The sequence below is a fragment of the Mesocricetus auratus genome, unplaced genomic scaffold, assembly GCF_017639785.1.
Source record: "Mesocricetus auratus isolate SY011 unplaced genomic scaffold, BCM_Maur_2.0 Super-Scaffold_100008, whole genome shotgun sequence".
In the NCBI taxonomy this organism is placed as follows: domain Eukaryota; kingdom Metazoa; phylum Chordata; class Mammalia; order Rodentia; family Cricetidae; genus Mesocricetus; species Mesocricetus auratus.
This window is the reverse complement of record NW_024429192.1, coordinates 43,416,936-43,561,114: the sequence shown is the minus strand read 5'-3', so window position 1 is coordinate 43,561,114 and position 144,179 is coordinate 43,416,936. Positions and strand designations below refer to the sequence as shown.

Here is a 144,179-nt window from a genome sequence, read left to right as displayed (position 1 = left end):
AGAAATCTTCAGTCTAAGTGAGAGAATAAGGTGGACAGAACATAACGAAAATCCCAAGAATTGACTCCAGTGTGCCAGCATATGTATAGGTACAGAGAGAGAGAGAGAGAGAGAGAGAGAGAGAGAGAGAGAGAGAGAGAGAGAGAGAGAGAGAGAGAGAGAGAGAGAGAGAGAGAGAGAGAGAGGATGACATAGAGAATTAAAGCAACGAATGCATTTTGAGGAGCATTTTCCTCCAGGGTAAGGTAAGTTGTTCTTGGGGATGAGCTCAAGATGGAACAGCTTCCTTTGCATGAGATTTGAAGTAACTTATGTTTTGTATCATGATATTAATATTAATATGAGACAGTAGAGGTGATTAAAAAAAGGAACAGTCAGAGGTGAATAATTATGTGCTTGTATATCAACTTTACTTGGGTCAATTGTCCTGAATGGGGTTTTTATCAATTGACATAATCTAGAGATATTTCAGGTGGCTGTGGCTCTCCCTTTGAATGGTGATACCTTACTGCTTAAGTGATATTGTATTTAACTTATTTAACCTCAGACCACATTTGCACTGACATTAAACTTTCTCACTAGTTTCCCTTCATTTTGTTTATACTTAATTTGTCCCAGGGTCTGTTCAGTTCCAAATATCTTATATTGTCCTTCTGATGTAAGTGGAAGCTTAGAACTTGACATGAAATTTAAAAAAATAAATAAAAATCTTTCCAAAAGCAAGCATTGTTGTCACCCATCAGTTTATCTGTATTTTGAAAAACTTGTTGCTCAGTCCTCAATTCCTTGTACTAGGAATACATGCCATATTTTACAAAGAAGTCAGGCTCCATCAACAAAAGTACCATGCTCCTAAATTATCTGGATCCTTTCTAGGTTTGCTTAAGTATAACTTATTAATTATTGTTGAAATGGTGGAGTGAAGAGAACTGAGAAAGAGATTAAAAATTGCAGCATCCAGGAATAGGGAATTGAGACATTATGGGGCTCAAATGAAATGGAAAATGCACTTACTGAAATGAATAACAAACATGTTTGAATCCACTTCTTGTATTTCATTTAGCCTCAAAGTAGTTAGACAGCTTCATAAAAAGGAGAATGCAGTGAAATGGAAAGACCTTGGTTATAGTAACAGCTCCCAATCTACAAGATGCTCATCTGACACCTTACATAAGTACAATGTTCACCTCAGTCTTGGGTTAGTAATCATTGAAGTGCTGGCATCAAATTAGATCAGGTCCAAGGACTTTTCAAGACGTACTGCTCTGATGTTGACACCAGGATGACATGTGAAACATAGAGATGCCCTTAGGATACTGCAAGCAGAACTTAATGCAAATTATGGTGGGAATTTGGAATGCCATGATGTCAGTAGAAGCATAAGCTGAAGGCTGAACTCATGATGTAAGGAGGGGGATATAGGATTTATTTGGAATTGGACTAGAGGCCATTTATGTTACATATGACAAGGACTAGATAGAAATTTCCCACGTGCTGAAAATTGAGTGACCATGATTTAAAGTGTATGCATTAAGTTGATTGAAAGTTCCAACATGTCCAAATGCTGACACTATGGAATAATTTTTACTTATTTTTTATTGTCATGATTATAGTGATAGCATGAAGAACATATTAAAATGTCTTATATAATTTCCCTTTCTTTCATGTTTATTACATTTCACATATTCAATTGAGAGACCTGGTTCCCTAAAGAGTCCCAGGCCTTAGCAAAACTGCAGCCAAAATTCCCAACAGGCTGCACAGAGGCATGGTCCAGACCCCCTGAATCACTGGGAAATGGCTGTCCCCAACCTTGACCCTAGTTACAAGAAAAACTGAAAACATACCCTCCTGGGAAAGGCCAATTAGACACAAGACTTATAAACTGCAGATGTCCTTCTGCTGAGACAAGATAAAGACCATGTAACTACCACTAGACTATAGTAACTTCCTTAAACTCCCAAATAGCCATTTAACTCAGATCAGATAACCCAAACCTAGGTTTAGCCAATCCCAAACCTGTAACCATGCAGCTTTGAATTTTCCCTGACCCCCTTTGCCTTCCTCTGTAAAAGCCTCGACCTGCTGCTGCTCAGGGTCTCCCCTGCTCTACTGCAGGATCAGACTGATTGAGAGGCCTGAGATAACTCTTAAGAAAGACTCTTTGCTTTTGCACTGGATCTGGTCTCTTAGCAGTCTCTCGTGGGTCAGGACGTTGGGCACAATGTAATAACTATGCTCTTATACATAATCTCCCAAGTTGCATTTGCTCATGCATTATGGACAGTGTCTATGGTTAAGTATTGGGCCACTAAGCCAGGGGCTTCACAAGTAGGCAGGAGTTTCTGTGGCACAGCATCCATTATAAAAGGAATTTTCTTCTCTAAGAACCAGTATTTAAATGACAGTGTGCGAGAGGTACAATATCTAGTGAATAAAAGAATAGCAACAGCTTCCTTATTGGGGCCTATGATCTTCCCAGCTGCAGGTTTTCTTCCTGGTTTACAGGGAAAGATATAAAAGATATAACCCTGCCCTGTGGTATTGGTTGAACCTACTATAGATGTGCTACTTATTATTACTCAAGCAACATTCTGTCTGGCATTCAGTACTATAGTTAGTAGAAACCATAGCCTAGTGGGACTATTCATGAAAACTTTTCTCCAGCATCCTGTGTATCAACTTCCCACACTAGTAGTAAGGAGAGATTTTAAAATATAAATTTTTCAAATATCATGTGTGTCTTACAGAACCATAATATTCTCAAGAACTTAACAAATGTGTCTGATAGTCGAATTAATATCATGAATTAATATAATTTTTGCCTCAATATCCACATAAATATAAGAAAATACGTTTAATAGCCATGACTCTATAATTTCGCAAGAGCCCTACAGTTGCCTTCTACAGCCTTCAATCACAGGCATTCTTGGCCATCCAGTCAGAGCAGTAGCTTGGTGGTTTCCATCCAATGGCATTGCCTTCCTGTGCAAGGCTGTGGTGGGGAAGACCCATACCCCTCCCTCCAGCTTTCACTTTAAGCCCTTGCTTGGACTTTAAAGTCTTTCAAAGAGTCACAAACACAGTATTTTCCCTTTTTATCAGTTTCCCCCTAGGTATTTATACTTTTTTTTGGTGACATGAATACACTCACCATTTGCTTTTTAATTTCCTCATCTCCTCCTGAATGATTTAACATTTTTATAAATCAGTTTATTTGTAGGTCTAGGATCAGGTAGCTCTGATATTACCTTTCCAAATTCTCATGGACCCCATCCCACCAATGGACATATAAAATGACATTAATGCCCATAATAGTCTTCTGATTCTTTACAAAACAAGTTTTTTTTTAGTTTAGTGTTTTTAACTCCCCATAAACACGGTCCTATTTTCTATGAACTAGGCATTGACCATCACACTTAATGTATTTGTTTATTTATCAATTTTTCACTTGTTCTACTTTTCCCTTGAATTTTAAGTGTTTGAATACCATTAATGGATTGTTAGCACAAAACAAACTTGTATACTTTCTCTTGCATTCTGCCAGCTGTAAGAACTGGGCAATCCTATTTCTCCTTGTCATTCTCACTTATCAAATTTACCCCCAAACCAGAGGCTAATGCAGAACATACTAGTCATATATTACTTTCCTTGTGTAATTTCTCCCTTACACAAGAAGATTCCCACTTACCAGCCATCTTGACAGTAGATGTACTTTTTTTATTACAGTGGTCTGGCAACCTCACTACAGCTTGTCAGTACACTTTGCTTACTATTTTTTCTTAAGGACTATAAATTTACTCTAAATTTTTAGACTACCTCCATAGCACCTCTGAATTCACACAGCACACTCCACTTATTGAGCAGGTATTTTACTCTGTAACACTTAAAGTAAAACAACCACACTTGGATTTTTCTTACAGACACCTTACCCAGACTTTTCCTCTGGGAAGAAAACTCACCCTGGTTTACATGTTTTATCACCCATAGGAAAGTTCCTTCATACTAGTGACTGAGAAAGAGCTATGCTTATACCCGGTGGGAGAAGGTCTCAGCATCTATTGTAGACACATGAAGCCACTCTTTCCTGACAGTTTTGGTTCTCTCTTGTCCCTATTCATGTGGCAAATGTGTTTTGTGAGACCTCTTTTATGATACAAACCACCCCATTCTCTCTCTCTCTCTCTCTCTCTCTCTCTCTCTCTCTCTCTCTCTCTCTCTCTCTCTCTCTCTCTCTCTCTCTCTCTCCCTTCCCTCACTCCCTCACTCCCTCCTGTTCTTGTGTGTGTGTGTGTGTGTGTGTGTGTGTGTGTCTGTGTGAATTTCAGGAGTTGGTACAACTTGAATGCAGCTCCATCACTGAAAAGCTCACACCAGAATCTGTTGAAATTCTTTGATGCTGCATCTATGGAGCTCTCTCCTGGGTTTTCCAGAAACCTCCTATAGACAAGATTTACCACTTGGCAATTCTTAAGATGAGAGTCAACAGTTGATTTCTTCTCCCATAACTGTGTTGTGGGTGGATCTTGGAAGTTTCAGCTTTTCCAAACAAGTGAAGAGGGTTTCCTTGCTCAGTATCACAAACTTCACATCTTCTACTTTAGCCAAGTGTCTTAACTTACATAAAATTGCTTTGCAAGACACCAGGCTGTCAATCATACTGAAAGCTTTCAAGTCACTGGGATGTGCTTGTATATATTAAGGGTGGCCAGTCAGCAATCCACAGTGTGTTAAAGCATCTCAGCTGGTCAGGGCCTGGAACTACTTCTGAGCTTCTGGTGAGTCAGTCAGATCTGGGGAACCCTCTCTGCTTCTCTAAATGGCCAACATAGTTACAAGCTGGGTACCTCTGCTGCTTCTGCCCTACTCTCTCCAGAATATTTCTTTCCCTCACAGCCATGCCAGAGCTTAGTGCTCTCATCATCTTTGTCTTTTTGTCACAGTCCTGGGATACTGACTTTCAACAGGATGAAGACAACAATTTGCTCTCTTCTCATCATCGGCTCCCTTCTTCAACTGATGGTCCCAGTGAATACTCAGGACAACTTAGCCTCCCTCCTAGGGAAGCTCAAGGAACTTCTCAAAAATCAAGGTATGAGATGAGTAGCAGAAAACACAGCCTAATCCTTGCTCATGCTGACTGTTCATATCCTACTCTAAGATTTAACCTCTGTTCAGTACACTTCATCCCTGCCTTCCTGACCAGGGCTTTCTTCAGTACTCTTCCTTTTGGAACTCATAGACAAGAACTCAGTGTTCTTGATGAGGATGAAGAAATGAGGCTAGGTCCTGTAATTTATGAACACGTTATGAAACATGTATAATATTAAGCTTTTTTTAGTTCATTGAATTTTCACAGGCAACTTATGAGGCAAGTATACCTTACTTGTTACTATTGTCTGTTCACAAATGAGGAAACTAAATCATTAAAGCTAGTGAGTGGACTACTTATGGAAGCAGTGACATGACCAAAATAGAGGAGGACTTAAAAGAGAATTGTGAGAAAACTCATGGGCAATATGATTTTTTCTGTTTACTCAGATGGTCATCAGTTCCCTGTGACTAACACTCTCTCCTGCACTAGTGTCAAGGCTATGGGCACCCTAGCCTCCTGTCCTACTGGTGAGTAACTCCTCAAGGAGAATTTGGAATAATCTGTCCCTGTGTCCACCTATTGATTACCTAATATCACCTTTTCTTTACTCAGATTTGTATTGCTATGGTGCTGAGTCATAGTTCCAGGTGCCTAGACAGCCCCTCCTGGTTTTCAGTTAGCTTTAGGATGCCACTAAAGGACTCTGTGAACCCAGTTATTTCAGTCACTTCTTCCTTCATGCCCACAGATGATGGTCTACCTGAACTTCAATTGTGTGGTCATGAATGTGTCCCTCTTTTCTTTCCCATTCTCTTCCCTTGTAGTGGTAGAAGAGGAACCAGCACACAGGCAAATTTGCCATCAAATGAAAGACAGTGAAACTCCAAGTCTATTAAATTATTTTTTCTTGAGGATAACTCTCAAAATTGATATAGTTTTATGTACCACAAAATCTAGATATATGCATGAGCTTCCTAGTGAGAACAGTTAGGGATTCTCCATGTCTTATGGTCCTAGGACTCTGATGTCTTTATCTCACACAACCATGCAGGGATGACCGCTACTGGTTGTTCTTGTGGCTTTGCTTGCGGATCTTGGAATGTCCAGAATGAAAATGTTTGCCACTGCCTGTGCCCAGTCATAGACTGGACTGCTGCCCGCTGCTGCAAACTGGCCTGAAAATGAGGACCTGAAAATCCAGTTTTGAAATGATGACTATAAAGAAATTGTCATCCCGTCCGGAAAATCTGATTCATTGTCCTGTAGTGAACTCATATGACACAGTAACTCTGTTTTTTAAGCATTAAAGACAGATTTGCACTCATCTATGTTTATGTCTTCAATGTTATTAACCCTGGCGTGTAGTGTCTGTTGCAAGAAGTAGTATCTGAATGGTTACACCTCACTGTATTTGAAATGAGTGATCCAGAAAGACATGAAACAAGGCGAGCAATGGATCACCCCATGCAATTCTCCTGTTCCCCCGTTTTATTAAAAAGTATAACTATATTGGATAGCAATAAATACAAAGTGCTTTTATGTGAACAGACATCTGCAGCAGTGAGATTTGGAAGACTGCAAAGTATGGGCAGATGGGGGCAATTTAAAATAACCACGTTCTAACTTTTCAGCATGTATGTGTACTCCTTCCAGTTTAAGTTCTGGTGATAGCTTTAAGGTGACTTCTCTCCCAATCACCTGTCTCACATATGTCAAAATTACACCATGTTCCTCAACTGTCACTGAGAATTACAATACTGCATCTTACTGGGGCATTAGAAATTTATAGAATTCCAAAACAAAAAGTAATTTAAAATACTAATGACAATGTTAAGAAAGTAGGCAAGTGATTTGTGTATTGAGTGTTCTATAAGTTTGTGAGCCTTCACAAGAGGATATAATACTTGTGTCAACTTTAGACTCCCAAACTAATTTTAAGTAATAAATATTAGTGTGATTGTTGATAATTAAAAGAAATTAAATACAGTGAACAACAACAATAAAAATCATCTCTTTCTACCTTCCTATTTATGGCAATAGGTATCAAAGCTAAAAACCACAAAGAATATACCTTTTATATTTAAAACTCACATAGAACATGCAGACACACTAGTTATGCTAGTAATCCAAGAGTTGAGGAGGCATAGATTTGCAAATTCCTTGAACTTACTGCCTAGCCATAACAACTGAATTGGCAAGCTGAAGTCATAGTGGGAGAACAAGGTGGACAGAACCTGAGGACAACTCAAGTTTATGTTTGACCTGCTCACATATGTAGAGGTAGAGAGGAAGAAAGAGAGGGAGAGAGGGAAGGAGGGAGGGAGAGAGAGAGATCTTTAGCCACATTTGCATTGACATTAGACTTTATTTTCCCCAAGGGTTTGCTCAGTTCCTAATTTCTTGTATTGAACTCTGGTTTAGTGGCTTAGAACTCGACCTGCATTTTAAAAAATAAAAATAAAATCTTTCCAAAAGCAAGCTTTGTTATCACGCACCAGTTTTTCTATATTTTGAAAAACTTGTTTCTCAGTCCTTAAATCCTAGTACTAGGATTCTAGGCCATAATTCACAAAGAAGTTAGGCTCCATGCCAACAACAGTGACTTCCCCCAAATGATCTGGGTCCTTTCTATGTTTGCTTAAATATAACCTATCAATTATTGATGAAATAGTGGAGTGAATGACAACTGAGAAAGTGACCAAAAAGTGCAGCTACCGGGAATAGGGAATTGAGATATTATGGAGCCTTGTGCTAAACTTGGTGTCAACAGGGAATACTGGGATCACATCCCAGATGTCTCAGTTCAGATCAGCCAGCTTCCATTTGAAATGGTTGTTCAAGTGGACCTGCTTCTGGCCTGCATTCTGGTGCCCTGCTGGGAGCTTCCTGAGTCTGGGGACTGCCCATGGGGGAACCCATCAGGGGACCAGGCCATTCAGAGTCTGCCAGAATAGGTGCTAGTCCCGCCTCCACCCAGGGGAAGAGGAGAGCCATCTGAATATTGGACCTGCTTGAACCCACTGGAAGAGAACCTTAGACCTGTACCCACCAGGAGAGGGAGAGACACCCACCTGCACCTACTGGAAGAAGGGATGGGAAGACAATAGTATAAGAACTCAGTCAACAACAGAAAAATCAATATGATACCACCAGAGTCTAGGGACTCCACACCAGCAAGACTTGAACATCCCAACACAGATGAAGCAGAAGAGAATGGCCCTAAAAACAACTTTATGAAGATGAGATAGACCCTCAAAGAGGAAATGAGAAATCACTTAAAGAGACAGAAGAAAAAACAAACAAAATTCAAGACATGGATGAAAAGACAAACCAAAATTGCAATCCCTATCAAAATTCCATCACAATTCTTCAAGGACCTGGAAAGAACATTAATCAACTTTATATGGAAAAACAAAAGGCCCAGGATAGCCAAAACATCCCTATACAATAAAGGAACTTCAGGAGGCATCACCATACCTGACTTCAAGCTCTATTATAGAGCTATAGTCCTGAAAACAGCTTGGTATTGGCACAAAAATAGGCAGGTAGACCAATGGAACCGAATCGAAAGCCCTAATTTTAACCCACACACCTATGAACACCTGATTTTTGACAAAGAAGCTAAAACTGTACAGTGGAAAAAAGAAAGCATCTTCAACAAATGGTGCTGGCATAACTGGGTACTGGTATGCAGAAGACTACAGATAGATCCATGTTTATCGCCTTGTACAAAACTTAAGTCCAAATGGATCAAAGATCTCAACATACATCCAGCCACACTGAAACTTTTAGAAGAGAAAGTGGGAGATACTCTTCAACGAGTTGGTACAGGAGACCACTTCCTACACATAACACCAGTGGCACAGGCACTGAGATCGACAATTAACAAATGGGACCTTCTGAAACTAAAAAGCTTCTGTAAGGCAAAGGACACAGTCAAAAAGACAAAAAGGCAGGCCACAGAATGGGAAAAGCTATTCACTAACCCTACATCTGACAGAGGGCTAATCTCCAAAATTTACAAAGAACTCAAGAAACAAGTCTCCAAAACACCAAAGGATCCACTTGAAAGGTGGGGTACAGAGCTAAATAGAGAATTCTCAGTAGAGGAGGCTAAAATGGCCAAGAGACACTTAAGAAAGTGCTCAACATCCTTAGCCATCAGGGAAATGCAAATCAAAACAACTCTGAGATACCATCTTACTCCTGTCAGAATGGCTAGAATCAAAAACACCGAAGACAATTTATGCTGGAGAGGATGTGGAGAGAGAGGAACACTCCTCCACTGCTGGTGGGAATGCCGACTCATACGGCCTCTTTGGAAATCAGTATGGAGATTCCTCAGGAAAATGGGAATTAATCTACCACTAGACCCAGCAATTCCACTCTTAGGCATTTATCCAAATGAGGCAGGTTCATACAACAAGGGCATCTGCTCCACTATGTTCATAGCAGCATTGTTTGTAATAGCCAGAACCTGGAAGCAACCTAGATGCCCCTCAACTGAAGAGTGGATAGAGAAAATGTGGTACATTTACACAATGGAGTATTACTCAGCAGAAAAAAACAATGGAATCTTGAAATTCGCAGGGAAATGGATAGCACTGGAAGAAACCATCCTGAGTGAGGTAACCCAGTCGCAAAAAGACAAACATGGTATGTACTCACTCATATATGGATTCTAGGTATGGATCAGGATAGTGCCAGTCTGCACTTCCACAGATAGAGAGTCTGGGAAACAGGAAAGAACCTAAAAGATATGCATATATGCATAGTACCCAAGAGAAGAGGATGGAGACAAGATCCTCTGATGGGGAACACGGCGAGGGGTGGGAGGGAGTGGGACCTGGGAAGAATAGAGGGGGTAAAGAGGAAGGGAGTTGGTCATGGGGGAACAAGAAGTTGAGGGGGTGGGGGTACAATAGGGGGAAGAGGGAATCATAGGATCGAATACAGATCAGGCACCAGAGTGACCTCGAGTGATCTAAAGGGATAACATCAATTGGCAAGCTAAGCAATAGTGGAGGGACCACCTCGAATGCCCATTCCTGATAATGAACTTGATGTCTATAACCATCCGGGAGCCTTCATCCTGTGACTGATGGAAGCAGAGGCAAACACACAACTAAGCACTGAACTGAACCCAAGGAACCCAGTGACAGAGAGGAGTGATGAGCAAATTGGCAAAGAATGGGCTGGCAAAATCAGCAGAGACAGCTGATCTGAACAGGGGAGTGCTCTTGGACCCCAGACCGACAGTGGGGAGGCCAGCATGGGACTGATCTGGACCCCCCCAAATGTGAGTGTTAGTGAGAAGGCCTGGGCAACCTATGGGGCCCAGAGCTGTGGATCAGTGTCTATCCCTGGTATACAAACTGTCTTCATGTGCCTATAGCACAAAGAGAGATGCTCTCTCAGCCTGGACTCTTAGGGGAGTGCCTTGCCCCTACCAAGAGTAAAATGACAGACTCTAGATATCCCCTATGTGGAAGGATTTGGCAATAGGGTGGGAGGGAGGGGGGGAAGGGGAGTGCGGGAGGAGGGGAGGGAGAGGGAACTGGGATTGACATGTTAAACAAGCTATTTAAAATTAAAATAAAAAATGATAAAAAAAGAAGGGAAAGTAACATGTAAAGGCAAACCTATAAGAATTACATCTGATTACTCCATGGAAAATTTGAAAGTCAGAAGGTCCTGGATAGATATTCTACCAACAATAAGATACCATAGATGCCAGCCCATACTACTATACCCAGCAAAGCTTTCAATCACTATAGATGGATAAAACAAAATATTCCATACCCAAATTTAAACAATACATATCCACTAACCCAGCCCAACAGAAAATTCTGGAAGGAAAACTCCAACCCAAGGAAGTTAACTACAACCAGAAAAACATAGGCAATAGACAATTCCACTTTACCAAGAGACAAAAGAAAAAAGGGGTGGAAATCCACCCATTATTTCTACCAACAACAACAATTCCAAAACAAACAAGAATGAGCAATCAATGATCATTAATATCCCTCAATACTAATGGTCTTAACTTGCCCATAAAAAGACACAGGCTAACAGAATGGATTTGATGACAGAATCCATCCTTCTGCTGCATACAAGAAAGACACCTCAGCATCAAATACAGATGTTATATCATAGTTAAGGGTTGGGAAAAGAATTTCCAATCAAATGGACCCAAGAAAAAAGCTGGTATAGCAATCCTAATATCTAACAAATTAGACTTTAAACTAAAATCAATCAAAAGAGTGAGGGAGGTCATTTCATGCTCATCACAGGAAAAGTCCACCAAGATGAAGTCGCGATTCTGAGCATTTATGCCCCCAAAACAAAGGCATTCACGTTCTTATAAAATTACTAAAATTCAAATAACACATAAAGCCTCACCCATGTATAGTGTGTGACTTCAACACCCTACTCTCACCACTAGACAGGACTACCAAACAGAAACTTAACAAAGAAACAAAGGAACTAATAAAAGCTATGACACAATTGGGTTTAACAGACATCTATAGAACATTCTATCCAAACACAAAAGAATATACCTTCTTCTCAAAAAACAACCACATACTTGGCAACATAGCAAACATCAAAAACTACAAAATAATTGCAACAACTCCATATATCTTATCAGACCACCATGTTTTAAAGTTACATTTCAACAACAACACAAATTGAAGAAACCCTACAAACTCATGGAAATTGAATAATGTGCAATTGCACCATTCCTGGGTCAATGAAGAAATAAAAAAGACTTCCTAGAATTCAATGAGAATAAAGGCACAATATATCCAAACTTTCGGGCCACTTTGAAAGCAGTGCTAAGAGGAAAGTTCATAGCACTAAGTGCCCACATGAAAAAACTGGAGACTAGCCACACTAGAGAATTAACAGCACAGTTGAAAGTTCTAGAACAAAAAGAAGCAAATCAAATCGAGGGCTGAAATCAATAAAGTAAAAACAAAGAAACAATACAAAGAATCAATATAACAAAGAGTTGGTTCTTGGAAAAAAAATCAACAAGATAGACAAGACAAATCTTTATCCAAACTAAGCAAAAGGCAGAGAGAGAACATGCAAATTAACAAAATCAGAAATGAAAAGGGGGACATAACAATGGACACTGAGGAAATCCAGAGACTCTTCAGGTCATACTTTGAAAATCTGTACTCCACAAAACTCAAAAATTTAAAGGAAACAGACAATTTTACCAAAAGCAAACAAAGAAGAGATAAGCAATTTAAATAGACCTATAAGTCCTAATGAGATAGAAGCAGTCATCAAAAGTCTCCCAACCAATAAAAGTCCAGGGCCAGATGGTTTCAGTGCAGAATTCTACCAAAACTTCAGAGAACAGCTGATACCAATACTCCTCAAATTCTTCCACACAATAGAAGCAGAAGAGTCATTACTAAATTCTTTTTATGGGGCTACAATTACCTTGGTACACAAACCACACAAAAGCAGAACTAAGAAAGAGAACTACAGACCAGTATACCTCATGAACATGGATGCAAAAATACCCAACAAAATACTGGCAAATCAAATCCAAGAACACACAAGAAAAATTATCCACCATGATCAAGCAGGTTTCATCCCAAGGATGCAGGGATGGTTCAACATATAATAACAAAAATCACATGATCATCACACTAGATGCTGGAAAAGCCTTTGTCAAAATCCAATACTCATTCATGTTAACAGTCTTGGATAGATCAGGGATTACAGGAATGCACATATACATAATAAAAGCCATATACAGCAAACCAACAGCCAACATCAAACTAAATGGAGAGAAACTCGATGTGATTCCCCTAAAATCAGGAAGAAGACAAGGCTGTCCCTTCTCTCTATACCTCTTCAATATTGTACTTGAAGTTCTAACTAGAGTAATAAGAAAACAAAAGGAAATCAAAGGGATACAATTTGGAAAACAAAAAGTCAAACTTTCACTATCTGTAAATGATATGACAGTTTACATAAGTGACCCAAAAAATCTCTGCCAGGGAACTCCTACAGCTGACAAATACCTTCAGCAAAGTGGCAGGTTCTATTTTGTCTCTATTCTGATGTGAAGTGTTTTGCGAGATTTCCTTTTAGGAAATCTTTCTCTCTCTCTCTCTCTCTCTCTCTCTCTCTCTCTCTCTCTCTCTCTCTCTCTCTCTCTCTCTCTGTGTGTGTGTGTGTGTGTGTGTGTGTTAATTTCAGGTGTTGGTACAACTTGAATGAAGCTACATCACTGAAAAGCTCACAGCAGGATGTGTTGCAATTATTTGATACTGCATCTATAGAACTCTTCAAGGTTTTCCAGGAACACCATGGGGCCAAGAGTCACCACTTGTCAGTTCAGCTGGTCAGAGTCAACAGTTGATTGTTTCTCCCATAACTTTGGGTTATGGGTGAGTTTTGTATGTTTCAATTTTCCCAGACGAGTGAAAAGTGTTTACTTCCTCAGTTTCATGAACCTCACCTCTTCTACTTAAGCCAAGTGTCTTAATTCACAGGAAATTACTATATAAGACATCCGGGCTGTCAAAATGTACTGAAAGTGTTTACCCTATTGGTGTGTGCTTGTATATATTAAGGGTGGCCAGTCAGCAATCCACAGTGTGCTAAAGCCTCTCAGCTGGTCAGACCCTGGAACTACTCCTGAGCTTCTGGTGAGTCAGTCAGATCTGGGGAGCCCTCTCTGCTTCTCTAAATGGCCAACACAGTTACAGGCTGGGTACCTCTGCTTCTTCTGCCCTACTCTCTCCAGAATATTTCTTTCCCTCACAGCCATGCCAGAGTTCAGTGATCTCATCTTCTTTTCCCTTTTCTTCCAGTCCCAGGACATTGCTTTTCAACAGAATGAAGACTACAACTTGTTTCCTTCTCATCTTTATCGGCCTTCTCCAGCTGATGGTCCCAATGAATACTGTGAGCTTAGAGTCTCTACTGGAGGAAAAAATCAAGGAACTTACCAAATGTGGAGGTATGACTGAGGAGTAGAAGCCATAGCCTAATCCTTGCTCACGCTTACTGTTCATAAAACAGAAAATTCCCTATATTGCACTCTAAGTAATCTCTGCCTCTGTTTAGTTCACTTCCTCCCTGCCTTCCTGACCAGGGCTTTCATCCATACTCTACCCCTTAGAACACTTAGACAAGAACCCAGTGTTCTTGATGAGGATGAAGAAAAGGAGCATGGGTCCCGTAATTTATGAACACATTATGAAACAGGTGTAATATTAAGTTTTTAGTTCGTTTAATTTTCACAGCCACTTTATGGGGTAAGTATTCTTTACTTTTTACTACTTACTCTTCACTAATGGAGAAAGTAGGCATGCCCTAGATAGAAGAGGATTTAAAAGGGAATTGTGAGAAAGATCATGGGCAATATCACTTTTCTTCTCTTACTCAGATGGCTGTCCCTCCCCTGTGACTAAGACTCTCTCCTGCACTAGTATCAAGGCCTCAGGCAGACTAGCCTCCTGTCCTTCTGGTGAGTAACTCCTCAAGGAAAATTTGTGAATAATTACCCATGTGTCCACCCCCATCATTTCCCTAATACCACCTTCTCCTGTCTCAGGTTTGTATTGCCATGGAGGTGAGCCAGAATCCCAGATACTGAGAAATCCCTTCCTAGTTTTCAGTTGCCTTAAGGACGTTACTGAGGGACTTTGGGGTTCTGTTCTTCCTGTCATTTCTTTATTCATGTCCCTCATCCCAGCCCTTCTTATTCCTTGATTGTTCAGTCACAAACAATTTATTTCATAATCTTCTTTCCATGTCATAATCTATTCCTTATATTAGTAGGCAGGGGACTAGAACATGGTTGAAAATGTCATTTATTGAAAGACAGTGAAACTCCACATTTCAAGTCCTTCAGTTTAAGTACTTTTTGCATTTAATTTGCTTGAAGAGAATTCTGAAATTCAAATACTTTTTGCCCTGCAAAACCTAGATCTACCCATGAGCCTCCTATGAAGAAAGAACAGTTAGAAACCTTCCATCCCTTGTTGTGTAAAGGCTCTGTCTGATGTATGTGTCTCACATGACTATGCAGGGATGGCTGTCACTGGTTGTGCCTGTGGCTATGGTTGTGGATCATGGGATATCCAGAATGGAAATACTTGCCACTGCCAGTGCTCAGTCATGGACTGGGCCACTGCACGCTGCTGCCAACTGGCCTGAGAATGAGGAGGCTGAGAACCGAGTTTGGAAATGATGACTATAATGAAGCTGCAAGCTCAACTTTACAACCTGGCTCATGTTCCCTTGATGAATTCATGTTACCCAGCAACCCTGCTTCTTGAAAAATAAAGAAAAATTTCACCTGCCTATATTATGTCTTTAATGTTTTTACTCCTAACTTGGGAAATCTCTTGGTAGAAAACATTTTTCAGTATCTCAGGTGCATCTCAGTATTGCATGTGAGATGTGTGATTAGAAAAGATATGGAAAGAATGGGAAACAGACTGATTCTCCACTTCTCTTGTTATTTAAGAGGAAGTATTGAGCACATTGTTTGGCATGAAATATAATAAAGCAAGTATTATGCTCTTAATGGAGCTCACTAACTAGAACATAAATCAATGTGCAGGAAAACTTTGCAAGGTGTAGGCAGGCAACAGGAAACTGAAAATAATTAATTTAGAACCTTTTACCACACACATGTACTCCTTCTTACTCTAGTGCTGAAGAGGGTATTCATATAGGTGACTTCCTTCCCTGTTGCCCTTCTTTTAGACAACAAAATAAAGCCACATCACTCACATGTCACTGAGTCTTACTATATTTCGGTTTCCTGCATGTAAAAACTTACAGAATTCAGGGTAAAAATTTATAGAATTACACACAGAAAATAAGTTTAAGAAAGAAACCCAAGGGCATGGAAGTGATGGTGGTTTCATTTATGGACTTGAATTTTCGGCCTTCATGGTCCTGAATGAGACAATAATTCAGTTACAATGCCAGATTACCATAAATGATTTTTCTTTCTATTCTTCTCTCATATATTACATCCTGACCACAGTCTCCCCTACCTCTTCCTCTCCTCTCAGCAACCCCTACCTCCTCTCTCCCCCAAATCTACTCCTCGTTTGCTTCCCTTCAGGAAAGAGCAGGCCTCCTTGCGATATCAACCCAACATAGGATACCAAGTTACAATAAGACCAGTCATATGCCCTCATATTGATAAGGCAACCCAGTATGAGAACAAGGGTCCCAAGAGCAGGCAAAAGTGCAAGAGAGAGCCCTCACTTTCATAAAAACACCAAGGTACATAACCTTAGCATAAATGCAGAGGACCCAAGTCACACCCATGCAGGCTCCCTGATTGTTGGTTCGGTCTTGTCAACCCCTATGAGCCCTTCTTAGTTGATACTGTGGGTATTCTTGTGTTGTCCTCCCCTTCTTCTTCAGGATTAGTCAAGTTCCAGCTTTAGCTGTGGGTCTCTGGATCTGCTCCCATCTAGTGATGGATGAAGCCTTTCTGATGACAATTATGCTAGGCTCTTGTCTATGAATATAGCACAGTATCATTAGCAATCATTCGTTAACCTTTTTTCTGATCCCGTTTGGCTCTATCCTAGATCTCTGGACTATCCACTCTGGTTCCTGGTCCTCCAGGCATGGGCTCCCTCTCATGCCATGGATCTAAAGTTTGGACCCATCATTTGTTGGTCATTCCCACAATTTCTGTGCTACTTCTACTCCAGCACATCTTGCAGACAGGACTAATTGCAGGTCGAAGGTTATGCCTGTCCTGGTGTTCCAATCCCTCCACTGGAAGCCTTGCCTGGTTACAGGAGGTGACCTGTCCAGGCTCAGTATCCACCATTACTAAGAGACTTCACTAGGTTCACCCTCATAGATTCCTGGGAGTTTTCATTGCACTAGGTTTCTACCTTGCCCCCAAATGTCCCCCAATCCCAGTTGTTTCTCCCAGTACTCTCTTGCCACATAGCCCCATCAGAACACACCTGTTCCCATACCCACCCACACCCCAGTCCACCAGTGAAATCTATTTCCCCTTTCTAGGGAGATCCATGTGACCCCCTTGAGCTGTCCTTGTTAGTTAGCCTCTCTGGGTCTGTAGATTGTAGCACAATTATTCTTTATTTTACAGCTAATATTCACTTATAAGCGAGTACATGCCATATAGGTCAGATAGAACTCAGAATGATTCCATCCATTAGCCTGCAAATTTCATGATGTTACTTTTAAGAGCTGAGTAATACTACTTTGTACAAATGTACCACATTTTATTTATTCATTCTTCGTTGGGGGACATCTAGGTATTTTTTAGTTCCTGACTATTACAAATAAAGTTGCTATGAACATAGTTGAGCAAGTGTCCTTCTGGTAGGATGGAATGCACTTTGGGTATATACTTATGAATGGTATAGATGGGTCTTCCCAATTTTATGAGAAACTGCATATTGATGTCCAAAGTGACTATAGAAGTTAGCACTAGCAGTCGCAATAAAGGAATATTCCCCTTGCCTCCACTTCTCATGGCATGAGCTGTCACTTGTGTTTTTGACCTTAGACATTCTGACAGGTATAAGATGGAATCTCAGATTCATTTTGATTTGCATTTCCCTGATAGCTAAGCATGCTGAACATTTTTGTTGTTATTATTTGTTTTTTCAAGACAGGGTTTCTCTTTGTTGTAGCCCTGGCTATCCTGGAACTCACTTTGTAGACCAGGATGGCCTTGAACTCACAGAACTACCTTTATCTACCTCCCAAGTTCAGGGATTAAAGCCATATGCCACCACCTCCTTAAGTGCTTTTTGGTCATTTGAGAACAATTCCTTTGTTGAGAATTTCCTGTTTAGATCTGTACCCCATTTTAAATTAGATTATTTAGTTTGTTGATGTCTAGTTTCTTGAGTTCTTTATGGAAGAAAGTTTTCACCAACTCCAAAATGATTTTAAATAATAAATATCGAAAACCCAAGAGGAACTTAAATATGTTGATCATCACTTGCTCAGCCTAGACACAGGGATCTAGAGGGTGGAGAGGTGCCTTGGCCCTGCCTCAACAAGATGATGGGACAATCTTAGTAGACTTCCTAGGGGAGGCCTTACCCTCCCTGAGGAGCAGATGGGAGGTGGGGGGGCAGAAGGGGCAGCAGGAGGAGAAGAGAGAGGGGGAACTAGGGTTGGAATGTAAAAAAATGATAAAAATTTAAAAAAATAAAGAAATTCAGAAATTAGTAAAAGAATATCCTCTTTCTATCTATTTAATAATGGCAGTGGGTTTCTCAAAGCTAATAATGAAAAATATAAATCCAATTAGATGCTTGATATATCTGTGAATATATAAACTACTTAGTGAGAAAACCTTATATTCCCATTTAAAAATACATTCATAAACATATTTTGGCTAAAGCCAAAATTTGGAGTTCCTGCAAGAGAAGAATAATAACCAAGGATCAACCGCTACATAGTCACCCTGGGTTTCTTTTTCTGAGAAAAGATAACTTATTTTAGTTTGGTATATTTTAAGGGCAGAGCAGGGTTACTGAGAGTGTCTGCTCTTATCTTAACAATCATAAGGGTTCAGAGCTACCTCCCGAATATACTGTCTCCAAAGTCACACCTAATAAAGGCTATCAGATTACCCTTCAGTTTTCCACAGAGATGCAGGCATGCATGAAAGCCAAGGGGACAATTATCTGAGTCACAAGTTGCTGTTGAATTTAAGTTGGTCCTTTACTGTTTGCTCCATAGCAACAGTCTACTTATTAATTACTTATCAAAATGCTTTTTAAAAGTTGCATTCAATAAAAAGTTATATTCAATGGCATACTGTTAATCATTGGAATCATAGTTCAGTGTACTTATTTATTGCGCTTCAACTGAGAATTTTAAAAGATAGGGTACACACTATCTTGTTTCAATTATTCTAACTCTGGTGCAATTGTTCTCCACCTGTGCATCATGACCCCTCCGGGAGTCGTGTATCAGAAATCCTGCATATCAGATATTTACATTACAATTCATCAGTGGCAAAATTACAGGTGTAAAGTATCAATGAAATAATTTTATGGCTGGGGATCACCACAACATGAAGAACTGTATTGAAGTTTTGCAGGATTAGGATGAGCAGTTAAGAACCACTGCTTTACATTGCATTGCATTACATGAAAATTATATCCTACTTATTTGATCAGGGCTAACGAAACTCTGAATTCTTTGGCCCCTGATCATACTTCTGGTCACATCTGTATTCCTACACATTACACTCCCCCTCCTACTTCCTGCTCAGCATGTACAAATTAATTAGTGTACAAGTCCAACTCTGAAACCAGGTCAACTTCTTCTCTTAGTTTCTGTGCCTTTTCCTCTACCCTAGTTTTCACCATACAGCAACAGACACTGTTTTAACAGTTGTTTGGGTTCCATAGTATCAACAAGAAATATACCTGTTTGTAGACAGTACCTCCGAGAAAGAAAATATAGAAGATGAAGATGCAGGCCATAGGTTAGCAACAGCAAAAGAAGTCAGACTTTGTAGGTCAGGTTAGCACAGTTGATGACTTTATGGCCAATTTCTTGTCTTGTGTGTTAACAAAGTTCTGATTTCATTCAGGGTGCTAAGGTATCCTGCCTAGGAGAATAAATATATATATGAGATGCAATAATGGAACTCACATCTTTCTTGGCCAAATAATCTATTTCTTAACCATCTCTGTATAAGGTGAAGTTGTATAGAATAGTGGGTCACCTAAGTCAGACCATAAGAGAAATCTGCTTCAGGTTTCAGAGAGTTTGCTACTAAAGTTAAAAAAGCAACCAACAACAACAACAACAAAAAAAGGTTTAAGCATCTTTGTCTACTTTTGGGAGTAGGTACAGATATGTTTAAAAGGTATAATATGGTTGAATGAAAAATAAATAATAAAATTCATCACTATATGCAATAAATATATGCCAATTTAAAAAGTAAAGAAAGAAAAAGATTCAAAATTGTCCAAGACCCTTGTTTCTTGGGCTGATCATATAAAATGATGTCTTGTGCTATGGCAATTGTCTTCTAGTTTTGAAGAGGGAACTGTGCTGTTTTTACTCTCCCATAGAGAGAATGAATTCAGAGCAATGTCATGCTAGGCAAGCAGATGACAACCAATAATCATTAATCATATCATACATTTACTGCTTTTCTTGTTGAAACAACTAAATGGCTTATAATGAGAGATGTTATAAAACTTGGCATCTTCTACATAGTGGAGATGGATAGAAGGAAACTGAGAGCTGCCAAGAAGAAAAAGGCAGGAAGACACTGCCCCGCCCCCAGAATCAGAACAAAGACAACTGGAACCTCTCAGGACACTGGCTAGAATCTGTCTCTTGAACTTTTTGAAAACTCCATCCTCTCCAGCTATTTTGGATCACAGGTACTGCTGGCATGTTTGTTGGAAGAGGGGAGAAGCTGAACTTCCGACAGCCCACAACTCTAAGTAGCATCTATCATCCCAACCTCTTCAGCTCTGTGTTACCCCTGTCAATGATCTCAATGCACAGTACTTATCTGGGCATCCCTGCTTCTCAGGAGTCTACACAGAGGTTTAGCCTTGTTTAGCACTGCAGCTTACCCTTTCAACCCTCCACAGCACCAGGTCCTATTTTTCCTTACCCATTTTCTTTGCTATACCTCCCAACCATTCTTGAGCAGTTACTGTATAAGTGTTTTCTTAACTCCTCACTTTTATCTTAAGAGGGAAGCAGTGTTAGTTTTTCCATTTTACAGAAAAGGAAACTAGCGTTTAAAGAAGTTACATAATCCACCCAGTGGCACACAGCTACCAAGCATCTTGCTCTTGCAATGACTGATTTATATGAACAGAAATGTGATGCAGGTTTTAAGGAAGGAACTGGTCAATAACGTCCCCTGTAAGTTTTTTTCATTTACTTCTTGGACGCCCCCCCCCTTTTCTTAAAGCTATTTCCGTGTTTTGGGAGCGTCTTCTCTATTTCCCAATAAATTATTGCACACATGCTCTTTTCTTAGCGTGGCTCCTCATTTGAGATCATGGACAACAAATTCAACTGCCACCTGGGAAACTTGTAGCATACTGTCCCTAGTCTGAGGATTACAATCTACACCCATTTCTACTTCCTGTCTTTGTTTCTTAAGGAGTTAATACAGGGCTCAAGATTTAGTTCCATTTCCTTCCTTCTCCATTAATCTTTCCTAAATCAATTTTTTATTTTCATATCTTCTGTCCATCAGAATTGAAAACAGCTAACAGGTTTTTAAAGAAGTAACTGCAAGTCTTTTCTTAAAACTCAAGAGCTTTGATTTCCTCTTCCTTCCACCTCTACCATTCATGTTGTGCAGGGTACATCATCACTGGATGGTACTGTGGCTATGATTATGATGCCCTGGGATAACATAATGCAATTGCTAGTAGGATCCCACAGGGTGGAATACTGCCCACTACTTCTGCTACACTAAGTAAAAGATGCTGAGAGCTAACTCTATGAAGAAAGTCAAAGAGTCATGACGTCAACAGGAAACTTCTACTACTATTCATACAAAGCATGATGGTTCAACACATGGCCTTTTTGCCTATTACATTCTATGTTTCAAATAATAAAGACAATTATGCCATCTCTCTGTGCTTGTATCTTAAGAGTTATTAGTCTTTGGCCTGAGTCTTCCTTAGCTAATAGATATTCTCCCTTTCCAGCTAGTACTTGGAAGGTTATGCTATGAGGAGAATCAGGGAAACTGAAAGCAACATCATGCCTCAAGACCATCTTAATATTTTATTCTTCTGCAATCATTGAGTTGCACTGTTCCAGGCTTTGTTCCTGATACCTGGGGTACAGGGGCTTATAACCATGTGAATAACCTTAAAGTGTTCTCTATTTTGAATATTTCTTAGACACAAAGGCATGCATGTTTTGACTGTTGCAGAACAACCTGTCTGTCCATCACCCTGATAACCCAATAACCCTGATTAACTTTCAAATAGTGGTAACAGTATTATTCAGGCCAGTGGCTCAGGTAAATTGCCATGGAAAAGAGAATAATTATTCTCACATATCTAGGAAAAGATGGCATTCCATGACAAATATCTAGGAGGGGTTCATAGGGTCAGTCAGGAGGCAGAGTGCACAAGGGAAAATGTGGGCAATAGCCTATAATGTGGCTCCAGTATGAGAGTTCATGAGGCAGTATAAAAAGGTTTAGAGGGGAAAGCAATGGCTCAGGAGTGAAGCATTGGCCACACAAGCACCAATACCTGAGTTGAGATCCCCAGAACACATATGAATGCTACTAGGATATGGTAGACTGCTTGTAATGCCAGTCTTCAGGATGTGGAGATAGGCACATCCTGAGGCAAGGTGGTTAGCTAGATTAACCAAATTGCAAACTGTGGATTCAGGTGAAGGACAATTAAAGAAGTCATATGTTATCTACATCTATCCTCCAAATGCATGCATATGCAAGTCCTCACACATGAAAGTGCACACATGCATACACATATGCATGCATACCACATGTTAAAAAAAAGGTGGTTAGGGTTTGAAATTTTTCAATCAGTTCTGGGATGTAAGTGCCTTCCTTGGTATTCTGTTATTACCTGGCCTAATGGTATCTAGAAAAGGTGGAGAATAACCTAGAGTAAGTAAGTCCAAGACAGAAAGAAGGTGGATGAGGTAATGGGCTACTGATAAAAATCTATGAAAGGGGAGTTGCTTCTCATACCTAGGAATTAGTTAGGAGTACCTCCAGGATCAGCAACGCCCCAATATTGAAACATGATAATTTACATACTCTTTTATAGGTCTTCATGGTTTCTTTCCATGTTACTCAGTAAAGGAGCTTGGTAAACAATTCTCTTTTTTTCTATTTTCTTTTTTTTTTTTAGCTTAGAAGCACTCTTATTTACATATCAGTCCCCTATCCCCTTACCCTCCCATCCTCCCAGCTCCCCAACCAAGGTAATCATCAACTTCATTATAGGCAAGGGCATAAAGGCACCCTCTCCACTACTGCCTAGATTGTCAGTTGGGGTCATCCCTGGTTAGTTTAGATAAAGGTTGGTCTACCTTGTTGATTTTCTTAAAGAACCATATCTTTGTTACATTAACAATTCTCTTTTAAATTACCTTGATGATCCCATTGGAAATTTCCTGTGCACTGCCTCAGATCCTTTCTGCTATGCTTGAGTCTCTGTCACAAGTGCGGCCTTCAATTTTCATAGAGTGAGATTTTGTAGGGCATCTGGGCAAAAGATAGATACTAGTGGAAACTTTCACAGGGTTCTATCCTTATGTCTGACTGATTCTCATATCAGATTATACTTACTGTAAAGCAGTCTTTCCATGGAGTCTGAAAAGTTTTCCCAACTGCTCATTCAGCGCCTAGAACTGGACACTATCCCAATATCAAAAGACAGTCACAGGAATTGTATTAACCTATAACTCTATGATACTCAGGAAAGGAATGAGGAGGCAGCCTCACAGAGGGCAACTTGCAGAGAAAGTGGCAAGTGTTATTGTGTCTCTAGCATCAGTCCTTGGGAACAGGCTTTCCCCCATGGAAACATGAGCCAAGATGGGGCCTTCAATGGTCAATGTTGGTAGCTTACCCAAAATACCTGGAAGATTATGCAGCCTCTACCACCCAACAAAAATTAATCATCACCTGCTTCAAGCTTGAAACACCTGTGGTAGCTGTAGTCCTTTGTATCAGGTTGACTGGTTCTCGCTGCTTTTTCAAGAAGGAAGCATAAATCATCAGGGTTACAGAATCTCTTAGACTGTCACACATGATTCAAACAGCCTACTGCAATTATACAATAGGAAATCAACAATGGAAGAAAGAATTCCTAGCTATTAGACAGGAGGAAGGGAGAAATGAAACCACAATCTCTCCCCGATGGGTCTGGTGTGAAATACTCTTGCAAATCTAATTATAACTAACACATAAGGACCTTTTGAAAAAGTCATAAAGGAACCTACTACTATGGAAGCTCCCTGAAATATATCAGACTGAATTATTTTAAGTACTGCTTTCTTTATATTCAAATAAGTTAGCTTTCACACTGAAATCTCGGAAATAACTCATTGATTCAATGGGTGAGGGAAGTACAAAAAAAATCTGTTACTGGGAGTAAGAAGTCTATTAGCTAGATTAAGGAAAACTGCTTCTATCAGTAAAGCTTTTTTCATAGCTATTATGATTATTGGTACTGATAGATTCTGGTTTATTCCTTCTCTTTAGGTTTTAAATTAGCATACAAAGTAATGGGCTTCATTATGACACTGTCACACATTCTTTGTTTTCACTGATTGTCTTTCCCTATTCCCTTAACTAGGTTCCCTTCTTAGGACCAGTCTCCTGTTCCCCTTCATCCTCCCAGTGGCCCCTCTTGGCTTTCTTGTCACATATTTATTATTCTTTTATTATCTTCCCGCCCTATACTCTTACAGCATTTTCCTTAGGGTCTTCTTTGTGATTTCCTGACTTAAATACACACTCAAGTGTAATGATTCTAGTCAGAGTACAATACACCCAAAGTAGTTTGTCAATTTGTATTTTTCTTGGGAAGTATGAAGTAACTAACCACTTGTAATATTTACCTTAAACCTCTCATGGACTTAGTGTTTACATTAAATGTTGAGTCCCTTCCTCATGAAATCTTCTGCAGGTTTGACTTAATTCTGCCAACTATTTGCCAATAAGTAGTTAAAACGTTCTTTTCCCAGAATTTGTGATAAGTAGGGTTGGATAGGAAAGGATAACAAGAGATAGATGCAGACACTGAAGAGGGTGAGTTTCTTCCCACCACAGGCTGAGAATTGATTCTCACCGAGAAAAAATTATTACAAGTGAGGTTGATAATCCTCTGTAATTATGAGATAGCAGAAGCCAATCATCACTAGCAAGAACAATCACCTCAGAGATGATCAACCTAGGATACCCTTTTGTCTCTTCCCACACTTTCAAGGGAACAGCCTAAAGAAACCCTTTATGTCCTCTCAGGGAAAACAAGCACAAAACAATGAGAAATGCCGCTATATCTAACAAACAAAACAATCCAAATTAACTTTATAAAGGTAAATTTCCATTGTGGAACCAAACTATCTACAAAAATAGGCTGAACTTGCTTTTCAAACTTAAACACGGCAAATGTGCCTTACAATGAAATATTTAAAGAAGAATTTGCTAGCATAATTTTCAGGACAGAACTGCAAATATTTTGTACCTAGATTATAAAATCACAATTTGAAAGACAAAATATCAGTTGACATCAGTGTGAGTTACAGACATAATATATAGTTCTTTAAAGATAATGAAAATTATAGTTAAGATAAAAAGTTGATGTTTTTAGAATTGCATAAGTCACAGTATTCATTACATATATTAACTCTAAACTCTGATTTAATCTTCTTATTGTTTTTCTGGAGATTAGAAATCATACAAATGATAATTGTAAGTAACATTCCAGATTATTTGAATGTTCTAGTAGTTTCCTGGTCATCACTGAATTCTATTTTAATTAACACCTACTTATGCTGTAGTAAGTGTCTTTGTGGCAGCATAATTTTGTTCTTTAATTAAAATAATAGGTGGTTGCTTGTTGGAGAATATTATTTTAAGGTGTGTTACATTTGTTTTTGCTCTGGAACATTTGTTTAACAAGGTAAAGATGTATTACTTTTGTTTATGCTGCATTTGTTTAACTTTGTGAAGCTGTGATTCTTTGCCTGCTTAAAACACCTGAGGGTTTTAAAGAGCTGGATGGGCCAATAGTGAAGCTGGAGAAAGGATATGAGAGGCTGGCCAGCAGAGAGTATAAAAAGGAGAAATCTGGAAAAGTGAGAACTAGAGAACAAGGAGAGGAAGATGTTAGGGGCCATTCACCTAGCCACCCAGCCAGTCACACAGTAAGAGTGAAAGTAAGATATACAGAAGTAAGAAAAGGAAAAGGCCCAGAGGCAAAAAGTAGCTGAAATAATTTAAATTAAGAAAAACTGGCAAGAAATACGCCAAGTTAAGGCTGAGTGTTTAAAACTAATAATAAGCCTCTGTATGTGTTTTATTTGGTAGCTGGATGGCAGGACTCACAAAAGAGCAAAAGAGAAAAGAGCCCGAAGGGAAAACAAAAACAAAAACAAAAACAACCAACTACAGTTACTTTTACTTTTCTTTTAGGTAAACCTATTTTGAGAAGAAAGATTGGTTGGTCTGTAGAGACAAGGTGATGGTTAGCTAACTGTTGACTTGTTACAACAGAATTACACGGAAGAGAGTCTCAATGAGGGGCTGTCTATATTGAGATGGCCTGTGGAGAGTAAGATTTACTTGGAAAAGATGGGGATTTTCTACACTCCAAAACATTGGCTTTACATAGCAAGGGCAAAAAATGCATAGAGAATTACTTTAGTCCACAGGGCAGATAAGATGTAGAACACATTCTCCAGGAAGTTCTTAAATGTAGCAAAGAAAAGTCTCTTTATTCTACAAAACTGGAGAGGTTCAGAGGCTACAGAACTATTTACAGAATCGACGTGCATCACCACTAGGACACCCAGTCATATACCCATGCTCTTTTCAGAGCCAGAGGAAAAATTATAGAAACTTAAAGAAAACCCAGTAAAGCGTGAATGTAAGAATGTCTACACTGGTGATCTGTTCCCAAACTGCTTGAGAATTGAGAAACTTGCCTGAAGTGGAACAGATGGGGACAGTCAAATTAAGACACCTTTCTTTTAGGTCCAGCTGCACCTCTAACATGGATCTCCATGTTAGCCATGTGATCCTGCTTTACCTGCTGAGACCTAATCTGCCCATAGGTAGTTTTAGTGCTTTTTCTATTGTTGATTACCACTTTGTTTTTATGAAATTATGCCTAATTATCCAGACACCAAGGACTAACTATTTCTTGACCTCAACTCCATGTTCATAGGGAAGCAACATACTGGTGGAAACTCTGGAAGACACCTGACCAGTAAAATGATAACTTTACTCTTCAGACTGGCAAAGATGAAGTAAGCTTGAGAACCACAGTATGCTGGTACTTTGCTAAGTACTAATCATACTGGTTACCAACATACAAAGCATAGGCTAAGTATGTTCCATCTTAAACAGTTCTGTCTTGGGTGCCTAGAGGGTAAAAGAAAACTCTAACCAGCATTAACCACAAACATCTTTGCTTCTATACTTAGTTTCTTGGGGTTAATATCACATATAGAAGGATACAGAGAGTGTTTGGCAATTGCATAGCTTTAAAACACTGACTCTATCATCTCCGTTGTGAATAACGTGATCAACTATGGCTTACGCTATGACAAAATTTTTTCTATCAAATATCTCCCATATAGTTAGTTGTTTCTCTTTAGAGTCCAAAATGTTGAGAGATATATATGGTAGCATCAAAAGAAGATCAATTTATCAGTATTTGATATGACTTATTCTAGCATAAAGATTTTCAAAATTAGGTTTCTATTAATGCAAATATTTCTGATTTACTGATATCATCACTAGTAAATTATTTATATCTTATGTCCATAGGGGGAAAAGAATATCCATTTAATCTCCCAGGATGAAAGAGGAAACAAACAATTTCTTAATTTGAATAGGAAATCCTTGCCATTGGTTCATAAAATAATCTGTGCAGATCTGATAACATAATCTTTCTTTCAAACCCAAACACCAAGGGCACTTAATCACATTGAAGGTGAATGGCAGCAGTTCTCAACCTGTGGCTCATAGCCCCTTTGGCAAATCTCTAACTCCAAAAGTCTTCACATTACGATTCACAACAGTAGCAAAACCATAATTATAAAGTAACATCAAAAATAATTTTATGATTAGGGGTCACCACAACATGAGGAACTGTATTAATAGGTCACAGCATTAGGCAGGTTGAGAACTACTTGTGTGTTGAGAGGTTCCCTCTGGAAATAATCTGCTCTATAATTTCACAGGTATTTGATGAAGTAGTCTAGGTCCAGGCCTCAAGAATATAGGCTGGCCCTTCACGAGAGAATGAGATGATTTAAGGCATCATCTGTTTATATATACACGATACACCTGGAGGCTGGCTACGTGATGATTTCAAAAGAAGTCCCCGATCGTTGTAACGAAACTTTCAGACTCTGACTCTTTGTCATCCAGAGGACCATGACAGAGGTTACAAATTTCCTGTAAGTGAATTTCTAATCTGAGTCCTAACTAGCACCAAGTGATTTTTGACTGAAGTCGATGTGGAACGATAAGATACAGTGTGACTTGTAACCAACTAGAATGCACATGAGCCTCCAAGCAACCTGACAGATGATAGTGTTTGCCATGAAACAGTGTGTTGTACCTGACATAACCGATGAAGGCCTTCTTTACTTTCTGCTCTGTTATTAACCATGTTTGAAGTTGTTCCATTTCAAAGGTGAGTATTCACTTAGAGCTAGATGGCATCATCTTTCAGACACAGTTTGGGGAAGCACCCTTGAAAAAGAGGGCCCAAACAGTCTCCTGGGCTCTAACATAATGAACTGTGTTCATGAACTTGTAAATATCCACTTATTCATATAAACCAATATATATATATTGACTTGTCAGGAATTTGGCTAAATAGGTGACTGCGACACTTGAGAAAGTGGGACAAATAAAAGTCCTTAACTAACATCTGATTGCCTGCTATAGGGGTATGTCATAGCTGTTATGTCCACTCATATTCAGCCTTTAGATAATTGTTTGGGGAGCCACTCTCTCACATGAAAACACAGCAAATGATTTCTACATGTGTAAAATGAAAAACAACTAGATAACTAAATGAATGATCCACTGACAGAAGACACAAAGGATTTCACTCAAAATGAAGCATCCATAATATGAGAATATTTATATGAAAGAAATCAACAATAATGAAGTAGTATAAAATGAATTTATGTGACCTTACATGCATGGGAATTCACAATGTGAAGGGACTGCATTTAGACTATAATAAAGTGATATTTTCCCTGTGTGTATTGGTTTGATTCATTTATAAACAGTGATGGCTAAAACACACACTCTTATTAGAACAATGACATAATCTTGCCAAGCCTCTGTCTTCTCATCCCACAGCACTGTTGAAAGAATTAAATAGAATTATAGCTCATAGTTAATTGGTATATATATGGATTTATCTGCATATATATTTAACTCCGATTTTCTAAAGCACCTACTTAGGGTCTAGGATCTAGTAAGTGCTCTATATGGTCATTTATCACACTAGAGTTGACATTTCAAAAACATTGCTTCCTCATTGACATTAATCTCATTTTTGTCTACAGCAAATCATTTTTTTGCCTCTAGTGCAAACAGCATGAATCTGGCAGAATAAGGCCTTTACAAAAGCAAAGAGACAGAGTGAGAAGATGGGAGTTGTTCCAGGGATCTGCCCATGTATCATCCCGGAAGAGATAAAGAAGACATTTGTGGAGCATTAACTTATAGGCACAGAATTGTAAATTACATCGTCTATAAACCTCAGCTCCCCATGAGTGAGACTTGTGCCCAGGAATAAAAGCTAAAGAATAATGGTGTTATTTATCTGCTAATGTCATGTGGATGACAGGGATCCCAGAGTTAGTAATGATAAACAAGGCTGCTGGAGAAGCACTGACCATTGTAAATCACTTCTGGGTATTCTATCTGGTGGGACTCTGAAGAATAATTCAGACAGGAGGTGAGAGTGGCGGTAGAAATCCTCTGGGCAGTTTGTTGGGCTGATTTTGCCCAGTGATTATTTGCTCCCCAAGAAGAAAAATGTGTAATCAGCATGATACCTCCTTATTGATAGATTTCTGTCTTTTTTTTCTCTCTCTTTCACAGACTGGCTAGGAGGAAGAACTTAAATGTGCATTCTATAGTGCTAGAAGGACCTCAGAATGATGTTATGCTGGTTTAGTAAAATTATTTTCACGTGTGATTAAAATGTGCCATAAATTAAAAGGGGATGAAGTGGTGTTATTTAATGTCTCCTCTAAGAAGAAACAGAAGTTCTTATGATGTTAAGGTAAAACAGAAACAAAGCAAATACCACCAACGAAGACCAGACAAAATGAGTTTACTCCAGATCAAGTGACTACTAAAGAAATGTCTCAGTGGAGAATAGAAAGGGAAAAAAACATGTCCTTGAAAATTCTACACAAGCTGATACAACCTCCTGAAGTGCTGAATAAAAGGGGAGGTACAGTCAACGAGGACAGAGACATTTTGAAGGGATTGAAAACACGACTGATATTTGCTATTCTGAAAGCTATCATCAAGGATTTTTGTGAAGAGTTTTTTTCCATGGAAAGGACATGGATTCCAGTAGAGAAAATGACATGAGCAAAGTCTCCCCTGCTAAGCATTGATAAAAGGCTTACATCTTCCCACGGTAGGTCCGGAAATGGAAGGACAAAGAGTAAGATTTATTTTCTGAATGTTCTGGAAATCTTTATCAGGTAAAACCATAAAGTCAAAAGCAAATTTAAGTATAAAAGCAATTGTTCAACTTCAGGTTTGAACCAGGAGTTAAGTGCTAGAGTAACAATAAAAAAGAGATAGGAGTTTTAGTCTTGGCATCAACTTGATTTTGACTTTGAACAAGTTTCTTAGACCCCTCGGGCTTCATATCCCTGTGAATGAGGAACAAAGACTGGGAAGAACCATAAACAAACTCTAGAGATGACCCTAGTCTACCATGTGCCAGGAACTCCCCTTTTCTTTCAATATATCTTAAGATTCACAGGTGCCTTAAGATCCACGAGAAATAAGGTCATAGAAGAGGTGATACATAAAATAACATCTCCCTATACATGTTTAACACTTGAGAAGAAATGATTCACACTTGAGAAGACGTCACCTGGCCTTGATCTCACCCCATTCAATGACCTAAAAAAAAAGTAAGTCACCTTGAGCCTGTTAAAAATTAAGACAAAGACTTGATGTTTCATTCTTCCTCCCTCTCCTCATTTCTGCTTTCCTCTCAGTGTTTCTGTATTTTCTTTTGGTGTGATAGAGTACTATGACCCAAAGTATCTTAGGTTCCAGGAGGATAAGAGTTCATTATGGAGGAGAGGTGTGGCAAAAGAGGCAGGAGAGGGATGTTCAGCAATCACATCAGGAAGCAGAGAAAACTACAAGTAGGCTGAAGCTATATACACACATATATACACATCCACAATTCCAGTCCCCAACAAGGCCATACTTTCTACACTCTGCATACAGCATCACTAAAGGGAAATATGTTTAAATGCCGGAACCTCAGAGGGAAATTTCTCATTCAAGACCCCATTCTGCACACTCCCTGCTCTTTCTATCTCTGTGATATTGACAATCAAACCTAGGGTCCTACACATTCAAGCCAAGTCTACTACTAGGTTATATCTCCAGTCTTGACTGGATAGTTTTGAAAGAACATAGTGTCTCCCTGATTCTCCTTTCTTCCTTCTCCCAGTCAACTTCCTTCTCCTAAAGGCTTTCCAGTGTTTTCCTAACCTGCCCCACCATTCAAGACTATAATTCCTGAGATCTCACAGAGATTGGATAACCACTACAATATGTGTTTATCATCATTTATCCTTCTACAATGTGTTAATCATCATTTATCCTTCTACAATATTGTTAATCATAATTTATCCTTCACATCTCAAAGTCTCAGTCCTTTTTTTATACATCCCAGAAGTGTCATGTTGATCTGTCTACATATTAAAACATGCTAATAATAAGAGCTAGTTATAAAAAGAAAATGAAAAACGTGTAAAATTGCATTCTGGAACTCATTCTATTTTAGAGTGTACCTATTGTTTTACATGCATACAAAAATTGAACCTTAATACAGTAATTACAGCTCTTTAATGTAATTAATCTTCATTGTTAACTGGGCTGGGTTTAGAATTGCATAAAATGCTTTTCTAGGTTGTCAATTATAACAGTATTTCCAGAAACGTTTCATTTTGAAAATAAGACCCACCCTGAATAACAGCATGGCCAGGATGCATGGCTGGCATCCTGAACTGAATCAAAAGGAGTGCTGAGCACACTCATCTCTGTGCTTCCTGACTACAGATGCAATGTTACCAGTCACCCCACATTTCTGCTTCCATGTCTTCCTTGCTGTGATAGAATGTATCTCTCAACCTGCCAGTCAAAATAGACCTTTCCATCCTTGACCTGCTTTGTCTAATATTTGTAATAGAACAAGAAAAGTAACACAGGGTCAGATGGGTGTTAAAGGGAGCAGGTAGAGTTTTAGAGAGGGAAATGCCTGGAGATTAAGCTTTGACCAGGAGTTAGGGAATGTTCTAAGATGTTTTCACCTACTATTGTATTTCCATATATTTATTTATGTTCTTTAAAAATATTCTCTGCTCATCTGACACTAGTGAAATTTCCAGAGATTTACAAGGATAACACCAACTGGCAAAGTAAGCAATAGCGGAGAGACTACATTTATAGCCCCTCCCTGACGATAAGGTTGATGACTAACTTATATGCCATCCTGGAACCTTCATCCAGTGACTGTTGGAAGCAGAGACAGATACCCACAACTAAACACTGAACTGAACTCCTGGAACCCAGTGACAGAGATGGAGGAGTGATGAGCAAAGGGATCAAGACTGTGCTGGTGAAACCCTCAAAGACAGCTGACTGGACAAGGGGGAGCTCTTGAACCCCAGACTGAGGGCTGAGAGGCCAACAGGGGACTGATGCAGACTCCATGAATGTAGTGTCAGTGAGGAGGCCTCAGAAATCTCTGGGGCCTTGGGTAGTAGATCAGTGTTTACCATGGCATACAAATGAACTTTGGGAGCTCATTCCACATGGAGGGATGCTCTCTCAGCCTGGACACATGGGGAAGGGCCTAAGTCCTGCCCTGGATGAAATGACAGACTTTGGAGATCCCCCCAAGGAGGGCCTCACCCTCCCTGTGGAATGATGTGGGGATTGGGTGGGGGGCTGGAGGGGGCTGGTGGAGGGACAAGGGAGGAGAGGTGGGAGAGGGAGCTGGAATTGACATGTGATGCATGTATGTTTCTAATTTTAAAAAAACATAAAAAATTCTCTGCTCATATTTGAGTTCCTTGCCAGTCTACCATGTGTCTGTATGACTTTAACATCAGGTTTTACAGACTGCTTATTTACCTGTGTGCAGATAGGCTTATTTCAGATTCTCTGTCAATCAAGAGGTCTTTTCTATCCTACCACCCTGAGTTTAAACTATTTATATGGTACAATAGAATTTTTTTCTTATTTGATCCCGGCTTTATAGCTGCATTAGTGTCTGTATTCTTTTTTTTTTTTTTTTTTTTTTTTTTTTTAATCATTTTTTATTTTAATTTTAAATAGCTTGTTTCACATGTCAATCCCAGTTCCCTCTCCCTCCCCTCCTCCCGCACTCCCCTTCCACCCTCCCTCCCACCCTATTGCCAAATCCCTCCACATAGGGGATGTCTAGAGTCTATCATTTCACTCTTGGTAGGGTCAAGGCACTCCCCTAAGAGTCCAGGCTGAGAGAGCATCTCTCTTTGTGCCATAGGCACATGAAGACAGATTGTATACCAGGGATAGACACTGATCCACAGCTCAGAGCCCCATAGGTTGCCCAGGCCTTCTCACTGACACTCACATTTGGGGGGTCCAGATCAGTCCCATTCTGGCCTCCCCACTGTCGGTCTGGGGTCCAAGAGCACTCCCCTGTTCAGATCAGCCGTCTCTGCTGGTTTTGCCAGCCCATTCCTTGCCAATTTGCTCATCACTCCTCTCTCTCTGTCACTGGGTTCCTTGGGTTCAGTTCAGTGCTTAGTTGTGTGTTTGCCTCTGCTTCCATCAGTCCCAGGATGAAGGCTCCCGGATAGTTATAGACATCAAGTTCATTATCAGGAATGGGCATTCGAGGTGGTCCTTCCACTATTGCTTAGCTTGCCAATTGGCCACATTTCAGAAGTGCTTGAAACAATCAATAAATTGTGATGATGGTGACCACACATGACTGGGTCATTTGGGAATGTGGAGAAGTTGTATGAAACAAAGTTTTCATTCCCTTTCCCCTACCATGCTCAGCCAAACATGTATGTTAAATGTAAGCATCACACAGATATTCTAATTGGGTCCATACAGCATATTTACAAAGTGAAATAATTATCCCCATTTTACAGAAGAAGAATTAAGTTTACAGAGAAAAAGAGACTTTTTCTCAGTGTTGACTGAAGAAGTGGAATTAGAATACAGACACTATCTAAAGGTATAACATCAATAGTGTCTGTATTCTAATTCCACTTCTTCAGTCAACACTGAGAAAAAGTCTCTTTTTCTCTGTAAACTTAATTCTTCTTCTGTAAAATGGGGATAATTATTTCACTTTGTAAATATGCTGTATGGACCCAATTAGAATATCTGTGTGATGCTTACATTTAACATACATGTTTGGCTGAGCATGGTAGGGGAAAGGGAATGAAAACTTTGTTTCATACAACTTCTCCACATTCCCAAATGACCCAGTCATGTGTGGTCACCATCATCACAATTTATTGATTGTTTCAAGCACTTCTGAAATGTGGCTACCACCACCTAGAGAGACCACACGATACCTCTCATGCTAAGCTGCAAACCACCTCCGCCCTGTCCAAAGGCATTTCCTCTTTCTTGTCTGCTATAGCTAACTGCTGCTTCCTGTTACTGCCTCTCCTCTTCTTAAAGTTTGGAGGTTTGAACACTCTCCTTCCATGAACTAACCTGGTTGGAGACACTTTCATTCATGTCCAGCTAGCTGCCTTGGGAAAAAGCTCCCAAATATTCTTCACAGAAAGGAAGTGTCAGAATCCATTTTTGAAAGCAGTCTTCTAAGTGACACTTCTTTGTTTCTTCCCTCATCTGCCAGAAGAATTCACATCTATAATCTCTTCAGTTTCTAGGTTGTTTTGTGAACCATCCTGCTTATCTATATGTACAAATGTATGTATGTATTTTTTAAACTAAAATTGGAGGTTAAATTCCCTTAACTTTTTCCTATATACCAAATGTTCTCCTTTTTCTGTTTATTGGGTAGACAGAATGAAATTCACAGATTTGCAATCACCAAATCAGGATACAATTTACGATCACATATTATATAGGAAGGCCCCAATCAAATATTTGAGTAAAAAAAAACTCTGTCTTTTTGAAAATGAAGTTTACAAGTGAAATTATTGGGGTAAATGTTTTGTTTTGACATGGAGACTTTGGGGAACAAAATATATATTTTAAATATATATAGTATAAATATATTTTTAAACATATATTTTCCTCTTTTATCCCTACCACAACTCAGTCTTTCTGGTTCCTCATGTTTCTATCCCCCATCCCTTAGCTCCTACATCCCCTCCCAGTTTATCCAGGAGACTTAACTATTTTCCCTTGCTGGAGCCCTCCATGTGTAATCTTCCTAGAGTGCCCCTTTTTACCTAATTTCTCTGGGGTTGTGGATTGTAGTCTGGTTATCCTTTGCTTTATGCGTAATATTCACTTATGAGTGATTACATACTGTGTTTGTCATGAAAGAGGTATCTTGATAGAGGGAGCCATTATGGGGTTAGAGAGAAACCTGGTGCTAGAGAAATTCTCGAGAATCCACAAGGATGACCCCAGCTAAGACTCCAAGCAATAGTAGAGAGTGTATGAACAGGCCTCCCCCTTTAATCAGATTAGTGACTACTCTTATTTTCATTCAGTAACTGATGGAAGCAGATACAGTGACCAACAGCCAAGCACTGGACTGAACTCCTGGAGTTTAGTTGGAGGGGTTGGAGGTATCATTTGAACAAGAGGGGGTTGTCAAGAGCATGATGGAAAAAAACAGAGACAGCAGACTTGAACTAGTGGGAGCTCATGGACTATGGATTGACAGCTGGGAAACCTGTATGGGGCTGAACTAGGCCTTCTAAATGTGGAATAGTTATGTGGCTTGATTTGTTATGGAGGCCCCTGGCAGTGGGATCAGGACCTATCCCAGGTGCATGAACTGATTTTTTTTGGAGCCTATTCTCTATGGTGTGATACCTTGCTGGTTCTTGATACTGGGGGGTAGGGGACTGGGCTGCCACAACTTTCTATGTCAGACTTAGTTGACTCCTCAAGGAAGGCCTTATGCCCTCTGAGGAGTTGATGGGGGATGGGAAGGGGAAATAGAGGGGGGGAGGTGGAAGAAGGGGAACTGGGGTTGGTATGCATATTGAAAAATACATTTTTTAAGTAAAAAAAGAAATCCTGAGCAATAGCAATAATGACTTATAGTATGGAAGCTTTTCTTGCCATTACTTGTTGTGTGACCGTTTCTGAGGGTTAGTTCCCAGTTTTTCAGTTTCCTTTCTAAGAATGGATCAAATAATACCTAACTTGAATGAAGTGTTATGTGGGCAACATGATATTTTTAAAGTGATTTGCAAATATCCCATGTTTAAAAGCTATTGTCCATCCTTATAACAAACAAATATTTAGGACATGATAATAATGCTATCAGACTCATATTTTTGTTGCCAATAACTGCTGAGTATTAAAATTTACACAATTTTATTTCATTCAAGAAACTAAGAATGAATACTGTTTCTGTCAACCAATGACTTTTTTTGAATGTTTCTTTTCAACTTTTCTAGGTATTTTAGTATTTTCATTGTTTCTTAAGGGTATTAAGGATTGAACCCCGGGCCACGTGCATACTAGGAACACATTTTACAACTGAGCTACATCCTCAACCTTCCTTGTAAGTTTTACTTTGAGACAGAGTCCCACTAAGTTGTACTGGCTGTCCTTAAACTCAATTTGTAGTTCAGGTAGATCTTGTGTACGTGGTCCTCTTGTCTTAGGCTCCCAAGTAGCTGTCATTAAAAAGCTAAACCACTGCATCAGGCAGCAGTAATACTTCTAACACTACCTCTGCAGATTCAAGGCTGGGCCCAGGATGCAGATGGCATGTGCAACTGCTGAGCATTGTAGTCTTGTCTCTGCAACACTGCTATCACAGAGACAATTCAAATACTGACCTGAAGGTTTTTTGTGATGCAGTGGTATAGCAGAGGGACCATGGATTTTAGAGTTGGAATGACCTTGCTAGATTCAGCTCTTGGATAAGTTCCCTTTAGGTTCATTTCTTTATTAGACAACAATTTCCACCTTTCAAAATGTTTGGAGGACTAAATAAGACAGGTAATAATAGTTAAGTTATATAGCAACTTTGAAACACAGAGGTGACAAGGTACTCCCATTTCCCCATCTGTAATGTTCCCTTTAAGCAGCTCTTTGCCCTTCATCATCTAGGCTGATGGTCGGGTATCTCCAGCAACTCTGCCTCGGCATGAGAGCCATGCCAACTCTAAACTTGAATGCTTGCAAGTCTTACTTTTGAAGGATTCTGCTGTAGAGTACTTTCCCTGATATGATGCTAATTGCTTGGTCATATGGTATAAAGAAATGAGAAATCAAATCTGTCATGATGAATACCTGTATACTTGAATATGCACCTATTTATCACAGAATAGCAAAGACAATTTCTCCCAGAAAGAAATGTCTGTGATTTACATATGTATCTGATGCATAAGGTGGTTTTTATAAATCACTGTGTCATCACCACCAAAAATGCCCTCTAGCCATATTAAAAAGAACCCATGACAAGGGGCCTATCAAATTGAAAGGAAAGGCCATAAAACCATCAGTTCAATTGACATAAAACTGATATATGATGCGATAGTGCTTCAAGAAGAATCTGGGATCCCATTCATCAACCAGACCGCTCCAAACTCAGTTCTGAGCTGTGTTTTAATGAAACCATCACAGTCGATTCAAAATGCAGATGGCAGCCCCCAGTCTGCATAGGAGACTGCACACCAGAAAATGTTCCTGCTGAAAATGCTTCACTAGCTAATGAACCTTCCGAGGGAAAACTCTTCAAGACATAAGATGTTACACTGCCTATTGTATACAGTGTCCTCACATGTAAAACGTCAGGATAGGGCTTTGGTTTTAAGAAGTGTTGATGAGATTCATCTGGCTGGCCTACTGGAGTACAGGAACTGGGGGGAATCCATCTCATAGGTGGGACCTAAGAATCTAGCTTTACAAAGAGTCCTGGGCAGGTATCAACTCAGAACCAACAGCATTGCCATCAGGAGCTCATTAGAAATTCAGAATTTTAGCTCTCATCATAAGTGTTGAATAGAACACAAATTTTAACAAGATGCCCAGTGATTCAATAGTTTCAGTAATACTAGGAGTACCTCATGGGCTTGTCTCCCTATTAGTTTAGCATCTCTTGGGGATCTCTGAAGCAGTCTAATGCCCAGCTGTAATATTAATTAAATAGAACTCAAGCACAGTGGATTTTTGTTATTTGAATGTTTGTTCTAATCTTTTGTGATTCCAATGTGTTACTCCGACCTTTGTTACTGTGACAAAATACCTGACAAAAAAGGGAGGAATTCAGCCAGGCGTTGGTGGCGCACGCCTTTAATCCCAGCACTCCGGAGGCAGAGGCAGGCGGATCTCTGTGAGTTCGAGGCCAGGCTAGACCGACAGCCTCCAAAACAGAGAAACCCTGTCTCGAAAAAAAAGGGAGGAATTCTTTAATTTGGCCCTCATGTTTCGTTTCAGTCTATAGTCCTTCCCTGCATGCCCTACTGACGCAGTGGGGGCCCGTGGCAGATGTTATTAATTTCCTCGTAAACAGGAGACTGAAAAGTGTAGAGAGAGAGAGAGAGAGAGAGAGAGAGAGAGAGAGAGAGAGCTAACCATACTGGTCCCTAGGACATGCCTCCAGTGCCCCCAAACACTAACACTAACACTACCTTCCAAAACACTAACACTAACACTACCTTCCAAAACATAACCACCACAACAAATACATAGCCAGGCTTGAGACCCAGTAGTTTAGAATTTTACTGACCATTTAAACTTGAACCCTCTGCTGGAGTCTCCACAACATAATAATGGGAATCTGTAGAGTGAAGTACGGGGCTTCTAACAGCAGCAGAAAGAAGAAAGTCCTATTATATTCTTTCATGTCAGTACTAGGGTTATGGTGTCAAGGTTTGTAGCTCATGAACAAATCGGGGTCTTCTGGATGACAGGTACAAGTTCCCAAAACAGATTACAGGATCCTCTCTCCTCTTTCTTCGTCCATTTTCTCTCCATCCTTCTTTTCTTCCTCCACTTTTTTTTGCCTCTTCTCCTCTCCCTAAACATGTCACCATCTAGTATCTTCACTAGAAATAAAGCAATTTGCAGGTACCATGCCTTTGAACGTCCCAAACTGTGAACTAAACAAATACTTTTTAGAAGTTAGTTGTCCTGGATATTGCATTGCAGTAATATAAGGCTGACCCACATCAAGTTTTCTATTAAATTATATTTAACATTCCTTCAAGACAATCATGTCAGGTTGAAATTGCTAAAATGATAGAACTGGGGCTAGAAAAGATAACATTTACTCAGTTATGTAGGTAGCAATTAGTTTTACATAACAATGGAGTTAATGTCTTCTGTGATGCTCACACACGCAAATGACAACTGCTTTCTCCTCTAAGATACTGGTTCTCCACATGTGGGTCACCCACCCTTTTGAAAACTTCTATTTCCAAAAAATATTTACATTAAGATTTATAACAGTAGCAAAATTACAGTTACAAGGTAACAACGAAAATAATTTTATGGTTGGGGTCACCACAACATGATGTATAAGGAGTCACAACATTAGAAAGGTTGAGAACCACTGCTCTAAAAGATTTCTTTTAAAAGAGGGAATATGGTTTCAGGAATGACACTGCCAGAGTCATTCTATGAATACTACCAGAACAAGATGTGGGGAAAGCCCTAAATGCAAAGCTTTTCCAGGATTACATGAATACAAAAGTAGAGGAGTCCAGATTCAGCCAATGGGTAGTGATCCAGAATGGTTTCTGCCTTTGCATCTTTGTTTCATTATAGTACAACCTTAGAATGTAATTGCCTTGTTGCTAAGTGAATTGGGTGCTTTTTCAAGAGACATTCAGTTAAGTGGTACATAAAGTTTGCAATCTGGTAAAGCCTTGTTGTTTGAGATAGGGGCTATGTTTCCTTGGCTGGACTCACTGTGTTGGCTTTGAACTCAGAGATCCTATCTCTGCTTTCCAAGTGTACCCACCACGGCCAGTATGTGATATGGTGCATAAACATACTCATTAAACTATCACCACAGCATGAGCACATTTTCACCTCTAGTTCTTTTTGTTTCTGCACAACTAATTTCTGTCTTTCCTTATTCTCAGTCAATTCACTGGTGTGTTGCACTTACTAGAATCTTATACAATTATATCATGAAGCATACTCATGCTACCAACATGATTTGACTCATTCAAATTTCTGCATGCACAAATGCTCTTTTTCTTGGTTACACACTGGCCTGGAGGGGATGTGCAAATTAATCAAACTGGAGATGGGCATTCTTACTCTGAACATCCATGTACAACCTTTTATAGCCACATTTTCACTTCTCTTCTAAAAGAGGAATGGAAAATACGCATTCATTTCTAAAGAAAATTTCTGAGATATACACAAAGTGACATGTTAAATTTCCCAAAGCAGCACATACCTTATTGTCTTTGCTTCATCATGGTTTGGGGACACTGTGTAAAATTGAAGGTCTGTAGCAACCCTTTGTGGAGCAAGCAAGCCTAGTCATATCATTTATTCAATAGCACAATAGCACATGTTCACTTCCTGGCTGTCTTACATTTTGGTAATTCCTACTGTATTTCAAAACTTTTCCATTGTAGCATCTGTAATAGTATCTGTTTGGTGGTGTGAATTGTTTTGTTCGTTCTGGTTGTTTTTTTGTCAAATTCCAGATACCATGTATAAAACAATGTAGGGCACCCTGGAGAATTATCTTCTCCTAAAGGTATTTGCTCATTTCTATTATGAAGGTTGAGTAAGAGCCAATCACTGTTGCCTAAGAAAGCCTGGTTGATTTCTGGTTTACTGGGTGAAGGTAACCCCCTCTGTGGTTCTGTTGTTTCTGGGTCATTGGTACTTAGTTCTGAGTATCTTATTAGCTTGAAACTCCCATGTATTTTTGAACCACTATTCCTCTTCATGAAATATGTAGTTACTTTGTTTTCAACCCAGTGTGAGTGTCAAATACATCAGTGTCTTCAGGAGAAAAAGCAGCATTAGGCAGAGTTCATGTTGTGCAGATGCATACTTTCATGACTTCTATAGCTATTTAAACTTCTTTTTAATGCTTCCATCAGATATATTTAAATATTTGCTGAGTTTTCATGGGGTTTTCTAAGTATTATTGAGATACCAGTTTTTCCATTAAAAAACAGAAATATATTTATTTACTCATTAAAACTGTATTTTAAATGTTACAAGGTTTTAAATTATCATTATGCCTTGAATGTCAGTGGGAAATGTGAAATATTTTGTGTGGATCTCTACAGACAATGACTGAAAAGATCACTCTAATGAGCAATTGTTTCCAGCCACTGTACTAGTATAGAATTCTGTTTTCTAACGTAAGTTCCATTCAGTTCACAAACCCATTTATTTATCAACTATTAAGTGAATATTTACTAACTACCAGGCAATACTTTGGGTAGTAGACAGACAGGATTCCTATGCTTGTGTAACTTAAGTTAATAAGCAATTGAATTTTAGAAAAAAAGAAAATAGCATGTGGGTGATGATTATGTTCATTATCTTAGCCAAGAAAAGCTACTCTGTCATGGAATAGAGTGTTAAACATGAAGTATAATGTTCCAGGTGAAAAATACCGTAGGGTCTTGAAATGACTGATAATACCCGCAAGATCCATTTAGATCTCTTCACTTTCCATGAGGTTGACTGGCCCAGCTTGCAAGGGCTATCTAAGCACTTCCAATAGTTTAATCACACTCTTGTGATTCACGTGGTACATGCGGTGAGTTATCCCTAAGAGCTGAGATCCTTGTTCTCAGGTTCATCAGTCCAAGGACTATGTGTAAAATATCGTTTGTGTACAGCAAGCATGCACTAAACACATATATGAGTACCACCATCACTCTGGTAATCTGATTTGTGATTAATACCATACATTTGATGGGTAAAGAGAAGAGGTGGGCAGAGGGCAGCTGTGAGGCTTTCCCCCTATAAAACACACCGCCATGCTTGGTGGTCTTCAACTATCTCAGTTACAATGGAGGCAAGAGAAACACTAGAGTCTATGAATCCAAGACCAGCCTGAGCCATGTAACAGGTATTATCTCAAACAAAAACAAAATGAAAAAAGCTGAACAAGGACAGCATCAGGAGACATGCTAACATGGGATCCACAGGGATCCAAATCCTAGAAAAAACAGAAACAGAAACAAAACTACAGGCAATTAAGGAACGCTGAGTAGTGAACATAGTTGTCTTCAGGGAAGAGCCCTCCAGCTGGTTATCTAATACCAGATGGTCCTGAAATCATGAAGTGCAAGTAATTATGTGTACTGAGCCTGCTGTATTTATATATTCATGAATGTGTGTGTGTACAAACATATGCACATACACATGCAAAAAGAATTAAAGAAAAAGAGGCCCTGAATTTGAGGGTGGCGGGCACACATGGGGGTGTGTGGAATAAAGAGAATGGAGAAAATGATGTAATTATATTTTAATTTAAACAAATTTAATAAAGAAAATAAATTACACACACATTTCTAGCAAATGATGTCCTTAAACTTCCATTTAGTCTTTATTGTGATGATCTGATAATACTGTAAATGTGCTTATAATTTATTAAACAGTTTTCTTTTCTTAAGTAAAATGAAAACACTTCGGTTGCTGAGGTATGGCTTTGTCTTATGCTCTTGGAATTGAAAGGAATTCTTTCTTGAATTAAAGTAATATAAACATCTTTATTGCTTAGAAACAGCTCTTAATTTTGTCATAAAATAAAGTCTGAAGAAACTAAAGGTCCACAGCACCAGTTTCTTCAACACTGCATTTTTTTTCTGAGTGGACAGAGCACACTGATACAGCAAAAGATTACTATGCTATCAAAAATCACAGTAGTGGCTGTGGAATTTCATGGCCCTAAAAAAGCAATGCAACTTTTGGGGCTTTGAAATTAAAAAGTTAAAACATCTGGCCTTACCCTTTTAAAACACTGATCAGGTATCATAAAATATGCATGTCTGACTTTATTCTCAAGTTAGATACTGTCACCTCCTAAGACTATTCTAATCTTGTGTTGCTTCTATGTTGACTGAAAACAATAACTTCACAACTCCTAAGTATTCAGTTTTCTTTATTCATATATTTCTTCCACAATTCCATCCTTCTTCCTTTTGTCCTCTCTTCCCTTTCCTTCTGTTCCTCCTTTCCTCTCCTTCTTCCTCCTTATACCTGCCCTGCTTCATCTGTCAAAACGCAAGTATGATAGTATGGAGAGAAAAACACTGATCTTGGTAAGATTACAGCTTGGAGTTATGATTCTAATTATGAGTTATGTGACCCCAGCAAATCAGTGTCTTCAACATATAAATCAGCAGTATTCAACCTGTGGGTTTCGACACCTTTCACAAACCTTTATTTCAAAAAATGTTTATATTATGATTCATAACAGTAGTAAAAGTACAATTATCAAGGGTCACAGCATTAGGAAGGTTGAGGACCACTGACCTAAACGGAAATGAGTAACTTTTCTACAATGGCAGGAAAAATGATAAGCAAAGTAAAATGACCCGAATGTATAAAAATATCATAATGAAACACATAATTGTATACCCTATCTCTGTTGGTTGTTCAACCTTTTGAGGCAGTATCCAAATACACTATAGTTCAAGTAGTTCAAATACATCAAACCATGCTTATAAAGGGTGTGATATTACCTGGAGTTTTGTAAACTTGGAAGTAGTACTAATAGATATACTCTCTGGTCTCTAACTTATCAAGAGTAGATCATTAAAAAAATACATTTTGTCATCAAGAAATAAATTTAAATAGGTTAAATAAGCCATGTGAAGTTTGCTACTTTGGGAACAAAAACAAATAAATGCTTCCTTAATGCAATAGCTCTTAGGCAGGTAGTTGTTTTTGTTGTTGCTATATTCTAGGGGGGAAAAAGGCAATTGAGAAGGAATTTTTTAATTATCACACAATGTTTCTGAGAATTACAAAGATTCCAAATTTGTGGGACTGAAGAGAGAGCCAATGGTTAAATGTACCTATTGTTTTTGCAGAAGACCCAGGTTCCATTCGCTGCACCTACACAGTAGCACACAACCACCTCTAAATCTGGTTCCACAGGATCCGACATCCTTCTCTGACATGCAGGGACACTCAGATGTGTCTGTCCACACACATACACATAAAAATATTTTAAAATTCAAACCTAGACTTACCCAAGAAAACCACTCTATTACACCAATAGCTTCCAAAATTTAATGTACACTAGACCATCTATATTGCTCGTTGCTGAGGCAGACTCCAAGATGGCTGCTTGGAATGCACATTTATATAAATACACTACCACAATGGCTCTGTGGACCCGCACCTTCTAGTTTACACAACTAGTAACTGAAACTACCTACTCAAAAAAACATGGTCATTTACTGTTTTTATCCGACTATAAATCAAAGTAGTACTAAGCTACTCCAATCATGGATTTCTGACTGGAAAAGTTAGTACATTATTTAGGAATATCTTAGAAATGTAGGGCATTCTTCACAAATTTAAAATCAAACCTGCCTTCCTGAACCACAGAATTAGATTCACTTTTCAAGCTGGAAAAGATTAAGGAATGAAAAAGGAGTCTTAATAATTAAGTCAAGATAATTTTCATTAATTGGAATCATCTTAAACAAATTACAGGGGGAAGTCAAACTCTTTCCTCAATGTCATTCCAAATTATCTTGTTAATAATTTGAAAAGAATTATTTAAGAAGTAGTAAGTGCTACTTTTGTTACGTACAAAGTAAATGCAAAATGGATGCAGATATCAACACTAGAAGGAACACCAGCAAGGGCACAGAAAACTTGTATTATAACCCCAGGATGCTACTTTGTAGAATCTGTGACTGTCACCTTGAGTAAATTATTTCCCCCTTATCTGGGTTTGTAAAGAAATCATAGTAATATATACTTGTGATTCATAGATCAAACAAAGTACCAAATATATCTCAAGGTGTCCTATAAAAGCTGTAAAATGTTATACACATGAAAAATAAACATCGCAAGGCATGTCCTCCAGTAGGAGCTGTAGTACATTACTGGATATTTTCAGATTTTTTTTTATTTTAAAAATAGAGTGTTCGTGTGTGTTCGTGAGTGTGTGTGTGTGTGTGTGTGTGTACCATATTCCCTTGAGACAGAATTTCTCTGGGTAGGCTAGCTGGTCAGTAAGCTCCTAGGATTCCTTTGTCTCCATCTTCTGGTTAGAGTATATGACGGCATGCTCAGATTTTTTATATGAGAGTGTCAATATCTACCATATTATCATGCTTGGGCAGTAAGCACTCTTACTCATTAAGCACCCCAAAATATTTTTGATACAAATATTGTCATGTTAGGAGCTCTTGGTCATTAGCTTGTTTTCTGAGCTGGATAAAATCATTCCTCAGAAGAATGCATGGCAGTGGACGCCACTGTGTATCACCAATTAAGTTCCTTTACCTTCAGCATCTATATAACTAGACATGACTTTGTGGGGTATTACACTTCTCCATTCTCACTATAGACCAGTGATTGATTGTGTTAAGTCTTTTGACTCCTTACTTGAATCCAAGAATGACTTGTGCACACACAAGTCACATGGTGCACATGGATGTCAGGACAGTTTGCAGGATTAGTAGTTGTTTCCTTTCACCAAAGGGGTCCCAGGGACAGAGCTCAGGTTATTAGTGTTTGCAGTGAACACTCTTCACTACTATCACTCTAGCACATGAGCCAGTAAAGAAGGCATGGGGCAGAGCAACAGGATCCACCAGTACCAAGAGGCTAACCTATTACCCAGCCCATGACTTTGGACAAGAAACACCTGCAAAATAGAGACAGATTAGAAAAGCACCGAATCCCCAAGCTTCTGTATTTTAAGACTCCAAGACATCCTTGGTATTTCACAAGATGAGATGACTAACAACTTATTTTCCTATTGTTTCTGTAGGCATTTTGGATAGATTGGATGGGACACGTATTCTGGCACTCGGGAGTCACAGAATACTGAGTGTTACACAGCTCAGGTGGAAAGGTATCCTGGAGCTCGGGAGCCAAGTACTACCTACCACAGGCCACAGTAAGCTTAGCAGCTTACAGCCCTGCTTCAGGGAAAGTCTTCCCCAGTGTATCGGCTCTGCTCCAGCAGGTCTTCCAGCTGGGGATGTTTGCCCAGTGTAGCAGTTGTGCTCCCGTAGGGGAAGTTGCTACAGTTCAGCTCTGTTATCCGAAGAGTGGAGAGTGGACTGTAACCACTCAGCTCTGCCAGAGGAAGGTTTCCCCAGCAAGTGTTACAGCCATGAAAGCCCTGCTCCGCCCAGAGTTGTCTCTGCTCCAGCGCAAAAGTCTTCACCCAAAGCTCATCGAAAGGGTTTATTAGGAAGGAAGAATCCAGGAGAGTGGCTGTCCTCTGCCACAGTGGCAAAGGAGAGCTGGGTAGCTCTAATAGCCGCAAGCTGAACAAACAGGTTTTAAATAGGGCTTCCAGGGTGGGGATTGTTCAGATTTCAAAGCTGAGCTCACATTGGCTAGAGCTCCTGCTCGAGGATTGGTTAGTTTTCTGCACAGGGTTTGGGTTAGATTTGGCTCTGGTTTTAGGGTCAAAGTGTGTTTCTTTCTCTGGTCCTTTTTAGCCTTTTGGCTCTAGTTTTAGGGCCAGGGTGAATTCCTTTCACTGGCTCTGATTCCAGGGCCAAAGTGTGTTTCTTTGGCACTGGTTTTAGGGTCGGGGTGCATTTCTTTGGTTCTGGTTTCAGGGCCAAAGTGTGTTTCTTTGGCTCTGCTCAGGGTGTGTTTATTTGGTTGGTCCCTTTCCCCTACAGTTTCCCGAAAACAGAAGAAAAATTTAAGTACAACTCAACAAAAACAGACATTTGAAATAGATAAGGTATTTTTGGGTATATTTAAGATGAGTACATAGAAAAATAGTTGTTCAATGAGAAATACTTTTATTTTCCACATAAAAATGAAATTACAATTATAAACATGAACTAAGAAACAAAATGTAAGCATGAACTATCTTACAAGGTAGTTTGCTATATAACTGCGATAAGATGATTGAATGTCCCATAAGTTCTAGATTCTGCAACTCCAACACAATGTTAGTATTTTATGCATAAACAAATGACATACTAAAAAGGAATTTTCCTTCTACTCACCCTCCCTCCCTCCCTCTTTTGTCCATCTCAGTGTATGTGTGCATGTGGAGGTCAGAGGACAATTAGCAAGATTGGTAGTTCTTTCCTTTCACCATGCACGTCTCAGGGTTAGAACCCAGGTCATCAGGCTTTGCAACAAGTACCTTTACCTGCTGAGTTATCTCACCCACTCACATGTTGACATTTTAAAAATATTTTTTTCACATTTTCAGTTTATTTTCAAAATAGAAAAAGAAGTTTAGCATACAATTACAGGCATAGGATTTTTAAATATTCACAGTAACTTCAGAATACATTTTTACACTGAAATACACAAAAAATAGTTGCTGAGTCAAACCCTTCCTCTGAAAATTAATGAAACTGAGACTGTAAATGTCAACCAAGGATACATGTCTCACAAGGTAACTATGGATTACTTTCAGTTTGAAAGTACAGCCATATACACCACTTACAGCATTTACACTATTTTTAAAATAGCGTTGTTGTCTAAGAATTAAAACTCTCAGCTTTAGATAGGCAATTGGTCTAGTGGATATCAACTTTGTCACAAGCAGCAGCAAGTACATATAAAAATGGCTTCTGTTCTTCCCCAGAACAATACATGACAATAGATATCTTTTAAGCAGGAAAATATATCTCCCCAAAATGAAAATCATTAAGAGTCAAGAAATATGTTTACAATGTAAGATCTCAATTAGTCATATCAGCAAATAACTTAACTTGCATATCTGCCTCCTTTACTACATCTTAATTTCTAATTCTAATTTCATTCTGTATTTATAGTGCTAACTATTGGGAATATAGGTGTCTTGTGATCTGATTTTAAGAACTAGCTCTTGAGGGAAAGATAAATCTTTGTTGTAGTTTCTATAGTGTAATTTTTGTGGAGATTCCATGGCACCAACAAGTTGACAAACTGGTTCTGCAATGTCTAAAACAATTGTATGTCACAGGCTATTATAAACCACTGCATGGTCACCAGTGTCAAAGAGTTCATAATCTCATCAAGGGTAGCTATTTCAGAAGATAGAAAATAATAGCAGAAATAGAAATATAGTTCAATTCTTTCAAATTAAAAGAAAACTAAAATCTATAGTCCTACTTTTTCTCCTAAATTTATTTCAGGAAATTGAAATGTACCATACTTGAGAGAAAGTAAAGAACAATACAGTAAGAAGGAAAAAGACAGGACATTCTAAGAAATATACTAATAGTCATGTTTACAGGTCTTGTGTTTACAGATGGAAAATGTTATGAAGAGCAACAAAATGCAACTATCATATCCCACCTTCTTTAAGTCCCTTCCATTTAATTCACAAGTGCTTTAGATCTGTCTGGATCTCTGACTCTGCTCTGGTGCAATTAGCCGGTCTATTAGCATGACACCAAAGAGCATACTATTCAAGAAATTTGCTCATTATAAAGCAGAACTAAATTCCAATATCTAAAACTGATCTTAGGTATAGCTACCTGCCTTGTATCAGATCTTGGGTAACTGCCCGTTGGGGTTGCCAGGGAAATCTTCTGGTAGCAAAACATGGAGTCTGCAGGTGGGGCATGTCCCCTGTTGCATCAACCATGGTCTAATGCACTAAGAAGCAAAACGATTCAAGTCAGAGTTTCAAATTTAGCCTAGCAGAGGCAGCTACCACTCTATACATCATAGTTACCAACCAACATGTCTTCTGGTGGATCTAAAAGCTAAGCCATCTGCTACAACTATGATACCTCTCTGGTTTGCTAAGTAATATAACTGGCAACTGCAGAGTATCTTTAAGTCAGTTTATTTGACTCAAAATTTGGTCTCACCCTATTTTAAAAAATGACTAGTTCTTCCTTACAAGGATATTGGAGAAACTTGCTATATTCGCTCTTAGGTTGATAATATTTATAAATTCTTTTCACTTATATTTGATTAAATAAATAACAACAGGCATATGAAAGTTACTATTCATGGGGCTCTAAAGCTGAAACTCCCTGGATGAATACTCTCTCCAGATAGTTTTCTACAGTGAAAAACGTAATAATCTTGAACTATGAAGTATTTATGTTTCCTAAGTATTGACTCTAAAACCACGTATTTTGGATGTTTGAATAATGGAGAGTCAAATCCGATAGCAGGGTTAAGTATAGGAACTGTATTTGAGGCCTAATAACTAACCCTAAAAAGTAAACTGAATGGATTATGTACTTCTTGATCATTAGGCAATAGCAAATAAGTTTTGACAAACATTATTTTAAAATCATCACATATTAAAGTTTCAAAATGGGAAAACTTAGTGGAAAATTGTCATCTTGGAGACCTTTTGGGATCAGCCATTTTTAAAACTCTTCAGATAGAAGCAGACAACACCCATAATTTTGTATCAGGTACCACATATTGTATCATTGAAACATGTTCCAAACACCAGGCAACTGTTCACTTCCCCAAGAAAAACATTTCTTCTCTAAGATGATCTTTTCTTTTGTTAAATCACATTTTACTCCAGAGGATTTGGACCATACATTGTACATCAGTAACAGTTACACAGCAGCAGAACCAGGTATTAATCCATTTAGATAGCAAGAACACAAAAGATATGCCTGCCTTACATTTTTCTGACATTAATACTCAAGCCTCAGAATCTTCAAACATAAACACAAGAGGTTATAGAGATTACTAATAGAAGTCTTCTGCTTTAAAATGAGGTGGCCATTATGACATATGGACAATAGACATTAGAATTTACAGCAAGCTGGGGTAAAGTGGCACTTCTTTGTTGCTAGTCCTGTCACTCAACTGCTGTGTCAACTGAGATGTCTCCTAGTTCTGTTCAAGGGAACTATATAATGTATACTTAAAACTCCAGGCTGTCCTCCTGAAAACAGCAGTACAACCATGACTGCATACAGTGAAGATGTAAACGTTTTGGTATGGCACCCAGAGAGTGAGACTGTGAAATGGCACTGAATGCTGATGTACCTTTTAAGAAAGGCAGTAAGCTTTCTTATTCATGGTAAAATGTTAACAGGACAAACTTAAACGTTTACCTGAGAGTGGAATTTGTGAGCACAAGGCAAAACTGAAAGGTTTTCTGGAGACAAATTCTCATGACAGATTACACAGGGCTCCTCCTCTTCCTCTTCATTATCCTAGAGAAAAATAAGTATGATAAAATTTAGGCTATTTTTTTCCCCTCTCAGATCTAAACGTGTTTACAGTGAACAACTTCTGTCTCACCAAATCTTTGTCTCCTTCCCATGTGGTAGAACCTTGTGATGACTTGGGGGTCTGGGGAGCATTAGGCTGTGATGAAGTGTGGCTGGGTGATGCACTCTTACCATCTGCTGCAGATTTTCCTTCACTCTAAAAACAATATTTACTTTTAAAAATTATCCTAAAATAGTGTCTGTCACCTGACATAACTGAATAGATTGCAGCAAAAATTACCAAAAGGATAAACAATATTCATGATAAACAATATTCTTGAAATACAATATTGGCAACATTTGCTAGAGTTACGTAAAGTGTTAGATTAAATAAATCTTTGCAGAAAATTAGATAAAAACCCTTGTATTCAGAATCACTGAAAGCAGCCTTTAGAAAACTGAAAGGTGATCAGTTTTATTCTAGTCTGATCTAAAAACACTTACCATCCCAATTGTCAAGTTGAATTTGTGGAGTTATTTACTGCTAATAAATGACATCCCATGACTAAGTCTCTAAACATATTATGTCACTATTACAGAAATGAGAACAGGGAATTAAAGTTTGTTGTTGTTATTTTTTATTTGTTTGTTTGTTTTACCTCAGATTTCTTGGGCTGAATCATTTGGGAAATCTTGTAAACAATTTCATCAAATGTAAGTCGAGACACAGACTTCCCATGAGAATCCTTCAGTTGTTGTAAGTAATCTGTAAGCTCCTTCCTAGAAGAAATCAAGAACAGAGAAGGGTTGTTTTTTTTTTTCCCAATGCTCTAAGGATGTACCCTCACAGATGACATAAAAAATCCTATTCATGTGACAGCATATAGACTCAACTCTGTACTCTTGAATCTAAAAATGTCGCATGCATTTACCTGAAACCAAAAGGCAAACTGCTAATTGTGTCCAAAAGTGATACTTAATGTGTTTACAAGTGAAATGTAACTATGTTTATGAAAGAGTTCACAATATGAAAATTGTGTTGATTCATTTACATACTGAAGACTTTATTTCTCAAATTTCATTCAAGACTGAAGTATTCCTTAATAACTATTTTAAAATAACTATTTTAATAATAACTCTTGTTATTGTTTTCTCATCTTTGTAATATTTAATGTTTTACTTTCATAAAACTCAAAGAGAACAAAATAAAGATTAAATATAAAAGTAAAGCAAGCAAAAGATATGTTTGTTACATGAAAAATAATTAACTTGTAATTATTTTAATCACTATTTCCCTTTTTAATCCTCTATTGCCATCTGTACTCATGATAGAAAAAAGATATTTTTCTTTCCTTTGGTTCATGATTTATTCATTTTATAATTATCTATTAACTATCTAATTCTGTTTTTCTATTTACAATTATGAAACTTCTTAATGATAATCTAATTTGATAACAAGATATAATGCTTTCAAATGAAAATACAAAGGAAAATTAGACTTATTTGTACACATACACAGAGAGTTTAGAATTAACTTTTCTTCTGCTAAAGTCAGACATTGAAAAATTGTGATTATACTGAACCGTGTCCACTCACAAATAAATCATAGGAATCCCAATAAAACAAAAAAGTAAAATGAAGCCTGATGATGTTGGGTATATAATTAACTGAAAACCTACTTTGGTGACCTGCTATTAAAGTAATATAACTGGAGGCGCTCAAATTAGGTACATTTACAACTAGTATTTCCAGCAAATGAGCAAACATAAATTTAAGCACTTTTCTTCTCATACCTTAAGAAATAATAAAAAGTAAAAATGTTTACTTAGCATTGAGTACTATGTCTTCTTAGTCAATTTTATTTTACTAAGACTGTTGAGTGCTATGTCTTCTTAGTCAATTTTATTTTACTAAGACCATGGTAAAGAAATAGTTATGTTTGTGGATGTGTGTGAAATATTTCATTTCTACAATTAAGGCTACAGAAACTGTAAAAAACAGTACAACCACTAAAACAAAATTAAGGTACCTTGTCTGTTGTGGAAAAGCCATTCTCAGCCTGTCTGTAATCCTCTCCCAGTTTATCATGAGAGGTTCACTGCATAGACTTGCACTGGGTGACACAGTATCACCTATAGGCGTTGGCATAGCCCAGGTTATACCAGGCATCTGTAAAGGGCAGAGAGTCATAACTATCAGCTTCAGTTAGTAGGCAACACCACATGCCAATGTAACACTTGGGTGCCTCAAAAGAAAGGCAGAATGAAGAGTCATAATGACATCTACATTCTCTTTTTTGAATTTTTTTCCCAACAAATACAATATTTCTAACTTGTTATTTCCTTTTTAAATTTACTTTAAAACCATGGTATCTGTCCTGAAATTACCATCACATACAGAAACACATGCAGAGTATATTGCTGAATTTTGAAGAAATAATAGTGGAAATTACCTAAAGTCTACCAGCAAAGGGTTGAGTTAAAAAAAATTATAGTAAATCAACCAAGTTCTTACAAATAGACGTATATTCCAAGGCATAATTGATACCCATGGAATATGTTCAGTATTTTTCAAAATAGTATATATAGCATAGTATTATGGTGTGATTCCTTTAGTATTGAAATTTTTAATGTGTGCATACATATGAACACACAAAAGCATTGGTAAGTTACATGGTAATCAGCAAAATGGTAATTCTTCCTAGGGATTCAATCACAAGGTAACTTTACATTAAACTGTCAACATTTCTCCATTATCTGTATGTTTCCAACTATTCTATATACCTTTATAATTAGAAAAATAACAAAGATAAAATTTTAAATTCTACATAAAGATAATAGTAACAGAAGCACTTTTGCTAAAAGGCTCAAAAATATCACAGACAATGACAGTGTGGAAAGTACAACAATATGTCTAAAAGAGCTATGTCACCAACATTTTTGTGCATTTTATGATTAAGTGATTTTAAGATTAAGTGAATTATCATCAGTATGAAAATTTAGACAGTTAATTAGGTTACTAAGGCAATTACACAATGAAAACACTTATTGAAATTTCTATGGATCACCATGAAAAGTAAGCAACAACTACCAGTGGCTAGAATCAAACACGATCTGCCTCAGTTCCTAGCTTTCCCCACGAAGTACTCATTTAAAATGTTGAGACTTAAATACATATCTTTTGTAGACAGTTGGAATAGAAATTTAAATGAGTCCATCTAACTATATTTCAAAAAGAAACTGAAAGCAAGATACAACAACTATATACTACTACTACACACACATATACGCACACACAAAAATACAGACATGCAGACACAGATGCGAGCACGCGTGGGCACACATACGCGTGCACACACACACACACACACACACACACACACACACACTTTTAAAACTGCCCAAGTGCCTTTATGGGAAAGTCAAGATTGGAAAAAACTTTTCACTAATGATATCTGACATTATTCTTTCAGAAAAAATTTTCTCCTTAAAGTTTAATCAAGAGAAAAAAATAATTCTATTCTAAATATCTTTATTCTTTTTTCAGGTTTGAATAAAACTTACTTGACTATCTACAATTAGGAAGATTGAAAACTTTAGGGGTTTTGTTCCAAGTTGATGCTACTGACATCATTGGTTGTAGATGTAGTGGAAACACTCTGGGTGTGTATATAAGCTTAGTAGCTTCATAGTGACTTGTGACTTATCCTCTTTGCTTTTCTACACAATAGCTATGTCAAAAACAAAAATGCCAATCTATCTTAAAGTTTTATTTATTATAGCTACGGAAGTAAAACTGCAATTCCAAGAACTCAGTAGTATAAAGATAGAAATTTTTGTATCTCAAAACTAAGCTAATATTAGGTAAAACAGGTATTCACTAAGTTGCCATTTAATTATCATCATCACCGGCACTACCAACATTGTCCTACCAAACGAATGAAGATAAAATGTTTATTCAGGAATCCCATTATAGCTACAAAGAACGAATTAATATTATTTCACCAGGAAAGGCTCTTACCAGGGGTGGTCTGGGCTGTACAGCTGCAGAGATAACTCCAGGGCAAACTGCAGACATTTGAGGAACAGTAAGTATGGGTCTAAAGAAAGATTCCTTCACAAGGGGTCTTCCTAAGAACTGCTGTATCTAACGTTAAAAAGACAAAAAATTATATAAAATAAACCCTGCACACATATAGAGATTTTTTTTTACAGACAATGCTTTAAAATCAGAACAATATCTGGAGGTAAAACACTGATTTGAAATTCAGATCCAAAGTACATTAGAAGCAATGTGTGTGTCAAAATATCATTTAAGTCTATGAGAATTTGAAAAAGCAAAGGAAAGTGAGATACAATAGAAAGAACAATAATAAAATGGAAAGAGAATTAAGAGTTTACCATGACCCTCTCTGTTTCTGGTTGGATAACTTTAGATGCAAAATTCTTAGATAAAATAAGAGGGTTAGGTGAAGTGATCTTTAAGATTTCACCCTCAAATCAAATAAGACTCTCAAAGGACTCTCAAAGGTATAATGTGTATAAATCTCAAAGGTCTCAGTGAATATTATACATGCTAAGAGACAATACTTAGCAATTTCATTTAAAAATATTAAAATTATCCACAGAAGATATATTTGTAATAAAGGTGACATTTTATGGAATCGGGACTTTATCCTTAAAAACAATAGAAAAATGAAGTAGGGCTCATAACAAGGGATAATCCATCACAGAGTTCCTTTGGGGTGTGCTTGTATTTCCAAAGGGGTCTTGGCAATTGTTAATTGGTAAGAAACTTCGGTTTACTTATTTGAGTATAGACAGGGATAGGCTTAGGGAACTTCTACAGTGTTTTAGGTCTAACATGATCATAAAGCAGGAACACAATAATAATTTGTTGGAGTGAAAATAGAACATTAACATAGCTTTAAGTAATGGTTTTAAACAAGTGAAAAATTAATGGTGGACATTACAATGGACATACAGGTTGACATTTGATTCTTAATCACTAGGGAACGGACACCGCATGCCTTCTTGGTAAGAAAAGATACTTTGAGACAATTAAGAAAATAAAATTTCTAACTAGATGTTAAATACTAATGTTATACATATCTACTACACCAGTCTTAGTTAAGATATGATGTTGTGATTATATCCTATAGGAAGAGACAATAGGACCACGCCTCTATACCTCCTCCGTACGCGCCTCTAGCCACGCCCAAGTGGGCATGATTAGCGGCGTGGTCCTAATGTCTCTTTCTACAATATCCAGTAAGAGTTCCTTTTTTTAGGATATATATTGAAGTATAAATGGATGAAATTATATGAAGCCCAGTGTTTGCTTTATGATATTCCAGGGAGAAGGAGATTGATATAAAACAAGACTGTTAGCTACCGATAATGATGAAGCTGGATTTCAATTGTCCCCTGATGTTTTACATATGTTTATTATGTAAAATCAAATAATATATGAATATAATATACATACATAAAACTATACATAAAATCATATATAACATGCAAGTTTTCATTCAATTTTAAAATAATGAGGTCCCTTTGAGAATCACTAACGCCATATTACCAATAAGGCTTTCCCCTTCGCCTGCTTCCTAGTACATCATGATGTTAACTGTTCTGCTGTGCCACATCTTCCTGCCGTAACATTCAGTTCCTCTGAAACTGGACCAAAAGATATTTGTCCTCCCTTAAGTTGCTTTGCTAGATATTTCATCATAGCGACTATAAAAAAATACAGAACACTAGAATTCAGTACTGGGGTCTCACTGGTGACTAAATCTGGCCATATGATTTTTAGGTTTTTGGAAGTAGTCATGGAAAGAATTTGGAAATATTTGACAAGAGTTTAATGGGTGTTTTAGTGAGAGTTCAGAAGACCAGAATGCTTATAGTAATATGTATAGTAATGGAGTACAATCATGAAGTTTTAGATGGAAAGAGGACGCTACTGAGAATGAGACAAGAGACTACTTGTGTTATGTTCTAGCAAATAAGTGGTCCTTGTTATACTCAACAGTGAGTAGAAATAAAGTTGACAGAGTTAGTAGGAATGCTAATACAAAAGCAAGCTGCCCCTAAGTATCTTACCTTTCTTTACTTTTTATACGCGAACGTACATTAGAAACAAAAAGGTGTCACCAAATAATAGCCTAAAAGTTCATGGGCACTTCTATTTCAGATTACTGCGCTCTAGTCTCTAAAGTACAGAGATGGGTACATCTGGCTACACCGACTGGCTCTTAATAAGTGAAGTAGTGATGAAAGTGGAAACTGCCCTTGCTGTCAAAGGCACAGTAGATCAGAAAAGTTAAGATAAAGCATAAAGTAGAAGCAGAGGGGACTGACTCTCTAGTAAGCTTTCTAGGGATTATGCTGGATGCTTTAGTTATATAGTGCTAACATAAGAGCAGTGAGAATTCCCAGCATTCATACACTATCTCTCACATGTAAGTAAATTCTAGAGGATGAAAACAGCACTTTTAGATTTCAAATGCTTGACTAAAGGTCAGTCTGAACTGGTCTCAGTCAAACTGTACCACCATGGATTAGCCATCAGTGGCAACTGGTATTTAAAACATGCACTTAATATCTTTTGAGCATACACCAAACATACTATATATTCTGCATTTTACCCCTAACATTTATCAAATTTAGATAGCAGCTTTCCAAAATGCCAGGAATCTTACCAGTATCTCAGGACTTGGTGGTGGTGGGGGAAGCTGGACTGGAGGCAAGGTACTCAAGGCAAACCCTTGCTTCACCTTATTGATTTGTTCATTGTACTGTGTCTGACAGAAGAAAAACATATTTTAGACTACCACTGACTCTAAGGAAACTACATATAGAAGTGTTTGATTTAAATAATTCAATATAAATAGTAGTTCTCAACCCACTGACAGAAGAAATATAACAATTTCTGACATAAAAACAATTCTGTAAGCTTTCATAGAGATTTACTGATAAAATAGTGACATAATTCAGTTGTTTATGGTAACTCCTCAATGTTTCCAGTATTTCCAGTTCCCAAATAGGAACCAGTGATATAAAGTGAGTATAGAATCTAAAATAGTCTAATACCTATAACACATGGTTAAAGGAAAATATTTTAATAATTAAATATTTTAATGAAGAACTGAATTTACTGCCAATGTTCATTTAAACAATAAAAGAAAACATTTAGAAAGTTTTAATTAGATACCAACAATTCTATTTACCTAAACAACAACAATAAAACCCAACATTCTTGCTTGCTCCAGTTCTATAAATGTTTTGTTCTCTTGGAGTTTGAGAGAGGGAAAAGGGGAGAACAGAAAGGAGAGAAAGAGGGAGAGGAGAAGAAACGAGAGCAGGAGGGGAGAGGAGAGAGGAGGAGGAGAAGAGAGCGGAGGAGAGGAGGGAGTCTAATTTGAGACAGTCTCAATTTTCAATACTTTTTTGACATTGTCCCTAGTTTTCTTGGTTCATTTTAGTAAACAACCATAGGAACTGGAAAACAAAACCTTATATATAAAAAAGCATTTAGTGATTTTTCCATGCAAAATAGGCTTGGATGAAAACAAGAACAGGAAACAAGGAACGGAGCTTTAGAGGCTAATACTCTGAATACTCAGGAAAATAATTCTAAGTACCACTAAGACAGAGGAACAGTATACTAGGGAGAATCAGATAAAACCATCACTTGAAAAGTGGACAATTCCATAGTGTTTTGAGGTAGCTCTCTGTAACTTGAGTCCCACTGCTTCATTTACAGATGTGGCATGGATGCAAAAATTAATCAACATTACATATAAAGATTTGAGGACCATATCTATAAATAGTCACTAGTTTGATTTTCACAGACTTAATTCAATTAAATCAGTAATTAAGACTGTGCATTATGAACAATTACATAAAATGTTAATACTAGAAATTAATACAGCTCTATTTGACATTCCATTTAATTCTATGGCTGGTTAGGAAATTTAATTTTCTTTGGTAAGAATTTAAAGTTTAATTTTTGTTTGGCTTTGAAATTCTGGAAAAGCTAGGTAAGGAACAACTTTTGAGTTTACCTTTTCCTGGGATAAGGATCTAAAAATAACACATATGAGCCTACAAATTATATCTAACACTGACTATATGAAAACCATTACAAACTGAGAGCATAAATTTTAGTAACTGAGACGAAAAAATGTTCTTAAGTATCTAAACCATTTGCTTCTTTCTAGTGTTGGATGTTCTTCCCGTATGTATTCTCACATAAGTCTGTCAATTCGATTTAAGTATACCACAGGACTTACCCTGAGGAATGCAATCTTGTTTCTAACATCTGCCACAATGGCATTCCAGCTATCCACAGCAGCCTTTAATTGAAGTGATTCTAGGTTGCTGATGTGGAAAAAAAGACACAGAGGAAACTTTCTTTATAGATAACATTTAGGTTTCCAAAAATTTCAAAAGTATTTTCTAGTACTTATGTCAATAACATAAAACAAAATAAAATCATCCCCCATACTAGCAATTACCTCAAAGGTTAAAGATACGTGGAAAGGCTTGTTATCACTAAACAGAGAAACCAGCGATATATATACACATTCTAAGGGAAGATACTAACACATGCTTTCAGAAACAATTTCTTCCTGTCTCCAGAATGCCATTTTTCTTTCCTAGCTTGGTGATACTATAAAATTGTTTTGATTCCATGTATCTTCAATGCAGTAGGAAAGCAAAGAAATTCAAACAGGGCAGCTTCCTTAGTATATAAGGCAAGAATTGTGTCCCATCTTGGAAGCAGGTTTTGGATATTCTTCATCCCAAACCTGATATCATAAAGCCAGAATTGATCTATCTAGCTCTAATATTAATTAGAAAATGGAATTGCTTCTAAGATGACAAATTATGAGAACAAACACACACAAAAATTCAAACAAAACCAGTCAACACTTTCCTGTGAGGAAGAATGCTATCACTGTTCTGATAAAACGCACCAGAATAGCAACTGTTATTGATGCATGTCCTATAAATAGTGAAGGCAGGGAAAACTCACAAAGTTTTAGTGCATACTGTCTCTAGAAGAGATTTCAAAAAGGACTATCTGTAACAGCATTATCACATCTGCGTCATGAGCAACTTACAAAAGCAAAACATGTCATCACTAAGATCAGACAGAAAGGAGCTTCACAATATCCTAATTTATACAATGCTCTCTCTCTCCTGGCAAGCAAAGACAGGCTTGTCACTCACAATAGTACACCTTCTCAGCTTTACTATACATCAGTATTAAAGAATACTGACAATTTTTAAAATGATTATTATAAAGTAATAATGCTTTGATCTTAGAGATAACTCATTAAATTTTTAAGATATACACTTTAAGATTATAAACTAAAGGAAAAGTTCATGAAAGCACATTCCAATATATGAAAATTAGCACAGAACAGCAATAACTGCCATTTAACATGGAACATTAGGTATTATTACCATTTTTTTCCTAAATACATTACAAAAGTACTTAAAATCAAGCATAATTAGAAAACAGTTTTACAATTAGAATCTGTCTTGTACACATTTGGCCTGCATGCATGCCTCTCACTGGGGAGGAAGCTGCCACACTATATTCTGTGCATCTTAATAATTCAGGAATTGCAACACAATGCATCAAAAACAAAGATATAAACAAACACGAGAGCTTGGAACTACTACAATGATTCTGATATAAAATCCCATTAAGTTCAATTCTGTCGCTCTCTGAGGTCATAGTAAATTAAGAAAAGTTACCTTGCCGCCATGTGAGTTACCCTGGCAAGCTGATTGAGGCACTCCTTTTCCGTCTGCTCGAGGTGCAGTAAACCAAAATCTCTACGACACTGTAAGAAGTACACCTACAGATTTTTGAAACAGAGAGGAATTGAAGGAATTCTAAGTGAGCATCCTCCTCATTGTCATCTCAAGAAAACTCAAAGTTATTTTTCATTGTCTCCCAGAACAATCTCTCTGCAGTGTCCTGACAAGCATCATGAATACTTTCTCATCAAGGAAATTCTGAAATTTTAGTTATTTTATTCAATAGTTACTGGGTTAGTAAGACCAAAGAACATTACTTTTCAATTTTCCCCCACGTATTGGACTAGTCTTGGAAACTTAAAAAAGTGGTGCTTTAGTTCCAGAGATACTAACTTAATAGATAATAGGGTTAGCCAGAACAGTAGGATTTTTAAGTTCTCACTATGTTAATTCTAATATGCAGAAAAGTTCGAGAATACTCAAAAGAAATCCTGCCATTTATATAGTCATGATGAAAGGCTATAGAAGTACAGCAGTAATCAGACTACAGAAAAGGCATAGTTCAAATGATCCTTACAAACCTTTTGGTCCAATATTTCTCCCACAACAGGAAGATTTTCCACATCGTTACTGAGTACAAATACTTAGTCTAAAATTTTAGCTGTTAATTACTCAATAATTACTAAAATGAATACTCTCAGACATCAATAAGTGTTAGTATGTATTTACTAATTAAGACAAGCAGACTGGAACTTTTCACTAAAAGCTATAAAGAGCAAAGAATACAAATAAACCTAAGGTAAGGCCAGCTTTTCCTTTGTGGGGGTAAGGCTGAAGGACTGTTCCACAGTGTGCTTGGATTACGACCCAAGAACTCTACTAGTGAACAGAGCATACCAATGGCAAGGTTTGTAATGATTTTTGAAGTCAGCAAGTTCTTCAAACAATATGAATCTTTATCTATATAAAGCTTTATATATATATACATATATATATATGTATACATATATATATACATATATATAAAGCTTCATCAGTTATAAATAGAAATTACATGCATAAATGCAATTATTTTTGTTTTTTGAGACAAGGTTTCTCTATGTAGCTTTGGAACGTGTCTGGGCACTCACTCTGTAGACCAGGTTGGCTTCGAACTTGCAAAGATCTGTCTGCCTCTGCCTTCCAGGTGCTGGGATTAAAGGTGTGTGCCACCATCGCCAGGCCTCACACAATCTTATTTATTCTGAGAGATCGCAGCGATTGTATTATAAACTAACTTTCTAGGGTTATGGAAAGTAAGTTGGCTTTTGATATTGGGGCTTATGATGTGTATGCATTTTTGGATGATTTGTATAGAACACAGCAGAGAAAATGATATTACAGTAGTGGTAAAACATTTTTCTTATGAAATGTTTTTCTTGTAAATAAGGCTTAGTGACCTAGTTTTATGAGAATTAGTCTCCATAAACACTGTGACTTTTTAGAGTCAATGAACAAGAGTAACATAAGATTAGAAATATCCAAGTATTCCCAATTGACGTGCCAGTGAATCAAAAGGTTATGAGTTTAAGCTGTATTTTTCTGAATGACACTAAGATGTCTTATTTCTGTTTATTCACTGCCAATCTTTTCAAGTCTGTAACTACTAAACTAAAACTACCCTCCCACATCCATTCCCATTTTCCTTTTACCTCGGCGGTTAAGGCTCTATTGGTTTCTGCATTCAGTTTGTTTACATATGCTTTAACTGTACTTTCAAGATTACGCTTCTCCATCTCCCACTGAGATCTGAAATGAACGATCATTAAAAATTAGCAACATTACAATGATAGCCCTTTCTACATTATCCCAAGGAGGAAATGTTTTCTTGGCAAAGTATACATAGCACCTATAAACAAGAGAAGACATTGTTTAAAACTGTAGTTACTCTTTACTACCAAAAGTACAGAAATCTTTAGATCCTCAGTAAAGAAACTATGACCTAAATTCTGAATCCATAACCTTAAAATGAATGTTATCTCTAAATGTAAAACCTTAGAAAAGAACAATAATACATTGAATACCTGAGTTCTCCCTGACCCACACTTTATTATTGCGTAAGTTTTCTCCAAGATTTAAATATTGCAGAAAACCACTTAAACAGTAAGGTATACACAACTCAAAACAGCTTTAGGGAAGTCCCTGAAACTGGCTAGGTTCACTACCAGAGTAAGCAATAAAAGCTAAGAGTCCTCTCAGAAGAGCAAAGCCAAGCTGCAAAAAGACTGAGACCAGATCAGCTACTTGGAAGAGGTTTAGACCAACTGAAACCCTTGGAAAGGACATAATCCAATCTGATGAGCTGCCTCAGGCTGTGCTGTATGATCCAGGTTCCCAGAATGGTGAGGTGGGTCTTTGTGACGCAGATGTTTTTGAGACACTTCCGTGCCTCTAAGTAACTTCACTCACATTCCTATAAGTGACCCCAATAAAACTCAACTAGTTCACCAAGCTGGACTTTGGTGGCATCTGTACTTTGTCTATCGTGTATTACCTGTCTGGGATAAATAGATATGAGTGTTTCATCTTCCTAGGCAAAGTTTTTCACTCAACAAACCCCAAAATGAGGATTTTGGAGGAGGCAATCCTTTTTGCCTAATGATTTGGAAATAGAAGTTTGGGAAGTGAATAATATTTTATTTAAATGATGCTTTGAGAAAGGTCTATAGCCCTTCTATGAGAAGGTAGAATGAGAAGATGAGGAAGACCTGCTAGGAGGCAGTAAGCCCTTAACAGGTATCAAATTGGGCGTCACCCTGACCTTGGAGAAATCAGCGTCTACCGTTAGTAACTACCCAAGCAACAGTGTGTAATAGTGGAGGAACCATGTGAGAGAGGTGTTTAGATCTCTATATTTAGCTTCTGCACATGTGAAAATAAAGTTTTATCACCTTAACAAAACAATTGCTATAAAAATAATTCAAAAACTATACATAAAACATTCCATGCTTGACATTACATACTAAATGTTATTGCTAATAAATTTTATTTAGAAGTGCCTGTTCTTGCACCAACAATAGCAGCCATGTAAATCCTTATCCTTGTAATAAGGAAGTCAATGCAATCAAACAGCTTTCTAGTTATTTCAGCATTTGGATTCCATATCTCAGAATGGAACTGAATTCCATAGCTTGAATCCTAAGAATAGAACCAAACTATATAGGTGGAACCTCTGAGGGTTCTTCCCCCACCCCGAATCCCTTCTTATACAGTGAAATCTCAGAATTACATAGCCTGCAAACTAAATTCTGCCTTTTACAAGAGCAAGTGAAAGCATAACTTTATGATAATAGGGAACATCACAGAAACCATTTTTAATGTTTTGGTAAAAGAAATACACTCAGATGCTTAAAAACTTCAAAGACTGTTGATGGGGGAATGTGACAAATACCATTAAGGATAGTGATTACTAGGGAGAAAAAAATATAAAATATTTAAGCAGATATATTGCCTCAATACATGTATTAACTATTATACCACTAAATATTGTATAAATATTCATGAGGCACAACAAAAATTCTACTTGCACTAAAACAAAGAACTCATAGTGTTCAGCAGTGAAAAAGATTTCCAAATATTAAAATAGGCCAAGAGTTTAAGTAAAAATTTACTTAAAACGATACACAAATTATTAATAAGCACATAATATCATTGAATGTACTTAAGTCCATGGAAAAACACAAATCTAAACCAAAGCGACATTCTGCTCTACGTTTTCAATTACAGATAATCTAAGAAACAATTAAAGGTAATCTAAGAAATTTGGGTGAGAAAGAAGAGAAATGAGAACTGGCCTATACTATAAAAAGGTATAGCTACTTATAAAACAGCTTAAAAATTAATTAAAAAGTTAAGTGCAAAGTTTATTGATAATGCTGCAATTTTACTCTTGGGATAAACTCAAAAATAAAAACGTTTACACAAACATCTATATGTAAATGCTTCTTAATAAGCAGTGTAGAGGGGTGGATGTGGGGGAGAGAGGACACCAAGCTAACTGAACACCAAACAGATGAAGACAAAATGTGCTACATCTAAACAATACATATTTATAAAAGGAACAAATACTCAATCATGCTATAACATGGAGGAATTTCAAACCAGTATGTCATATGAAAGGAGGCAGCTATAAGAAGTCACATATATAACTGCATTTATATAAGATGCTTAGAATATGCAAATCCAAAGTAAATTAGTGTTTACTAGAAGCTAAAGGAGTAAAAAGGGGCTAACATTAAAAACATACATAGTTCGATTTAGAGGCTATAAAAATGTTCTAGAAATACATAGTAGTGATAGTTATATATTTCAATAAGTGAGACTACAACGCTGCTGACTGAACTGCTCTGTTTTCTCCAGTCAGAGTTATGACGAACATACCTTCCAATCTGCCTACACGTCTTCCTGTTTATACCTAATAACCCATTCTAGTTGTTGATATTACTCAATCTTATGTGGAAAAGGATGTTTGAACAATAAATTATTGGTTATCACCACAGAAAATGTTGAGTAAAATGCAGTTTCAAAGAGGGAGTACCAACAAAAGGAAATGCTGTACCTTTTCATGGAAAGTTGATCTTTAAGGTTCTTAATTTCATCATCTTTAGCATGGATTTGGCGCTGTAATCTAAGCAAATAATGAGGAAATCATAGAATGTTAGAAATTATTTTGTGTTAATGAAGGAAAGTTCCACCTACTGTAGCTGAGAAAGGGACTGAGTATGTCTTACATGAATCACAAATCTTGGCCGTGAAAACAGCAAATGAAATCCTATACCTCATCTATTTGAAATTTATTTCTCTAGCTTCTTATTCTGACTTCTCAAAAAAAAGCACATATAGCCTCTGAAATTTCTACTGTACAGTCACATTGCCACCTAGTGGCTACAGGGAGATTAAGACTAAAAAAGAGGCAAATTCAGAATTTTCATTTTTATCAAAATGTGTACTTACTTGGACACTTTATTGATTCCAATAGCCACTTGTTGGTTAAGAGATACAATAATTTTTTCTTTCTTTTTAATCTGCATTTGATTTTCCTGCCACCGAAATGTCACTGTTTTTAGTTGTCTTTTGTAATCCTGCTCAATGAAAAATATTGTTTCATAGCATTCAAGTCACCAAAAAATTAAAAACAAATCCACATTGAGTTTTTAAAATGAACTTTATTATAAAAATACTTGCCAATAAATGAAAACATTACATACCAAAATTAACCAGAACCTAAATCTATACAACTTAATAAACTTATTATATATGATTAGCATTGTCATTAAAATGGGAATTATGAAGCTTCATTATAATATTTCATTTTCAGTATCAATTATTGTATGCATTTATCCACCATAAAAAAGAATAACTTTACATTCTTTTTCATAATTCATATCCACTATGCATATTTAGTCCTTCCTCATCCCCTTATTCAGTCTTGTTCTCTTAACATTATACAGTACCTATGTACATACATATACATATACATATATATATATGAGACTAGGTTCCACATATGAGAATGAGTATGAACTTAATTTCTCAGATTGTGTGATCTCAATTAATATTATACATTGAAGTCCATCCATTTTCCTGCAGACTTTTTAAACTTCATTTTTCTTTAGAGGTAAACAGTATTCATACATATATATACACCCTCCCACATACATAAACACACCAAAATTTCCCTTTTCCCCTTCTATTGAAAATAAATATTTTTCTCATATACTATATCCTGATTATGGCTTCCCCTCCCTCTATTCCTTCCAGTTCTTGACCACATCTGCTCCCATCTGGATCCATTACCTGTCTTTCATTAGGAGGCAGGCTCCTAAGATATAATAATAAAATATAATAAGAAAGCAAAAACTATACATCAGAGTTGGACAAAATATGGAATGCTTCATAAATTTGTGTGTCTTCCTTGCATAAGGTTCATGCTAATCTTCTCTGTTCATTCCAATTTTAGTATGTATGCTACTGAAGCTAACATCACACAAATTTCCATTATCCACTCCTCATTCATCTACTGATAGAAAAGCCTGACTTCAATTCTTTGCTATAGTGAATAAAGCACGAAAAACATGGGATGCAAGTATCTCTATGGTAGGGTATGGAGTTCTCTGAGTATATGCCTGGGAGTGAGAAGGATGGGTCACACTGTGGTTCCATTTTTAGTTCTTTGAGGAATCTACACACTGATTGCCACAATGGTTGTATTAATTTGCACCCCTACCAATAATGAATAAAGGTTCATTTCATTGAGTTCTTTAAAACAATGTCATTGAATTTAAACACTTGAAATATGTACTATTTCTCTTAGTTTTAATGGCAAAAGTACTCACTTCACACTCATACTGCAATTTATAAAGCTGGTGTTGATGAGCAAGCCGTTCCTTTTCAGTTTCTTTGCAGTCTGTACTTTCCTTTCCAGATGAGCCCTTAAGCAAATGCAACAAGAATATTTATTTTCCTATAAAAATGCTAGTATTTTCTATTTACAGCATTTCTTCTGTATATAAAGTTGCCATCTATAACAATTCCCCTTCATGCTTTACTTAAATAATTCAACAGGTAAGTTGCAGGTACTGGTGAGTGAGACTAATGCTTACTACTTGTAGTTTTTGTAGTGCTCGCATTTTATAGTAATCATATGATGAGGTACTTGCTATTTTCATTTAAAAATGTTTAAGGAGTAAGTAACTTGTCTACATTTGCAGATAGTAAATGAAGAGCCTGAATTCTAACTCAAGCAGTAACAACTGGTCATTCTTAATTACAGCAGTGCACCAAGTTATTTTAATGTTCATCTTCCCTCCTATATTATAAACAGTATACTAACAGGGACCTCACTATAGCACACTTAGAATACCATGCAGGTAGCTCAATGGTTTCTAAATAAGTGAATATTTTCTGCAATATTTGATAGTTTGATTCTCATTTTGAATTCTTCTGGGTTACTGGATTAACATTAATGGACCCATATTTAAATCCCAGTGTAATATCCAAAACTATGTCAATTCAGTTAATAACATAAATATGAATATATATATATATATATATATTCATTCTAATACTGCAGCCAGTATTAGATTTATTCAGATCAACTTGACTGACCCTTGGGCAGTGGGTAACTGATTGTGAGGCATCCACATTTTAAATCATAGAGCAGCTCACCACTAACTTTAAACATGCTGTGTATATGTATGTGCATGTGTGTGTGATTCAATCCTTCAGCTACTTTGTATAACTCATTGCTCTTTGAGCACCAATATTCTTATACTTATAGGTATATCATTTCAAGCAGTTGCTACAACCAGAAAAGGAGCTAGAAAAAATTCTATAACATGCTTTTTAGTAGATATTTCATGGTTGCAACCAAATTTAATTTAAAAAGAAATCAAAGTAGATTTGATTTATTAAAAATTATTTTGATGACATTTAATTGAGTGAGATGTATGCTAGTTTTTAGTGTGTTGTTGTCTTTTCTCTCTGTTTCTTCACACACTTCAGAAACCATTTTTACAAGAAATGCATTTATTAATATTGCCCAGTAGTCTAGTAATGATTTGAAGGTTCATATGAAGTTTGTAGTGTCAATTTTCTTTTATAATCCACTTTGTATTGCAATACCCCCTTTTCTTGTTTTTGCTGCTTTTCTGCTGGGCTTTTAAAAAAGGCTACTGCTTAAAGAGTCTAGAGAAAACAAAATGAACAATTCTTTCTAGAAGGAAGAAGGCAGGGCTGAGCCCTCTCCACTGCTCACCTGCTCTATCATGTCCAGAATATGGAGTTCATCCAGGCTACAGAACTTGTCCTCAGGTGCAGAATCTTCTTGCGCATCACTTGCATCAGTTTTTACATATGTGCTGAGAGTGTGCACATCTACTTGTTCTGTTTCCAGCTGGTCATCCTTTTCTACCATATATGAGCTATAGTGGGGACATAGTCAATGCGACCATTCACAATGGTACAGAGCTTCCCTAATAGGCTATTGCCTCTCAAATTAGTATTATACTGCCTTGTGAGATACTCTGCATTACAAGGGTTCATGGTCAAAGTCTGGACAGTGCTCACACTGTTCTTTTCTCTTGAACACTAACAATGGACGCTAACATATATGAAGTAGGACTTGCTCACAGTACCTATTTAATTGCTCACAGCAATGTTTTCAAGAATTATGAGACTACAGGATTTATTTTTCAAATTACAGCTATTACCATTAGTTACTTCAGAAATAGTATTTTGAGACATGGTTTGCAAGCATTTCCACATCTTCAATATTATAGTATCATCACAATTTATACATTTTCCCCAACCAAAGTAAGTATGTACATGTCCACTTGGGACATATGATCTATCCATTGAAGTTTTTTAAACCATTTAGTAATCATTCAAGTCAGTGTTTGTATGAAGGAGTTAGTGTGTTAGATGACTACTGAGTAGCCTTACAGAAAGAAAATGGAGATTTTATTTTTCCAAACTTAATTAATAATCTAACCGGTAGTAAACTAGCAATTTATTAAGACAAAAAAACTATTTTTTCTTAGAAGTTTTCAAAAAGATATCTTGTGTATTACTGACAAAGCATTACTTAAGAATATTAAGAAATAATTAAAATGTAAATACTTACCCTTGTTCTTCTTCTGAGTCCTTATCCTGAAAAGACAGCATCACAAGAATTAGTAATCTGTATCAACTAACTTAGCTCAACACAGAGATAAGATTGCATTTAGGTGTATTGCTCTCAAATTTTTCACAACTAAAAAATTACATTTTGTATAATGATACTGTATATATTTACGTATCATCAGTTAATTATAAAACAGAAATGTGAATTCTATGAAATATATAATGACTCCTTTTGTGATGCAACATGGTTTTTAAAATTCCTACTTATCCTATTTCCCTTTTAAAATAGTGTTTGCATCTTACTAAATTTATTTTAGGATCTTGAAAATCACCAACTGAGATAACAGAGGTGAAAACTGAACATGAGTTGGTATCTATTAAGAAACCTTGGAACAGAGTGTCTGGAATATCCATGATTTCTACACAACTAAATAGATTTATGAAAACCTACATGGAATAAAAATAAGTCAGACTGACATTTGGAGAATATTATACATAAATCACACTTAATATATATTAACACAACTTAAATTAGGAAGATTAATTAGGAGTATTGATTTCTACTATCTATGATTCTGAGTTTCCTCTACAGGTACAATACTGTTTTCTCACTTTTTTCATGCAATTTCTTTTTACAATTTAGAAAAATATCACTTCTACCTTGGTTCTAATGTACCTGAGTACTTGAATTGAATACCTGAAATAAAAAGACCTTAAGTTGTTCATACTGAATACATCTAATACAGTTGATTATTTCCCAAAGTTCACTTTAGCTCTTCCCATGCAAACATCCTGTCAATCCACTTTAGCCCCTTAGTATGAATCTCTACAATTCTCTCCTTTATAGTGACCACCCAATTTAAAGGGCTGGATTCATTGCCTGTCAATTTTCTTTCTTCTGGTTTCATCATAAGAAAAAATAAACCAATAAATACAAAAACAAAAAACCCTTCTAGTCTTTTGCTTACTCTAACTCTGGTGGGAGACATGCAAAATTAGATTGTTTTCCTTTCAGATAACTCCTGATAGGCATTTTTAGGTTTACTGTTAAACTGTTAGGTCTACATATTATAAAACTAAGCAACAAAGAAAGGAGGTTACAATTTCTCAGAGACCTTGTCATTACTTTGTATAACAAGCAAACTTCTGTATGCTAACCATTTTCATGGGAAATCCTTGTTAGATAATGAGGCTGACAGCTATTCAGGGCCTCCTGTATATACTACAAAAGTACATATACTGTTGCATCTATAGCAACAGTGATAGTGTAGCATAAATATAAAGTAACTATAAGCCTAATTTATTTTTAGCATTTGTAAATTACTTAATACAAAGATTAAAATATAGCATAAATTTGACTTGTAATGCCAAAGTTTTATCTTAATAAAACTAACATTTTCAAAAGTATCTCAATTTCTTTAATAAAACTAAATTGCAAAAACCCCGAATGTTAAAGAAGCAGTCATTAGATACATGCTAGCATATGGGGTATGACCTTTAGATTTAGTATTGTCTTGGAAAATATGTATCACTAATGAATGTTGAGGTACCTTATTAAAATTACTCATGTTTTTTATTTAATTTTTATAACAGTAATTGGGTAAATGTTATAATGATTGTAATATGACAGTGCCACTGATATTTACTCAGCATATTAAGATGTTATTTTATTTTTAATCTTAGTATTTTACAAATTAAGCTGCATTAAGTTTCATTAGTCATTAAAATGTCTACATACATCTCAGTGACTAATAACATATAAGTAGGTTGTAGTTATAAGAAACTATAGTCAGTTTATGATACACAGAAATATCAAGATTTGAGTATGTTCCTGATGAGAAGAACTAGGATTTATCTTTTAACCACAAAGTTTACATGGCATAAATATTAGCAATATGGCCCATTGAAAAAAATTTCTATTTTCCTTATAATTCTCTAAGGATCAGAGATATTTTAATGACATCTATGATCCACACAGTGACTTTTCTTTATGGCAGCTGACAAATGTCTGAGGAATGGGTGTTGTTAGATTTCTTTACGTTTCGAGAAACCACTTTGGAGTACAGTAGCATTGTGACAAAAAAGAAACTGCTATTAAAATAAGAAAGTATTTGTTGTGGCGTATTTGTAAACTGTGTGAAATGTATTGCTGTGATTGGTGTAATAAAAAGCTGAATGACCAATAAGTAGGCAGGAGATATAGGTAGGATTTCTGGGTAGAGAAAGGAAGAGGAGAATGAATCTAGGCACGTGAAAGACGCCATGGAGACATGGAACGAGTCAGACACACAGAATGGAAAAGAGGTAAAGGCCACATGAAAGAATGTAGATTAATAAAAATATGAGTTTATTCAAGCCATAAGCCTAAGGTAAGGCCAAGCTTTTACAATTAAATAATAAGTCTCCATGTTATTATTTGTGAGCTGTTGGCCCAAAGAAAAATCCGACTGCAGACATTTTTAAAAATGATACTATAATGCAGAAATTAATGAAGTTATCAAGTGAACAATTCAATTGTTTACTATATAAATACAGATGTATATAAATGTATGTTCAACAAGGTTTTGAATAACTTGCATTGTATGTCCAATCGGGCGAATTTAAGTCTAACTGTGAATTCATGTATTAAGCTTCAGGTATTCACAATCAGACATCCCTCTGTTACAATGCCAATGCAGCGTCTTACCTTTTTATTCTTAGTTTTTTTCTTTTTCTTTGTTTTACTTTTAACCTAATAGATAAGAAATAAACCATTTATTTAATGTTATTCAAGCTGTACAATGGATATTATCTGTTTCTTCAAACTACTGGTCTTTGTCTTATAATACTTATTTTTCTAGAATTTTATGGATTTTTATAGATCATATTTTTCTACATTTTTATGGAAACAAGTATTATTTTTAATTTAGTTTCAATCTTCTACTCTTGAAAAAGAACATAGAAAAGAACACATGCCAAACAAAACAACAAAACAACAACAACAACAAAAAAAAACAAGTGAGAAAGGAACTTTTCAAACAACATTATATTCATTTCCATAAAAGTTTTAGCCAAAGAATAAATTAATATCTATATAGTATCTATCTGCTAAGTCACTCATATTTCATTTAGATGATTTAATCTCTACTTCTGTGTTAAAGATACTAAAATATCTCAATTTTCTTATTTTTCTTCTATCTTATCTACTCTTATTACATCTTCACCTTTTCTCTCCCAAATGTACTTTCAATGGTCGGGAATTAAAAAAAAACAAAACAAAAACACAAACAAAACAAAAAAGTACTCCATAGCTAACATAGTGCTTGACTTTTGGCAAAATAATGACTAAAGGAGAAGCTATGGTAGGAAGTAATGGGAAAAGAGTCATCCCAACTCAAGACTTTGTGTGAACACTATTGTCTCCATTGCTCTGAATGTAGCACATGCAACAGCTGAAGATGGAGAATAAGTTCTTTAAATTAAATATCAAGAATTATACCTCTTGAAGATCTTTAACAGATTCTGTGGAAGATTCACTAGGTATTGAGGCTACATCTTTATTTATTTCTGCTAACTGCATTTCAGTGTTTGACTTCACATTTATACTGTATTCCATCAGAGGTGGACTCAATTCTTCTTCATCATTCTGCAACTCTTCTATATCAATACCTAAATAATAAAGAGAAAGATGTAAAATCTAGTGGCAAAGTTTTGAAAATTTTAGCCTTTTGTTATAAAAGTATTTGCTAGGCCAGCAAGATAGCGCAGTGGGTAAAGGCTCTTGCCATCATGTCCCCGAATCCTAGAACCTTCATGGTAGTTGCAAAGAACCAGTCCAGCAAGCTGTCCTTTCACTTCAACATCTGTATCATATAAGCATATACATACTTAATTACTATATGAAAATTGCAATGCCTAGTTACCCACAAATCAAAGGATACATATAAGCCTGGAACCAATCAGTATAAAACAAAACAATATGATTGATATTTAAGTGAACTCCAAAGTTTAGGTACTTTAAAATATAAGTACATGTTAAATACTAAGGTTAGTAAATTCTGCCAGTGACCTTATTAAAATGCAATTAATATTATTTTATAGAATATAAATATCAAACATAAAGCAAGAAAAAACTAGATCATTTTCCCTTTCCTTTTTCATAAAATGCAACTGCACAATATTATATGACTACTTTTTTGATTCCTTGCTCTTTCTCATTGTCCCAAAGATTCAGCCATAAAACTTCCTCAGAGATGGCCCAACTTTAACCTCAAGCTAACATATTGTATTGCTTTCTAAAGAATAACTAATAATAATTAAGACAATATGGCTACATAAAGCAGCACAGTTAAACAAGCAGAAGAAGCAGACAGGCATTTCTGCCATCTTAAGCCCTCAGTATCTGGAGCATTATCCTTGGGTAAGAACTGTGACAAGCACTAAAGTGAAGTCTGAGCAAGGCAGAGACTAGGGTCAGCTGACCAACAATAAGTTGATCATATAATTTTCTAAGCTTTTCGGCAATGTACAGTTCAGAATACAGTTTATCTAAACATGTCAATAACATATATATGCCTTAGGGATTCTGAGTGAAAAAGTCACTATGCATTTTGGGTTTAAATATACTTACGCTGAGTGCCCGTTATTGACTGTAGAGCAATTCCTATGGCAAACAGAGAAAATAATAATTAGGAGTGCAATTGCAAGTACAACCAATGAGTATCTGATCAGGATTAAGAAAGGCCAGAAATCCTTTATAGAACATGAATCTATCCCATAATTTCCTGGAAAAGAAGCACCACCGCTCACTAGCAGTTTAGACTAGGTACAATCTGATTATCATATAATAGTTATAAATCCATGGTTTAAGAAACAAAAGTAAAACAAACTAAAATGACAGTTCATAATAGTTAAGACCTCGAGCATCAACAAACTATTTTTTAATTGAAATACAATTACATCGTTTTCCCCTTTCCTAACACAAGTCTCCCACTCTTTTTCTTTAGTTGTTATTGTTACTTATGCATACATACAAATACAACCTGCTCAATCCATTTAGTTGTTACTGGTATATTATTTCAGAGCTGGCCACTTGGTACTGGATAACCAATTGGGGCACTTGTTTCTGAGGAAAACTATTTCTCCCACTTTAGTTGCACATAGTTCTTTGTCTGGAGGTAGGCACCTCTAGAGATTTTTCCTTTCCATATTAGCATATCTATTGGAGTTGTTTTCTCAGTTCTTGATTAAGCAGCTACACTGCTAAGGTGTCACAGTTGGCATTCCCGTCATTTCTAGGAAGCACAATCTCATAGCAGTGTTCCTGGTCCCCTGGCTCTTACAATCTTTCCATACCCTCTTCTGGAATGTTCCCTGAGACTTAGGTGCAGGAGCTGTGTTATAGATTTACCAGTTGTAGGTGCACACCTATGATCATTTTAACAAGGATTTTAAACTGAGCAGCAATTCTTACTTATTATTAGTCTATGAAGGAACATTCATGAAATGCACAGCATGTTTCTACTTAAGGTTTGAGTCTTTCAAGGCATACAATTTACCCTGAACATGACTCCACTTTCTGTCCTTGTCTATTAGTGTACTGAGCACCTATGATATGTAACAAGTTGTATCAGACCCTAGAGATTAAATAGCAAAGGTTAAAAAGAAAAACAAATCTTCATGTAGACATAGTGGAGATAGTAGATATTGTTGGACCTGTAAATGAAAAATGATACTTTAATAATTAAGGACAAAAAAGTTATTGTGAAAGCCTATATTAAAGGTATTTGACAATAAGCTCTTTAAGTGAAAATTGTTGGAAATGCTCCGGACTTAGTGTTCAGAGCCCTTTCCTCAAATTTGTGTGTGTGTAAACATATGTAATTTTAAGGCCTCTAAATTATAACATCAAGAGTTCTTGTCTAGTTGTCTTCTCATACTGAATAAAAGGCTCTAAAAATGCTATATAGGAAAACAAAGTATCCCTAAACACAGAACAGACACTCAAAATTGGTTTGCTGGCTAATTAAGTAATTATTTAGTACCTTGTTGATAGCAGGACAACATCCTCTGGATGATTTCTGGTACTGGTATGCCTAGATAAATGGACAGCTGATGATAATCAAGGGAGATATTCTCAATGGGATTCTCCTTGACTTTGTCGATATCCTCTTGATTCATTCCAAGGCGCAGAAGAATATCAGAAACTTTTTTCCAAATTGAATTGAACTGTAACTCAGTGAGACCATTCATCAGAATCTCACTGAGGAGGATATCTCTGTACTTGCAGAGCCTCAGAATGTCTGCAGACTTAGAGAGATCAGAAGACGGTGGTTCCATATCCCAGCCTTTTCTGGGTGCAGGGAATACATTCAGATGTTTAATGAGCGCTAATAGGAGGCATAAGTCAAACTGTTTGGACTGTGGTAGCTCCTTGTTTGGGGGATAAAGCAGATGCCATGATCCACCCAAAGGGTGATTGGTCCAAAGATGATTGTAGTAGGGTTCCAGCACATTCTTGTGTATAAGCAGTTCTTTTTTCAAAAGAGTGGGTGGCATAGCCTCATCAAATATTTGTCGGACAATGTCAGTACCAGAAATAATAATTATATGAAGCAGATGATAGAAATAATTATAATCAAGTTTGAAGATAGGCATTTCATCTGAAAATGAATTTGGAGAAGTCAAAATCCACATTAATGTTCTTTTTTCTATGTGGTCTCTCACATTGCACCCTAAGTTCTTGTAGGTCAGGAACTATTTCAAGAAATGAAGTACAGAAGAATTTTATTTACCACAGTGTTCAATATGCATGATGTTCTCTGTTTAGTTATCAAAGCCTCTAGACAAAAGCAACATGCTTCTAGGTAGAAGAAATTGAAGATTCTTCTAACCCAGAAGGCTTTCATTCAACCATCTGTGATTTTTACATGAAGTCAGTAGTATCCAGTAGAAATTTCCATCATGGTCTGCCACGCACTAAGTAGTCTGAGTGACCAACAGCTGAGTCTTGCAGGATGTTAGTGCAAATTTAACTATGTATGGCTACTGTGTATCATATTAGATTGTTCAGATATATTAACTAGTCAACATACTTATCTAATGCATTGCTACTCAAAGTACAGTCAATAGACCAGAAGTATTACCACCTACCTGAAACTTATGAGACATGCAGAAACTTGGGTACCACCACAAACCTACCTATTGAATAGACACCTGAAGTTTTGTTAGTTTGTTTTTGGGGGTTTGTTTGTTTAATTTTTAATCATCAGATGACAGGATTTAAAAAGGATTTATATAATAAACTTAATAACTACATTGCTATTTCAACAATGAAATGGATTGAGGAACCAAACTATGCTACTTGACACTTTTCAGTTTAACTGGACTTCAAGAGGTAAGTAGGCTGAGGTAAGTTTGTAAGTAGTGGGAATTTAGTCTTTGATAATATTTGGCTTTTGTAAGAATAGTAAACTGAGTGTTTATCATAAAATATAGCTTTACTTTTTTATCCTTCATGGTTTTGTGTCTTGAGATTTTTAATGAATAACTTTGTACACTTGATATGCACTGTGAAAACAAACACAATTTAAGAGAAATGTCTCAGAAGGCCTTGTCTACACTGTCAAATATGGAAAAAGCTAGCATTAGGAACATCTAGCCTCCCTAGAAAGAAGGGCTGACTCCAACTCTTCTTCCATGGATGACTCAGCGATCTATATGGTCTCCAAGTGCTGAACAGACTATTTCTAGTACACTCCTGGTGAGCCGGCATGTGAATTAAGACTACCTGACACCAAGCTCCTTCTCTTTTGGATTCCTTACAAGCTTGCTCTTTTAAGAGAGAATGCAACAAGAGGGAAGGGGTTAAGTGAAAAGTCTCCTGAGGTAAATCCTACCGTATACTCACAAGTATGTTCCAGAATTAACATGTCTTACCACAGAATGCCAAGGTAATAGGAGAGCCTTACACCTGCAGATTTTATAGTCATACAGCAAACACTATTTGGTGGAATAAACCTAATGCTTGTAAATAGCAATAATAAATAATTGCACAACTGCAAATAGAATGATACTTTACAGACACAGTTAAGAAAAAGTGAAAATACTTTTCAGTAGGAGTCATATAAAAAAGTAATACCTTTTGTGTTTAATTTTAAATCGAATTCTGATCTTATATCACTGTCAGTTAATTCCAGAGACATCAATTTCTTGTAACTGCAAATAGGAAAAAAAAAAGTCTTAGTGAAAAAGTAACAAAGTAAGACCAAATTTTTGGTATAGTCAGCATTGAGTGCTTTCTTAACCTAGAAATAATTTGTAAATGAAGGGAAAGACAATTTGAATAAGAAATAAAAGCTACCAACAATGACAAGTCTATACTGTAATTTTTGCTGTAATTAAGTACAGAGTATTTATTCAAACATAATTCTGTGATACAAAAACTATATGGTATCTGAAAAGGGGGAAATAAAAGGATTAGTAGCTCCAGCTCTCCTACATCCAGTTTAAACACAAAAAGCAGAAAATAGGAACTCTTTCATATCCTATCATGATCAGAGAGGTTAAAAAATAATTAAAGGTATTACAACTTACTCAATTTCTAGAGATGTTTAAAAATACTCATAATAATATTAACATAAATAATTAGAAAGAATTGAAGGAAAGCAAGAAAATTGTGCATTTAGCATCTAATAAAACAGCTTAAAAATAAACAAATAAGGATAAAGCACAGACAGCAGATAACTTTTTGCAAAGTAATCATGCAAGTAGTCAAGACACAAAACACTGAAACCAAATGCAAACTGGTGGGGCCCAAATTTCCAGATAGTGCCTGAGAAAGCTGGAACAAACAAAAACAGCTATGTGAGGGTGGATGTCCTTCTGTATATATGTTTCTCTTATTGGTTGGTGAATAAAACAGTGGCCAATAGAGGCAGGAAGATAGGCGGGACTAGGAGACGAGGAGAATTCTGGGAAAAGTAGGCAAAAAGGTGCGGAAAAGGGATGCCATGTGACTGACAAAGGAGAAACAGGTTCTTCGGTAAGCCAAGACCACGTGGAAATATTTATATTAATAGAAATGGGTTAATAATTAAGAGAGAGCTAGCCAATAAGAAGCCTTAGCCATTGACCAGCAGTTTAGTAATTAATATAGCATCCATGTGTTTATTTGGCTCAAAGCCTGTGGGACCTGGAAGGATAAAAAACTCCAGCAATAGAGCAGCAGAGCACTTGAGCAGCTGACACACAAGTAGAAACAGCAAGCTAAGTAAAAAGCACCTGTCACAGTGCAGGCACCAAACTTCCTGAGTTGGGGACATTAAATGTAGCTCTCAGTTAAATGGAGGCTTGGCTCTCATTGACTTGAGGATGGGCGAAGCCAACTGCCAGAGCCACAGTTTAAGAATGGGATCATGAAGTCAGAGAACACTACAGGTGCATAATAAAACAGGTCCAGACTGAAACAAAACTAAACAAAAAACCTTTAAGTAGGTTATAGTGTGTGTAGGTACTTAAGAAAGAAAATGAGTATAGACAGTCATTGGAAAAATAAATAATTTTAAAAAAATTAAGTAAACTCTTTAGAGAAAGTATAAAGTAATATAAAAAGAGCAAGCTACAGAAAGAAGGGAAAAACACAGAGTTTGAATCCTGTGTGGTTCTTTGCTGAATGAATTTTTTGAAACCTAATGAGTGAATGGCAGCTGCTGAGAGACATAGGATTGTAAAGGGAACTGTTGAATTAAACCAGCATAGCTACTTTAGGAATGTCTTAACTTTAAAATGGAATTCAGAAATATATTGTGGTAAGAGGTTATGCTTTTATTTCTATAGGAAATGAAAGGCTATGGATTCCTTCAAAATCAATAGAGATCAGATGTGATTGGGGGCTACTCCCTAAAAATCTTGGCTACAGACATAAAGAAATTAATCAAGAAAGAATACAAGACAAGTGACATATATAGTGATCCATTGACATGGGAAACAGTTCTATGACTGGATGACACATGATAAATCTTGTTGATTACAGAGTCTTCATGACTTACTATTATGGCATGGATAGTGGTTTAGTTATACAGTCCAAATAAACTTATAACGTGACAGACATCTTTTACCTGCTCAAAGAACAAACAAACAAACAAAAAATCTTTGGCTGGCTAACACAGTCCATATTTGTGTTAATGTTATCTCGAAAAGTTTGTGTATTTTGAGAAACAAAACAAACACACAAACAAACTGACCAGAAACCAATGAAAATGGGTAGTCCAGGTGATCTTAGTACCTCTGTTGCAGTTTCCTCAGAGTTCTAAATTTAGAATAACTTCAAGGCTGCTAGCTGAGATGGTCCAGCCTCACAGATTATTCTAGTCAGAACTTTAGATAAGCCATGCACTTTCTCGTAACACAGAGACTGGACAAGTATTATAGCTAGTTTTCTTAAGACTTGACCATTATCTTAATTTTCTCAGGATTCCCTGGGAATACCATGGCCTGCAGACAAAAGGAAGCAGTTTACAGAACACAATACCCACATTCCCAAGAGGTGGGGCGGGTGTTTTTTCATCATTTGTTGGGTAATTGATGTTTTTCATCACTTAGTGGGAATATAAGAATATAGGATAAAAAGACAGCGTTCATCTCAAATATTTTACATTGGTATGGATTTTTGTATACTGATACAAATTTAAGGTTATTTTTGTTATACTGTATGTCTCTACTCTCATTTAAAGTATTGTACCTAATCAGATCATTTGAAAATGTAAAGACTAGTCTTTGAAAATTACTATTACAATCTACTCAGGATAACTAAGAAATGTAGGTTAGTAGTTAGTCATCTATTAACAATCAACTTGTAGTCGTGTTAGGCATGTTTTCAAGTTTCAACATATATATTTTAGACAGACAGGTAATCTTCAAATGCTTCAGTGACCTACAGAATATGGCATTTAAGATGTTAAATAATATAAGGCTTTTCATGACACTGAGACACATCTGCTATTGGCAGAACCAATCTGCTTCATAAACGGATGATGAGCGTTGAAGAAACTCCACATGGAGTTTGCTTTCATTGTGGCAAAGCTGGCCATTTGTGCAAGAAACTGTTCCTGTCCCAACTTCTGACAAACTGGATAGTTAGGACACAAAGGAAAAAAAAAAAAAGAAAAACTGCTAAGACTTTGCCAAGACAAAGTAGGACAGTCCTTCAAAATTCCTGCTTCATAGATATTCTAGGCCTGCAGGCTAAAGACAGGTACCTCAAAGTTGCAGAGGAACCTTGGGTGACTGTCTAGGAAGTCACATATCTTTGTCATTTCTAGTTTTGTAAATTGTTTGCTCTTCCATTTCTAGTTTTACAAGTTGTTTGCTCTGCACATCCTACCTGAAGACAAGATAGTTATAGTTTTCCTTGTTACCAAATTCAGAAAACTTAAATAAGAGAGGTAGCATTTGTAAGATTGAGAAATATAAAAGCGTAAATAGTTTATCTAAGAAAATGTTTTGAGGTCTAAAAAGATAATTTTGGATTAGTAATGCAAATTAGGATAGAAAGTAAATTAGGTACAAAACTTTAGATTCATCAAGATAGGATACACAATGGAGAATTTTCTCTGAATTTGCCAAATGCAAATGAACTAGATATTCTAAATGTACTTCTTGATAATTTTTCTTACTGTACATAGTGTTACTATATAAAAGCTAAATAATTTATTTTTATTTTAAAAAATGGGGGGAAATGTTATAGAATATTGTTTAACTATACAAAGATACATTGCAGTTGTTCAACTATTTAAAGATGTGTTGCATTTGATTATATTGCAGAAAATTTGTTGAACTACATAAAGATGTGTTGCATTTGTTTAATTATGTAAAGATGCATTGCTGTTTTATCTTGCCTGCATAAGGCACTTGATTTGTCTAATAAAAAACTGAATAGCCAATAGCGAAAGAGGAGGTATAGGCAGGACTTCCAGGCAGGGAAAGTATTAGGAGGAATTTAGGCTGGAGGAAGGAAGAAAAAGAAATGCCAGGGAGATGCCAGGGGCCAGACAGACAGACAAGGAGGAAGCAGTAAAGTAGGACATACAGAATGAAAGAAAGGCAAAAAGTCCCAAGGCAAAACATAGATGAACAGAAACAGGTTAAACTAAGTTAAAAAGAGCTACTGAGATAAACCAAAGCTAAGGCCAAACATTAATAATCAACAATAAGTCTTGGTGTGTTTATTTGGGAACTGGTTAGAAGCCCAAAGAAAATTCCAATGACAGTAAACTATCTAATGTACAGAATACTACTGTCTTAGTTAGGGTTTCTATTGCTGTTAAGAGACACTGTGACGATGACAACTCTTTTTGTTGTTATTGGTTTTATTAACATAATTTCTTTATTGATTTTTGGGGGAATTTCATATCATGAATCCTAATTGTGTTCACATCCCAGTCTCCCCATATCCTCTCCCCATTGCAACACCCCCCCAAAAAATTATAAAATCAAAACAAGCAAGTAAACAAACAAAGAAAAACAAGAACAAACAAAACCAAACCCTCTTTGCTTTTCCATCTTTCCTGCCTCTCTCACACCTCATCATTTGTCCTGGTGGCATTGGTGGTGGTGAGTCACACAGTATACCCTTCTGTGCTTTACTTGCAAATGTTTATTGAACTGAATCATGGGTCTGGTTCAAGGTCTCTAGTTTTTGGTACCATCATCACTGGACCCTCTCTGAAACTCTTCTGGGATAGCCCATTGTCACCCCAAGTCATTCAAAGGTCAATGATTTCTACTGATATGGAAACTACCATCCAGAAACAACTTCAGTTTACAACTAGTCACATTAACTGCCTATCAAAACAAAAGTAAATTACACTTTGGAGAATAATAGAATCCAGAATCTTATGTTTCAAACAATGTTTTGTGTGCTGAGAGCAAACCAGTAAGAAAGACAATATTCTTACCCTTACAGAAGTGACTGCCAAAAGCTTATCTTCTGATAAGCAAACAAGTATAATAAACATCAGCAAATGTTTTGAGACGCATAGAAGGAATTCCACTCTCATTAAATAGGCAAAACCAAAGAAATACATTGTTTAATGCAAAGTCTTCAGGTGAAATAATAAAACTGTTTTACCTCCAAGAAAAATTCTGGAGATTATTTAAGATTATATATATGCTCAGGAAACTAAAAGAAGCTCATTTATATAGTCAAAGAAGAATGATGGGAGATGATGTAGTGAGTTCAGTAGCATCCAAAGTGACTACAGAAACATACTAAGTGGGCTGGCATTCATCATAAAAGTAATATGACACCTCTAAAATATTGTGTCAAATACAAAAGTCATATATTTGAATTCTTTAAAGGTCCTAGTGACAGCTTAAATACACAACAGACTTTAGGAAAAAGCAAGATTAAGGAAGCGGGATTGAAATCCGGATCCAGGCGCCCCGGAAAAGCGGCTTCTCTTGGCCCGACCAGGCACACGTGGACTCTCCTTTCGCTAAGTTCCTCACCACTTCGCTCGGCAAGGCACGATTCCTGCCGCCAGGAACCAGCACCTACTACCTGCCGGTAAGGTTAGGCAGTATTCCAAGATTTCTCTTGCGGCCACGTGCTGTTTTACTGGCGGCCTGCTGACTCCGGCCACGTGCTCTTTCGCTGGCAGCCTGTTGATTTCGGCCTGAATTACTCCATTGGTAACAAACGTAACTGCTTTATACAATGTCAACAGCTAACACTATGATGCAGGATGTTAAGAATTTTCTTGTTTTTTGTATGGATGGGATTTTAGAAAGGGTTGAGGACCTACCTGAAAGGTACTTCCTACCCACGATGGTGACTATTAGCTTCATAATCAATATAATTTTGTTAATGAAATGGCTCAAAAATAGGAATAAACTTATACAGGTCATACAGTCATCGCAGGATAGTTTTGAAATCTTAATACAAAGGATTCAGGAAGTGCAAAATTCATTGCAGGAGAGTAAGAAAGGGTTGGTAGATAATATTCAGGATATTAAAAATGATAATGTAGGTCTGACGAACAGATTTAAAGAGACGGAACACAAAATTGAATTACTATCAGGAAAAATGTGTTCCACAGAGAGAATTGAAAAATTGGAACATAATGTGGAAACATTTAACGAAAAACACTGTTCCATGTTTGATGATTTCACTAGCAAATTACAAAGACTGGAACATAAAATTGAAATGCTAGCGGAAAAGAATTGTTCCATGTCTGAGAGCAATGATAAACTAACTGATAGAATATCATTTGTAGAAGGCAGTTTACATGCTATTGAGGTACTTGCTAAGGATGAGAATATTAGAAATTTGGAATCACATGTAAATGATGAATGTAAAAAAATGAAAGATTCCATGACGTCCTTAGAAAATTATTTGTCCCAAGAACTTCAGGAGCTCAGAGAAACAATGATGAATAGACTGCAGGATTTAGAAGACACTCAATCTGATACTTCAGAATCAGAAATACAGGCAACAGGTCAGGACAGGAGTTTCCCAAAGCTTCTCAAATGCCGGAATGATTTCCCTAAGGTTGCTATGCGTTCCCCTATGGTTTTTCCGGTATCTGTAACAGAAAAACCAGCAACGAAAAAACAATCAAATGGTCCCATTGCTTATCACTGGGAGCCTATACAGATGAAGGATCTAAAAAATATTAAGGAGGCCATTGTCCTGTATGGTCTTCATTCTCCCTTTGTCAGAGAGCTCCTAACCTCATGGGCTACTGTAAATAAAGTAACCCCAAAAGACTGGGCCCAATTAGCCTCTGTGGTGCTCGAAAATTCTTGCCAAATTCAATGGAGAGCTTTGTGGAGGCAAGAAGCAAAAGCAATTGAGATTCAGGAATTGCAGAAGGGTCATGAAGTACCCCAAGACAAGATTCTTGGGGAGGGTCCTTATGCTGACACGCAGGTTCAATCTGCATATGACGAGCACATGTTGTCTTTGTGCCGTACAGCTGCTTTAAATGCCTTGGATAAGGTTTGTGAAACAGGAGAGATAATGCAACCCTACACCAAGGTATTACAGGGCCCAAGGGAAAGGTTCACTGAATTTTTAGAGAGATTATCCAGAGCAGTAGAAGTACAGGTAGCGAACCCAGAATCCAGACGTCTTCTTATAGAATCTTTGGCGTATGAGAACGCGAATCCTCAATGCAGGCAGGTAATTTGGCCATTAAAAATAAGATCAGCGCCATTGGAGGAATGGGTCCTGCATACAGCGAACCTGGAAGGTAAAAGTCAGGATACAGGAGCTTGGGTAGGTGAAGCTATTTCTACAGGCTTGAGGAGGCACCAGGATGCCAAATACCCTACCTGTGATGATATAGAGGCATGGGTAGGGAAGGCAATCTCAAAGAATTTAACTAGGCGTAAAGATGCAAAATGCTTTAACTGTGGTAGAATAGGACATCTTAGTAGGAACTGTAGACAACGCATTCCTAGAAATAATGCTTTTACCAGGAATGCATCAAACAGAAGGCCTAAGCCTCCTGGTCTATGCAGGAGGTGTGGGAAGGGGCGCCATTGGACTGATGAATGCTTTTCCACAATAGACAGACAAGGTAGATCTTTACAGCAAAGAAAAAGATTCTCTTAACAAAATGGTGATCAGGAGTGGGATCATGAATTTCCACGTAGAATGACAAAAGCTTTAAAGGAATTTTAGAAACAGAAAGACAGAGAGAAGCACAGATTTTGGTAGCAGCATTTTTCTCAGGTGTGCTCTGTTTTGCTAGCCACAAGCCGAGATTCACGTGGCTCGTTTACTGGAATCTTCCTGACTCGGCATAAAAAGAAAAAGAAAAAGAAAAAAAAACCCAACAAGGTTCTTTTAAGAGACTCTGCTAACGATTGATAGGTGTATACGTACAGCTGGAAGTGGCAGCTTTTGCTGGATGTCAGCATGGACTGAGGCGGTAAGCTGGAGTCACGCTTATGCCCGCCATCTTGAAACGGCAGTTTAAAACAGCTGCGGTTTTACAGATAAGACACGTGGCCAGAAAAACATAAAGATTTACAGTAAAGTCAGACTTGGATAAAGAAAAACTTCTAAAGGTTTACAGTGTGTTTGATAATATACATGAGATTGAGAGAGAAAATGAAACGGCAAAGTGGTATATAAATACAAAAGCTGGCGTTGTGGTGGCGCACGCCGGTAGGAATTGCTCCAGAGGCAGAGGCAAGCGGATTTCCAAAGAGACACCCTGTCTCAGAGAAAAAGAAATAAAAGTGAAAGAAATAAAATAATAATAAATAAATAAGCCACGTAAAGATGGAAAATACACAGAGAGTCTGGATACTGTATGCTCTTGTGTTTTTCAGTTTTTTGATTGCTAAAGAAGGAACAGCTGCTAAAGTACACGTGATTATAAATGCTGCCGAATTAATCCAACTTCTATCTTTTGAAAATGCCTTGACTTCAAAATTTAAGTATAAGGATATGTTACTCAGAAAAGGAGTTTTAATTTATGTGTCCACAGAACATAAAAAGCTGAGGATTTCTTCCAGACTTCTGTGGTTTGACGAACCAAGACCCCCGGAAGCAGTGGGCCAGGTGTTCCAACAATCAAAACAGCGAAGATGATGCAGTCTTACAGACCCCGAAAATATGGACTTATACAGGTTTCTGAGTTTTGTCATGATCCCCATGGTATAAACAGCGCCCCCTTCCAGCAGGAAGCAGTTTGGAATGAGCGACGTCCCAATTCCCATCTTGGTTATAAATCTTTGTTTTCATTTAAATGGGATTGTTTATAATTGGCTAATGATCACAGCAGATCTCTTGTTAATGGAAAAAAGGGGAATTATGGTATGGGTATTGTTTTTCATTTATTGATACAAATTCAAGGTCAATTTTGTGATATGTATATTTCTCCTCTTGATTAAGTACTGTGCTTATACTGATCTTTTAAAACGTAATGCATAATTGAATACAGACTATAGATAGTTACTTTTAATAGTCAGAACTTATAGTTAGGTTAGTTAGGTTTTCTAGATATACAGAAATATATTTGAGATAGATAGACAGTCTTCAAACCTTTCAAAGACCTTCAGAAAGTGGCATTTAAAATGGTTTACGGTTTTTCTTGACAATGAGAAATGTCTGCTCCTGGCAGCACCAATTATGTCTGAGAGGAAAATGGGCATCGAAGAAACTTGTTATGGAGTTTGCTTTCAACATGGCAAGATTAGCCATTTGGGCAAGAAACTGCTCTTGCCTAGACTGTTTGACTGTTGCTGTATAAGCTGGACATGCAGGACCCACAGGAAAGTGAATGCTGAACTCAGTCTTACAGGGTTCCTGCTTCATGGAAGAGTCTACGAGACTTTCTGCAGGACAAAGAAAAATGACTGACAGACTGCCAACGCAGATGGACAGTTTGAAATTTCCTGCTTTGCTGAGAAGTGTTCCAGACACATTGTGGCCTATGAGCTGAAGATGGATGCCCCAACGTTACAGAGGAACTTCGGGTGACTGTCCAGGCAGTAAGATACCTCTGTCAATCCTAGTGTTTATATATTATCCTTCTGTGGTCTTTGATGGAGTTGACGACAGATAGCTATAATTATAGTTTTCCTTAGTTATGATAAGAGATAAGCTACATATAGAACTTTGGACTCACAGGAATGAGATAGATGATATTTTCTTTAAATCTTGCTAAAATATTGTAACTATGTTCTTATTTGATAACTTTTCTGTTATATACAATTTGACTGTGTTAAAGTTAAGACCTTTCTTTTTGTTTAAACAGAAAAGAGGAAATGTTGGGGAAGTCTTATGCCAATAAAGCACTGTCTGGCCAATAGGGAATCTAGATAGGAGGGGCTAGGAGTCCAGGAGGATTCTGGGAAGGAGAAAGACGAGAGAGTCGACATGTAACCGGCATGGGGTAGGAAACCCGGAACTATTCTCCGGTAAGAGACATACTTAGATTAACAATTATGGGGTAATTACTTAAAGCAGAGCTAGCCAGTAAGAGACAAGCAAGGCCAACAGCTTCATAATTAATATAGCCTCCTGTGTGTTTATTTGGGACTCATGCGGATCTAGAACCAGGCTGGCGCGGCAGAGCCCAGGTGACTGGCGGGGGATAAACCAAAGCGGCTAGCAAAAGAAAAAGCTTCTCTTAACAGGACACTAAACCTCCTTAATAGCCTTTAATGAACCAGATTAAAGAATCTTAAATTTCATAAAGAAATTTAGCAATTCTGAGTAGAAAAATGAACACCACATCTATCTCCACCTCAAGGGGTCCAACACCTCTAACTCTATGGACAAATACACTCACACATGAACATAACTTAAAAATGAACAAAAACAAAGTAATCTTTTGAAAAGAAAAATTGGACACCTACACAAAAAAGAATGAAACTAGATCTGTATCTGTCACCCTACACAAAAATCAGTTCAGTACAGATCATGTGCATATGCATATCTGCAAGCAGAAAAACATGCTCTTATGAATGGATATACATGTATAAAGTTCATTCTTTACATTGTTTTTTGAGACAGGATTTTTACTAAACCAATAGGTCACTAAATAGCTAGGCAGGCTGGTCACTGAGATACAGTGATCTACCTCTTTCTACCCTGAAAGCACTAGGGTTACCAGTGCATATCACTACTTAATTCATTCCTTATGTAGTCAGAATTTTTGCCTTTATGACATCTCCTCAGCCCTGTAAAATAGATCTTAAGTAAAAATGTCCTTTTAAATGTATGATCTGAAACTTTGAAACTACTAGAAAAGAACACCTAAAGATTTAGGCACTGGTAATGATTTTCTGGATAGAACCATGCCAATGACCCAGTTAAAAAAAAATACCATGAATTGAGGAATTGCATTAAATTAAAAAGGAAAGAAAAGCACTGCTCAAGAGTAAGTAACAGAGTAAACACACTCACAGAGTGCAAGAAAAAAGTTACTGACTACCCACCTGACAGGAGATTAATACACAAAAGACATAAAGAAATCAAAATAAACGCCGGGCGATGGTGGCGCACGCCTTTAATCCCAGCACTCGGGAGGCAGAGGCAGGCGGATCTCTGTGAGTTCGAGGCCAGGCTGGACCGACAGCCTCGAAAACAATACAGAGAAACCCTGTCTCGAAAAACCAAAAAAAAAAAAGAAATCAAAATATTAAATACCCCAAGAATGGGCAAAATAACTGAGCAGACAATTCTCTAAACAACCTCAAACAATCAATAAATATATTTATAAGTTCCATATTTTTAGTCATTAGGGACATGGAAATCAAAATTACCCTAGACTTGTACCCTTACCTCATGCAAAATAACTACCAAGAAAGCAAGTAAAAAATTCAGGCAAGGGTCATTGAGAATAAGGAACCCTTCACCTGCTGGTAAGAATGTAGTTCATTACACACATTAGAGAAATTAGTATCAAGGTTACTGAAGAAGCAAATGCTATCACATGATTCAGTTAGCATTCCTGGGTGTGTGCTGGATGGGTTCTCAGTCAGCATCCCACAGAATACTTAGAATACTGTGTTTAAAAAAAAAAAACAAAGAAACAAAGCCTTTTGAGAAAGACAATTACCATTTTATGCCTCACAGATGGGTAGTAGATGAAATAAGATAAAGAAATAGGAGCTGTAGAAGAGCAGAGAAAGCAGAGGGGGACAAGAGGGTCTCTGGAGTTCACTGGCTAGTCATTCTGTCTCAAAGAAAAGGTCAAGATTCAGTGTTGATGTTTGCTTATAAATGCACATGCACACTGCCATATGAACACACACACACACCTCACCCCAACAAATATATATAAGAAAAAGAGAAGAGAAGGATTAGAAGAACATTTTATATTGTAACTTCTAATTTCAATAGCAATATTCTGTGTCTCTCTAAATGTTTTGCTTAACATATACATTGAGATTATTCAGCAACATGCTTTGCTCATTTAAGAAATAGGAAGATATTAAATTTAAGACAAGCTTTGAGGCCTACATAAGGTTTGGAAAATAAAGTTTTTACATCATAACAATAAACCTACAGAAGATTGTGGTGATATATTATTTATGATTTATTAAAGCTTGCCTGAGAATTCAGAATGCAAAGCTAGCCACAAGCCATAGAAAGCAGGCAATGGTGACACACAACTTTAATCTCAGCAGCCATACTAGCAAGCCATAGAGTCAGGCACACACCTTTAGTCCCAGAACTCAGGAGACAGGCAGATGGATGTTTCTGTACAAGGTCACTCTGGCCTACACCAGAGAGAAGCTTAACAGAGCTTATGCCTTAGATTCCAGCACTTGGGATCACACACTTTTAATCCCAGCACTAGGAAGATAGGGCTGGGCAGAGAAAGGCAGGAGGTGACAGGAACCGAGACCTTTTGCCTCTGAGGATTCATGGAGACAGGATTGTCATTTCAGTTTGGTAGAGGTAAGATCAATTATTGGCTTGACTGCTTTGCTTCTCTCATCTTCAGTTTGAAGCTTGAAACCCAATATCTGTTACAAATAATGTTATAGGGACTAATCAGAAAAAAATGATTACTTTTACACTTAGTGGTAACCAAATAATTTTTCCTTTCTTGTTTTAAAATGTAAATATCTACAGTAGTAGGAAAAGAAGGGGAAACAAATGATAACTCACTGTGATTTTTTTCTTCATACCCAATACTCTCAAATAGGTGCCCTAAAACTGATAGGACACAGAAACAGCAACTAAAACACATAAATGCACAGAAAAGAAAAAGTAACAAAATTGTTTTATATCAAGCTTACCTTGCTCCTAAGTTTTCGATGGTTATATATTCGTCCTTTCTCACCACTTCAAACTGCAAGTGATGGAGAAAAAAAGCCCTAAAATAGTTCAATTTTCAAAATTCTTTAAGTTCTTAGCTTTCATAAAGATAATAAGAAAAGCATATTGAGTACATAACAAATGACACAATTAAAAGCTAAGCAACATAAAATATCACTCAAATGACAAATTGCAATTGCTCTTAAAACCAGGCAATTTTATATCATCATATTAGTTGAATGCCAACATTAAAATATAAAAGAAGCTGAAAGTATAAAAGCATAAATAGTAAGATAAATAATAAAAATAAAATCCATTTATAGTTCTAATTTTATTCTATTTACCTTAAACTAAAAAATTCAAGATATTCTATTAATTAAAAATTAAAATGTGTCTGTGTTTTATTTAACAGTTAACAGATGTACAGTAAACAGACATTAGGCAGTTAAAGGTTCAGGGCCTGGAGATACAGCTCAGCAGCAGGGTGCATGTTAAGCCTGTATGAGGCTTTTATTCAACTTCCAATAAAGAAAGATTCAGAAAGTCTAAATTTATTTTTAAGACAGCAAAAAAGTAGTTAAATTACCACACTTTATCATTCCTGGTCTATAATATCTTCCTCATTATTAGTTTACTGATGACATATATATCTCTTTTTACTTTTTAGATTTTCTTATACGTAAAGACCATTTAATATCAGATAAAACAGGAATAAAAATGGTAGGGAGCTTAGTCACCAAAACTAGAATGTAGCTAGGATCATATTATTAATATTAACAAATAAATTTTATGACAAAAATAGTACTACAAAGAAGTGGGCAAGAAAAACCAGGAAAAAAAAAAATCACTCACCAAAATTTTGACAATTCCAGGTACATCACATTGCAGCATCCTTACCATGTCACCAGCACATCCTTCTTTCAAACACTTTTTCCCACTAAAACTCTAAAATTGTTCATGGAAAAACATAAAAACATAAAATCAGCATTGTACAAATCTGAGCAACTTAAGCAATGAAGGATAGAAGCAGATAATGACATGACAAACTGAAAGATGTCAAATGGTTAAGAGTGAGCTATATTTTACTATTAATGTGTATGCATGTTAAAACATTTTACTTTAATTACTTAGACTTCAAATTCTTTAAGGAGCTATATTACAGCCCAAAGTATAAATGCTAATCATGGAAAGAAACTTTGAGTACCATGTATTTAGCACAAAAAGTCACAAAAGTATTGAATTTCCATAAGCCCCTTAAGGATTCTAAAGAAAAAAGGGGCAACATCAATTTCTCTGGCTTTGATTTTGCGATTCCCTCTGGTTAACTTACTTCTATTTCTCTGTCTAATACTGAGAAGAAAATCAATTGCCCCATCCACCACATAAATTAAATAGTATTTATATATCACTTTCATGCCTTATATGCTTTATTTTTATAACATGACTTGCCAGTTTACTTATCTGTTCATCCCAACACACACGCACGCACGCACGCACGCACACATGCACAAACAAACATGTACACTTCAGTGTCATTTTAGAGCTTAGACATATTAGTCACAGTGGTAAAGTTCGTTACCAGTCTAATGTAATAAAAGTAGCAAGTGGTTCAAGCTGGTTTTGTTCCCCAATCTGCCACCTCCATATCCAAAGCTCTTTTCTACCATACCACAATTGTTTAAGGGTGTTTCCTTGTTTACTAATGTAAAACTTGTAGAGCTTAAAGTCACAAAGCAAGTATGACCACAGAACGATTAACTAATGAAGAAAATGGCTCTGGGTTTCACTTTAATAGTAGTAGTAAAAAACCTCATATGATTGACATGACTAAATAGAAATAATGCCTTATCTGTACACTAAATCTTCTTATATTCCATCTTTAAAACAGAATTTACTCATAAACTAAGAGTGTTAAGAAGATAACCACCAGACAGAAGTGAGAGAAAAAAAGTAAGAAAGAGAGTGAGCGTGACAAAGACAACAAAAAGAACAAGGGTGGGGGAGTGATGTGTGGTGTGAGAGGTTCAAGGAGGGAGTGCAATACCTGATCATTTTCTCCTGGGTACTTTAAGTTCTTGAACTTTTTCCAACAAATTTTATGGAAATAAATACAGCAACTTTTACTGCACATTAGCTGAAAAAATCCCTTGAAAAAAATTCACAAATATAATTTATGTTAACAAAGAAATAGCATCTCAAGTCAGTTTTAAAATTCTATAATTTATAGGTTATACTTTTATAATACTGTTTTATACAACATTCACAGTTTACTAACAAAGCTTGTAGGTACCAAATGAATTTCTGATATTATTGAATAAAGGCAGAAAAATAAGGACAGTAAAAAGGGAGAGAAGGGCAATAATTTGAAGTAGGCAATGTAAAAGTTTCCATATTCTATGATACAAGAAAATAGCAAAAAAAAAAAAACCCTCAAATGTTTTTGTAGAACATGTTATCTATGCATCCCCACTTTTAAATTCCTCTTTTCCTCCAGCTCAACCCACTTCCGTGCCATTATTCTTTGAATTCCTATTACCTTCCAGGAGACCTCAGACCTGCTGTCCTGGTGAAAGAATTCAAAATCTAGTATGTTATCAAAGTATTTTTGTTGAACTCTATCTAGGAACCACTTTCTTTACATAGGAATTCCCCTTACATTACAACAGTCTAAATTATACCCCAAACTTCTATTGCTACGTAACATTCATTTCATTGGCACCATAGGACTGACATACCACAGCACCAAAGCCTTGAAAACTGACTCTCTATGTCCTATTAGTGTGAAGAGAAGCCCACAGCTGGTATGATAGCCATTTTATCTCAGAAGCAGGATCTGACCTGTACTGAAAGTGACAATTCTCACCCAGTCCTGTGATAGCAAAGCCACACTCTGATTCAATCAGAGATTAAAAGACCAAAGCTGCTCACATTTCTACTTTTACTCTTTCCTCACCCAAGGATTCACAGAGAGTGATCATTTATTTAATAACATGAACCCAGAGAATTGACCACTTATTAATATATATAATTATTCTCAATTTCTATCATTTTTCATTATAAAGTGGAAAATTTATCTTTTTATAACCTTATTTTTTGAGAACTTCATACATAAGCACTGCATCTAATATCACTCTTGGTCACCTTCTCCCTCCCAAATTCATCTTTTTATTTTGTATATGTATACACATGTTTGAATGTATATATACCCATATATATGTGTAAGCAACTGGCTCAACTTAGTGTTGCTAGTCTGTACATGGACTCAGGGCTGATTGGATAATCTATGCCACAGTTCCTCCTTGGAAGAAACTGATCCTCCCTTTCTCAGCAGACGCTGACCACCAACAATTCTTCATCTTGGGAAGGGACCATGTGGAATTCTCCCTATTTGCACTGGCAGGTCAACTGCTATCATGTTTAGGCAACCATATGTTAAGATTTCAAGGGTATATTTTCCCTGTCAAGTGTAGCACCAAGAGTTCCAGGATTCCACCCCGTTTTTTTATTTTACCTGAGTCTTCAATGTTGGGATTATATAGTAGACATATCAGTTGGGGCTGGGCACCCCATAGTCACTTGTGTGTGTGTATTTTAAAAGTCTGTTACGCAACATAAGGTGACAGTGCTCTTCACAAAAGTCATGCCTATCTAACAAAAAGCACAGAGCCAGGCAGAAAAAAGAAATCTCCCTCCAAAGCAACATTGGCTATTGACATTTCTTTTAGTCACCTTCCAGAGCGTTAAGATAAAACCCTACTTCTGCAGACACCATAAGCGTCAGACATAGAACGTGGAGCAACTGAGTTAGAACTGACTTGGAAGCCTCCTCCCTGAAGATTGCTGTTTATAATGTACTATAAAAACTGCTACTCAGCTACAAACCCTATGAACCACAACAAGATATCCACAATGAGGCAATACTCGCACTATTATCTTGGGATACCCAAAAGCAGTCTATAGGATTTAAGGCCCACTCAATGGGAGGGAACTCATGCTTGCTACTAGAACCTAGCCAAATATCCATGGCTGGAGAGGTAACAGGCCCAAAAGGAGAAGTGGCCATTGTCATTTTCTAACTGTATAACCAATATATAACATATATACTATCTTGTTGCAATCTAAATACTTATCCTTATTCCCACAGATAAGTATAGCTCTTACCACTCATCAAAGAAGCTTCTTTGCAACAGAGATTATTTCAGAAATCCACAACTGGTCAAAATATAGAGAATAGATTATTTTACTGTATGAATAAAGGGCAAATGGCCATAACTTCAAAGGCAGGTGAATATTACAAAAATTTCAGCAAAACTAACCTATTCTTCTACTGATTCATAGAATATAATTAATAATGACTGAATACATGTTCTCAGAGACAAACTTCTTCTTAACTACATTACCATTATAATTAAAGTAAATACTTTTCTTTAATTTTTTCCTCAGAGCTGGGACAAAATCCAGGAACCTGCATATACCTCAGTAGAACTCTGCCACAAAGCCACATCCTATACCTATGCACTATTTTCATGTATAGTGATAAAATAATTTAACTGTTTTATATTTTATGATGACATTTAAAATGGTTAATTGGTAATTATGTTACCTTATAGTTGGTATTCTTTAGAATGTCAGCTTCACAAGAGCGCTCACAATCAAGATAACTGCAAATGGTCTGTTTCATTATATTACTTTCAGTTGTTTTTATAAAATTATTGAGAACATCCTAGAATTTAAAAATATATAGTCTTACAAATTGCCTATAATAAGTTAAGCCAGAAACATATCCAAGATTTACCTTAAGTAACATATCCACAGATCTCATTTTAAATTACACACACGCATGCATGTATGTATGTATATATATATAATGGTAACACAACTTATTTTCTTATTCAAAGTAAATAAATAGAAAAGTTCTAAACTAGAAAAATGAATATTTTATAAACAGAAAATAGACAAGTATATGTTTTAAGTTATATTTCTCTTCAATATTCTAGCCCATACTATGTTCTCATCAAGAAACATACATATATATCTCAGAAATGAAGCCAAGCAAGATTCAATGACAGTGGAGCCACTATAGTGGTACAATATGACAATGACAGAGAGGGCAGCAGTATGACACATAAATATTTCTCATATGCCAAGTTATAGCATGGAATAAATTTTCTAATTTCAACAAGTTAAATGTAAGCAAATTACATTATCTGATCTAAATTAGACAAGGACTTTAATACTCTTTAGAAATAAAATGTTATGTCAAATAGTATTTATTAGTAGTAATATACTATGAGTATAAACAATATGAAAAGCAACACTTTATAGGTTAATGAGCAACAACAATATATAAAAATTTTATAAAAATCTGAAAGAATAGCAAAAATAACAACACCCCCCCCCAAAAAAACAGTAACAAACAAAGAATTCATAAGAGCAGTAATACCAGTGAATTAGTCCAGTGGGCAAAGAATATAAATAATAAGCATCTAAGCGATAAAAAAAATGAGAATTTACCCATAACAACTCTTAGAAAGAAGATGGAAAAAGTAAAATAGGTTACATGCAAAAAGTTAAAAATCAAACTAATATCAGCTTTCTTTAAAATAAGATTAAAAGATAGAAAATAACAGTGAAAAAAATGTAATGTGTTTAGCTGTTTGGCCTGCGTGTATGCCTGTACACAATGTGGGTAGGTTGTCCACAGAGGACAGAAGTGAGCACTGGATTGCCTGAGACTAGAATTACAGTTGGTTGTGAACTGCTGTTGGGTCTGGGAATTGAATCTGGATCTTCTGGAAGAAGTGTCAGTGTTCTTAACCACTAAGCCATCTCTCTAGCCTCCAGTAGAAAACTTTAATGATGGAAGATAAATTTGAATCTACATTTCTATTTCTAGACAAGTACACACAAACATATTATTTTGAGAATTTAAAAGATCTCAAAAAATTTACCTCCCTGTCAAGAACTTAAGTTGGTGTTGGAGTTATATTAACTAAACAAGGAAGAAAGCTGAAAGTGGGTAAAACTTCAGTTCTGAGACACAGAATTTTACACAGAAAAGAGAAAGGTAAAAATCATCCCCAAGGTGAGGCCAGTTTAGTAAAAATCAGTAAGATGGGAGAGGTGTGTGCATGTGTGTACATAGGAGAGCATGTGTGTGTTTAAAGGACGTGACATCTACATAAGAGAGTACCTAGTCCCAGAGGTTATATTGGAATGGCAAGACAATTATCTAAAAAATTTAAATACTAGGATAGCTTTGGAAACCAGAAATTACAGTTGCAGACAGTGAAGCAAAACATGGAATTTTAAGCTTCAATTTTTAAGTCTTCAATATTTTTCAATAAAATTGCCCTACAAACTTCTTGACATGAAACAAAATTTTACTAAAAGTTTGTATAGTAAGGAAAATAGTAAAAACATCAAAAAGTAATTCAAGACTGTTTTAGATAAGAACATTTGAAAAATTTAATAATACACAAATGTTTATTATTATGAATATTTGTAATATTTATATCATCATAAATACAAATATTATTTAGTAAGTTAGTTACAAGTCCTATTTATCTTGACCATGGCACAAAAGCAACCAGTAGAGTCTAATGATTACTTGGAAAAATATATTAAAATACTTCATGATTGGAAGTTTATAAAAATTTGTCGTTTCAGTTTTGAAAATTGATACCTGATTTTTAACTTCTATGCACTATACCTCTTTATTTTCAAGGATGCTATTATCCTTAAAGTCAGCTAAAATTTAATTATTCAAAAAGATTTAAAGTAAAAGTTTGGTATAAGATTTGCTCTTGAAACATCTACCAAGAGAAACATGTAGCTATTTTCACTTTAAACAAAGCAACTCAATGGTTTTGCACTAAGACTGCCTGAAAAGTAAGCAATATTCAGAAGGTTTGGGGGAAATGGAAGCTCTTCCACTTATAATGAATATATACTTGTCTTCTACACTAAGGAAGTATAGAAACATTTATCAATAATATTATAATCCAATGAGTGGTAGCTTCTTGATTCAACCACTTAATGCAATTCTAATAAAATGCCATGAGAATATGCAAAGATCATTGTATATAAGAATGAAAAACTGAAAACTTTTAGGTTGGACTGTGTATTCAATAATAGATGATTAAGCAAACAAAGCAGGATACAAATAGACAGAAACAGGGAATTATTAGTGTGTACACGCACGTGTGTGTAGAACGGCAAAAAAGGGGACAAGAACAATTTCTCCATTTGAATAAGAAGTAAAATTTATTTTTCTTTTTAGACAACAGGGGTAAACTTCTAACCAAATCTTTAGTATTTTGTAAATTAAATTAAAAACAAAATAATAGTGAATGTAATTATTAAAAAATATTTATTACACATTGGCTTTTAATGATAAGTATTAGGCTAGTTCAGCTACTGGTCTGCTTATCACTTGAAAATGGTGACAGTGTTTCCTCTTTTTTTGGGGGGGGGGTTTCGAGACAGGGTTTCTCTGTATTGTTTTGGAGGATATCCTGGAACTCACTCTGTAGACCAGGCTGGCCTCGAACTCACAGAGATTCACCTGCCTCTGCCTCCCGAGCGCTGCGATTAAAGGAGTGCGCCAACGCCCGGCAGTGTTTCCTCTTTATCTCTAATTGTACTCATATTTTGCACCTGGTAATGAAATTAAGGTTTTTTTTTCTTACAAAAAAGGTAATTGCCAATGAAACAATATATTTTGTGTAGAATATTAGATACTTGATTTTAAGGCTACTTGTTAAAGAAGACTCTCAGTAGTCAAGGTGGCAAACTAATTGTAATAATTTCTTACTTTGAAAGATGTAAGCAAATCTTCATCATCTGTAGAGTCTACGTCAAACCAACTATCATCTGTATCTCCTATTTCTTGCAAGCTTTTGTGAAATTCTAGTAGTCCTCCATTATATCTGCAAGCAGTATAAAGTAAACGTTAGTTTGAACTAGACTCAGGTACTATATAGCTTTTCAGTGAGGGAACTAGAAATCCAAGGAAGGTGATGATAACCTCAGGCATGCTGTAGAAATACAAATACTAGGACTCTCACCTGTGGTAGACTGGGATGAAATACAGGTAGGAGGGGAGGCACTAGGTTATGTAGTAGCTCAAGCTTGAACAGTATGGGGGCCATGGTAATTAAGGGGGTTGTAGAGTTGGTTGGCTTTTGTTAACTGTCTTGGAGGCCTTGAAGAAAGAGAATGACAGGTATAGGTCAGCCAACTATTAATTTAGCATGCACTTTGAAAGCCAGAAGGCCTCTAAAAGGCAGCATTTAAATTGATTCTCATTTCCTACACTCAATCTGTGCTGAAAATAAGGGTAAAATTTAATTATGAGATAGGACAAATTGTAAATGTAAACAGATTCACAGCCTTGACAGGCTATTATCAACTCAGGATACTCTGTAATAGCTAGAAGGATACTATGCTATGATAAATTTAAAGAATTTTAACAGCATGTTATGCCAAGCTTGAGGCCAGAATTTAATAATAAAAGGTAAAACAATTGCAATGGGACTTCAGGCCCAACCTCAGTGGGGCTACTATGCTAAAACCCGGACTTTGATAATGAATAAGTGGACTAGGAAGTATTTCTTCTTACTTGCTACAGGACATGCCTTCATTTACTTAGAAATCATGAAAAAAAAATCATCAGAGATGTACATCTTAAGAGAAGATGACCATCTTTTTCAGATCTTTCTCTCCACTCACTACCCTTGGACCAGGACAGCTAGGGTCAGACATAATGGCCCAAGATGGAAAACAAAGCATAAGTCCAGGAAGAAGAAATCTATATATTCACCTCGATACTGCACAACATGACTGATATGGAAGAAGAAACATGGAAATAGATCCTAGGAATGTGAAACCATGGAAAAAATACAAGGCTAATTGAGGAGGTGGATGCTGACATAGGACAACTCACACAGAAGTCAAGAATCACTATTCTTGCAGGGACACCTGAAGTCAATCTTAACATGCTTCCGGAAATTATGGCAAATAATAAATGAGGCACAAAAGCTAGAAATCTCTTGGCATAGTATTAACAGAATCAGGAGGTTCTAAGGGTTATAATGGTATTGTTCTCGAGGAAGACAAAATCTATCACTTGCAGAAAGTGAAGAAAGCCCTGAGTGAATTTGATCATGGTCCTGTCAAAACTCCCATAGCCACAGGCTTAAAAGGATGGCAAAGCCTTCCATGGCGGACGAGTGTGAGTGCTAACAATTGTATGCAGAAAATGTCCAACACAGCTTTCTCCCTCCGGAATTTACAGCCTAAAGAATGTTCTACTATGAGACTGTTCCTGCTGATATTAGCTAAAGCTGTCTCCTTGATTCAGCTGTATAAACCCTGTGTCATTGATTATCTGAATGTAATGTAAGTCTGCATTCTTGTTCGGCTATATGTAGTAACTCTGCCTCTCTGTTCAACTCTATATAATAAACATGCTGAGTTTCCAGGGTTTTGTGGTTTTTCCAGCCAGGAGCCCAGACAACCTGATTCCAGTTTTGGTCCATTTGTCTGCCTGTGTTTGTCTTTTTTATTTTTGTATTTTATTTTTTTAAACTTCCTCACTGCCCCAGTCATATCTGTCCCTGGAGTTGTGCTGGACATAGCAATCACAGACACTCCCTAATGCACTAAGAAATACAAAGGGCATCAAAAACTCTGATAAGCTCAATGATGTCTTCTGTAGTCTAAGAAAAAATGCATACATAAGTTTCTTCTACTTGTTAGCTTTCAAGATCTATTATTTTTGCTACTTGACCAACATTTTTTGTTTATTTCTATTGTATTCCAACATTAGATTAGTTGCATAGAATATATATATGTATTTATATATATACATATATATATGTATATATTTGCTGTTGTTTTTGTTTTTCGAGACTGGGTTTCTCTGTATTGTTTTGGAGGCTGTCCTGGAACTCGCTCGGCAGACCAGGCTTGGTCTCGAACTCACAGAGATCCACCTGCCTCTGCCTCCCAAGTGCTGGGATTAAAGGCGTGCGCCACCACCACCCGGCGTGGAATATTATAATTTTTGATAAGTTGGTTTGTTTAATAAAGTGAGTCAGAACTACAACCAAAGTCTCTATAACCATTTTCAAAGACAAAATGGAATTGAGACACTGTTGAAATACAGAACAACTTAGAAATAGAAAGTAATGATTCTGCGACTTAAAGGACTTTTAGTGTCAATGACCTTGAGAACAGAGTCTCTTCAACTCCAATCAAGACAGAAGAAAATGCAGTTTGTCTGTGTGTTGGTTTCTGTTAAGTATCTGACTATCAGATACCTTTCCATTTTGATCTTTACATTCTGCGTACTGACCCTGATACACTGATGATGTCACTCTAGCCTGACTCAGTGACTAGGAAGTGGGAAGACTCTGCTTCCCTAGCACCAGAGCCATGCCATAGGAACTAAATGCTAAATAGAATAAACTTCATGGTGGTTTTAGGGCTGCAATAGTTCTTCGCAGCAGCAATCCCTTTCTGAGTCATTCCTTATATCCACTCAACAATTAGATCCTTAGAGTTTTCTTGATTTTCTAGATCATTTGAGCATCAATAAGGACTTAGATTATTTACTGTCTTTTCCTCCATAGCTCTCTAACACGTTTCATTTTTCATTATTGGGAATTTTGAATGACTATTTTATTAAAACCTACATCCTTCACAATACTTTTAGTTCTGTATCATGTTTTATAATGTACCGTATCCCTAGAACCCAACATAATCCTTGGACTAGGATAGATGCTTAAGATAAATCAAATAAATGACTGTTGCCACAAAAGCTATGAAAATACACAGAGGAAGTAAACAAAGAATTTGCATAGGTTTCTCTGTATAATTTCACCTTCCTAAAATATGTAATACTTAGTATTCTCAAAGCTCAATACTTGGACCTTTCAACTTGCTTGTTTTCATTTGTCTGCTTTTAGTTCTTAGGAGACAGTATAACTCTTTGGCCTAGGCTGACCTTGTACTCATGATCCTACTACTTATGCCTCCTTATTGCAGGGACCACAGGTCCAACTCCCTTCCAATTTCACATCAGGTCACTTATACTTAAAAAACTCAGTGGTGAGAATGTCAGTATCTATAATCATCATTTATCATGTACTATATTAATTTTGTGTACTAGGCACTGTTATTCCCTCTGTAAAACTTTTATGATATAGATATTAATCTTTGTTCCATTTTAGATATTAGAAAAATCAGGCTTAGCCAAATTAAGTTTCTTAGGGTAAGTGAAAGAAAAAATGTATTTGAATCCCGGTTGTCACATTCTAAAGCCCATGTTACTAATATTGATAATGGGCTTCCTCACACTGCCATGGCCTGCTAAGTTCCATATTCAATATTTCCAAGTGAATGGAATTATTAACTATCAGAAATTAGAAAGAAGAAAAGAACACTCTGAGATCTTAAGTTTTATGATCAGTGGTAAACAGTGCAAATTTGATTCCCATTTTACAATAACGAAAGGTAACAGTGAAGATGTACCTACAGTAAAATGCTTACCTCTTCTGAGCACATCGAAGTAAACCACGTCCAAAATAAACTAAAGTCATAAAGTTTTCGCAAATTTCATTTTCTTGGATCACCATCTTCATCACTAAAAATTTGTTTTCAGCTTCTGTGCAGTCCTGTAGTGACACAATAGGTTTGTTTGCCTGTGTGAAAAATGCTTTTCCCTTTACAATAGAGATTTATTACACAACTAGAAAATTTAGAACACATTTAAGAAAAGAATGATTCAGGATGGAGAGATGGCTCAAAATTAAGAGTGATGACCTAATCACCTGATTATGTACAATAACTGTAATATTAACATCTCCAAATATGATTATAAGATGAGGAATAAGTATTTAACATAGTTCACAAGCACAAAAGCTTTAACTCTACAGTTTTAATGATTTCAAAGGGAAATTGTAACAATTTTTGGCTATAAAATGACAAAAGTTATATCTAAACAGAAGCATATCTAACAACTATTAGAATATAATTGGAATGTAATTTTTAAAAAATGCTAATCACAACATAATCTTCCAAGATTTTCAAATGTAAATGGGTGACTCCCTGACTACAGGTATAGTTAATTATAAGAGGAAAAACACAATATACACTTGTAACTTAATATCAGAATTAGTTCTAATGACAGATGTCTCAGTTACATGTGTGTGTGATAAAACTTAGCAAAGAGCAAAGATTGGTAAGAAAGGAAAGTGAAAGGCTATCAAAGTTGCAAAAAATTTGAGACGAACAATGACAAAAAAGAAGATTTTTAGTTAATTTCCAGATTTCTATTCATTTGGTTTCACTTTAACAAAATAAGAAATTGAGGAAAAATTCTTGTTTCACAAGGGTAAGATTAAGAAAAAAGAGATTAAGCTGCATTTGAATTAGATTAATATATATTAAGTAAACAAGTAAGAATCATTTAAAAGATAAAAAATATCCTTAGGAAAGATAGCGTAAGTATAAGCTAATATAAAGTTCCCTTTTATTTCTAATCACAACATAACTCTTCAACATAATTATTATCTAATACAAATATGAGACAGAAAAGTTACAGAATGCCTTCAATTTCAAAGTTTTCTTTTTAAGTTAGCACTTTTGCTACAAGGAAGCTAAGGAGTATAAAAAGATTTGTTAGATAAATAATACATTCTACATACCTCTTTCTTTCCTCTTTCGGTGAGTGCTACTCCATATAAAAATAGTAATGTCAAGTAATAACCAATATTAATTTGGTGTACCTAAAAAAAAAGTTAATTGGTTATTTGTACCTTGCTACTTTTCAGCTCAACAGAGTTAATTAGAAGTCCTTGACCTATCTAATAATTACTGAAACTAGTGAAAATTTTCATTTTGTTATCCACCATTTGCTACTAACTATAGAGTAACATGTCATTTTCACTTGATACAATTATCCACAAAAGACATTTGATTAAAGATAAAAGCAAATTCAATGAAAATTCATTCCATTCAACTTTTCAAAAATGCTTTCTCTTTTTAATTTGTAACATTCTAATTATCAAAAATCCCTACAAGACACTACATGGTAACAAATAAAAACCCAGTGTCAGCAATGGGTTATCTCTTTTTGTTATGTTGGCCAGTGAGTTCCTGTAGACCCCCAAGCATTATAGGCTACTGCAACTGCTATTGGTTATTCTCCATAACTTTATGGTATTGTTGAAGACACCATGTACTTGAGTAACAGAGAATGTAGATATCAAGCTGGTACTGACCTAGAACCTTCTTTCAAAGTTCTGGGAAGTTTTATGCACAATACTGGAGAAGAAAAATAGTTATCAATCATTCCTAACTGTGAATTTGATGTCTGGTGTGGCAAGACATACCTACTGGTACAATGGTGGCATGGACATCTTGTGAGTAACCAACAACTTTTCTATTGGATTTAAATCCTGCTCTATAAGATAAAATCCATCTCTGGCACCAAACGCAAAGAACTTGTGGCTAGATAGATCATATGCCCTAATACTGTTACACTCTCTAAGCAGACATGGAATTAAAATGACTCCTAATGACTTACTTTATAACTATAAATCAATGCAGCTCTCAACCTTCAAAGAAATTTCTATTTGTAGAACACAGATCTACTTCTATTTGCAAGAAGATCTACAATTGGCCAAAGTACAAAAAATAAGAGACTGTGGAAGCTCAGCCCTACATGGGACATCTTATATTGTACCCCCTTTTCCTAAGATTCGATGATCATTGTGTGCAAAGCAGAAAGACTGTAAGAGGCAGAGGTAGTAGATGAATAAAAGGAAATAGTGTCCCTCTAACACAACAGCGTAGCATAGCATAACAGCAGAAGTGACTGGGAGTAAGGAAAAGAAGGGATTAGGGCTTTGTCTTTCTTCATTTTGACAAATGTCCACATATTTATTTATATAACAATACTTGAATTACATATACATTGTAGAATGACTACATCAAGCTCATTTACATTTTATATATTATCATTTTGTGGGAAAATTTATAATGTCAACATTCTTAAGAATGCAATACATTGCTATTAACTATAATCATAACAAGGTATAATAGCTCTCTTAAACATTTCCCCTCACATCTAAATAAATTTTGTATAGTTTGACCAACATCTCTTCAACTCTTCCATTCTACCCTACCTTGTGACCATGATCCTATTCTCTGTTCAACATTAAACTCTTTTTGTAGCTGCATTTCTGTATCTGAATCATTTTCTGAAGTTCATGACTGTTTATAAACTGGAATGTCCAGTTCCACTAGCTCAAGTATCTTTTAATCTTAGAAAATACAAATAAGCACATGCTGTTATTCTCTTAATGAAAAATGCTACCGAAGGCCATTATTTCAAATATTCAACACAAAACACTCACAGTACAATTAGTAGCTTGAATGTTTCTAAGTGCTGTTTCCAGTTGTGTTATCAAAAAATGTAATGTTAAAGCAGTAACAGTTTCTTCCCCAGTCTGGTTATTAGCTGCAACTTCCCTCTGTGGAGAATAAGTGAGATGAAAATGTCTGTAAATTAGGATTTCTAAATATATTATACAGAAAGAAAAATGTATAATCCTTCCTTGTTAGAGACAAAGATTTTTTAAGTTACCTTAGCAATATATACTAGTTACATATTTGTTTATTATGCTTATTGTTAACCAGTCTGATTAATCTCATTATGTATTTCCTTAAAAATACCAAATGAATAAAGAAATAAAGAAAATTTTTTCTTTGCCCCATCAAGCATGAAGTTGGCAACATGTTTTACTACTTTAGAGAAAAGAATATATCCCACTTTCTTCTAATCCCTCCCATTTTCAAGCATAGGTTTCTTTGTCTGAGTTTTGAGGCAGAGCTTTGAGCAGCCTTGCATCTAAAGAAAATAGAGTGAGTGCATGGCTAAGCAAGAAAGGAGGACGAAGGTTACCAGCCTGTTCTTTTGGTAGAGCTTCTGGTATGGACAGAATACTGACAGCCTCTGCTCTCTGTAGCTATTTGGTATCTGCTCAACTTTGATAATTATAAAATCAAAATACATAGCCACCCATGTGCTGCATGCCTTTAATCACAACACTCAGAAGGCTAAGTCAGGTGAATCTCTGTGAGCTGGAGATCAGTTTGGTCTACAGAGAGTACCATGACAGAGGGGACTAACAGTGAGATCTTGCCTAGAAAAACCCAAAAACCAAAAAGAACAATACATGTATTTTTTTAACTATGGAAAATTTCACTACATTCTACAAAAACAAATACCCTGACAAGATATAATTCTTTGTGTGAACATGAACATTCACCTTATAAGTATGCAAATTTGCTATTGCCTTTAATAAATGTCAAACTATATCTACACAAAATAAATTTCCTATGATTTATTGGTAGTAACTGTTTGAAATGCATATCATATACTGGGTGATATAAAAATCTCTCAGGTGAAAAATGTGCAAAAGAGGAAAACATTAAAATTGCTCAATCTACTATATAATCTGTATGGAATTAATTACTAATAAATACAAATGTTTAGATATACTTTTACCTTGCATTTTTTAAAAAAACTTGTTAATATTTTTCAAATTAGGAAGACAAAAAACAAAGCAGTCCCTGGCCAGGCATGACACATATGTTGATTCAATATAAATGCTAAACTTTATAGTTCTACAAACCTACATTTCTATGATTTTCGTTAACATGTCCATAGTCAAGGTTGACAGCAAAACATATATTACATAGAGATTGTAAAACTCTGATTATACCATATAGATTTAAAAGTGATACATAGCTGTACATCTGCACTATGGAGAAATGATGATTTTACCTGCATAGTCTGGAAGGAGAAGTCTTCTTGTATGAACTTTTCAACATTGGGGACCACACCTTTGGGTAGAGTACTGATTGCGCTTAGTAGCTTCTTTACTTCTAATAGTATGTTAACAGGGTCAGGATCAGTAGGTATATCTGTTTTCTCTTTGTCCTACAAGACATTTATTAAAACATACACAATACAATTTCACTTCTTCTTGTGACAAAATCACCAAAAGTATTTAAAAAGGGGGGCAAAGTTCTTTCACATGACAGAACCACAAAATGGAAGAGTAAGACCATGTCTGTTCCCAAAAACCATTATGCAGATTATGAAACACAGTAGGAAAACTATTAATTGATCGATCTTCCAGATTCTTTCTAGACCCATGGAATTTTATATGAATTAAGTTTCAAGACTTTGAATTAAAAACAAAGAGAATGACTTATTTAAACTCAGTCAGAACTGAGGAATTATTAATCTGATTTATAGGCTTAATACAGCCACCATTAATGGTTAACTGATAGCTAAACAGTTAAACCCCGACAGACTATCTACTAGCAAGAGTTGTGAAGAGACACTGGAAAACATAGATGGACAAAGAGACAGAGCCAACAGATGGCATCCCTTCCTCACAAGAGAAACTTGAAGAATATGGTACCATGGTTAGTTTCTAAAACAGCTTATAACAGACGTAGAAAGAGCTTGAGTTACTGAAAATGCCCAAGTGTGAGATGTTTAGTTCTTGGATCCCTAACATAATAATAGACAGAAAAGAGTAAGAATCGATAAAACACTGCGGCACCGTGTGTTCTCTCTCCTGTAGGGCTGAGTTTGACATTAATTTTTCCATCACTAGCCATTTTGAAGAACTGATATACCTTATATTTTACAGTACTTGATGTATGATAATTACACCCCAAGTCTTTTAAAATAAGATTAAACATTGCCAAACTTCCTTGAAAAGTACACAAATACTAGTTACAGAACCTGCTGACTTGAAATTTTCAAAAAGTTTTCTAAAAGTCCACAAAATAGATATAAAAGTCTTAAAAGGAATGATTATTGTCCATAGTACAACTATGTCAAATTAAAAATCAATTGTACAATCAGAAGTTATTAAAGAATCTCACACAATTAGCAAATTTACACACAGGCATGATTATAACATGAATAAATACTTCTTAAGGAAATGTCAAGGATGTTACATATTTATCTTGTATCTCAATCTTAACACTTTAAAATTTGTTGTCAAAATATTTTATGCCTAATTCATTCTAAGAAAGTTTATTTAACATTTAACCCCAATTTAGGTTGTAGTGTGTGGTGTTTGATGAAAACGTCTCCCAAGATTCATGTATTTTTTATTCCATTTCGAAAAGGATTAGCAAGTATGGCCTTGTTGGAGGTGATGTGCTACTCTCTGCTACCTGGCTGTGCCACAAAATGTAAGCTCTCAGTTACTGCTTTGATGCCATGCCTGCCAGTCTGCCATACTCCCTGCAAATAATGATCGCAGGCTCACCTAGGAAACGCTGGCCCTCATTAAATGCTTTCTTCTTTAAGTTGCCTAGGTTACAATGTCTTACCACAAAACTAAAGAAGTAACTAAGACAGAGTGTCTACCTTCTCTTAATTTCATAGTCCTAATTTTTATTTAGAAATGCCTATCCTGGATCTAATAGCCCTAGTCCCTGACTTTGCTCAACTGTATAACCTGTGTATACTGGAAACTATCATAATTATTGTGAAATATTTTCTAGTGATAAACTCATGTATTATGGTTATTTTATTTCCATAAAGTGTTACTATAAAACCTTACAAATTTTATTAGCATGTGAATATCAACCAATAAGGAAAACTTATGTGAAAAAAAAAACTACTTGAGAAGTAAAATGCTAGGCTTATAATAATAAAAAAATTATGCATTTTCCCTTTAAGTATTTATGGGTACCATGTGTGTGCCTAATGTCCAGAGGCAAGAACTGGGCATGAAATCTTCTAGAACTAGTAACAGACAGTGGCGAATTTCTATGTGAGTACTGAAAACTGGATCTATGTCCTATACATCAAGTATTCACAACTTTCATGCCATCTCTCCAGCTTCTCAACTCAATACATGCTTTAAATTATTATATAACTCAGGGTCATTAGCTTCTACTTATAATTAGAAGTTCTAGCAGTAAAGATAATAAAACGAAAAGAAGTTACAGAAATAAATCAGTAAGACTTTTTGATAAATGAAATTCCAGATGTGTGTCTTCCTTCATATATGTGTGTGTATATGTATGTACATACATACACATATTCTTTTTTTTTTTTTTTTTTTTTTTTTTTGGTTTTTCGAGACAGGGTTTCTCTGTGGCTTTGGAGGCTGTCCTGGAACTCGCTTGGTAGTTCAGGCTGGTCTCGAACTCACAGAGATCCGCCTGCCTCTGCCTCCCGAGTGCTGGGATTAAAGGCGTGCGCCACCAACGCCCGGCTCATACACATATTCTTAACTTGATTTTGTTTGAATTTTCCTTTGCATACATAAATGAGGTTAGGAGGATATATAATGCTTGCCTAGTATGGTTTCATCCATAGTACTGCAAAGAAAAAAACACTAACAAATGAAACTTAATTGTTAAGATGTTTCTGGGTAAGTTCAATTTAATGGATTTCAACTCCTCATGATTAGAATATCCTTGACATACAGCATCAATCATCCCAGAAATAGTTAATTATGAAAAATTTATCTTTTCAGAAAGTGACTAAAAATTTTATTAACTACACTTAGCATTGTAACTTCATATACAAATGAATCAACTCATTACTAATTTACTAAGTGTTAAAAAAAATTAATTTTCTCTTACCAGCTGAATGTCTGGTTTCTCTACTTTATTCTCAGTTTCTTCCTTGGTTTGATCCTCCACATCAGGATTTCCACTTCAAATATTTTAAAAAAGGGTATTAAGAACATCTCACAAAGAATATAAATTATAGCATTAAAGAATCAAAGAAGAGAGTCATCTCAAACTTTCAAAAGCATCACAAATGTCTATCAAAGACTAAAGTGGGAATAGGTACCATGTCTCTTTGGAGGCTCAAGTTAAAGGATAACTATGGTAGAGACACCAGACGTGACATAATCAACTACTTACATTTTACCAGATGCACAATGAACAAAACTATGGGAGAAAACCGCTTGCACTGCAAGATTAAGGACTGAAGCTGGGATTCCTAGTACTGGAGTTAAAAGTCAGGCATCACAGCACATTCCTATAACCCTAATGTTGCTGTGTTGGGGGATGGATAGAACCCTTGGCCAGCCAGAAGAGTAGAAAGAGAAACTGCAGGTTCAATGAGAGTCGCTGCCTCAAAATGTAAGGCCAGTGATAGAGGAAGACATCTGACATTGATTTCTTTCTTCCACACACTTCTGCAAGGCTGAGTATGCGCCTACACATATATAGACCAGAGACATATTCATACACTACCCACAACCTTATAGCATTATATCAAGGTGAAAATGTATCTTTGAAAAGGATGATCTTCTTTTTGTGTGTGGGTATGTACAAAAATAAGAAGGTTAGGAAGATGTGTGTATATACGTGTGTGTGTGTGTGTGTGTGCAGAGTATACAGAAACATGTGCATGTATATATACATGTGACTATATATACAAATGAAAACACCTATTTTGTTCTGTTTTTAATTTATACAATGTTTTTCTCCTAGCTCCTCCCCACCTCCCCATGTACCCAATATTACATTCTTTCCCTCTCTCAAAAGCAAACTGAACAAAAATCAAAGAAACCAATAAATAGGTATTCTATGTTGTACTTGTTACCTTGTATAAAAGTGGGCATTATTAAAACACAAAACAGAAAACACTGAAATCAAAGAAATCTTATACTCAATTTAAGTGCCTGTTAAAACAGTATTTTGTTTAAAAAACAAAAAATGCCCCAAGTGGTGGTTGGAGAGATTGATTGGTCATTAAAAGCATTGACTGCTCATCCAGGACCCAATTTTGATTCCTGACACCTATACTGTGGCTTTTATCTGTTAACTCCAGTGTCAGGGGGTACAATGCCCTCTTATGGCTTCTTGCCACACTTCATATACACACAATACACAGAAATAGATGCAAGCAAAACAGGCAGATAATTTTCTTTAAGTCTACCATTCCCTCCAATCAAAGTTGCTAAACTGCCTTGAAGCTTAGTGACATTTAAATGACAAGTTTTTAAAGTTTACAGGGTAAAGTCTAATGTTGTATTATCTTTGGAATCTAATAACTGCAGGTAATTGCACTAAGCCATTCCTTACCTCACAAAAAATTCTTCTGTTAGAGAATCCATGGTGCAAAATGTTTCTTTACAAGGCTTATTCCAATGCTTGCAAACTAACTTGTACTATGGCCATTTGAACCTGTAAGAAAAGAATAGTATTTCTAATAGGAAGATACAAAATTTTTCTTTCTCCCATATATAGACCAGTAAATGGTTACTTTTTAAATTTCTTGATATTCCCATAAAAGAATAATACAATTTCAACATCCAAATATACTCACCTCCTAGAATTTACATTTTCCTGGGCATAGGTATATTTTATTGAATTATGATGCTCCTGTGGCTAAAGGCTTGCACTGCCACACATTTGATTAGTTTTCTTAATCATGTTCTTATGGCACAACTAGATTTCCCATTGTTTTCAATTATAAATTATTCTGCAAACTCCATTGGCCTATAACCCTGTTATTTTATTAATGGTATTTCCTTACAATAAGCTTATATTAGAATTGGTAGATCAAAAGATAACATTATTGAGTTCATTGATGCGTATTGTCAAATGGCTTCCAATAGGGGCATTATCAGTTCCTGCTCATTTGTAATACTAATAATAGTGAACATTCTTTCTTTTCAAAATGAAAATGCTACTGTCAATTTCCTCCCCAAGTCATATAACTACACAGCTCCTCCCGCCCCTCATTGTGTGGTCCTAAAACTTATCACATAGACCAGGTTGGCCTTGAACTCAGATTCTCTTGCCTGACTCCACAGTGCTGAGATTAAAGGCATATGCCACCACCACCCAGCTAAGATTGGTATAGTTTTTAAAAGCCTTTTAGCATATGCAATTTCCATATCAAGAAAACATATGCCATAAGATTCCTCTATTAAGAAAACAGATGGTACTTAAGATTGCTTTATGATGTTAAAGAGAACTGAAGAACTAGAACCCTTGTCTGGTATGTGTATCTACCTATTAGTGAACTTAAAATGGAAGGTAGCAATCTACCCTGCTACAAGAGTCATAAATTCTACAGAGATCACTGCAAAGCAACCATGTCCTATGAAACCATGACACTCCCAATATTCTATACTGACAGTGACTGCTAAGTAACACATAGATTAGAAAGGCAAGAGTCATTCAACAATCTGACACTACCCAAAGGACAAATGCAAAGATATGCATGAAGGGAGAACATTCTGTAAACTTCCTCATCAAAAACAGAGAGCTTTCTAACACCTCTCATTTCTTGTCAGTCCTCAACAAAACACTCTATCAGTTTCAGTAGTCAGTATTTAGAATTAAGTTCTTTGTGGTAAATTTTTTATCTTATAGTTTTACTAAGTAAGCAAAATCATAATCAGTCACATTAAATGTGTATTACTGAAAAAAGACACAGCAACAGCTAATAATGAAAAAGAGAGGATGAGTAATTTTTATGCTTATCAGATATGCATCGTATCTTAAATAAAAATACAGCTTTGGGTAGGGCGTTGGTGGCACACATCTTTAATCCCAGCACTCGGGAGGCAGAGGAAGGAGGATCTCTATGAGTTCAAGCCCAGCCTGGTCTACAGAGTGAGTTCCAGGACAGCCTCCAAAGCAATACAGAGAAGCCCTGTCTTGGAAAAAAAAAAACAATAACAACAAAACAAAACAAAACATACAGCTTTGGGAATTTTGTGAGTCTGTGAATTTTTTTATGGTTTCTATAAACCAAAAAGGAATAGCCAATAAAATATTATTCCATAACTATAACACAGACACACATTTGTCTTTTCTGGACATCCCAGATTTACTAAAGTTCAGACATAGAGACCTTGTTCTCAGTAAGGTCTCCTTTAATTAGTAACTGTGAAGATCACAGGAAACATTTGCATAAGTAAGAAAATCTGGCTACAAGGTAGAAGGCAGAAGTCCTCTTTAAGCTGTTATGTATTAAGATGAAAAGAGGTGAAAAATTAATAAACCAAGACATTTATATACTGGATTAACATTTAAGAAAGGCTAAATATTTAAAATACAACCTGAGACAAACCTGTCTAAGAAAATTTCCAGGAGAGCAGATTATCAATGTTATTACTCTCTAGTAGCAGAGCATGTGTATGTGCATGTGTGTGAGTGTGAATATGTGTGCATGCGCAAACCTGCATTTACCTAGCAGCAGCAATCACATTTTACATCCTCAGCTGGGAAGATCCAAGTGCCTAGCAACCAAAAGGAGACTGAAATGTTACCAGTGTCCAACTGCAATAAGCCAGAGGTGCTTAACTTTCTAGAAGAGGTCAAAAGAAACCTTTAAAGTCAGGACTAACACAGGAGAAAAGTGAATCTAGTGTCCCCCCAGTGCATTCATTTCAGTAGACTTTCCTGTCGCAGGAGACACACAATTCACTGTCTTCCTGCAACTGAGACTGCTTTTCGGCACGACTTTACCAAGCTACTGCTTGATTGGAGGGCAAGCTAAGGTTCACTGTCACATCTCATCCATCAATGATTTTATCCACAGGCTGTTTTTCACCGGCAAAAGAACAAATGTTAGTATCTATACCAATAAAATGCCTTTCTTATTTTTCCTCAGAGTTCTCAACTCTTACACTCTCCAGTTTTATTTACTGCTATTACAGTAAACTTTACTCGTTTGTTAAAGTGGTTTTGGTTCCTTTGTCTGTTTTGGTTTTTCAAGATAGGGTTTCTCTATGTAATAGTCCTGGATGTCCTGGAACTCACTCTGTAGGCCATGCTGGCACTGAACTCACAGAGATCCACCTGCCTTTGCCTTCCAAGTGCTGAGATTAAAGGCGTGCACCATCACACCCTGCTTTGGTTCCCATTTTTAAGGCTTTGATTAGTCACACCGAAGTAGACATAACAGTTACTTACAATTTAAAGATATGTTATAGCACATGTCACTTCCCAGACTGCACATGGTTGTATTTTTTAAAAATCCACTCCAATGTTCATCTTGACTAAGTTAGTGTCCCAAATTATATACTCTTAATTTGTTACCAAGTTCCCATTTCAGAGGGTATGCAGATGCCCATAAATTCTCTATCTTTCCCAACTCTGGCAGTTACAGAATTCAAGTAAAAAACTTACCAGTGTAGAGAACAACAAAAGTAGATCTCACACCTTTCTGAATGTCAGTAGCTTAAAAATAAAGCAATATTTGATATTTCCAGGAGAGGATTTTATTCTGTATTTTTCATTAGTAAACTACTCTCAGCCTCACTGTGGCAACCAATCTATTTCAAGAGTATTTCATTCCCTGAAACACAAAACTATGCTGGATTGAGTACCACTCTGCAGGTTATTAAGAACACAGAATTCACATATGATCTCTACCATCAAAGTTTAGAACCAAGGCAAATGAAACATTTGTTGTATTTGCTGAATGTCTAATATCTATGAATAAATCCTTTGTTTTGAAACCTGAGCCAATGAAACATTTGCCCTATTTCCTTTTGATGTCTACTAACAATACCCTTGTTTTAGAACTTGGGCCAAAGAAACATTTGTGGTATGCTATTAATGCCCACTATGTAATTCCTTATTTTAGGAATATGTCCTCACTAGAGTAAGTTCCCCAAGTCAACCACCTAACATAGTTTACACACTCAATATTCATTCAACAAATAATGTCACCTATCTCTCTTCAACATCAAAACCTTTGAAGACAGAACAAGATGCTAATTTATAATTAAGACTGTTCTGCTAACCCAGATTTCTGTCCAGAGGTAATAAATAGGCTCTTTAGATGACCATGGGGTTAACAAAGCACTTGTATTTGCTAGCTGCCAATTTTTTTTTTTTTTTTGAGACAAGGTTTCTCTTTAGCTTTGGAGCCTGTCCTGGAACTCACTCTGAAGACCAGGCTGGCCTTGAACTCACAGAGATCTGTCTGCCTCTGCCTCCTGAGTGCTGGTATTAAAGGCTTGCACCACTAATGCCCAGGGTCTCTCCAATTTTTAAATACTTAAATATTCTGAGATTCAGACCTAGGAAGGAACTTCTCTATCCATACTGACTTCTACATTTAGCCTTGAAGCTTTGGTTTCCTGGCATCCCCAATGTCTTTATTACTAATAGATTTAATAGAATACTCAGCACCTACAGACATCTTGACTGATGTCTAGATATCTACCACTTTCCACAAAATAGCTGAATAGACACACTCAGCCAATTTTAACCCAGGGTCAGTCTGACTACAGTCAACCCCCACACTCATGAAGAAATAAATCCTGTTTTCCAGTACAAGCCAGCTCTCTAAACCTGCAATCAGAATTTGAAGTATTTCAATCTCCAGTACCATACTCTCCCTTTTCCCTGAGTCTGTCACCAAAACACATACTAACATTTATAATTTATTTACATGTTTTATGTATTATCTGTATCTCTCATTAAAATAAAAATTCTACTTGGGCAGAAATTCACCATTGTATCCTCAGAATCAAGATATGTACTAACCACCTAACTTCATTAAGTATATGATAAATCCAAGAACCGGTTTGTAGTATGATCACAATATTACAATATTGAACACTTCTATAAAATCTTCAATCCTTGCTTTCATTCAGATTGATTTATTTAGTATCAATTGTTGGTTATATTAAAACTCAATGTTACTATTCAGCATTGAAGTCAATATTTTTAATTTATTCTACAACAGCTAATGATCCATAACTTTTGATTTAAAAGTGTAACCAGCATTATTTATTTCAAGCCTCTTTCCTGCATTATAAACTGGAGAGGCTATCTAGACAAAATTTAAACCATAGACAGAAATAAAAGCTTACAAGGAGGAAAGATTTTATGCTAATCCTTAAAGAAACAGTGAACTGGATTTCATCTAAAATAATGTATTAGTAATAACAATCTACTTTTCCCAGTAGCGTTTAACATAGTTCCCCTAGACTTTAACCTTTCCTGACTAGTTTTTATGTCAACCTGATACAAGCCCAACATTTAATCCAAATCCCAATTGAGAAAATAAGAAAAGTACTGAAAATTCTAACTTAAAAACATAAGGTATGGAATCTTGAGTAAAATTAAGTCTTTTGGCTACTGCCTTTGTGACCTTCGCAAATTACCGTATGTTACAACTTTGAGATCTGTAAAATGGTGGTCATCTCCACAGCACTGCACTGTTACGGAGATTAAGTAGTCCTTAGAAAATTCTTTCATGGATGCCAATTACTCAAAAAAGCAACATAATTCACTATGTTACTTTAAAAGAGAACTAAATGTGTAAATGTGAACTGGGGATTTTAAATAAGGTTCTTAAAAAATAAAAACGACTATAAACAGCAGATTTTAATGTTGAAAATCTTCCCTGTCACCATGTCCCATGTTGTAGAGATTACATTAATGCAATAAACTGAGATAGTATATAGGAAGAAATGATTTTAATAGACAATATATAAGTAGGAAATCTAAGAGATACACTAAACTCTTGGACTTAACAAAATTTTGGTTAAGTAGCTGACTTAAAGATACACCAAAACCCAGTACCTTTATCTTAATGTAACAAAAATTCATGAGAAAATTCTTATGTAAGAAATATTCTAACACATAGGAATACACTTACTTAGAAAAGTACAGAACTCACAAACTACATAAAAATTCACTGGCTCTAAAGATATAATGAACACTATTAATTACCTTAATATTATCAATACTTTCTCAATCCCGCAAACTAGAAACTTGGAATCTCTTCTAGATTGTCAAGATGGCACTTGATGTAGGCAGCTTGGGGCCTTTCCTACTTGTCAAAATGGGGATGGTGGTGGACACTTGTCATTATATGTGAAAAAACTTATATTATATTCTTACAACTCCATTTACCAATGACTGCACTTACCACAGAAGACACAATTTTATTAGTCAACAATGTACTCTTCACATCGATTAACTGATTGGACAATAGTCTCCAAGACCGCTATATGACCTGATTTTTCACCAATCACTACTCCTTTCAGTCTTGCTCCCTGGCCACCACTAGCTCAGGCTCCTCCTGGCACTGTCACACTCCCACTTGACCTTTGTCCACTTTACTCCAACTAACTGGCAGCATTTTCTCCTACAAAGCATGGAGGATCTCTCAACTATTGAAAGTAATTCTTCCAATGTTGTCTTTTTGTCTTGCTTTTTGTTGTTGTTTTAAGTGAGTCCTATTCTGACTCTTCTTTTCCTGTCCTGATTATCATTATTCTAGAGTATTTTTCTCCTATCGTTACATTTTTATTACCAGAATGTTAAATCTGATGCTAATAGGTTGACCGTCTAGTGACCAGAACAGTGCCCATCCCAAAGCAGAAGCTCAAGTAAGTATTTATTGAACAATCATGTGAAACAAAATTCTCTCAGATTTCGTACTGAAGCAGTGAAACGCGGTCACAAAGAGAAAGTTGCACAAAAAGTTTATAAGCCAACAAGCTTTACTCTCTCTATTCAGGACGCATTTCTTACTTATGTAGTGAATTCCAAGAGCACTTTTCTACTTAGACTGCTCGGCTATTCTCCTTATTAGATGGCTGCTTCACAGCAGCCAACACTTTCTCGTCTTTGTTCTGAGTGGCATTCCCTAGACCCTAACACATATTCGTTTACAATGAAATGAATGAATGGATGCATAAATGAATACACAATCTACAAATCCTTCCGTGAATAACAACAGCACAATCATTTGCAGTCATCAGTTACCTTTACTTTTATGTTTTAATATGAAAATAAATCCCGTCTTTAAAAAGCAGTAATGAAAAAAAAAAAAAGTTCCCCGAATTCACAAAACATTCTTAGTCAAACGGGCAAGGACTCTCTATTCTACATTCTACGACCTATTTTAATTCGTTCATCAAGCTTTTGAACCAAACAGTTGCTGGCTCACTTCTTTAAGATATTCATGCACATTACCTCTCATACAAAACAAACAAACAAAAAATCTCAACACTGCCACTTTTTTTTTTTTTGAGCCACTGAAATCTACAAAATAATCCATCGTGCCGGGCAGGGACACCTCGGCCTACACAAGTCAACGCTGGCGAGAACACTGCGCTCGGGAGGGGGTGTGACAAATTCTATTGTAAGGCCACAGCTAAGTAGCCACGGAATCGCGACCGCCGCAGGTCCGGTCGTCTGTGGACACGAGAGGCCGATGCTGGAGGGCCTGAGGCCGCTCCCGCGCCACATCCAAGTCACAGAGACACAGCCCGGGGTTCCTCACCGTGCTAGACTAGGGGGAGCGACCGCGTCTGGAGCAGAGGCTGACGGACGCACGCCCGCACACACACCAGGCCCCGCGGCGAGCGCCAACGCCGAGGACGCCCGCGGAACCAGAGCCCACGCCGCGCACCGACCCCCGAGCGCCTCGCAGCCCCTCCACAGCTTGAGCCACAATCGCGTGTCTCGCGAGATCCCGCGTCTTCGCGGACCTCCGGCTGAAACCTCGCGGGCCCTCGGCTGAAGGGGGCCGCTGCGGGGCTCCCCGCCACCTCCCCGCTCCCGCAGAGCCTCGACCCTCCGCCCACCCCGTCAATCACAGGCGGCAGTCCCGGGGGCTGCCCAGAGACTTCCGGAGGACGACCGGAACCGGAAACGGCTGGGGTAGGAGGGGAAGGGCTTAAAAAAAAATCAAAAAAAGCGCGGCTTCAGCTGGAGGCTGCAGGGCGGGTGGTTGTGGCCGCTGACAGCACGGCGCCTCGGGATGGACTCCACCGCCTGCTTGAAGTCCTTGCTGCTGAGCATCAGCCAGTACAAAGCCGTTAAGTCGGAGGCGAACGCCACTCAGCTCCTGAGGCACCTGGAGGTAGGGGTTCCCCTTCGGGATTCCTGTGTCCCTGTCGCTGCTGGCCTGGCCCGGCCCCGGCGTTCCCTGCAGCCCCTTCACTGTCCTTGCACTGGTGACAGCGACTGGGTGTGCGTGTTCGGGTGGGTGCCAAGAGGGGCACGGTGGCCTGCCCGGGAGGAGGGGGGGGGAGGAGGAGGAGGAGGAGGGGAGCGGATAGTGTGAGAGACCCAGGTTAGGACTCAGTTTCTGGCTGCAATGCTGAGGCTGCATTTTCTTTCCCACAACTTTGAGAACGTGTGTGTGTGTGTGTGTGTGTGTGTGTGTGTGTGTGTGTGTGTGTGTGTGTGTGTGGCGGCAGAAGGGGGCATTATATCACCTGGAGCTTAATATGAGCGCTGGGACTCAAACTCGGGTCCTCTGCAAAAAATTTAGTACAGTCTTCTATCTACTGAGCCATCCAGTCCACATCCATTTTTATTTTGTATTGCGATAAACTGTTCTCAAAAGATTGTAGCACTAGCAATATGTTGACCCTGGCATCAGTCACTTAACCATCCCATCCTTAGTTCTTAATGTTTACCTTTTTGAGGACAATGTTATCTTGTTAATGGTCGATATCATCATGCAGAGAACTAAAAGCTGATTCTAAGGGTACACGAGTATGTATAAAAAGAAGAGATTTTTTTTTCATTTTTCTGAACTGCTGCTGCCATAGATTGACTTAATAACAGCATGCAAAACCTGTGCTTTGAGTCATTTCCTGGTCGTCAGGGCCAAGTTGATCTGTTCTAGTAGCTGATGCCAGTATTTGGCATTGCTGACCATGTGACTGGGTATTGAAAGTACGGATTCAGTTCTTTGGAGTGTAAATCTTAGTTGTGCTTCTTTGTCATCAGCGTATCCCTCAGTTTACTCAAATACAAATCTAGCATGTAGAGTTGTGAACATGAAAGAGTTAGTGTGTGTAAAGCACTTAGGTCAATGCCAGGGCCAGACTAAGTGCTATGTAAGTATTACCATTAAAATAAACTAGTTTTAATGGGAAAAATTAATTTTTGCCTTGTATTAACTAACTACTATATGTTAGAATGTTATTGAGATACAAGTCCAGTTCCAGTCATCTTTAAAACAGAAAATGTCTTCATCTTCTAGATGGCTAAAATTAACAGGTGAAAGAGACCATGTTCAGAATGTTCTTGACCCCAAGATAAGTTACCAATTTGTTTACAGTCTTACAGACATTAACTAATGTTAAAACATGTTCTACTAGGGAATAGATAGTGTGAAATTCCAAGAGCAACGCTTCGTAAGAAAGTGAGAAAATAGAAGGAAGATACAGAAAGGAGTTTTAGACTCTAATGATTCAAGGTTTACTAAAGGAATCTGCTTAGATGTGACCTTTTAGAATATGAATGAATATATATATATTGTTTTATATATATATATCATTACTCCAATTCTAAAGTAACAAAATGTTTGACTTTAAATGCCAGGTTTATATTGAATCTCCCTCATGAAAACAACTGGAATGAAAAGTAAAAATTACTAAATCTTATCTTTGCTACATTTAAAAGTATTCTTTTTAACTTTATTGTTTCTGCATAATCTCCTAACTTCTAGCTCAGCCTGAAATCAGTCATTATCTACTGGGCTTCATATTTCATCCTGAGAGAAGATGAAATGAGTATACTAGGCTTCAGAATAATAAATCTACTTGGTTCTTGCTTAGGGTTTCTGTTTCTGTGAAGAGACAAGTTTTACAAAGGAAAGCATTTAATTGGGATGACTTACAGTTCAGAGGTTCAGTCCATTATGGTCATGGTGGGAAGCAAGCCAGGACACAGGCAGACATGTTGCTGGAGAAGGAGCTGAGAATTCTTACAACTTGATCGCAGAAAACAGAAGTGGTCTGAGATACTGGGCCTGACTTGACCACATATGAATCCTCAAAACCTGCCTCCACAATGATACACTTCCTGCAACAAGGCCATACTTACACCAACAAAGCCACATACTCCCTATGAGTTTATGCGGGCCAATTACATTCAAATTACCAAAATTCTGGTGTATGTTTTTAATCTGTGTTCAGTATAGTACAGTACAGTATAGAAAATATATAAATGTTAGTTCACTAATACATGGAAGAAGTAAGAGTATACGCTAGGCTATGTAATAATTAAAACTTAGGTGTTCTAATTGGCTTAGGAAAACATTTCTGAGGAAAGTTAAGTTAAACTGAAATCCAGATAATTCAGCTAGAGAAGGAGAGAGTCTGTATGTGGGCAGAGAAAACAACAGGTGTGAATTTTCTAAATTAGGAAAGGGAGAGCTAAGTAGCACTTCAGAAAAAATGGTTTATTTGAAATGGAGACGAAATAGAAATTGCCAGCACTTAACACACTTGCTTCCTATTTTATAGGTAGTTTCTGGACAAAAGCTGACACGACTGTTTACATCACATCAGATATTGCCAAGTGAATGTTTAAGTTGCCTTGTAGAACTTCTTGAAGACCCAAACATAAGTGCTTCACTGATCCTAAGTATTATCAGTTTGCTGTCTCAACTGGGTAATGTGTTCATACTTTCTTTTTGGAGCTTGGAAGACTATGAACTTAATTTTTTTTTAAGATTTTATTTTTGTATACAAGTACTCCATCTGGATGTATGCCTGCATGACAAAAGAGGGCATCAGATCCCACTAAAGATGGTTATGGGCCACCATGTGTTTGCTGGGAATTGAATTCTGGATCTCTGGAATAGCAGCCCGTGCTCTTAACTACTGAGCCATCTCTCCAGCCCTGAATTTAATATTTTTAAAGGACAGATAGACTTATAAAATTTCTTCAAGAACGATTTGCTTTAAAAAAAATTTTCTTCATTTTAGAACCGTTTAGAGTTAGACTTATAGTTCTCTCAAAAGAGTTCCTGAGTGTATCCATATATACAGACACACACATATATATTGTTCAATAGAGTAGTTGCTTGCCATATAGGCTTGTTACACATCTGAAGTCTTGGGAGCTGAATCTAATTCCGATTAAACATAATTAAATAATTATACATTGACTAGTAGCTGTCATTAGATAACATACATAATAGTAAAATGGCATGAGTTGTTATTCATCATCCCAGTCTTTATCATTTCTACCTGCAGGGACACAATCTTAGTTAATGCTTTGATATGTATATTTCTAATTTAAATTGTATATTTTTAAGTAATCAGCTTTATATTTTGAGTCCTTGGATTCAAATGGAAGTTAAAATGATAATCTGACTGCATACTATGTAACCTGGACTGAGCTGGAACTCAAAATTTTCTTGCCTCATCCTCCTAAGTGAGGATTGTAGGCATATACCCCCAACCTCAACTGTTAATTTAATAGCCACGTTTCTCCACATATGTAAAACAAGGGTTTTTTTCTTTGATATTAATTCTGTGTAAAAGAATTACTTGTACTTTGAAATTGGTGGTCATTAATTTAATAAAAGGAAAAAAAATCTGTCTTGGCCAGCCATGGTGGCTTACTCCTATAATCTCAGCATTTCTAAGGCTGAGACAGGAGGAACTGCCATGAGGCCCAGGCCAGTCTGGGTTACAGAGTGAGATCCTGATTCAAAAACTCAAAGCTCAACAGCTATCTCAGGTTTTATCCTTTTTAAAGATAAGATTATATGACATAAAATTCATTCACTATTACGGAATGATTTGCATGTACAAGTGATGTATCTTATGCCATTTTATTTTAACTTGTAGCTGTAGATACTGAAACCAGAGACTGTCTTCAGAGTATATACAATCTGAATAGTGTGCTGGCAGGAGTGGTTTGTCGAAGCAGCACTTGCCACAGCGATTCAGTGTTTTTACAGGTATACAGATCATCATAGTATATTGCTACCTATTTTCCTTTCTTTATTCTCAGACAAGAAGTGGTAAAATGTAGCAGGCTTTCTTAGACCACAACCCCCAAATTATGACATGGAGACTTACTATTAATTATGAATACTCAGCTTTAGCTTTAGGTTTGTTTCTAGCTAGCTTTTTTTTTTTTTAACTTAAATTAACTTGTTTCTATTCATCTGTGTGCTGCCCTGAAGCTTGTTTACCTCATCTATGTACTGTCCATCCTGCTTTCCTGCTTCCTCCATGTCTGGCTGGCTGGCCCCTAGCTGGCTGGCTACCTGATAGGCTGCCCCGTTGGCTGAATGGTTGGCTCTCCTTTCTCTCTGCCCACGAACTCCACCTACACCTCCTCCACATAGCTTTTGGCAATTCAGCTTTGTATTAGACCAATCAAGTTTCTTAGGCAGAAGAGGTAAAGATGAACACGTTTACATACTTAAACAAATGCAGCATAGACAAAAGCAACACACCTTTACATAGTTAAACAATTATTCTTTAACACAAACAAATGCAACACATTTTTTATATAGTTAAACAAATACTCTATTCCACAATAGTAAGTCCTCTTATTTACTTAAGTTACAGTTTATATGATGACATGACATTGTCAGGCATAGTTCTTATTAGGAGCTAGTAGCACATGCAGACTACGTAAATATTTCTCAAAAAGGGGACAGAGAGAACCAGATCTGTATTATCACCACTTTTAACTTACAACACTGTAGTTGAAGAACACAGATGTGTACTTTTTGAAATGTGAATTATTCATGTTAAAATTATAATTTGAGTTGGTATATAGTCTCAGACCATTGAAGAAACATCTTAAAACTTTTAAGCTATGGTTTATATTTGTTTAGCAAAATTTGAAAACTCTTGCACCCATCATTTTATTGAATCTAAAATGTAATCAGCTGCAAGAAAGAAAAACATGACCAATTAAACTGACATGTACTTTTAGAGATAAAATGTAGAGGGAAAGAGATATCCTCAAATTCATTCATACCCCACTTAAGTTTAATGTAAGTAAGATGATTGGGCATATTTGGTTACTACAGCTGAATAAAGTGTATTTATTTTGGTGACTCAGGAACATACTATCTATATGAACTTAGATCCGGCAAAGGCTCTTCTGGCTGTAATCATGGTAAATAGGAAGGGAGGGACATAATTATATCTCAGGTTAGACAAGAGAGATACCGCGACCAGGCTTGTTCCTTTTATAACTTTCTTGAGAAGTACTAACAGGGTCACATGGGAAATACATCATACATCCAGTGACCTAAGGACTTCCATTCAGGCCCTTTCTTCTAGAGGTTCTGCCACCTCCCAGCAATACCATCCTGAGAAACGAAGGCTTAAATCACAGGATCACAATTAGGTGCCACTAAAACCGTAACTGACAACCCATGAGATAAAATATGTAGAAAAGGATAAATTAAGACATGACTCCATAGGTTCTTAGTAGTAGTCAGAAAATAAAATTAAACTTAAGAAATGGCATGGCTCTTGCTCTGGTGTTTGGTTCCTAGTTCCAGAAATGGTATGTTCAAAATACTTGCAGTAGTCCATTTTTATGAGTAAGCAATATGTTTTCATGTGTATACTCACAATTATTTTCTTATTCTCAGTGCATTCAACTCCTGCAGAGGTTAACATATAATGTCAAATTTTTCCATTCTGGTGCCCATATAGATGACCTAATTACATTCCTAATTGGTCATATGTAAGTATGTAACAAAACATGTAATTAGATAATTTATTGGTTTATTTTTAAACTAAACTGGTAGATCATTTCTTCTTAATAATGTTTTCTAGCTTGAAAAAAAACAGATTTTTTCATTTATTATATGTGTGTGTGTTGTGCCTGAGTACATATTTGTGGTACACCATGTATGTGCCGGTGTCTGGAGAACAAAAGAGGGCTTCAGATTTTCTGGAGCTGGATTAACAGGGAGTCATATGCTGTCCAGTATGGATGCTGGGAACTGAGCCCCAGCCCTCTAAAAAAGCCGGAAGTGCCGTTAAATCGGAGCCATCTTACCAGCTTTCTAGGTTTTTAAACTAAGATTACTGTCCGTTTCCTCCAGTTGGGTGATTTCAAGGTTGAGTATCATAAAACAGATTTAATTTTCATAGAAATATTTAACAAACTAATTTAGAAAGAAAAAAATTAAAGTGAACATTTATGGTCGTTCTAAGACCATTTCTGTATTCTGTGGCATAGTTGAATTGGATAATTTAGTTTCAAAACTTAAAAGAAATGTAGTACTCAGAATATGATAGTCTTGTTTTACATGTAAGAAAGAACTTAGGTATAATAACTACTCTGTGATTGAGAAAACACTTGCTTTTTGTCATTGCAACAGTCAATCTTCTGAAGATGAGTTAACAATGCCTTGTCTGGGATTATTGGCAAATCTTTGTCGGCACAATCTTTCTGTTCAAACACAGATAAAAACTTTGGTAAGTTGAGGATTTGAAATATGTATGTATATTTTATAGTAGGTTCTATTCCTAAATTCTTCCAAGTTCTTCTCTTTTTCTCTTCTTTTTTTATTTCCAGTGCTGAGTGGAACCTAGGATCTTGCACATGCCATTTGGGTACCTTTACCAAAACAAGAAAATTTTCTCCTAGATTCTGTGTATGTCAAATAGTCTTTTAGTCTCTACTTATCTGTGTTGTAAAATTTCCCTTTAAAAAGTAGCAATATTTTTCGTTTTAAAAGTAATAACCATGTGTTGAAAAGTTCATAATAATGTTTACTAAGCTTGTCCTTATGTAGAGTTATATTTTTTCAACCAAAATGTAGAGTTTTTTTTTTCTAATTCATTTTCTTTTCTCCTTCAGAGTAATGTGAAGTCCTTTTATCGAACTCTCATAAGCTTCCTAGCACACAGCAGTTTGACTGTGGTTGTGTTTTCACTTTCAATATTATCTAGTTTGACACTAAATGAAGAAGTAGGGGAAAAGGTAATTTTGAGTTCATAGTGTTTAACGTTTTACAGTCACTAAGATGTCAACCAGTTTCTTGTACATAATAATCTTTTCTCACTGTTTTCAAAGCTTTTTCATTCTCGAAACATTCATCAGACTTTCCAGCTAATATTTAATATTCTCATAAATGGTGATGGTACCCTAACAAGAAAGTACTCAGTCGACCTACTCATGGATCTCCTTAAAAATCCTAAAATTGCTGATTATCTTACCAGGTATGTTTATCAGTAAGAACCAGCATGTGTGTATGTGTATCACATTTTGCCTGGTGCCTGTGAAAACCAAAAGAGGGCCTTGGATCCCTGGAGCTAGAATTAAAGACACGTGTGAACTGCCATATGGATGCTGGGAATTGAACCCAGGTTCTGTGACAGAGAGAACTCTTTATGGTTAGGCCATCTCTCCAGCTCCAAAACATTTTTATGTTTTGTCTCCAGTTCTTTTTTGTTACTTGTTTTGAAAGTCAGTAGCATTTACTTTCAAAGAGTTTATTGCGTTAGAGTCTTTGTCTTTATCTTTAGTATTTTCTTGAAGTTTATTTTTATTTTATATATATGGGGGTTTTGCCTGCAAGAATATGCACCACATGTGTGCCTGGTCCTTTTGGAGGCTAGAAGAGAACATCCGATCCTCTGAATACTACTAAAGGGACATAATGGTTGAAAGTAAAGTTCATGCTTGAACACATGTATAAGTGAAAAGAAGTGACAACTGAATAGGAAGCACTGAATGGAAAGGGAAAATACTCTGCTAAAGATGACAGAATGAGGCTTGCAGCACACCAAAATGAAATGTTTATGAACAGAACAGGAGAGAATTAAGAAAAAAAATGTGTAAAAACAAGTTTGTCTGCACGTGCAAATAGGGGGAGCTCTAAGCAGATGGGATTCTTTGTTTTGTTTTTCCCATATTTTAAATAAAGATAATGAGCTTGTGCATGAAAGGTAGCAAAATAAAGCAATGCATATTTGAATGAGACACTGTAGAAATCAAGAAAGAAAGTTGACAGAATAAATAAGGGGTCTGGCTCGGTAAAGCTGTGTGAGTTTCTCATATCTGGTTAAAAACCCAACATTGTTAGACTTTGAAGCAGATTCGAAATTGAGGATTTTGTTGTTGTTGTTGTTTGTTTGTTTGTTTTTTTGAGGCAGGGTTTCTCTGTGGCTTTGGAGGCTATCCCGGAACTAGCTCTTATAGACCAGGTTAGTCTCGAACTCACAGAGATCCACCTGCCTCTGCCTCCCGAGTGCTGGGATTAAAGGTGCCCGGCAAGACTGAGGTTTTAACAAATGGTATGGCTGTGAAACAAGAAGACAAGCTAGACATGGTTCTTGGGGATCTATTCTGTGCAGAAGGGAGAAGGAGAGAATGCTATTGAGAGGATGAAAGGAATATTAATTAAGCAGTCTCACTGCTGCTAAACATGGTCAACTTTCTGTCTGTTGAGAGCACATCCAAAAGACATTAACAATTTATTTTAGGTAGGCATTATGTGACAGCCAGAATAGAGACACATGGGTATTGTTGACACCCACAAAAGATGATGAGGCCAGGTAAAAGGAAGGCACTCTGAAGGAAAAGATGCCCTTATCTATGACACTGACTTGATACCCATTCTTATCACAGATGTTTAGGAAAAAGATGAAATGCTAAAGTGAATGTGTTGTGTTGCAGAACTTCAGGTTATAGAAAATACACTTTTCACATGGAGTAGTTCAAGTTGAGATGGATTTATTGATACAAAACTATGTCATATATCAAATAATATTCTATGTAAACATTGTAAGCACATTTGACATGAATATTTTTTATTTGAGAATTTCATACTCGTTTGTGATGTGTTTTGATCAAATCTACCCCCATTGCTTACAATTCTCCCCGCTTTGTCATTTAATGTATACCTTTAAACCTAGGTATGAACACTTCTCTTCCTGTCTTCATCAAGTACTAGGGCTTCTAAATGCAAAGGACCCTGATTCTTCTTCAAAGGTATGTAAAAGTGTGACATTTTGTTTTATACTTTTAAAGACTAAAATGTACAGGAAAATCTAAATTTGCTGTTCTGAAGATTTAGAAACTGCTCACACTCCTGTAATCAATATTGAAATCAGAATGAGAGGATTATAAAGTGGAAGCTACTTTTAAGTGTTTTTTTCAGAATGTTTTCTTTAAAATTCTATGGCATTTTTAGTGTCTTCATGTGCTTTGTCTTTTAAAGCCCAATGAAGTTGGTATTTAATGAAGACTTTATATTGCACAGGTTTTAGAATTACTTCTTGCATTCTGTGCAGTGGCTCAGCTGCGCCATGTGCTCAGCCAGATGATGTTTGAACAGTCACCATCAGGCAACAGCATCCTGGGAAGCCGTCCTAAGAGCTTAGAACCTACTGTGGCTCTACTTCGTTGGTTAAGTCAGCCTTTGGATGGATCTGAAAACTGTTCTGTTTTAGCACTGGAGTTGTTCAAGGAAATTTTTGAGGTAATTAAATGATTGACAAATGTACTTTTCTATTTTCATGATGCTTGCTTAACAATTTGTTTTGTGACTCTTTCATGTAAGCTTCTAATGGAATAAAATTAACAATTATAAACCAGAATGTCTATAATTCAACTATTGAGGTATTTTTTCTGCAAACTCACAAGTATTAGTGTTTTTTGTGTTTCTACTGAATGCTTTGTGTGTATTTTCTTTCATACATACAAACATATAGTGTTCTTTAAACTATATGGTTTACTACACAGTATCTATATGATTTCTTGTGTGGATACATGTGCTTTGGTTGTTTTCTTCTCTTTCACATTTTGTTTGCTGCCTTTTGTTCTATAAACTATCGGTCTTAATTAGTGAAATCAGACGGCATGCAAACAGATGCCTGCACTTAGTAGAGCGAAGACAAATAATCTTATCTGTAGATTATGCTGGTAGGCAATTTAACATGGCCTGCTGTTCACCTGCTTTTATACTCTGTTCATTCTTCTCAATTATTTCCAATCTCATAATTGGATCCTGTGCACAAATATGTATATGAGTCATCAAGTCTGTTCATTAAAATTTATGCATAAATTGCTTTTTGTGTTTTTCTGAGTCTTGACTGGTTTTAGCATTTATAAAACGTTTAAAATTATTTGTGGCTTTACACTATTAAAGTCAGTCTCTTATTATTTAATTGCATTTGGCAAATACATGATTTTATCATTAAATACTGAATATATTTAGAATAATGTTTAAATCATGGAGTCCTTTACAATGTCTTTTTAATAAAATCTTACAGCTTCATTTGAGGAAAGAAGCCAGGGTATGTCTAGAAGCTGGCTAAATGTTAAATTGTAAAATGTAGTTTTAAAATAGAATAAATGGAATGTTAAAATAAGTGTAAAAAAAGAATATATTATAGCTTAATATTGACTGGTTTTAGTTAGGTTTTTCATCTTTCTTTTAAATTCTTCTTGGTCTATTTCTAGGATGTCATTGATACTGGTAATTGTTCCTCAACTGACCGTTTTGTGACCCTCCTGCTGCCTACAATCCTTGATCAGCTTCAGTTCACTGAACAAAATCTGGATGAGGTCTTAACAAGAAAAAAATGTGAAAGGATGGTCAAAGCCATTGAAATTTTATTGAATATCCTTTACCATAATATAAATGAAAAGTATAAAAACTCCAATTTTTGTCTCTATTTGTAATCTTATAGCTTCTCGTGTAATGTCAGAAATATTATATCAAGGGACTGAGGAAATAGCTTAGTCAGTAAAATGCTTCCCTTGCAAGATGAGTACTTGAGTTCAGTCCCTAGCAACCACATGAAAATGTCAGCAAAGCATGATGGTATGGCTTGTAATCCTAATGCTAGGGAAGCAAAGACAAGCCTGGAGTTTGCTGGCCAGCTGTCTACCTAATGGGTGTCCTACAGCCCATGAGAAACCCTGCTCAAAGAAGATGGACTGTGGTTCTGAGAATGGTATCCTAAGTTTACCTTTGGCCTCCATGTGTGTGTGCAGACATGTGTATGTACACCTGCACTCAAACATGTATGAATATGCATTTACATAGCCAGAGACAGGATATTGAACTGAAAATTTAAAAAGTTTCAAGGATACCTGAAAAAGTTCTCCAGTTTGTTTTTTCTGTGTTTAACGTTTTTAGGTACATCTTTGAGTGAGTATATGTGTGTATGCATCCACTGTAGAGAGAGGACCAAGCCAAGCACCTCAGTAGTAGGTCAGGCATGCTACTACTGAACTACATTCCCAACCCAATAAATGTTCTTTAAACATGACCATTTGTGCCTGGCAGTGGTGGCACACGCCTTTAATCTCAGCACTCAGGAGGCAGAGGCAGGCAGATCTCTGTGAATTTGAGGCTAGCCTGGTCTACAGAGTGAGTTCCAGGACAGCTAGGACTGGTACACAGAGAAGCCCTGTCTAGAAAAAAAAAAAAAAAACTTGACCATTTTTAAATTACAGTTTGAGCTTTGAAGTGTATACTGGGTTGGCTGCTCATAACTCCCCTGCAATTTCAATGCCTGTTATTGCTCCTGTGAGTCTTTGGTTGATGTATTGGTGCATGAGCAAATACTGGTATAGTTTTCATGATTTTAGTCCCCATCTCCTGTGTTTGTAATTGTTTAAGCTACTCATGTGCTTCTAACATGTATCCAAGGTTGAAAATCACTGCTGTAGAGGCATGCTGTTGCGCTATTTAACCTTAAAAGTGTTTCATAACTTGCCCCCCCCTTTTTTTGATAGTCATAGTAGTTTATGAATGAACTCCCCATAATTCATTCAGTGTTTATTGAAACATTTTGACCACTGCCAACAAAATAAACAAACACATCCAGTGAAGAAATATCTTTACTCTGGTTTTACCATGTGTCAGACACTTCTATGAGCACATCTCTTGCTATTTACTAGTTGCTTTAATACTTTTAAGTTCAACTTTTCTAACATGTCTTAAAGCAATTAAAATAATCACACTGGATTGCAATGCGATAACTTATTTGAAATTATTTTGAATGTTATGTTTTATATATAGCTACACGCTATATACCAAGTATTTGGATTTCTGTGTATCTTAACCAAACTTAACCTCTGTGTGGAGATGACACTCTGAAAATGCATATTGTAAAAGTATTGACTACTATAAAGTGCACCACGCTGATAGAACAACAGTTTATGTATGGCAAGATTGACCTGGGATTTGGAACAAAGGTAGCAGATTCTGAATTGTGGTGAGTAATTTAAATCTAAAATACATACTGACGAAAGGCAGTAAAAATTATAAAATACAGTTATATTTAAGGATTTTCTTTACTTATGTTCCATTAACTCAAAGGATAGCTGAAAATTGTTTAAATTTTGAATTAGAAATTTGATTTATGCATTGGATACTTCTGAAAGGTTTTGCATCTGTAGTTTATATTTCATTAGGACTTTTTTTTCTCTGCATGCTTGTGAAAGAGATTACAGATTCTGAACATTTCTCTTCTGAAACTTCCTTTTGACTTTGCATTGGTAATTTAATTTTTGCTTCATTAATCTTACATTTTTTAAGAGAAAAGCATGACAAAATACATGGTTTTATTACCAGAAAGCCAATCCCTGCTGAAAGCGTAATCAAAACAAAGACAACTCTTCTCTTCTTTGCATGTCAGAGCTTTGGTTAAAGGTGGATGCTCACAGAGTAATTAGCAGATATTTATGCTACCTCTCTCTCATGAACAAGTTTTCCTAATGAATATTTACGGAAATCTGACTGATAAGTGCCAAACACTATAATTTGTTCCCGTTTCTGTAAATAATTGTCAGCCATTGTATTCTTGAAAAACAAGCATTACCTTTTCACTTTTAAGTTTTTTGGTACATATACGTGTGTGTGTGTGTGTGTGTGTGTGTGTGTGTGTGTGTGTGTGTGTGTGTGTGTGTGTAAAATAAGTATTTTGTCGCTTGGCCACAGACATGTATGGATGTCAGGACAACCTGTGGGAGTTTTGCGTTTTCTCCTTCCACCATGTGGATCGAGCTCAGGTCACCAGGCTTGGTGGAAAGACCCTTACCCATTGGACAATCACCAGTCCTCTTTTAAATGTTTTACTCCCTTTCAGATGCAAAGTAAAGTGAGTGTATGGTCTTGTATAATTCATTCTCTACATTTTAGGTTTGGTTTTGATTTTAATTTTAGAAACGGTTACTAAGAATGAAATGAGCCATGTTCTAATACTTGTATTTAATTCAACAGAAATTTGAACCCTGTTCGTACTTAAGAGTAGATAATAATAGTCTGAAACTTATAGTCAATCCTAGTTTGTTCTTTCTGGAACTTGAGTACTAAAAATACTAATTTTAAAAAAATATTTTAATTCTTAAAAGTAATACTTCTTGAGTTTTAAAAACAAATTTGTTAGATTTTTCATTTTACAATTATAGACAAAATATGCTAATTTTCTAGTTATCTAATTTAAATTCGACTTATTTTTAAAGCAAACTTGCTGCTGATGTAATTTTGAAGACTCTTAATTTGATGAACAAACTAAAACAATTGGTTCCTGGTATGGAAGTAAGCTTCTACAAAATCCTTCAGGTAACTTCAAACTTTTCACCCATTTTATTATCATGTGCATGTGTGTACATATGATGTATATTTACATAGTCTTGTTGTATGTTTATGTATAGATACATGTATGTGCTTGCATGTGGAAGGTCAGTGTTGTGTGTCTTCTCCAGTTGCTTGTGTTCTGTTTTTTTCTTTGAGTCACAGTCTGACTGTCCTGGAGCTCACCACTTCAGCTAGGCTGACTGATTGATGAGCTGTAGAGATCAGCCGTCTCTGTCCTGTGTCTCTATTTCCCACTCCTAGGAATAAAGCTGCAGATGTGTCACCATGCCCTGCATTCTAGATGGGTACTGGGGAGTAAACTCAGGTCCTTGTGTCTGAACATCATCTCTAGCTCCTCTACCTTGGTTCTTTCTTGATTTTGTCTGTGTGTTCAGAAGACAACATATCACCATGTAGGCCAGCTTGATTTTGAACTCCCCTTCCTCCTGCCTTGACCTCATAAATGCTAGGATTATAAGTCCATGCACTATTCCTGTTTTAAGTATCTACTTTAATATTCTACAACCTTAAAGGATATTTTTTGTAGATTGGCCATGAGAAAAAAAGTTGACAGTTCTATCTTTTGTAATTAGCATAGTCTCATATAATATCTTAGAAACTAAACTTGACTAGAACTTCTAGGTTCTAGGTTTTAATAATTTCCCAGCATTTCCTTTCATTGTTTTGTACTTGCAGCTTTCTTGGTTTATGTTGACATGGGAAAGACTCTGTGTGTGTGTGTGTGTGTGTGTGTGTGTGTGTGTGTGTGTGTGTGTGTGTGTGTGTGTGTTTATACACCTATGGGAAACAGGTGCAATGGCCTAAGGATACTTTGAGTGTAATTTCCTCAGGCCCTGTCCATCTTTTTTTAAAACATGGGATCTCTTTGTTCTGGACTTCACCAAGTAAAGTAGGCTACTGACTAATGAGCTTCAGGAATCTGTTCTTCTGCCTCCCCACAGGGAGGTTATAAGCACATACCAGCACTTTGTTGTGGCTTCTCTGTTTTAAACTCAGATTTGCTAACTGGGCCATCTTTCCTAGGTGAACTTTTAACTTTGATCAGAGTTGGTGACATAAAATAGTAAGGGGTTAGAAAACATCTGAAAGAAAGGGCCTGATAAGACTAGTGAGGATATGCTGAAAATAGCTACTTACAAGTTTCACTGATAGTAGCTGAAAAGTTATAGATGTTATCGGAAAGCAGAATTATAGCAGACTTAGCTTAAAGATTTAATTGTGTTTTACTTCCTACTCCCCCCTCTTCTACCACAAACCTAGGACTTAAAACATGCCATGTAAGTACTCCATTACAGGGCTATATTACAAGTCCTCATTTGCTCTTCAAGAATTAGGGAACATCTAATTTTGTAAAATTCATGAGCGTACTTAGCTCAGCTGGAGAAAGCACGTTTTGGGTTTTTTTTTGGTGGGGGGGTTTGAGATGGTTTCTGTGGCTTTGGAGCCTGCCCTGGAACTAGCTTTTGTAGACCAGGCTGGTCTCGAATTCACAGAGATCCACCTGCCTCCCGAGTGCTGGGAATAAAGGCATGCGCCACCATCTCGACTGGAAGTGAGTTTTATGGATAGAAAAAGATTCATCAAAAGAAGAATGTCACTGTTTGTTACTTTCCTTATACAAGAAAGGTCATTCTATGCTACTATAATCTGTTTTGCTTGCTTTTGGAAAAATAGAGCTAGAGGTATTTGATTATGTAATACTTAACCCATAGGACTTCATTCTGGTTTTATCTGGTTTTCTGGGTTTAATGCAGGGTTCAACATTACCCATGTTAATTATCTATATTACCTAGTTTATTAAGAGTTATTAAAAAAACAAATTTTTTTTTCTGAATTAAGCCAATAAAGTAGCTTAGGAAGGGCCACAATGAATTTTCAGATAGGATAGAAACTGAATTAAAGCCATAGGCAATGACCATGGGTTCTTTTAAGAGCATTATGCGTAAGAGGCATGGTTCATAGTTGGCTGAACTAGTTGCTAGTCAGTCTGGGCTTGAGCAAATAATTTTCTGTCTTTGTACTTCAGTTACCTTTACTGCAAACAGCAATTAGTGATTCTCCACTCTGGAGAAATTATGAAGGGATTGAGAGTTGTGAAGGTTGAATTATACTTAAGTACTTATAAAGCATTTAACATTTTAATTGTAAAGACTTTATATTAATATTTTCTGAGCCATCACACCTACATATAGAAAAAAAAGCAAGTCATTTTTTCACTTCAGCTTTTAGATGTTTTTCACAATAGGTAATTTTAGAGTTTATAGTACTAGTGTGAAATACTGACATGAAAGACTTTGAAGTGTACTGCTTAGTCCTTAGTTTTCTAATTTGTATTCATTAGTTCAAATTTTTATTTGATGGCTTTAATTTAGAAATTATTGGCCATTCAAAGTTTCCATTTATTAGAAATAAAACAGTACCTAAATACCATTTTATTTTGAACAGTATAAATTTATCAAAATATTTTAAGTCATAATTCTGGTAGGTATAATTTAAAACATGAAGCTCTTTGCTGGATATTTCTTATTTTCTCTATGGATTGCAACAGAGTATAAATAGCTACAAGGTAAAGTATAACTCCATGCAAGGAATAGTAACTACATGTCAGAGTAGTTTAGAATACTCTTACCTTAGATTAAAGACTCAGCTCTGTGTGAGTCTTATTGCTGGTTTCTGATTTGTTTAGGATCCACGTTTGATTACTCCTTTGGCTTTTGCTTTAACATCAGATAATAGAGAACAAGTACAGTCTGGATTGGGAATATTGCTGGAAGCTGCTCCACTGCCAGATTTCCCTGCGTTAGTGTGAGTTGTAATCATTTCAGTATCTCTTAATACCCTCTAGAATGTTGTGCTGTGTTTCTGCATAATCCTCCATGCATACTTACTAATAAATTGATGAACTACAGCTTTTATTGTAATGTCAGTAATCTTTCAAATAATTAAAATTCTGATTTCTGTAATAGAAAAGGGCAAAATTTACTTTCTCAAAGAAAACATAGATGCAGTTGATTAGCTGTGTTCGTTGTGCTTTTTATTTTTCTTAATCACCTCTTCTGAACATAGATTCCAGACACTGAAATTCAAACCAGTTGCTTTAGTTCCTTTTGTAGAAAGAACTTTTCCTTTCTAGTTTATTTGCCAAGGAGTCTTCTGAACTACACGTACTCTGATTGAGCTGGGAAAGGTCAATGGGGGGTTTCTGAAAGAAATATTCAGTATTTTATCATAAGGTGGAGTAGATGATGGCCAGGAAAGAACCAAAATTTACTATATTTTTTTCATTTCAGATAATAGTATATTAAAAATGCTGTAAGGTTTATTTATTTGTTTTATTTGTATTTATTTGTATCGGGAAAAGAATATGTGAACCGAAAGGTCTGTACTTGGGATTTAATATTTAGAACTTTAAGTAATATATATAATAGAATTTGTATGGAGAGGAGTAGCTAATTATTTATATTACATAGGGCATTAGTGAAAACCTCTATAGAGAGGTGAATTTAAACCTGTAAGAAGGAGTCAACCCTATTCTGATAGTTTTAACTAAAGGAACAGCTCATCCAAAGGCCTTGTGACATAAACAGGATTGGCTTTTAGTGGAACAGAATGGAAGTCACGTTGATGAGGTATAGTGTGTGAGAAAAAGATGGGTCAGGGGAAAATGGATGAGACCTAGTGATACTATCTATGATAAGAACACTATTCTTTGTAATACAGTAACTTAGTATTCATTGCAAGTACTCTACACTCACCAACTCCAAACCACACATGGAATTGTCACATATACTACGCACAAAAGAGTCCCCTGGAAAATTGAGAATGCTCCCCAGACTGTGCTTTATCGTGGTTACCTAAAAGATGATTTCCAGTATATTTCAAGACTTTAGTCCCCAAAGAAGACTATTTCAAATTACTACTGTAGTTCAATAACAACTCTGCCTTTTGTTTCATTTTTGTGATTGCTTTTTCTTCCTGACTCTTATTCAGGCTTGGAGAAAGTATAGCAGCAAACAATATATACAGACAGCAAGAAACCGAGCATCTACCCAGGAAAATGCCTTTGCAGCCCTTAAGTCACTTTTTTTCAGCACCAGCAAAGTGCTTAACACCTCCTCTTTCGAAAGATAATGCTCCTTCATTGAACATTGAGGAGCTAATAGAAAAACTTCAGGCTGGAGTAATGGTGAGTGATAAGTAGCTCTCTAAATGGGCCCGTGCTTGGTTTGACCAGCTAAGTGTCAGCTCTGATTACAGCATTTATTTTTCACAACTTTAGATGCAGATTTGATCACTGAAACTTTATGCCTTGACATTAAAAGTAAAATCTGGTCATTTTTCAAAGATAAGAAACAATATAAAATTTAAACCTTTTTTTTTTTTTTTAAAGCAGCTGTCATTCTTGTTCTAGTCCCCATCCTGCCTGCCCACCATATGACTTTAGAAATACTTTTAAATCACCATATGAATATTGGACCTTGCTCACATAGCCAAATTAGTGAAATATTTGTAACCCACCTGATGCAACATATGCTCTTCAGCTTTAATGATTTAGTTGCAAAGTAGACTTTCAATTTTTCTTTTGTCAAATTTATAATTTTCCGATTTTAACTCTGTAAAACCAGGTAAAGGATCAGATTAATGATATAAGAATATCTGACATAATGGATGTTTATGAGATGAAACTTTCCACATTAGCCGTGAGTACAAGCTTATTTTAACTGTGTGATGATGTGCGCATTTCACAGATGTTTTCCTTAACAATGGACATTAACAGTGTATTTTCTTCTAGTCTAAAGAGAGCAGATTACAAGATCTCCTGGAAGCAAAAGCCCTGGCTCTTGCACAGGCTGACAGACTGATTGCTCAGTATCGTTGTCAACGAACTCAAGCAGAGACAGAGGTCTGTACACTATGCTTCATCAGTGAAATAAATAACATGCACAGCATTAATTACAAGTATGCTACTATCACATGTTGAAACTCTGAGGTGAATTGCCTTGAGCATTTTATGCAAGCAGTTCCTTTTGAAATTCTTCCCTTTACTTTTAACTACGTTATCATCTCAATTTTCTTTCTGGGCTGATTTATATGTGCTTGTGTATGTATCAATAATTTTCTACTCTTGAGTGTCAGAGTTCCTCAGAATTATATTCTGAGCCCTTCCTTCCTCATTTTTCTGTTGTATAGTTTTAGCCATTACTAAAAGTTAATATTCCCAAATTTATGGCAAACAGAGATTTTATTTCCCGAGCACTATGTTGCTGAATTAAGTCATTTGGGAAATGCTTGAAACTCTGTATTGTCAGTGGCAAAGTACTTACCCCTGGATTTAAAATGTACTTGTAGTATAGTGGTCTATGTACTGCTTGAGTTTTCTGACTTAGAAACCTGGAAATCACTGTTTTCCTACTGGATTATTTACCAAGTTTGGCTGACTAGACTTAGCTTTATAGTCTTCTATACTAAGTCTGTTACTCAGACACACACTGCACTTTAGTGATATTCTGTGTTTTGTGCTCTTCCCTTATTCTGATTGCCAAAAGTACCTCATCCTGTCTCCCCAGTGCTCTATAGCAGTTGTCGTTTCTCTCTGGTGTCACTGAAATCCCTTAATTTGACAAAAATAAATACATAAATCACTTTCGCTTTACCCTACATCTTCCATATTTTATTAGTAAATTGAAGGTAACTGCTTATCCTGATTTGCATTTTGATAGAACTTAATCTTATGTTTTCTTAACTTTGAATTCCTTAACCATGTTTAGAGTGCCTTTTCCTCTTGCTAAATACCTCATCATCTTCAGTTTTCAATTAAATGCCCACATCCTACAAGCCTTTTATGGCTGTCACATGTATGTTTGGCTCTCCTTTTATGTCTCCACCTGTGCTTGGCTCTTCATAGTACTTCCCATACTATATGAACATCCTCTACTTCCCTCCTCTACTTGTGATATTAAAGACCGCTTATGAGGCTCCAAGCCCCAATACATTCTTGGCATATGGTAGGTAAATGTTTTATAAGTTTGATAATTAAGGTACTTATGATATATACCTTATGGATGAAAACTTTGCTTAATAATACGAAATTCTTAGCAGATTCACATGGAATTTATTCATTATTTAATAAATTATAAAATTGTAAGAGTTTGAAAGAGGGATTAAAATTTCTAAAAAGTAAAATGCCTTTAAAATCTTTTCAGGATAAAAGTATTTTAAAAATTACAAGAAATATAACTGAGAAGGGGGAAGAAATAAGCATTTATTCTATCTCTGGATTATGTATTATCTTGGTTCCTTTTCCTGTTGCTGAAGTAAAATACCTTCACTAAAGCAACTTTAGGAGAAAGGGATTTATTTTAACCTATAATTCATAGGCATGTTGGCAAGGAAATCAAAGTGTTTGCAGTCTGTAGTGACAGGTTACACTGCATGCACAGTCAGGGAGAAGAGTGACAAGCATTCTAATGCTCTGTTCACTTTCTCCATTTCATGCATTCCTGGATCCCTTGCAGGGAACGGTCCCATCGAAAATTGAGACAGGTCCTTCCACATCAATTAAACTAATCAGGTAACCCCCAGAGACCCATTTCCCAGGTCATTTCAGACCCCTAATGTAACAACACTAACCATAACATGTATTAAAATAATATAAAAGTGCCAGGTGTTGGTGGCGCACGCCTTTAATCCCAGCACTTGGGAGGCAGAAGCAGGTGGATCTCTGTGAGTTCAAGGCCAGCCTGGTCTACCACATGAGTTCCAGGACAGGCTCCAAAACAATACAGAGAAACCCTGTCTCAAAAATAATAATAATAATAATAATATAAAAGCATAATCTTCTGCAAAATAAACCTTTTAGTATTCAAGTGTTTATTTTTAAAAATACACAAAAAAGATTTTAAAAGGAGGACAAATATCCTCCTCCCCAGTATTTTAGCATGCTTTCATTTTCTTGACAGATGCATTGAACTTCTAAATGCCACAAAAGGAAATTAGTAATATTGAAAGGGTTTATTCCTCTTACATTGTATGTTTTTTGGGCATCTTGTTCATTTTATTATACAGTTTAGTGTCTTATCTGTATTGCTGAAAAGCTCATAAAATAACACTAATGGTTATCCCTTTTTATAGTCTGTGCCTTAAAAGTAATAGGGTTGGCACAGGTTTCTATCAGACATTTGATTTTTTTTTTCTTGGTTTTACGAGACAGGGTTTCTCTGTATTGTTTTGGAGGCTGTCAGACCAGCCCATCCTCGAACTCACAGAGATCCACCTGCCTCTGCCTCGCGAGTGCTGGGATTAAAGGCGTATTTGAAAATGTTTAATACAAAGTGGTAGATAGTATCCATTCCTTATTCTAATTACTGCTTTTTTAGGCTGTGTTCCCCAGTTAATTAGTTAATGCTAGCTTAATTTTAAATGCTAGACAAGTATCTATGATTTTAGTATCTTGATTCTTACCTGAAATGAAAAACTGATGTGTGTAAACTTAGCATTTTAGTGTTGATGGCTACCCCTAAGGACTGTATCCTTTCACCTGAATAATATATGGAGAGTTAATTTTTTTATCTTTTGGCTGTATTTGTTTCTATTATTCTGGTCATGTTGAAATTGCTTTTGTCAGAACAGCCTGTTAAATTAAAGCTTATAATGGTGTAGTTTTAGTCTTCAAACTTTTGAAAGCCAAACTGATTGAAAATCAGTAATGTTGGACTGATGAGATGGAGTAGTAGGTAAAGACCTTTGTCACGATTCCTGATAAGCTGAGTTCGGTACCCAGAACACACATTGTGGAAACAAAACTTATTTCCACATGTTAGGCTCTGACCTCCACACAAGCGTAGTGATATGCATGCACCCAGACACACACACACACACAAATAAAATAAACAAAAGTACATAAAATTACCTTCAGGTTATATATATATGAGAGAAATGAAATATAAATAAATTTTGTGTTTAGATGTGGGTCGTATATATGTGGAATATTCCAAAACTCTGTAGAATCTAAAATAATTATGATTTTAAACCTGAATCAGATTTGGAACTAATTAAGAATATATGACTAACATAGTTTTCTATAGCCCAGGAGATACTAAATTAGTATTTGGTAGCTCTTCTAAATTGTGCAGTTTATCAGCTATAGTTTTTTCATATTGCATGTGTGAATTAATTAATACATTCTGAGAAGTATTTTAGACAGTTTTGTTGTACTGCCAACATCACATAGTGTTCTTAAGCTTAAATAACTGGACAAAATAATTCAGTGGAACCACCACCAGCTATGTGATAACATGTTTATCCAAGCATTGCGACTTGATGTATGTATACGTGATAGTGGAAAATGCATGTTTCGTTTTCTTTTGAGGCACGAACACTTGCAGGTATGTTAAGAGAAGCTGAGAGAAAAAATGAAGAGCTTAGTGTGTTGCTGAAGTCACAACAGCTGGAGTCAGAAAGAGCCCAGAATGATATTGAGCATCTCTTTCAACACAGTAAGAAGTTAGAGTCTGTGGCTAAAGAACATGAAATACTTACAAAGTCCTACATGGAACTTGTTCAAAGGTAAATCAAGTTAAGTTTCTGTGTAAAGTTAGAATCTAAGTGAACATGCCACATTTCCTTAACCCTAAAGAATTTTTTAAACATTTCTTAAATTGTTGTGTCACCATGAAATATCTAGTTCATAAGAGATTTAAGACTGCCTAAATGTGAACTGAATGAGAACAACAATAGACAAGCCAAAGAGAATAGGGAAGAGACCATGAGTCCTCAGCCCTACGCATAGAACCACAGGCAACTAAGGAATACTGGTAGTGAGAGAAATACTCTAGTACAGGAAAGAGAAAACTCATTGGTTTTCTAATATCAACCTGCAAATATTACACAGACCAACAGGTTATATGTATTTATAGTCGCAGGTTATCTGGATTTAAGCTTCTTAAAAACAAGTTTCTTCATTTTGGTCACTAATTGATCATTATGGCCTAGAACAAGCAGTGGTTGATAGTGAAGCACTGTTGCATTAGCGAATGTGGAATGACAGACCAGCAAGACGGCTCAATGAATAAAGGTACTTGCTACCAACCCAAGTTTGATCCCCTGAATATGTATGGTGGAAGGAGAGAGCCACTGTACTCAGACATTCACACACTCACACCATAGCACACGTGTACCCCTCCTGTTCACGCAAATAATCATATATAATTGTAAAGGAATTATTGAATGAACTTAGGTGTCACAATTAATATTAATATTAGAACTTGCTGTTGGTCGTTTCAGCAAGTCAAAATTACTTAAATGTTAGAAATTTCATGCCATTTACCTAATACCACAGAAATTTGTGCTACTGCTTGCTTAACTTGTCTTTTAGTGTCATTGAGTATAATTTACTATGCCCTGCAATGAGCTCTTTCAGTAAATTGTATAGTTTAAGGAGCATAAGCATTTATAATTCACTAGACATTTCCAGGTGTCTATGCTGCTTTCTTCCATGAAGACACTGACACATGTCCTTGTCTTTTTAGAAATGAGACTACGGAAAAGAAGAATACTGACTTACAGACCACTTGTGAGTCCCTGAATAAACAGATTGAGACAGTGAAAAAGTTGAATGAGTCACTCAAGCAGCAAAATGAAAAGTAAAACCTTAGTTCTATATCCTAATTATTTGTTATTTTGCAAATACAATGATTCTCTTTCTACATAATATATTGTTTTTTATTAATAGCTAGTAGACCTCTTTTTTCTTTTATATTATAACATAAATTTGTCAGATAATTGTACAAATAATTTTATTCAATAATTTTTCTTTTATAACTTCAGAACTATTGCTCAGTTGATGGAGAAAGAAGAACAGAGAAAAGAAGTCCAGGGCCAGTTAGTAGACAGAGAATGTAAATTATCAAGTAAGTGGCTTTGTTTGAAACACTGTTTTCAGCATATTTTGCTTTGGAGGAAAATCAGAGCATTGGTTTTTTTAGTTTATTAGTACTATTTACTTCTTATATTAATTTTAAGGATACTGTCTTTATTATTCTTAACTTTGCGTGTATGTGGATAGCTGGGATATATATGCACATGCGCGCAAATGGCCATGAAAGGAGCTGCTCTAAACTGTTGAGCCATCTCTTATACTCCAGTTTCCTTGTTTTTTAAACAACTTCCCTTTTCTTAGAGCATTTACATTCATTTGATCAAGTAGAAAATGTGATCTTTTTCTTATACTCTAGGGATTTTTAAAGTAAAATTTTTATCATAACAGTAGGTGGCAGTGCTGGGTAACTTTAAAGTTACTGTTCTCTAAATTCTGTTATCTGTGAAATGACCTTTACTATTCTAATTCATCTTTCTTAGTGTACAGAGACCAAGCTGCTTTATTTGCCATATTTTTTGATCCCCGACCGTTTTCCAGTAACTGTTACTGTCTGCATGTTCCATCCAGTCCCCATCCTGTCCTCATTCCGCCCTCCCATCCTCTTCTTGCCATGCTTATTTGGAGCAGAGGAAGTCGAGGAAAAACATAAAGACTTGCTATTTTATATAGAGTACTGGCAAAAAGGAAGGATTTGGGAGTATTTTGTTTATTTTTTATATCTTTTTTATGGAGGATAGAGGTTTGCCCATGTGGTAGGTTGTAGGGATTAATTCAGGTGATGGCAAACATTTTGCCTTCTGAGCTATCTCCCTCTCTTGAGGTATTTATTTTTAAGTCGGTAAATTTCATATAAACATATTTCCAACAAGCTATTTGATCATCTTTTCCTTTTATAATAGCTACTTAAGTGCATGGCTGTTTGTTTGCTTTTAGATTTGCATAAAAAGGCAATATCCCAAGAAGAAAAAATTAATGTTTTACTAAAGGAAAAGGAAGATAAGCAGGAAACCATTGATATCCTTAGGAAAGAACTAAGCAGAACAGAACAGATAAGAAAAGAATTGAGTATTAAGGTAAGAGCCCTCAGTTTTTCTTGCAGGAAAATGAAAAAAAAAGTTTTTGAATAGAATGAGCATGTGTAGACGTGGGATTTCTATTGCTATAAATAGACTCCATGACCAAGACAGCTCTTATAAAGGGAAGCATTTAATTGGGCCTGGCTTACAGTTCAGAGGTTTATTTCATTGTCATTGTGGTGTGAAGCATGTTGGGACACCAGCAGACATGGTGTTGGAGAGAGAGGAGAATGAGACACTGGGCCTGGTTTGAGCATCTGAGACTTCAAAGCCTACCCCAGTGACACTCTTCCACTAACACATCTCTTAGTGATGCTACTCCCAAGGGTAGATCTATAGTAATTTTTTTTTTCCTTTTTTGGTTTTTGGAGTCAGGGTTTCTCTGTGTAGGTTTGGAAGCTGTCCCGGAACTCGCTCTGTAGACCAGGCTGGCCTCGAACTCACAGGAGATCTGCCTGCCTCTGCCTCTCGAGTGCTGGGTTTAAAGGTATGTGCCACCACTGCCCCGCGGTTCTTTAGTAATTTAAGGTCATTAAAGATTTCTTAAGTGTGACGGGCGTTGGTGGCCTCCCAAACAATACAAAGAAACCCTGTCTCAGAAAACAAAAAAAAATTTTCTTAAGTGCATACTTGGGACTTTCAAGTGTGTAGAAAACATAGAAGGGTTCATAGGTCATAGGTTGATAACTCTCTTTACTTGCATAAGTGGTAAGTTATTCAAACTTGTTTTGAACCCTATAATTTGCAAAGAACTCCAAAAATTGTTCTGTTGATTATCTTTGCTGACAAATATAAATATCAGATACTAACACTTGTAACTTACCAATGAGGAAGTGGAGTCTGAAGTTATATATGATTCAAATAATAAACATTGTGAATTTTAATCTATATTTTAAGGTATATTATTATGATTGTATAACTTGAGAGATGACTATGAATTGTACTTTCTAGCCTATTTACTTCCAGGAAGATAAGAACAACCCAGCTTCAAAACTAACTATTCCAGAGCAAGTGTAACATAAGGGGCATTAAACTTGATGGAATGTTTATAGTTCAGGGGGGATCTGCATTAATCTGGTTAGTTTTTAAGTACTATGTAGCTGCTATATTGGTTCTGTGTATGTGTGTGTGAGAGAGAGAGAACCAGTCTTGCCTACCTCCTGTGTGCTGATTGCTATCATTGGCTTTAAAAGATAATTTAAAAGTTCCAGTTCCTATAAAGAGACATTGAAAATATCTCAGGTGAAAAAAACATTCTGGATATTTATTCTCTATTTCTTGTTATTCCTTCTTCATTCCTTAGGCTTCCTCCCTAGAAGTGCAGAAGGCTCAACTAGAAGGTCGTTTGGAAGAGAAAGAATCTTTGGTGAAACTGCAGCAAGACGAGTTGAACAAACATTCTCACATGATAGCAATGATCCACAGTTTAAGTGGTGGAAAAATAAGCCCAGAAACTGTGAATCTCAGTATATAAACGCTGTGGCTTTGGGGAAATGAATACTTTCAATGTATGGAGGAAATTGTGACTGCTAACCAGTTATCATCTGCTTACTCCTATTAATTTAGTAAAAATCCTAATTTGATGCGTGTTTTATTTGGTCTTTGGAATATTATTTTTTTTTTTTAGATTTTATGGTTGGTTTCTTTAATTTTCACTTCTACATGTCTTATGTATTTTCATTTATCATTGTATTCGTGGATTATTACATATCAACCATGGAAACATTTTCATAAATGTGCTTTTAAGCACTATAGTGTATAAACATGTTTGAGTAGACACACAGACTACAAGGGGTGCAATGTCATCTTTTAGTAAAAAAGAGAAATGGTGTGATACTAAGTTAATTTCTCTCTAAAATTAGCAGAAAACAGTAGATTAAAAGGAGTTTCTATTACTGCATTTAAAATTAATGTAAAGCCTAAACTCTAAACTTGAAAATGAAATAGTTATGAGAAATACTATTTAAAAATTGGTAAGGATCCATTGTGCTAAATGATTATGTAGTCGCTTAAAATTTGTAGAAATACTTGTCT

General features: G+C 36.4%; 3 protein-coding genes and 1 non-coding gene across 9 annotated transcripts; 2 read left to right on the top strand and 2 right to left on the bottom strand.

Annotated features, from left to right (window-relative positions):
- Positions 1-4,657: 4,657 nt before the first annotated feature.
- Positions 4,658-15,435, top strand: LOC101822668 (resistin-like gamma). 4 transcript variants are annotated; one of them, XM_040750735.1, is made up of 4 exons: positions 4,658-4,778; positions 4,944-5,092; positions 5,542-5,622; positions 6,147-6,419. In XM_040750735.1, exons 2-4 carry the CDS (start codon positions 4,969-4,971, stop codon positions 6,272-6,274), a joined length of 333 nt encoding a protein of 110 aa, XP_040606669.1. In that variant the 5' UTR covers positions 4,658-4,778; positions 4,944-4,968; the 3' UTR covers positions 6,275-6,419. The 4 variants fall into 4 exon arrangements, with proteins under 4 accessions (XP_040606669.1, XP_040606670.1, XP_040606668.1 ...); XM_040750736.1 differs by having other exon boundaries at positions 4,673-4,778; positions 4,968-5,092; XM_040750734.1 differs by lacking the exons at positions 4,944-5,092; positions 5,542-5,622; positions 6,147-6,419 and adding exons at positions 13,936-14,084; positions 14,514-14,594; positions 15,159-15,435 and having other exon boundaries at positions 4,760-4,778.
- A 32,196-nt stretch (positions 15,436-47,631) lies between these two features.
- Dzip3 (DAZ interacting zinc finger protein 3) lies at positions 47,632-117,376 on the bottom strand. Of its 3 annotated transcripts, XM_005074776.4 has the most exons (32): positions 117,120-117,376; positions 109,934-110,035; positions 108,476-108,548; positions 105,636-105,791; positions 104,203-104,319; positions 102,490-102,570; positions 101,333-101,457; positions 97,593-97,707; positions 94,380-94,499; positions 91,821-91,922; positions 90,629-90,721; positions 89,758-89,810; positions 77,126-77,202; positions 75,030-75,647; positions 73,616-73,648; positions 72,485-72,654; positions 71,693-71,737; positions 69,008-69,033; positions 68,141-68,306; positions 66,720-66,815; positions 65,338-65,465; positions 64,943-65,011; positions 62,037-62,133; positions 60,340-60,443; positions 58,863-58,950; positions 57,270-57,371; positions 54,587-54,712; positions 52,596-52,735; positions 51,226-51,346; positions 50,658-50,783; positions 50,468-50,569; positions 47,632-49,028 (listed from the first exon to the last, which is right to left on the bottom strand). In XM_005074776.4, exons 2-32 carry the CDS (start codon positions 109,963-109,965, stop codon positions 48,918-48,920), a joined length of 3,612 nt encoding a protein of 1,203 aa, XP_005074833.1. In that variant the 5' UTR covers positions 109,966-110,035; positions 117,120-117,376; the 3' UTR covers positions 47,632-48,917. The 3 variants fall into 3 exon arrangements, with proteins under 3 accessions (XP_005074833.1, XP_012972347.1, XP_012972348.1); XM_013116893.3 differs by lacking the exon at positions 71,693-71,737; XM_013116894.3 differs by lacking the exon at positions 75,030-75,647.
- Positions 66,262-66,367, bottom strand: LOC121142112. Its single transcript, XR_005879119.1, has one exon. It is a non-coding gene; the product is annotated as a U6 spliceosomal RNA (small nuclear RNA).
- An 80-nt stretch (positions 117,377-117,456) lies between the features above and the next one.
- On the top strand, positions 117,457-143,728 carry Cip2a (cellular inhibitor of PP2A). The gene is made up of 21 exons (XM_005074778.4): positions 117,457-117,701; positions 120,103-120,250; positions 121,438-121,550; positions 123,213-123,307; positions 123,951-124,047; positions 124,433-124,555; positions 124,649-124,794; positions 126,493-126,568; positions 126,840-127,058; positions 128,042-128,201; positions 129,666-129,807; positions 131,057-131,156; positions 133,879-133,997; positions 135,183-135,378; positions 135,818-135,892; positions 135,985-136,095; positions 139,561-139,757; positions 140,720-140,833; positions 141,018-141,100; positions 142,003-142,142; positions 143,449-143,728. The coding sequence occupies exons 1-21, from the start codon at positions 117,600-117,602 to the stop codon at positions 143,617-143,619; spliced, it is 2,727 nt and encodes a 908-aa protein (XP_005074835.1). The 5' UTR covers positions 117,457-117,599; the 3' UTR covers positions 143,620-143,728.
- The last annotated feature ends 451 nt before the right edge of the window (positions 143,729-144,179 follow it).

Bases quoted from the DNA above. Each gene is read 5' to 3' on its own strand.
- Dzip3 (XM_005074776.4), bottom strand. From the start codon at position 109,965: ATGGATTCTCTAACAGAAGAATTTTTTGTGAG. The intron at 108,549-109,933 runs GTAAGGAATGGC...AAATATTTGAAG, and splicing joins ACAGAAGAATTTTTTGTGAG to TGGAAATCCTGATGTGGAGG. The intron at 97,708-101,332 runs GTAAGCATTTTA...TACTGCTTGCAG, and splicing joins CTTCGATGTGCTCAGAAGAG to ATATAATGGAGGACTACTAG.
- LOC101822668 (XM_040750734.1), top strand. From the start codon at position 13,961: ATGAAGACTACAACTTGTTTCCTTCTCATCTTTATCGGCCTTCTCCAG. The intron at 14,085-14,513 runs GTATGACTGAGG...TCTCTTACTCAG, and splicing joins GGAACTTACCAAATGTGGAG to ATGGCTGTCCCTCCCCTGTG. The intron at 14,595-15,158 runs GTGAGTAACTCC...ATGACTATGCAG, and splicing joins ACTAGCCTCCTGTCCTTCTG to GGATGGCTGTCACTGGTTGT.
- Cip2a (XM_005074778.4), top strand. From the start codon at position 117,600: ATGGACTCCACCGCCTGCTTGAAGTCCTTGCTGCTGAGCATCAGCCAG. The intron at 135,379-135,817 runs GTGAGTGATAAG...CTGTAAAACCAG, and splicing joins AACTTCAGGCTGGAGTAATG to GTAAAGGATCAGATTAATGA. The intron at 140,834-141,017 runs GTAAAACCTTAG...TTATAACTTCAG, and splicing joins CTCAAGCAGCAAAATGAAAA to AACTATTGCTCAGTTGATGG.